Source organism: Mastacembelus armatus, chromosome 20 (assembly GCF_900324485.2).
Source record: "Mastacembelus armatus chromosome 20, fMasArm1.2, whole genome shotgun sequence".
Lineage (NCBI taxonomy): Eukaryota > Metazoa > Chordata > Actinopteri > Synbranchiformes > Mastacembelidae > Mastacembelus > Mastacembelus armatus.
In genome coordinates, this window is record NC_046652.1 from 424,220 (window position 1) to 546,115 (window position 121,896).

General features: G+C 43.0%; 1 protein-coding gene and 3 long non-coding RNA genes across 4 annotated transcripts; 1 reads left to right on the forward strand and 3 right to left on the reverse strand.

Annotated features, from left to right (window-relative positions):
- Positions 1-33,104: 33,104 nt before the first annotated feature.
- LOC113121479 (uncharacterized) lies at positions 33,105-34,867 on the reverse strand. Its single transcript, XR_003294736.1, has 3 exons — positions 34,558-34,867; positions 34,200-34,287; positions 33,105-33,165 (listed from the first exon to the last, which is right to left on the reverse strand). It is a non-coding gene; the product is annotated as an uncharacterized LOC113121479 (long non-coding RNA).
- Positions 34,868-36,563: 1,696 nt separating this feature from the next.
- LOC113121478 (uncharacterized) lies at positions 36,564-38,045 on the forward strand. Its single transcript, XR_003294735.2, has 4 exons — positions 36,564-37,445; positions 37,532-37,639; positions 37,726-37,776; positions 37,872-38,045. It is a non-coding gene; the product is annotated as an uncharacterized LOC113121478 (long non-coding RNA).
- Positions 38,046-40,808: 2,763 nt separating this feature from the next.
- LOC113121943 (NACHT, LRR and PYD domains-containing protein 12-like) lies at positions 40,809-120,312 on the reverse strand. Its single transcript, XM_026292837.1, is given in 14 exon segments — positions 40,809-41,675; positions 41,986-42,161; positions 42,612-42,785; positions 43,888-44,061; positions 77,941-78,114; positions 106,017-106,190; positions 108,391-108,542; positions 110,298-110,463; positions 113,290-113,808; positions 113,873-114,259; positions 114,261-115,017; positions 115,387-115,645; positions 116,342-116,461; positions 120,280-120,312. Coding segments are annotated over 10 exon segments (2,784 nt in total). The 5' UTR covers positions 114,971-115,017; positions 115,387-115,645; positions 116,342-116,461; positions 120,280-120,312; the 3' UTR covers positions 40,809-41,675; positions 41,986-42,007.
- Positions 47,931-56,663, reverse strand: LOC113121480 (uncharacterized). Its single transcript, XR_003294737.1, has 3 exons — positions 56,638-56,663; positions 55,925-56,017; positions 47,931-47,970 (listed from the first exon to the last, which is right to left on the reverse strand). It is a non-coding gene; the product is annotated as an uncharacterized LOC113121480 (long non-coding RNA).
- Positions 120,313-121,896: the final 1,584 nt, after the last annotated feature.

Consider the following 121,896-nt stretch of genomic DNA (forward strand, 5'->3'; position numbering starts at 1 on the left):
AAACTATGGGTTGACTGGCTGCGTGCACCAACTACAGACTCTTAACACTGTTCAGTGTTTGATGCTGTGGCTGTGCTTCCTCCAGTCCCACAGTCTTAGAGAAACTGGCTCCCAGTGTTTTCTCCTGGCCATGAATGTTCCAAACCCTTCTCATCTCTTCTTCTGCTGTCCTTCTTCAGGATCTGTGGGGGCTTTCTTTAGTTTGCACATTGACTTTATTCATTATTTCCACCTTTCTCATGTAACGGCAGCAGCTTCTTATTGATTGGACATTAGTTTGATGGAACCATCCCAGAGACACAGTGTGACTGTGATGTCAGGAAACACAAGTCTAAACCAAACTCAATCCCAACATTCATCAATAAGATGGATCAATATGTGCAGGTGTCATATTAATACTCACCCTGCTTCCCACTTCCTGTTTCCTCCTTCTTCTTCTCTGTGGACTTTAAAATGGAGTCTGACTTCACACTTTGCTCTTCTTCACATGTGGCAGTGAGTGGACGCTCTGCAACACAAACAGGAAGTCAACAACATCACAGGAAGTTCTTAGGGTCGCTCACACCTCATCTGAAGATAAAGGGAAGTGCCCTGGTATTTCCAGCACCACCTTTCTGGATTCTCCGCCTCCCATATGCACAGACCGACACATTTCAGTCCCATTTCATAAAGATACAGTTTGTAGATGGAAACAAATACAGGCAGCTCCACCTGACAGTTATGTTCCCTTAGCATAGCATCTTTATCCTTCACTGTTTGCTAGAATTCCACAGTTTTCATTCCTGCCTGGTTTCTACGAGACAGAAACTGGTCTTGTGGCAGCCAGTTTCCAGAGTAGGAAGAACCAAAGATGATAGATCTTTGGAATCATTCCTCAGAGAACTGGACCTGCATCTGAAATATCATCCTACCAAATATTAGTGTTCCAGTCCACCAAGTCTGAAGTGTTTGGGGAGGAAAATCCACACTGGGACTGGAGCCAGGTCTCCTGGATCATCCAGACATTTGTGGCTGTAAATTCAGCTCTGATGGTTTTCATTGTGGACTCACCTCCTGCCTTCATACACAGACATGCATTAGGAGGCTTCCCTGTACCAACATGGTGGCCTAAATATATTTACATGACATTTATGGATCAAAGCTCATTTAACAAGAAGACGATTGAAAAACATTTTTTTCTTTCTTTCTTTGTACACAACTTTGGTCGTACTAAGCTACAAGCTATAAAATGCCTTGCTGTGCCGAGCCAGTGACTCCTCACTCTGGACTTAGTGAGCTCTGTGACAGTTACTGCTTGTACAAGTAAAACTGACTGAACCTCTGAGGGTCGTTCTCTGAGTCTATTTGTTCAGTGTTTCTCCCACATCCTTTTACTTGTCTTTTATCCTCCCTAAGGTGGTTTTAAAGAGCTGATGTTAAACTGCCAAGTGCAAATCTATGTCTTGACCAGAGGAAAAGATTTGGTAGAAATTGGCATTTTAGACTTAAGCATAACCAAAGTCTGATAGTGGATGTGGGACTGACGTCATCAGGATCAATTTTTAGGGTTTCACTTTCTGAGTAATGATCCCTCTGGTAAACTGCACCCAAAATATCTCCACCTTCGACACATGAAACTCATCATTTATGCTGTAAAATGGCCAAGTCTGGAAAACTCTCACATCCAGGAAACAATAAGACTATTAGACCCAAACACAAACAGAGGTGGGGAAACAAGTGCAACCACAGACCAAAACAGGGCTCCAGGGTCTGACAAAGATGATGAAGAAATAAGAAATATTTCTCTTCTTCACAATATTATGGTGCCTAACAATTAGCAGGCCTGTGGGTCTGACTGGAACATGACATTTTTCCTACCTGCCTATCAAAAGCCTTTAGATCCTAAAGTACCAGGTCTGTAGGATCTTGACTGACTTTGGACCCCTGGCACAGAGTTTAGAGGGAAAGTTTCTGAGAGAAAGAGAAAGAAAATTGAACTGACGACAAGTGTGTTCATGTCAGTCACACCCAGACACACATTTTGAACTTCGTCACTTGCTTCAAATCTTTGTGCTGAGGGAGCTTTATAGGGACTCTTCTTCCTCCACACTCCACAGAGAGAAAACTCACTCAGGCTCTGTGACAGGAAGAGAACAACGTTGGAACAACACTCACCTGCCTCAGCCACGTCTCCTTCTGCTCTGTCGTCTCTAAATGGAGTCTGAACGCCTGTTCTCAGGTACCTGGGTCACCTGATCCCTGTGGCTCCGCCCCTCTGTGTTTACCTGTGTGTCTGTGTGACAGAGAGAGAGAGAGCTGCTGACCAATCAGGCGTCAGCATCGGTTTTCACTGGCTCACAAACACATTTCATCAACATTTCAGGTTTTCATTTTCAGCTCTTCAACACGACTCGGACAAACAGCTGCTGCTTCTTCTTCTGATTATTGTTGTTGGCACATGTTGTCCAGAGGCTGTTCCATGAAACAAGATGACGAAATAAGCCAGGCTTATTTTGGTAAGTCAGACTTATTTTCGGTCGATTCGGTTTCATAAAGCAAACTTCAAATAGTTTGAGCTCAGTTACTATGGCAACTTCCTCTGTGAATGAGCATGGTCCAGGGGAGGCTGACTGTCAGGCTGAGCCCTAGTTGTTGCTGAACTGGAGCTTCCTAATGCTGATCTCTGTTTTTTTTAGTTATTAATGGAAGTGAAAGAAAATCCAATGAAATGTAATAAATGATTAGAGACAGAGTTTAAGAAAAAACAGGTTACATGTGATTTGTTGCTTTGACGTTTTGAATGAATTAATGACCACAGGTATAAATATAGGGCACTTGGACCCATGTGTCAGACTTTAAGAATTATGGCGTGTCCTGTCATTGATGAGGTTATGAATGAGGGAGCTTTAATTGTACTCAGGACATTTCAGAGAAGACCAACTTTCAGGGACAGGTCAGACCCGTTGGCTTTTCCTGACAACTACCTGTATGAACAGTTTAGGTTCTCTAGAGACAGAATAGTGTATGTTTGGAGATTACTGAGCCCCTATATTGCAAACACAACACGCCGCAATAAAGCACTCACCTTATCAGTGCTCTGGACTGCCCCCACAAACGTATTAAGCGCCCGTCTGGTCTGCATGAAGCAGACTTCGTTAATAGGAAATTACACAGCATCAATGTACAGATACAGTCCCACTGAGAAGATATTGTGAGCTACTATTGTAGGACAGATTGTTTTCTCCAAAAAGCAGGGCATCATTATTCTCTTCATTCCAAATAAATTAACTTCCAATATTCATGTTCCATATGTTTATGTCTGTAATTCCACTGACCTACAGTTTTCATTTTTTAAAGGATCTGTGATGCAGATTGCTTGATCCCAAATGTAGAGGGAACATGGCCTAGTTCAGTGCAGGACTCTAGAGTCTTTGGGGCCTCCTCTATTTCCTAGCAACTGGAACAAGGTAAGTCAATCACAGAACATATGGCAAACACTAGAGCTTTAAAAATCCCTTTACCAATTTTTCTAGAAGACATCTGCTGTATCCAGGGGAATTCTCAGGACTTTTGCTGGGAGACAAGGGATATCCATGTGTGCCATATCTCTTGATTCCCTATCAGGAGCCACAGACAGAAGCCCAGTGGAATTACAACATTGCTCATGCACACATAAGAGCTCACATAGAGATGGCTTTTGGACTCATCAAATCAAGATTTCAGTGTCTGAACCACCTTAGGGTGTCACCACAAAAGGCATGTGACATTGTAGTTGCATGTGTTGTGCTACATAACATTGGAGAGAGAGGCAACCAAGAGTCGTTGGAGAGGAAGACTGGGGCATTGAGGAGCCTTTTGAAGACCACACTGGCAGGGTTAGAAGACACATTTATGCCAATTGTTTTGGCTAAAAATCCACTCCAAACCATGTTAAGGCCCCCAGTCTTTAATAGAAACTGCACCCCCCAAATTCCCTTTTAATTTACCAGAGACATAATTTTTCCTGTTATTTCATGTTGAAGGATGCTGGGGATGAAAACATACAATTAAATGCTGTCAAAGAACAAAGGTCATGGGTCATCATTTTAAATTCAATAGTTCTACTTGCATTTCTCTCTAGTTGTTGAATTTCAAGCTCCAACTTTCTTCTCTTTCCTTTTTTATATAAATACTGGATGTGTCACAAATTGAGGGGTTAAAAGTATTTTCAGACCAATGATGCGCCCACTCTGGTACAAAACAAGACTTTATTTTAATCAGAACTTGAAAACAGAAACAGTCTTGGCTTTAGGGGGAATTAGTCTGTGGCTGAATGAACTTCCCATTCGACACAGTTCCTCATGAAGTGGGTGGGCAGGATTGTCCAATATGGAGTTTATTTTGTCCACCATCCTCCTCTCTGCCACAGCCTCCAGACTGTCCAGTTCCAGTCCAACAACAGATTGTGCCTTCCTGATCAACTTATTTAGTCTGTTGGCCTCACCAGCCTTGATGCCACCTCCCCAGCACACAACTGCAAAGAACAGTGCACCCGCTACTACAGACTGATAGAACATCTTCAGTAGCTTGTTACACACACCAAAAGAACAGAGTCTCCTGAGGAAGAACAGTCTGCTCTGTCCTTTCTTGAAGAGTGCATCTGTATTGTTTGACCAGTCCAATTTGTTGTTAATGTGGACTCCAAGGTATTTGTAGGAGTCCACTATATCTACTTAATCTCCAAGGATGGAGACAGGGACTGGGGTCTTCCTGTTCCTCCTAAAGTCCACCACCAGTTCTCTGGTTTTCTTGATATTGAGCTTTAGACAGTTGTTGTTACGCCAATCAACAAAGCTTTTTATCAAGTGTCTGTATTACTCATCGTTATTATTGTTGATGCATCCAATGATTGAAGAGTCATCAGAGAACTTTTGGAGGTGACAGGTTCCTGAGTTGTAGCGGAAGTCTGAGATGTAGAGTGTAAACAGGAATGGTGCTAGTACAGTTCCTTGAGGTGCACCGGTGCTGCTCATCACCACATCAAATATGCAGCCATCTAAGCGAAAAAACTGTGGCCGCCCAGTGAGGTAGTCTTTGATCCACTCCACCATATCTGCAGGAACTTCCATATCCTGCATCTTTGCACTTAGCAGGTGGAGCTGAATAGTGTTGAAAGCACTTGAAAAGTCAAAAAACATGACTCTCACAGTGTTTCCCTGCCTCTCCAGATGAGAGTATGCTCTGTGCATTAAGAAGATGATGGTGTCACGCTTGTCGTAATTCTAGACCCAAGTACAGAATGGAGTAGACTGGGAAGTCGGGAAGCAGGTTCGAGAAGTATTTAATAACACAAATCAGGAAAACAACACAGCTTCTCACTGCGGACTAACAAAATAAACATCAATAAGGTAAGTGGCTAATCTAAGGCAGGATCCCAGTGTCGCTTGCTGTCTCTGGTGGCCCAAGAAATCTTCCGACATCCACTCTCTATCGTGCCGAGCTATAAATAGACTGACAGGTGACCAGCAGGCCTGCAGGGTCGCTTGGGAGTCCCAGGTGCTGCCGGTTATCCCGATTAACCTGCTAAGAGAGGGAACCACTCACATTCATTCACTCATGGGTAAGAAGATAGAGATCTAAATTAGCACATCTGACAAAACCGAACATGAAACCCTAACAGTACCCCTCCCTCAATGACCGCCACAGGGCGGTCTGCCGAGTTGCCCCGGCTGACCTGGGTTACGGGCGTAGAAGTCACGGATGAGCTCCGGGTCCATGATGGCGGACTTCGGAACCCAAGTCCTCTCCTCCAGTCCATACCCCTCCCAATCCACCAGGAACTGGTACCCTCTGCCCCGGCTTCGAACCTTTAGAAGTCGATGCACAGCGTAGACCGGTGCCCCATCCACCAGGCGTGGTGGGGGGGGGTGGGGGCTCCCCAGTCGGAGCAAGTGGGCTGATAACCACGGGTTTGAGCAGAGAAACATGGAACGTAGGATGCACTTTCATGGTAGCTGGTAACTTCAGTCGGACTGCCACAGGACTGATGATCTTCTCAATCACAAAAGGACCAACAAAGCGGGGCAACAGTTTAGAGTTAGTGGCTTTGAGGGGCAAATCCTTAGTAGTGAGCCATACTTTCTGGCCCGGACAATAAACAGGGGCTGGAATGCGCCAACGGTCAGCAATGTATCTATTCCTTTCCGCCGATCGGCTCAGCGCTCTCCGGGTCTCCACCCATGTCCGGCGAGCATGACGGATGTGATCCATGACTGAAGGGATGGTTCTCCCCAGATGGGAATAAGGGTGGTTGGTACCCCATGGCTGCCTCGAAAGGAGAAACACCAGTTGCTGCTGATACCAGAGAGTTGTGAGCGTATTCCACCCACGGTAGATGCTGTGACCATGAGGTGGGGTATTTCCCCGTGACGCAACAACCAGAGTTGCCTCCAAACTCTGGTTGGCCCTCTCCGTCTGGCCATTGGACTGGGGATAATGCCCTGAGGAAAGGCTGGTGATGGCCCCCAGTGCCTTACAGAAACCCTTCCACATATGCGAGGTAAACTGAGGACCCCAGTCTGACACAATGTCCATTGGTATCCCATGTAACCGGAACACATGCTGTATCAGGAGCTCTACTGTCTCAGCGGCCGAAGGTAACTGAGGTAAAGGGACAAAATGAACAGACCTGGAGAAACGGTCAATAATAGTGAGTATCACTGAATTACCTTGAGAGGGTGGCAACCCCGTAATAAAATCCAAGGCTATGTGTGACCAAGGCCTATGAGGGATGGGAAGTGGTTGCAGAAGTCCAGATGGAAATCCGTGGGAAGATTTATTTCGAGCACAGACGGAGCAGGCTGCAACAAACTCCTCTGTGTCCCCCTTCATCCCAGGCCACCAGAAGCGCTGCTGAAGAAGGTGTAGGGTGCGTCGTGCCCCAGGATGGCAAGCCACCCGTGCTTGATGTCCCCAAGCCAACACAGAGGCTCACACGGTTGGTGGAACGAAGATTCTTCCCTCTGGCACATTGTCTGGGATCGGAAATCCCTCTGAAGCCCACCGGACCTCCGTCTCTACCCCCCACTGAATGTGCCCGACAATACAGCCTGGATCTAGAACTGGAACTGGGGTACCTGACTCTGAATGGTCTGATTCAAAAATCCGGGAAAGAGCATCCGGCTTCTGGTTTTGAGTTCCTGGTCGATAGGTCAGTTGGAACCTGAATCGAGTCAGAAACAAGGTCCACCGAGCTTGGCGTGGGCTTACTCTTTTGGCGGAACGGAGATACTCCAGATTTTTTTGATCAGTCCAAACCAAGAATGGGTGAGCCGCCCCCTCCAGATGGTGTCTCCACTCTTGAAGGCCCAACAGCTTGCGGTTGCCCACGTCATAATTCCGTTCAGCAGCGGTTAGGCGTCTGGAGAAGAATGCACATGGATGTAATTTGCCATCCTTCTTGGTGCGCTGGGATAATACTACCCCCACCCCAACATCGGAAGCATCCACTTCTACCACAAACTGTGCATCTGGTTCCGGATGTATTAACACTGGGGCAGACGAGAACCGTCGCTTCAGGTCCTGGAAAGCCTGGTCCGCTGCCGATGACCAGGCGAACGGTACCTTGGGGGAGGTAAGCACCGTTAGAGGTGTGACAACCGAACTGTAATTGCGCACAAACCTGCAGTAAAAATTAGCAAACCCCAGGAAGCGCAGCAGTTGTTTTCTTGTTGTAGGAGTAGGCCAGTCGACCACAGCCTGGACCTTGGCAGGATCCGTTTTAATCTGGCCGTCCTCCACCACGTAACCCAGGAAACTGATGGAGGTCTTGTGGAAGTCACACGTCTCCGTCTTTACGAAGAGCCTATTTTCTAAAAGTCTCTTCAGGACTAATCGGACATGTTGAACATGCTGCTTGAGAGTCTGTGAAAATATTAAAATATCATCCAAATACACGAACACAAAATGATTCAACATATCTCTCAAAACATCATTTGAGAGCCTGGAATAACGCTGGCGCATTAGACAAACCGAACGGCATTACCAGAAACTCAAAAGAACAAAACAGCGATTTAAAAGCCGTTTTCCATTCATCCCCCTCCCTCATTCTGATGAGATGATAAGCATTCCTCAAATCCAGTTTAGTAAAAATTCTTGCTGAGTGGAGGGGGCTGAAAGCTGCATCAATGAGCGGGAGAGGATATTTGTTCTTGACAGAAATCTCATTCATCCCTCTATAATCCACACAGGGACGTAAAGTTCCATCCTTCTTGGGAACGAAAAATATTCCCGCCCCCACTGCAGAGGCTGGATGCCAGGGATTCATTGATGTATCGTTCTAAGGACTCTTTTTCGGGTCTAGACAACTTATATAATCTGCTGGACAGAAGCGTGGATCCGGGTATAATGTCTATAGTACAGTCGTAAGGCCAATGCGGAGCTAGGGCTCTAGCTCGGTCCTTACTAAAAACCAGCTTCAGATCATGGTACTGCTGAGGAACCAAGGACAAGTCAATATTCTCAGTAGACAAGTCCGAAATGGAATGATCTGAAGGTGCGTTTTCCATTTGTTACTTAACACTTGGCCGTCATCTTTTACAACATTGTACTTTTATAATACTGTAAAACATGACGGCCAAGTGTTTAAAAAATAATGAATGTAAAACGTACTCTAATGCCCGCTAAATTCACAGCCAGCAGACGTTCTTTTGTCACTTTGCTTTATTAAGTTTTTAGTCAGAACAGGTAACAGGCTACTGTTTCAGCCGTAGCCACGCTAAGTAGGGATGGGAATATCGACTCTCTGGAATCGATACTTCCATACTTTGGAGTCGATACTTTCTTAAGTATCGCTCGATACCACTCCTAATAAAAAACGTGCAATTAGTTTTCACTTCTGAGAGTTTTGGATGTGTGAAAACCAGCCCAAGCGTATTTTAAATGGTCTTCCGTATCACATGATTATGGCAGCCAATCAGATGTCAGAGCTTTCCAGAGCCAGTCATGCACTGCAGAAGGAAGTATTACTCTCTCCACTCTGCAGCGTGGAGGGACCTCCTCCGTCTCAGTGCTGACAGGAATGGCAGCATGAAGAGAGATAGAAAAAGAAGCATTGTGTGGTGCTATTTTTCACCCACTACGAAGGGAAATGCTATTTATTTATTATCATTTTATTATTTGCATTTAAACAAGTATTTATGTTCATGAGCATTATTCATGTTGCCATTGCAATAAAGATATTAATCAACACTGTGCAATAATGATTTTCCTTTAAGGTGCAGAAGGTATCGGTATCGTCGATACTGTTGAGTTCGCATTTAACTCACCCAGGTCCGTTTGATGAGGAAGTACACAAAGACGTCTGGAGTGGTTCAGCTGATTATAGGTTTTATTTAAAACTATACAGAGCGCTCTGGAGATCAACCCTCATGGGACACACGGAGAGATCTGAGCTATAGGGGAAAACTATAGGATAGATATAGCTGATGGCCACCCCCCACATACCAGTACTTTTCCAGAAAAGGAATTCAGACTATTACCATATATGGAGTTGTCATTCCCTTTACCTTCCCTCATAGTAAAGACATAGTGAAGAGCGGTGACCCTGTCACGTGTCTAAAACATACAGGAGTACACTTTACACACTATGCTGCATACTAGTCACACAAAGTGTGTCTGCATTCCCACAATTCCCCCTTTTGGGCTCTCCTAAGAGCCCACCCCCACTATGTAAATGTCAAAATTTGATATCCCCCTTTTGATCTCCCCTAGGAGATCACACATCAATAGGCCTCAGTATGGCAACACCACTATTGAGATCATCAGGATCAGTAGCCAATAAAGGCATGAGGACCTTCAGGTCCTGCTTCTCTAATGCGGATGAAATTACCCGAAGCGCCAGGGATCTCATACAGGGAATGCAGCAACACCCACATGTGACCAGTATGCCTACAAATACAAAAATCGAAACCCATAGTGAACCAAACACAAAACAACAATCATTACAGTCAGGGTCGTAAAGACCCCCAATACCTTCCCAAATCCAAACATCTCCTTTTATTTCCCCACTCGTTGACTAAATTATCTGGCAATAACTAAACATACACTATAAACTAAATAGATCTACAGCTCAAAATCACAACCAACAATCCCTCGACGCTGCCTCCCTCGGCGCTCTTATTCGTCGGCTGGAGGCTTGGCACGCCCCTTGTCGGAGAGGGGCGCTCTTTCTCACCCCCTTCCTTTTCTGGACGGCTTCTTTCTTCGGACTGAGGGTGGACTACCTCAATACCTGACTCACTCCCCGGGGATTATTCTGCCCCTTTCTGAGGAGGGTCCATCTCTGCCTCAGCCGAGACAGAGGTATGTTGTTACAGGTCCTTCTGGACCTTAGTCAAGGATCTGGATGGCGGTTGTCCTAGTACACACTGCGACCAATGGTACCAGGTATCGCCTTTCCCTGCAGCCTCACTGCGTGAGATGTTCTCTCTGTGACCTTATAAGGTCCTGTCCAATGTGGTTCAGACCACGTCCTTTTGATGACCATCAGAAGCACCCAGTCAGCTTCTGGGACCGTCTGTTGTCCGGAGACCCCCTTGTTCGCCACCTGTTGAGGAAAAGCTGAAACGAGATCTTGCAAAAAGTTAAAATATGCTTTGGCTGACAGACCCTCATTCTCTACTGTGGTTATTGGGCTAATGGTATAGGGCCCTGGAAAAGGTCTCCCTGTTTGGAGTTCGAAAGGTGTAAACCCAGTGGATTGGTTAACAGAAGAGCGGATGGACATAAGTGCCAATGGCAATGCATCAATCCAATTCAATTTGGTCTGTGCACAGATTTTTGCCAATTTGATTTATCCTTTCCACCTTTCCTTAAGACTGTGGATGATACACCGTTCCAAACCCATGTTTCAACCCCATCATGGCCTCCACTCTCTGCAAATCCTAATTCTTAAAATGTGTCCCATTATCTGACCTAATTTTCTCTGGGAAGCCATGGTTGGGGATATAATAATTTATCAGGCATTTGATTACCGTGTTACTGTCTTCCCTCTTGGTGGGCCACGCTTCTGGCCACCCTGAATACACATCCACACACATCAGTACGTACCTGTACCCTCGAACGGTGGTTCCCGTATCTGTGAAATCAATAACAATCTCTCATCCAGGCCTGGTGATAAGTGGATACCTACCGATCTCTGGTTTCACTGTTGGTCTGGTGTTGTACTTGGTACAGATGTCACATTCCCTGACCAACTCTCTGGCCATATCTTTGGGATATGGATGCCACCATTGCTCTAAGTTCTTCAACATTTGGGCTGCCCTTTTTTTTTTTTTTTTTTTTTTTTTTCCTGGTACAGGACGCCATTGGCCACGGCATCTGTGACAGACACATCCAAAAAGAATGGAAGTGAATAGTCCGGAATGGCCAACTCAGCTACTGTAGCCAGTTCTTGTTTAAGGCGGATGAAGTTTTGCTCTGCCTCCGTTGTCCAAACAAGGTGGGCGGAGAGGTTCCTCAGACCTTGGTCTTTCACCATCCATCGTAGGGGGCTCGTGAGGTTGGTGTAATCCGGGACGTAGGAGCAGCTATACCCTGTAAGACCAAGGAAGGAGAGCATGTCCTTTACCAGCAGGGGCTTGGGGTGGTGCAGTATGGTGGATCTGTGGGCAGGGGACAATCCTGCCCCCTTTTGAGAGATCTAACGCCCCAGAAAGGAGACTTGACTTCTACAGGTTTGGAGTTTCTGTTTACTAACCTTGAAACCCCTCTCTGCCAGAAGCATCAAGACTATCTTAGTGGCCTGTATACAGGCAGTCGCAGATGGTGCCGCCAGTACATAAAAGTCTGTATAATGGGAGCGTATGAGACCTGCGATATTGAGGTGGGCTTCCAGTCTGAGTGAGCCAATGCCCTCTTAACGATACCTCCCAATTCTTTGGCCTCACGACTCGGGTGTAGTGCGAGAGACACATGGGGTGCAGAATCCTCCTCCATTTGATACCACGGTTGTTGTTCCGGAAGCAGCTTCACCGCTGCCGCCACACCTTCTGGTGCCACATAAATATTTTCCGTATTGATGCTCCAAGAATCTCCTACGACCTGATCGAACTCTCCCCTGTACCAATCGGTTTGGAGCCCGTCATAGAAGAGGGTGACACGGAGAGGGTCCGGGGGAGGGACGTAGGGGTCAAGGAGCGAGATCCAGGGGCGCCACCTTTGATATGCTGACCAGATGCCTCCCTGGTCTGGTGGTTCAGGGCAAAGTTTAGAATATCTGCTCCCTCTTCCTCTGAGGGTCTAAGTAGGAACTGTGCACATTCCCCGGTAGAATACCGGGTACAAGGCAAGCATGTGCCATCTGGTAGAGTCACACTCAGTCCTTCAAGGGAGCAGAGAATAGTCGCCCCCAGTTTGATCAGTAAGTCCCTGCCCAGGAGGTTGACAGGAGTGCCCGGAGAGTAGATGTAAGTGTGGCGGACGCACTGGTGGCCCAATTGTGTGAGGAGTGGCAGTGTCACCGGCAGAGTCTGTTTCTTCCCCAAGAAGCCCATAACTGTGGTAGTCTGGGTCGACAGCGTAGATTCTGAGGTGGTGTTCAAAGTGGAGCATGTTGCCCCAGTGTCGACCAAAAACGACAACTTCATGTAATTGACCATCACGGGCAGCAGCGGATCCGCCGTAGTTTTACTGCTGTCCGGGCCTCTCGATGGGGTGTATCATTCTTGGTAGGGATCATCCCAGGTCACGGGAGATCCCCAGTCCATCACTGGCATGTTGTAGGATGGAGGGCCACCTCGTCCACGATACGAACCGGCACCCTGTCCCCCCCCGGGCTCTTCCTCGGGCGAAGTAACCTCTGTGAGGACAGTCTTTTACCCAATGTTCTGTGTCCCCACATAGGAAGCATACATTTCGAGGTGGGCCCCCACGCCCCCCGCGTCCTCTCCATCCATTTCCCCCCTCGGAGCTCCCCTGTACCCCCTTCTGTTCACCGGTAAACGGCGATTCGGCTCCCAGGGCGGTATGGGAAACAGGTCCGGGGATTCTGGAGCATCCATTCCCCATTGCCACATCAATTTCTTTGGTTCCTCGTTGTTCTCCTTCTTTTTTCTGAATTAACCCTTTCCCGGGCCTCTGACAGCTGTATTTTTTAAAAGCTGAGTTTGGAGGCCCTTATTCTGCTCATCTTCCTTTTGCAGTTGTTGCTGAACACGAGTCAGATGGTGCACCAGATGTCTCTCCCACACTACAGAGTCAGCCCCCTGTAAATCAGAATTGTCACACATAGCAGTTTTTACCTTCTCCGGTACTCCCTCCAACACCGCCTGTCTATACCACTCCCTCTGGGGCCCTGGTTTGCCAGGATGACACCCAGTATGACATACCCATAGTTCCTTAGTCTGATCCAAGAAGATCCTTGGATTTTCTTTCGAATTCCATGCCAGTTTGTGCACGGCGGATGAAGTGGGTAATGGATATTTTTCTCTAATCACCCTGCTCAGGTCACCAGCCCATTGCGCAAACGGCTTCTCATCCTGCTGGCGCAAAGTCCCTGCTGCCCTCTCAAGGTCTCGTGCATCTATACTGGTCAGGCACCTCTGAATAACTGCCCTAAAGTCTCCCAATGCCAATCTCTGCCCTGCGATCAGCTTGTCCAATTTGCCAAGCCACAAACCTCCTCCCTCTGCCACTGGGGGAAGTTGATCCACCAACACCTGCACATCCTCGAGCCCATACGGCCGATACTTCACACTTCCTTCCGAAGCCAACAAGGGTGGTTGTAAAGAATGATGCTAATTTACCTCCCCGTCCTCCAGTCGGTCCTTTTCATCCTCGCTGCTTTCAATGGATTGGGTGGACTGATTGGGGGAAGGTGGGGGACCCTTGGGGGGTCCCCATGATCTGAGCTTTTGGCAATTAGTTCTCACTAGGACCTGGATCCTCTAGTTTACCAGTCACCTTTCCAGCTGAGCCGTTCATTTCTTCTTCCTCAGCCTCCTTCATCTCTGGACCTCATGTTCCTTCCGCCCAGAGGACTATCTGTCCTGTCTTTGGGTGTCTTTGTGGGGTGAACTTCAGCAAAACTTCCCGGTCTAATATCTGTGGGTCTGTCCACCTATCAGTACTTACCTTCGTCTCAGGAGGTGTTTGAATATGAACGTTCCTGGGGCCTCCCTCTCTATGTGCTTTGTCTGCAAAAGGAACAGGTTCTGCCGCGTGATCTGGGGAGCTTCGTCCACTTCCAGAGGGAGTTAACTTCAAAGTTTCCCAATCGATGTACTCTTTATAGCCTGATTTCTGTGTGTGGACCTGTGGACTAGGCTGAGGCAGATCAGGCACTTGCAATTCTCCTTTTTTGATCTCTATTACTGGATATAGAGTAGGAACCAAGGGTGCAGATGGACTACTTACGAAATAAGGTGGCGGCAATTTCTCATCAGTTCCCTCTTTGGCCTTCCATGTCTTATCCTTGTGTAGATGCTGGGTACTCTGCCACAGCAGGGCTATATTAATCCAGGTACTGGCCTCTGCCTCCTCTTCCTGTTTTCTCTGTCTGAACTTACCTTTACTAAGGATGGAAGCTTTTTCTCCTTCCATTCCTGCTTCCTTGACCCATTTCTCGTGTCCATGTGCCTTCTCCCATATCCATGGGATCAGGGCAGCTCGATCCTGTGGGTTTCTTCCTTTTTCCTTAATCAAATCCATTAACTTCTTCCTATATTGTTCTTCCATTTCTTCTTTTGTATTCTTCTGCCCCTGCTTCAGCCAACCTGCCGCCAGGGTTGATGCCACCTGAGTTTCCAGTTTCACCCATTTTTCAGGCGGGCCCCATTCCTCATCACTTACCTGTTGGTCCAGGTGTCTTTCCATTGTTATATTCAAGTCTGCCTTCCAAATTAATGCATGGTCTATCTTTATTTTGTATATTTTTGCTATTATTATTCTTTATTATTCTTCTTATATTTATTTATTATCATTTATTCTTGTATTATATATTTATTTTATTTGTATTTGTTTATTATTATTGTTATCATTATTATTATTATTATTTATTTATTTTATTCTATCTTATTTTATTTATTTATTTATTTATTTTATTTATTAATTTATCCCCTCCTCACCAGAGGGGGCTCTATCTATAGTTATTATTATTATCCCTAGTTGTTTCAGGAGAGGGAGCCAAATAAATTATAATACAATTCCCTCTTCCTCCAGTAGAGGGAACCAAATATAGGCGGAGCCTTACTTACCTTACCTTCTCTCACTTCCGCGTTTCTCTCTGTCTTCACAAACCCCGCGCCCCTACACGTCCTGTCTCTCTCTATCTCTGGCGCTTTCCACACACACACTTACTGTCCTCACCCCCCGCTCTTTGATTCACACTGACATAGATTCACTCAAACTTCCTCGACATCCACACAAATGCACAATATTTAAAACCTAAAATTCTACACAACATATCTAACACAGCGTCCTTTGTTTATGAGTCAATCCGACATGACTTATTATTTCGGGGTTCCCCAGTTCCCCGGGTCTTGCAACCCAGCTCTGCCAGTCCCCCGTCGGGAACTGGTGGGTCCACCACAACCGGGAATAAAAGCTTAAAGCCCACCGATCCAACACGGTTTTTCTATTATTACCGATCCAACACGGTTTTATTTCTTTTTTTCGTCAATCGATCCAACACGAAATGACGACCTACCACCCCAAACCGTCCAAATTTATAACTATCCCGATTCACACATTGACAATTGTAATTTTAGAATATGCCAATTATGCAGAATTCATGAAAAGGTTTCTGCTGACCTGTCTGTGGCGCCAAGTATATTGTCAATGCGTTCTTCAGGCAGTCAGTCCAATTTTCCTCATCCCCGTACGGGCCACCAAATTGTTGAGTTCGCATTTAACTCACCCAGGTCCGTTTGATGAGGAAGTACACAAAGACGTCTGGAGTGGTTCAGCTGATTATAGGTTTTATTTAAAACTATACAGAGCGCTCTGGAGATCAACCCTCATGGGACACACGGAGAGATCTGAGCTATAGGGGAAAACTATAGGATAGATATAGCTGATGGCCACCCCCCACATACCAGTACTTTTCCAGAAAAGGAATTCAGACTATTACCATATATGGAGTTGTCATTCCCTTTACCTTCCCTCATAGTAAAGACATAGTGAAGAGCGGTGACCCTGTCACGTGTCTAAAACATACAGGAGTACACTTTACACACTATGCTGCATACTAGTCACACAAAGTGTGTCTGCATTCCCACAATACTGACCCTGTAGTTACTTGGTATCGGATCGATACCAAATTCTGTGGTATCGCCCATCAGTAACGCTAACTCCCCTCACCGAACAGCTCTCTCTCACCCTCCCTCTCTTCCCTCCACACACACTTCTTCCCTCCTCCCTGACCCATCTCCCTCTAGCTCACCCTACCGACTCCCCAAAGAACACCCTGAACAAGACAACAACCTATAGTCATTACAGCACCTTCAGATCTCCCACCCTGCAACACCCCCCCCCCCCCCGCCACGTCTCCCGACGTTGTATGACATTTTGATCAAGTAAACAAATGTGACAGAACATTGTTAGCACATATTAGCACATGAGAACAATCATCAGAGGTCGCTCATTCAATTCTTTTGCAATTCAACACTATAACCTGCGTCATTACGCAACCTCCAAAATGAGACGTGACTTATGTCACTACATGTGTCTCTCTCACCTCTGTAAAAGTTCTTTGTTCATTGCACCCCTCAGTTCGGGGTCCCCCTATCGGCCTGGCGCACTTCCGTTGTGTTCTCTCTTTTGCAGCGTTTCTGTTTTGCAGCGTTTCTCTCTTGCAGCGTTTCTGTTTTGCAGCGTTTCTGTTTTGCAGCGTTTCTCTTTTGCAGCGTTTCTCTTTTGCAGCGTTTCTCTTTTGCAGCGTTTCTGTTTTGCAGCGTTTCTCTTTTGCAGTGTTTCTGTTTTGCAGCGTTTCTCTTTTGCAGCGTTTCTGTTTTGCAGCGTTTCTCTTTTGCAGCGTTTCTCTTTTGCAGCGCGTTTGCCCTTCTCGGCCACCGTATTAAAGTGAGAGGGAGCGTGCGATGTGTTATTATAGCCAGAACAGTGCCATCCAAACCCCTAATTTCCCAAGGTGCAGGAAGTAATTCTAGTGGAACGTGGTGCTTATTTACAATAACCGAACTGATGAAACTACCATCAGCACCCGAGTCTATTAAGGCATATGTGTTTATGTGACAATTTGCCCAACTCACCGACACCTCCACCATGGACTGCTCCGTCGTAGAGGGAGGAATATTAGCTTGGCCCACTCGGATTCCCTCTAACTCCGAGAGGCCTGATCTTTTGGTCGTGTTGGGCAAGAGCTGCGGAAATGACCAGGTTTACCACAGTAGAGGCAGAGACCTGCCGAGATACAGTGTCTTTTCTCCTGGGTGGAAAGCCGGGCCCTGCCTAGCTGCATGGCCTCCTCTGGAGCAAGAGCCATCTCAGCTGATGCCGATACCCCAGCTGGCTCCGCCCTATCCAGAAGCAGGTGGCGGCGAGAGGCTGTCAGTTGGTCATCGACGGCTATGGCGAGGGTGACGAGACTGTCCAAGGACGGAGAATCATGAAGTTTGATATTTTGTGTCATTTCTCGGGGGTGTGCACATATTTACCTGGTTCACCTGAGATTATTTACATGTGAACAGTGGACAGTGTACATGTTACATGTCCAGGGTTGCACCATTTAGAGTTAACAAAAACTGCGAGACCACCTCCTCTTTTCTTGCTGCTCTGTTTGCCTCTGTCCAATCGCACTAGTGAGAACCCAGGCAGTTCAAGTGAGCTGTCCGGTATATTTTTATTCAGCCAGGTCTCGGTGAGGCAAAGCAAGCTACACTCTCTGTACTCTCGCTGGCTGCTAACTAAAGCTATAAGTTCATCCACTTTGTTGCAGAGTGACCTCACATTCCCCATAATAATTTCTGGGAGAAATGGTTTAAATCTTCTACGTTTTTCTCGATGCTTCACTCCTGCTCTACAGCCCCTCCTGCGCCTCCTCAGGTCTTGGGGGATTTCAAGTTTTATACCAAGAAGCAGACTTGTTCCTTTGAGAGCTAACAGTTGCTCCCTTGTATAGATGCCGTTGCCACAGAAACGTATATTTTCTGATGCAGTTTCCATAATCTCCATATGTTTTTCCACAGGAATTCGAAAAACCCAACTCATCCACTTTCATCTGTTATCAGAGAGAAAGCATAGATCTTGATTTGACTTGGATTAACAGATGACAATTCAGCAAAAAATAAAAAACAAACAGGCTGCCACCTAACAGGCGCCATTCTAGAATTCATTTTAGAATTACGTTCACATCATCTGCAAACTGAATTATCTTCACCTGCCTTCCTCGCAGCGTTTTTTCCAATCATCTGTCCGTCCTTTTTAATTATAGCTGCCAGCGGCTCTGCTCCCAGCGTACTGATCTCTCCAGCTTAAAACTGTCTGTCATCACACCATTGCACTTCACACAACTAGTTGCGTTCCCATAAAGCAGATCTATCCATGCCCTGAATCTCCCTCCTAAACCACACTTCCTGAGCACTTCTCGCAAAAAGCCGTGCTCCACTCTGTCAAAAGCCTTCTGCAGGTCTATATTCATGAATATCCCACCCCCCACAGTCATTTTTTGAAAAATGCTTTTCACTGTAAGGATGCTATCCGTTATGCTCCTACCCAGGATACTGTAGGCCTGCGACTCACTCACTACTTCTCCTACCACACCCTTCAACCTCGTTGCTAGGACTTTGGCTAAAATCTCATAGTCTGAGTTCAATAAGCTTATTGGCCTATAGTTCTATAAACCCTGGCCCCCATTCTTATATATCAGAGTTATTACTCCCTGCGCAAATGATGTCGGAAGCCGCTGTGCTCATTCCATCTCCTGTGTAACTTTGCTAAATTAATGTTGGACTCCATAGTTTTCTCTGGACCCCTCCCCAATCTGACCAGCGATAACATGTTTAGCCGCATGTCGTCGTTCCGTCGCTGGCTGTCTAAGTGGTGTCCAGCAAACAATGTGGGTTTCATAGACAATTGGGCCACTTTCTGGGGAAAACCCGGTCTGGTAGAGACGGCATCCATCCCACTTTGAATGGTGCAGCTCTCATCTCTAGAAATTTGGAGTTTATTAGATTTTATTAGCCAACCTAAAGCCTGATAATCCAGAGTGGGGACCGGGATGCAGAGACTCAGTCTAAAATGCCTGTCTGCAGTCCCCCCCCCCAAGTCATAAAAATTACCATGTTCCTTGAAGCACAGGTCAAGGTATAGGAGTAGCTGCAATCTTCCACTCAAACTTATTAAACTTTAATTCTCAGAACAATTATAACTCATTTGAGAGCCTCACTCTTAGTCTCTCGCATCCAAACTGGAAAACACAAAAACCAGTTCTCTTTATCATTGTGTACCATCCACCTGTGCCTTACTCAGAGTTTTTATCTGAATTCCCAGACTTCCTGTCTGATTTAGTGCTTAGTTCAGATAAAGTCATTATAGTGGGAGATTTTAACATTCATGTAGATGTTGAAAATAACAGCCTCAGCACTGCATTTAATTCTATATTAGATTCAACTGGTTTCACTCAAAATGTTAATAAACCCACCCACTGTTTTAATCACACCCTTGATCTCATTCTGACCCATGGCATCGAAATTGAACATTTAATAGTTTTTCCCCCAAATCCTGTTTTGTCAGATCATTCTTTAATAACTTTTGAATTTAAGATGATGGATCATGCAGCGTTTGGAAGAAAATTCCACTACAGCAGATGTTTATCCGACAATGCTGTTAATAAATTTAAGAAAATGATTCCATCTTTATTTACATCTATGCCAAGTATAAACATAGTGGAAGGCAGCTGCTTCAATCCCACTCCCTACCAAGTTGATCATGTTGTTGACAGTGCTGTAACCTCACTGCGTGAAACGCTTGATACTGTGGCCCCTCTGAAAAAGAAGTTAGTGAATCAGAGGAGATTAGCTCCATGGTATAATTTACATATTCGTACCTTAAAGCAGGCATCACGAAGGCTGGAAAGGAAGTGGTGTTCCACAAATTTAGAGGAAATTTTTCTAGCCTGGAAAAACAGTCTATTAACATATAAAAAAGCTCTCTGTAAAGCCAGAACTGCATACTATTCATCACTAATAGAGGAAAATAAGAACAATCCCAGGTTTCTTTTCAGCACTGTAGCCAGGCTGACAAAAAGTCACAGCTCTGTTGAGCCCAGTGTTCCCTTAGCTCTCAGCAGTGATGAATTTATGAGTTTCTTTACAAATAAAATCACAACTATTAGAGATAAAATTCATCAGATGCTTCCTATATCTGCAATAAATGAATCTTCTACTACAGTAGCTCTTGAATCATCTGTAAGACCTCAGTTATGTTTAGACTGCTTCTCTCCCATAGATCTCTCTGAATTTACATCAGTAGTTGCTTCATCGAAATCATCAACGTGTCTCTTAGACTCCATCCCGACTAGACTGCTTAAAGACACCCTGCCATTAATTAACTCATCTTTATTAGACTAAATTTATCTCTAGTATCAGGCTATGTACCACAGTCCTTTAAGACTGCAGTAATCAAACCCTTACTCAAGCCTAGTCTTGATCCAGGAGTCTTGGCTAATTATAAACCAATATCCAACCTGCCATTTATTTCTAAAATCCTAGAAAAAACTGTTGCTAAGCAGCTATCAGACCACTTACACAGGAATGAACTATTTGAAGATTTTCAATCAGGATTTAGAGCACATCATAGTACAGAAACAGCACTGTTAAAAGTTACCAACGATCTTCTCTTAGCCTCAGATAATGGACTTGTTTCGATACTTGTCCTCCTAGACCTTAGTGCTGCATTTGACACTATCGACCACAAAATCTTATTACAGAGACTGGAGCATGTGACTGGTATCAGAAGAATGATTCTGTTCACCCTGTACATGCTTGCTTTAGGCTATGTCATTAGGAAGCACTTTATTAATTACCACAGCTATGCAGATGACACTCAGTTGTATCTATCTATTAAACCTGTTAACACAAACCAGTTAACCAGACTTCAAGCCTGTCTAACTGACATAAAGGCCTGGATGACCAGTAACTTCTTACTTTTAAACTCAGAGAAAACAGAAGTCATTGTATTTGGGCCAAAAAATCTCAGAAATAACTTTTCTAAAATTATAGCTACCTTAGATGGCATAGCCCTCACCTCCAGCACAACTGTGAAAAGCCTTGGAGTTATTTTTGACCAGGACATGTCCTTTAACTCACACATAAAACAAATCTCTAGAACTGCATTATTTCACCTGCGCAACGTTGGCAAAATTAGGAACATCCTGTCTCAAAATGATGCAGAAAAACTAGTCCATGCATTTGTTACCTCAAGGCTAGATTACTCATTACTATCTGGATCTCCCAATATCTCCATAAAAAGCCTCCAGTTAATCCAGAATGCCACAGCCAGAGACCTGACAGGAACTAGCAAGAGAGATCATATTTCTCCTATATTAGCTTCTCTTCATTGGCTCCCTGTAAAATACAGAATAGAATTTAAAATCCTTCTTCTCACATACAAATCTTTTCATGATCAAGCTCCTTCATACCTTAAAGATCTCATATTACCATATTATCCCAATAGACCACTTCGCTCTCAGATAGAAGGTCTACTTGTGGTTCCCAGAGTTTCCAAAAACAGAATGGGAGGCAGAGCCTTTAGCTATCAAGCTCCTCTCCTGTGGAACCAGCTCCCAGCCTGGGTTCAGGAGGCAGACACTCTCTGTACTTTTAAGGCTAGACTTAAAACCTTCCTCTTTGACAAAGCATATAGTTAGGGTTGGCTTCAGGCAACCCTGAACCATCCCTTAGTTATGCTGCTATAGGCCTAGACTCCCCGAGGACCATCGGTGCACTGAGCTCCCCTACCCTAACCCCCCCTTCCCTTCCCCTCCCCTCTCTTTTTCTCGTCCTACCTCACATGTATGTCACCATTGAATGTCACTAACCTTGTGCTCTCTCTCTCCCCTAGTTTGTGCTCTCTCCCTCTCTCTCTGTTCTCTCTCTGTGCCTTCTGAAGGTGTCCCTGGTCCTGGAGCTGTGTGTCGCTGATGTCGCTGGTCCCACCAACCTGCAGTGTCTATTTGTTGTTTATTGTTGCTGTTCTTTTCTCTCTGCTTTATCCACTCACCCCAACCGGTCGAGGCAGAAGGCCGCCCAAACTGAGCCCGGTTCTGCTGGAGGTTTTTTCTTCTGTTAAAGGGAGTTTTTCCTCTCCACTGTCGCCAAGTGCTTGATCATAAGGGAATTGTTGGGTTTTTAGTTTTAGTTTTTGTACAGTGCCTTGAGATGATTTGTATTGTGATTTGGCACTATACAAATAAAATTGAATTGAATTGAATTGAATTGAATCCTGAAACACGCTCAATAAAATAGGACTAATTTGCTGCTTGTATGCTTGATAAAAGTCATTTGACAACCCATCAACTCCGGGTCTTTTGTTCTTCTTCAAATTCCCAATTTCCCTCTCTATTTCCTGCAGCGAAATATCCCTGTCACAGTCCTCCTTCCCCTCCCGACTGACCGCCATACACAAGCTTGCCATTGCTTTTTCCAAATCACCCTAGCACACAGTCTGCTTCTTGAAGAGCCTCTTCGTACCTCTCCAGCTTGCTTTTCAAGTCCAAATAAACCTCACAGCTATAGCCAGGAACCCTTTCTAACAGCGACACCTCCTTTTGTAACAGTTCTTGCAGTCTCCCTCTTCTCCCTCCATACCCTCTGCTTACTGTAATTTATACAAATCTTCTTAAATCTTCTTAATTCTCACTTTTATCCCCTCCCACCACTCCATTACATTCTCCATATACAGTGGGTACGGAAAATATTCTGACCCCTAAATTTTTCACTCTTTGTGACATTGCAGCCATTTGCCAAAATCAAAAAAGTTCATTTTATTTCTCATTAATGTACACTCAGCACCCCATCTTGACAGAAAAAAAACAGAAATGTAGAAATTTTTGCAAATTTATTAAAAAAGAAAACCTGAAACTAATTTGTTTCTTTGATGGTAAGAAGGCTGAAGATAGGTACCTGAACAAACATGTGGAGTCTGTTCAAGATTAGTCCACCCCTTTCTTGTCAAAGTGTATATAAACCTGGTGTTGTAACACAGAGGCAGAGGATTTCTGCAAGGATTTCCTCTCCGGGCCCGTGATTAAACCTGAGATAATTCATCACACTTGTGGTTGTTTCTGAGAATTAGCAACTCTCAAACTTAAAGAAATTTCCACTACAATTTGGCGACAAGGATGGGATGGACATGCCACTGACCAGGGCTTGTTCTAGACCGAAGGAAACTACCGGTGGTAAAAGTTAAACAGGGAAAATTCCGCTCCGACAAACGGAGGACCTGGATCCCGGCTATGCCATCTAGAGTAGCTATAATTTTAGAAAAGTTATTTCTGAGATTTTTTGGCCCAAATACAATGACTTCTGTTTTCTCAGAGTTTAAAAGTAAAAAGTTACTGGTCATCCAGGCCTTTATGTCAGTTAGACATGCTTGAGGTCTGGTTAACTGGTTTGTGTTAACAGGTTTAATAGATAGATACAATTGAGTGTCATCTGCATAGCAGTGGTAATTAATAGAGTGCTTCCTAATGATATAGCCTAAAGCAAGCATGTACAGGGTGAACAGAATCGGCCCTAGCACAGAGCCTTGTGGAACTCCATAACTAACTTTTGTTCGTGTGGAAGGTTCATCATGGACATGAACAAACAGGAATCTGTCTGATAAATAGGATTGGAACCATTTTAATGCTGTTCCTCTGATACCAGTCACATGCTCCAGTCTCTGTAATAAGATGAGGAGGACAAGTATAGAAACAAGTCCATTATCTGAGGCTAAGAGAAGATCGTTGGTAACTTTTAGCAGTGCTGTTTCTGTACTATGATGTGCTCTTAAATCCTGATTGAAAATCTTCAAATAGTTCATTCCTGTGTAAGTGGTCTGATGGCAGCAGAGAGGATGGTATCAGCATCAACAACTTCAAGAGGAGTGTTGAAAAATCAGACCTTGTGACTTCACCCAAGTTCATTAATGGAGGGATAAAAGAGGACGGAATGGAAGTTAGGAATCGGCACACCGGTTTATTATAAAAGTACAGAGACGTCTCCGGAGATCTACTCACACACGCAGGCAGAGAGATCTGAACTATAGGTGTAAACTATACATTATTATAGCAGTTGACCACCGCCCTACCAGTAGTTTTCCACCAAAAGGAATTTATTGTATTACCCTATATGGAGTTGTTATTGCCAACTGTCTTCTATGTGTTCTGGGTGGGCGTCGCTTGAGCAAACCAAGGCCAGTTACTTCCTTTATCTTATGTGAAGTCCCCATGGGTGCATCTGCATTCCACAGGAGCAATGTGGATGCTGGAAAGAGAGAACATGACTGTTTCAGAAATGTGTTTGAAGCAGAGAAGTGTCCTGCACCGTTTATTTATGGCTCCCAGTTTAGCAACAGCTTTTTCTAGGATTTTAGAAATAAATGGCAGGTTGGCTATTGGTCTATAATTAGCCAAGACTCCTGGATCAAGACTAGGCTTTTTGAGTAAGGGTTTGATTACTGCAGTCTTAAAGGCCTGTGCTATGTAGCCTGATACTAGAGATAAATTTACTAAGTCTAATAAAGATGAGTTCATTAATGGCAGGGTGTCTTTAAGCAGTCTAGTCGGGATGGGGTCTAAGAGACACGTTGATGATTTCGATGAAGCAACTACTGATGTAAATTCAGAGAGATCTATGGGAGAGAAGCAGACTAAACATAACTGAGGTCTTACAGATGATTCAAGAGCTACTGTAGTAGAAGATTCATTTATTGCAGATATAGGAAGCATCTGCTGAATTTTATCTCTAATAGCTGTGATTTTATTTGTAAAGAAACTCATAAATTCATTACTGCTGAGAGCTAAGGGAACACTTGGCTCAACAGAGCTGTGACAGCAGCTGTGTGTGACTTTTCAGCCTGGCTACAGTGCTGAAAAGAAACCTGGGATTGTTCTTATTTTCCTCTATTAGTGATGAATAGTATGCAGTTCTGGCTTTACAGAGAGCTTTTTTATATGTTAATAGACTGTTTTTCCAGGCTAGAAAAACAATCTCGATGTGGTTTGAGGGGGGTGGCGGCTCTAAGGAAACTGCAGAGAGGCATTTTAGACTGAGTCTCTGCGTCCCGGTCCCCACTCTGGATTGTCAGGCTTTAGGTTGGCTAATAAACTTGGCCAAATTTCTAGAGATGAGAGCTGAACCATTCAAAGTGGGATGGATGATGTCTCTCGCTAAGTGTACAGCTTGTATAACAGTGTAAGTTTGCTGTCCTCTCAAAATAACTCAACACACAGCCATAAATGTCTAAACCGCTAGCAACAAAAGTCAGTACACCCCTAAGTGAAAATGTCCAAATTGGGCCCAATTAGCCATTTCCCCTCCCTGGTGTCATGTCACTCAGTCTTACAAGGTCTCAGGTGTGAATGGGGAGCAAGTGTGTTAAATTTGGTGTTATTGCTCTTAGTCTCTCATACTGGTCACTGGAAGTTCAACATGGCACCTCATGGCAGAGAACTCTCAGAGGATCTGAAAAAAAGAATGGCTAATGGCTCAACTGCTGGCAACAAAAGTGAGTGGCAAGGAGCAAGAGTATGGATAAAATCCAGAACAGCCTTGGAGGGTCTGGTGTGCTCTGGCTTTGAGTGGAACATGGTTATTGATACCTGAGACTGAGAGAGACGCCCGCTCATTGTCCTCTAAAGAACTTTCAGTGTCTTCTGCCCCCCCTAAAACTATGATCTTAAATTATAGTTCCACCCTTTGTGGCCAGACATGAGACTGGACCTAATAGGAGGATTCTTCATATATTTTTCTGACAACCAGTAGATTTGACATTGAGGTATTTGCTCTTTGGTGTTATGCTCTGACACACATTTGGATCGAGCTCTAAAACCTGAACTTCAGCCACACTCTCACAGTGTTGAACTGTATGTTGGATTCAGGCCTTGGCTGGTAAAAATAATCTGAGGACAATTGTTACGTGTAAAAATCCCACCAATGCTAAACAAACCAACCAAACCCTTAGAGTGTCTTATAAAATTGGCTGAGTGAAGGTTAAGAAGTCTGACATGCAGATCCCATTCAATCTTTCTATTTTCTTTATCATAGAAACATGGTTGGACCTACAGGTTTTAACATCTGGTATTAGATTAAATGACAATACCTTTTGTTGAAGTGAAACTGTTTACCCTTCAGCAAACCAAAATAAATGAATGCTAATGTCAGCTAAAGGTACATTTTTGAAGCTGTCAGTGTAATTAAGCTTCACTCCCTATATGACAGAAACACCAAGGAAAACATTTTTCTGTCATGGATAAGACTTTTAATTCCATAAAGGTCCAATTAAAGTGGTAAACATCACTTCAGAAAGTGGAGATTCTCAGTCATCCAGGTCATGGTCTTCCCAGAAGTGCTATTTGTTGGCACCTGGACTACTCTGAGGCGTCATGTTTCCAGGTCTCTAATGAGACCCAGACTTGAGGCCCATCACTTCAGGGTACCCATACGTAACATACATCACTTCCTTTTCTGGCAAAAGCTACTTTCATGGTTAATTTCAGTGGTACTCCTTTACCAGAGAGGGTAACTATGTCTTATGGCTCTTATCACTTTAAGTCTGTGAAATTTACACAGTCTGTATGAGGAAGGGTGTTCAGAGACAGAGCAGGCAGGTGGCTGTAGCCAGCCTGGGAAGCCTGCCATGGGGCTGGTAGTCTGTATGAGGGAGGGTGATGAGAGACAGAGCGGGCAGGAGGCTGTAGCCAGCCTGGGAAGCCTGCCATGGGATTGTTTTTGGTTTTTTACAAATGACGTACTTTACATATGGGGACCCAGAAGTAGTGCACCTTATTACTGGGAATTGTAGCATGGAAGACAGACGGACAGACAGGCAGGCTGACAGACAGAGACACAGGCAGACTGACAGACCGACAGACAAATCAAAAGAGAGAGACTGACAACAAAGACAGATGAACAGACAAATGAACATACAGAGAGACAAAGAAAGACAGACAAAGACAGAGACACAGACAGGGAGATGGACAGACAAAGAGATGGACAGTTAGAAGGACACGGACGTACGGACAGACGGACAGACAAAAACAATTATAAACAGAAGAATAGACAAGCAACAGACATGAACAGACAGGACAGACTGGTGGACAGACAAATAGACTAACTCTATTTTCAGAGGTGAGGACATCACTTCCAATGATGTCAAAACTTCAAAAGTCAACATGTCACTACTTTTAGTGTCTGATTGTTATTTCTTTTGAAGAGAGGGTAACTGTCTGGCACAGTGGAAAGTGGTTAGCACTGTCGCCTCACATCAAGAAGGTTCTGGGTTCAAACCTGGAACTTCCTGTGGAATCTGTATGTTGTCCCCATGTCTACATGGGTTTTTTTCCTCCCACATTTCAAACACATGCAGGTTAGGTTGGTTGGTGATTCTAAATTGCCCGTAGGTATGAATGTGAGTGTTTGTCTCTGTGTGTCAACCTTGTGACAGACCTATGATCTGTCCAGGGGGGACCCGCCTCTCACCCAGTGCATGCTGGGATTGGCTCCAGCCCTCCCACGATCCTCTACAGCATAGGTCACTAACAGGCAGACCGCGGTCCGGGTGCGGACCCAGAAGCCGCCCCATACGGACCCGGACCTACAGCCAAAACAGAAGATTGTGATTTAAAACGTAACGGGGCGCTTCTATTTCCACCGGCGCAGCTTTTTTAGACTTTACAGTAGTGGAAACGCACAGACCAATTGCATGCGAGTTGAGCCATCCCACGTGATACCACTCAGCCAATCAAGTCTGTGCATCCCAGGCGGTAAACATTACGACTCTACAGTGCAGACAGCGCTAGAGGCAAGTTACACATGAAAACAGTGTTGCCAACTTAGCGACTTTGTCGCTATATTTAGCGAGTATTCAGACTCCTCTAGCGACACATTTTTTTTAAAAAAGCGACCAGCGACAAATCTGACGACTTTTTCTGGTGTTACTGGAGACTTTTGGAGACTCTGATGTGTCTGTACTGCACCGTTCTTACACTTCTCAATTTGCCGCAGTAAGACGGCAAATCAGCTGCAGCCGCAGGCCCCTCCTCCGTCCCAAAGCCTTCACAGGCGGCCCAGTCCTCTCGCAGCAGTCCCTCCCTCCCAGCTGCAGTCACAGCTGGAAATGTTCACGCCTCCGCGTCCCGACTGCAAATGAATCGCGCGTGCGATCATGTATGTGCGTGATCTGTACTGATGCATGGGATAATAAAAAAAATAAAATAAAAAGTAAAATATTCTTTGTCTAAAATAAATCACTGCATTTGACTCAAACAGCCTCAGTCATTTACAGCAAGGCAAATGTATTTATTTCTGAGAACTTATAAACTGCAGGCCGTCATGCTACATTATATGGCACAGTACAAATATTTTGAGTGTCCCTTATTTCTTATAAAGAATCACAATTGTCTCTTACTTTCCATTTCTGAAGTTGGCAAAAGCGTCCATCACAATTACAGCATGTGCCATGGACATTATGCAAATTATGCGATGACGTCATTCAGAGACTTCTAGCGACTTTTAGGACAGCCAATAGCTACTTTCCTTACTGACGAGTTGGCAACACTGCATGAAAAGACAGTACAAAGAAAAAGAAAGAGCGATACATGTAGAAAACAAAGGGAGAGAAACTAAAGTGAGACGGAGAAAGATAGAGAACATTTTACATATCTACAGCCATACATATATGTTCAGTTGTATGTTACATGACAATAAATATTGTCAGAAAGTTTTTGAATTGTACTAAATTTATTTGATTTGACAGGTATTGATTACATGCAGATGTTGATAAAACTACTAGGCTACTTAAATACATATCACACTAACTAGTTAGACATTATGATCATCCGGACCTTTGCTTCAAGAAATTTTCTCTAACTGGACCTCTTTAAATTTTAGTTGAATACCCCTGCTCTACAGGAATAGCAGTGTAGGTGATGGATGGATGATAACTCGTGTTCTGTAAACAAATCTGCTAAAAGTGAAATGAAATCCAAGTGAGCCACACCAGGGTGAGAATAAAACCAAACACTTGGGGGGGGGGCTCGTTATGTCCAGGGATGGCAGAATGGGAGGAGGTGGGTGCTTTTTAAAACCTACTTAGACTGGAGGAATCTAGGCCTATTTGTTTTATAACAGACAGACCTTTGCTACTAATGTGGGGATAAACATTTACACTACCAGTCAAAAAACTTCGTTACAAACATGTACGTAGTTTAGTGTAATGTCTCATTGTGCTGTAAAAGAGACCATAACACAAATAAACATTTTAGAAATAATAGAAAATCACAGAATCTAAGTAAATGCAATCAACATTTTTGACTCTTTCATAAGCTAAACATAGATCTTATGCTGTAGGGAAAGACAATGCTGTTGCAGAGGTTCCCACAAATGACCTGCACTTGTAGCTTTCTTTGCATTCACCATCATTTTCTAACACAGCCTGGAAGGGTCATTATCCTGACCGCCTTTGTTAATTGCCGTTTCCTCACTATAATAGCAGTATACACTACTGCTTCCTGTTGCGCTGTATTGTCCAGGTTAGCCTTCACAGGGTGTAGTAACAGTAACAGCAACAAATGTTGGGACACCACTTTGCTTTGTGGCATTTAAGTTAAATGTCAATATAAAAATCAACAAATTGTGGTGGAAAAATTGCAATGAACCCAAACTTTTGACTGGTAGTGGATATTGTTGCACTTTACGACAGTTCAGTCTGGCACAAGCAGCTGTAGGCACTTTTTAGCTTTGTTATTTGGAAAACAGACTAAATGTCTGTTAAAAGCTACATGTAAATAAATTATGATCCTCAAACAAAGAAAAAATGAGGAAACATTTCTGAGACCCTCTGTACCCAGGAGGCCCCTCCTGAAGTTTTAGTGTCTGAACAAAACCACAAAGTTTTAGTGTACTAGTTTTAGTTTCTAAACCTTGACTTAGCTCTAGTTCCTAAACCTAATAACATATGTAATACAAGAATACTATACTCTGCAGCTACAACATTACACAGTCCATAATATAATATCACCTCTGGGGTCAAACATTTCTAGTATTAATGAAATAACGCCTGAACATTTCACTGTTTGTGTGGCTTTCTTGGATGTTACTTCATGGCAGATTCACAGAGAAGATAAATCAGATCTTGACTTGACAAAACAGTAACTATCTGGTGTCATAATGAAATAAATTTTAAAACATTCTTTGATTTACTTTTCTGTCAGCTAGCTGTGCCTCAGACCCTTGGGAAAGTCCATCCTGAGCCTGAACACACCTGGTCTCCTCTACTGAGAAAAGCCTCCTCGAATCCTTCCCTCTCGCTCATCTGTCCTCTGACTGACACCAGCTTCACCTGAAATCCTCACAACTCCAGCTAAAACTGGATGACTCCAAAATATTTTTATCAGGTGTGTTTGTTGATACAAAAACTATTTTAAATAAATTTTTCATTAATTCACTTGATAATCTTAAGTAATTCTGGTGTCCAGATGGAAAAGCCTTTAAAACATTTTTTGATTTTCTTTTTTCAGCTAACCTGGTCTCTAACACTTCAGACCTGTAACGGTACTACGCCAACTATATGAACCTGAACACGCCTGGTCTTCTCTTCTGAAAAAAGCCTCCTTGAATCCCTACCTGGAGCTGCTCTATCTATATTATTAATTCTTTTTTTTTTTTTTATTGATAATAAAAATTAACTAAAGATAAATTCTTGGTTTATTGAATTCGTTCATATTTAATAATGTAGACTTATTTTTTATGTAAGATAAACTATTAATATTGTCTCTAAAATTTTAATTAGCTAAAGACTTTAAAAAACAAACTGCATATAAAAAAAATCCAGTTCATGCCATCATATTCAAACAGGTGACAAATTAAAGGAAAAAGACTATTTAGAACCTCAGAGCTCACTTTGCTTAACAGTAATGATTATGATGACAGTGTTACCCAACACACAAACACAAACATTATTCACACTTGTCATTTCACATTTTCTCTAATGTATGTCTCTAATGCTCTTTACCACTGGTAAACACAGGAAGGGAAAACATTATTTGAACAGTGAGCAGACTATAAATGCCAGTTGTATCCAGCTTCAATAGAGCAGAGTTTTTCATGACTTGGTTCCATATTTGTTTTCAGGATGTACATGTATATTCACATTGGTGATTAGTGTGACACACAATCCCAACAATGGTTTCACAACTATCTACAGGTGCTGTAACACACTAGGAAACACAGCAAAGCTCCAACATCAATAAACTGCTCAGAAATGTCAGATTACTGTAGATTCCACTTCAATGAATGTGATCAATTGGCATTATCACCATGTGGTCTTCACTAATTGTAAACTTTCTCACCTGGTCTTTGCTGTCTCTGTCAATCCTGCTCTCTTTCCTTCTCTCCCTCTCTATCCCCCTCTCTACCTCTTGGTGCTGTCAACCAAAAGGCAAATATTCCAACTAAACAGTGACTTTACTATTGATTCATTAATCATTCAACAAACTGATTATTGGGTTGACCTGGGCAGAAAACATCATGTTAACCTTTAATTGGTGCCAGAGGTTTGGACTGTAGCTGCCTCATGTTAATGCAGTAAAAGGAGCATCCAGCAGAATTAATTATTACATTAAGTCTATTAGAAATACCTTAGTTATATAAAGTCTATGCTTGTTTAACTGTATAACTAATGAATATCTGTAGTGTAACCATGGAAACTGTGAAATAGGGCTGGTTTGCTAATTAGCCATATTAAAGTTTGTCTCTGGTTAATGTAAACAATTGATTTTATTTCATTTGTCAATGAAGGAGAATGTGTATAATCGCATAATATTCTACAATTATTGGTATTTTAGCTGCACTTTCCCTAAAATAATGAAGACCATCAGTTAGCTAACGTACAGGCTGCTAGCAGGCTAGTTACCTCAGAGAGCTAACATTAGCCGAAAAGCTAGCAAGCGTTTTTTGACAACATTCCCACCATGAAACTAAAACCAGACACTTTGAGTCACAGTGATAACGACCAGTTTGACCCAAGGACCTTTGTCAGAGTTTGTGCTTAGCTAAACTGGTCTAGGAACTAACTCTGCTCAGAGTTGACACAGGTCTGTATTGTCTCATCTAACTTCTGTGAAAAACACCGACTGGTCAGGTAACATTCATATTACTGCAACAGCAGTCACAGAGGAGGAAAACAACTGAGTTTGACATTTATAACATTTAATATTAATTTGTGATCACTGATAACTTGATGGGCAGCATGGTGGGGAGTGGTTAGCACTGTTGCCTCACAGCAAGAAAGTCGTGGGTTCGCAACCCGGCCTTTCTGTGTGGAGTTTGCATGTTCTCCCTGTGCTTGTGTGGGTTTACACCGGTTTCCTTCCACAGACCAAAAACATGCATGTTAGGTTGATTGGTGAATCTAAATTGCCCGTAGGAGTGAGTGCGAGTGTGTGAGGTTGAATGTCTTTGTGTGTCTATATGTGGCCCTGCGATGGACTGATGACCTGTCCAGGGTGTACCCCTTCCACCCGAGAGAGAGCTGGGATAGGCTCCAGCAGATCCCCGTGACCCTGATTCAAGAAAAAGTGGGTATAGAAAATGGATGGATGGATGATAACTTGTTCCTTTGTGATGTAGAGCTCAGTGTAGATCCTGTTGAGGAGGGTTCCACTTCCTGTTGGATCAGGTCCTTCAGTCACACGTTCACATCTTGTCCTCAGACTGGTCTTATGTTGATCTAAAACCTCCTGCAGACCAGAGTCCACTGGAAGACAAGAAACACTGAGACTAGAGAAAGAATCTGAGGACAGAAAAGGTTTTTGTGACGTTTCTAATCATCTTAAATGTCGATGCTGTGTGAAAGAACAATCACAGGATGAAACAAGACGTCCTGTTTTCAGAGACCAGGACATCAGCAGACAGATGGACAGTCTTACTTCGGACAGTGCTGTTCTGACAGGACCGGAGCTCCTCCACATAAATTCCACTGATCTTCTCTCTGTGAAGACATTTGTGTAAAAGTCAAAGGTCACAGAGATTTATCAGAGGAGAGTTTTTTTACACAGATATTTGAAATGTGGAGCCAAAATGTGTAGAAAAGGCCCCATAGTTCATATTATAGTGTCACCTTTTCCCATGTAAGGGACACAGAGGCTAATGTGATCTTAAGATCACGTTTGGTGCTGATGGAGCGGTGCATGTCTGCAGTTGTGGTAGAGATATGCGATTTGTGCGTAAATGACCTGTAAGTATTATTGTCTCTACTATTATTATTAGAAAGCGGTTGTGGAAATCTGTAAAGTCTTTAATTAATGGTTCACACGGCGTAGTCCATGTTTCGCCATGCAAGTTACTTTCGGTTTCATGCAGGCTGATTAGTTGATTTGGTACGGACTGATTTAAGTTTCCTTTCCATTATGCACGGTTCATAACATGCTTAAATCTTCCCTGCCTGGTGCCTGGTGTTTTTGTGGATATTTTCATAATTGACGATGTTACTACGAGTTAATCGTTACATACAAGCTGGAGTTTGTTTTCCATCGGAAGTGGCATATCCGGTTAGCTCTTCAAAATAAGAGCATTTCGTTTTATTTGTATAAGTTACAGGAAGTGATCATGGTGTTTGTATGGTAACTTAACTTCGAACCAGTTTACATGCAACCATACCATTTGTGTCCTTTTATTCATCCATTAACATGTTATTTTGTATTCACCACTTATGTATACTGGTTGTGTATTCACCACTTATGTATACTGGTTGTTACTTTATAATATACATATTTCTATGTATGTCTCATTAGTATTCACTGTATTTGTATTTCCTTTATTCTCAGGAAAACCACAAGTATACCCATCCAGACAGACTATGTCACTCACATTGGATTATTAAAGCGCCTTAACTGCAACTTCGCGACTCTTATCTATCCTTGGGGATATCCGGGCTTTAAGTGGTGTTCTGGCCGACACACCGAGGTGACGATAGTGCCGAAGACAGAACCATTGTGATGGATCAGACAATCTGGGTTTTCTTACCTACACCATGCGTACAAATGCACATGGACTTTGTTGCTCCACAGGCAAAAGCCTTTGCAATCGGAGAACATTGCAGCAAACAGCACAGCTAAAAGTAAAGAAAAAAGAAAGAGATTGAAATCAAACACATTTTAATTTGTGAGGGTGTGACTATGTGTGTTTTCAAAAGTACAGTCACCACAAAGTCAGATTTCTCCTTTGACTGGGAAATCATTTTGAAGCACATAGAATCATACAAACACAAATCTTTGCATACAGATCTGTGACTGTCAATCAAACTTTGGCATTTTATACTTTGCTGCACTGAACCTGGGAATCTCAAAATGATGTCATAGGTGAAAGTTCACATTTCATTTACCTGTCCCTTCACTGGAATTGAAAGAGTAGAGACTCCATGTTCAAACACCACAGGACCTCAGCTTTTAATGTGTCCTCTCTGGGAACGCCTGTGATTATTGACTGTTTGGAGGATGTAGCGATGGTGGAGCTGTTGCAGGTGGACATGGTGTAGGAGCTGATGTCACCAATCTTTCCACAAAGTTGACTAAAGTGGCTGCTATAAGAAATAGACATATTGGAAGAAATAACACTGACTTATTGTAAGAACAAGTGTTATATGACACTGTTAGGTAAATTCTTTTAACAAATAGCCTCAGAGGACTAACTTCAGTAAGATCATATAGAAGTTTTACTTGCAAGGAGTAACAGTCACACAGCACCTTGTTACAGCATGAGGGTCACTGGCTGCTGGCAGGCCAACACATCAGTTTTCATGGAAATACAAAAGTGAGGTGGTTTCACACAGAAAGACATCTGGGCCCTTATCAAATAGTCAAGGTTAGAGCAAACTGTGCTCACTGAGAGCAACAATTATATTTCCAAAATGCACAATAGGGCCCTATTCAGAAGCATTTCAGTTATACTAAAATCAGAATCAGAATGGGCTTTATTGCCAAGTGAGTGTGGACACACACACACAAGGAATTTGTTTAGGTACGGGGCGGTACTCCAGTGCAAACAGACAAATACAAATGCCACAAAGGGTCAAACAGTAAACAAATGCTACAGAAATGCTACAAAAAAACTAAAAGAAAAATGCACAGATAACCTGAAAAACAGGATAAAAGGGGAACTAATTGGTGTGCAAAGAGCAAAAAGGTGCCAGTGTCATAGCGCAGGTGGTGGAAGGGAATAGTGGAGAGCTACAAGTTTAAGAGTTGGATGGCCTGAGGGAAGAAGCTTCTTTTGTGCCAGGCTGTCTTGATGTTTGGAGCTCTGAAACACTGGCCAGAGGGTAAGAGCTGGAAGAGGTGGTGGCTCGGGTGGGTGGCATCCAGAGTGATTTTCTGAGCTCTTTTTCTCACTCTGGAGGTGAACATGTATTGGAGGGTGGGTAGGGGAACACCGATGACCTTCTCAGCGGACCGAACTGTCCTCTGGAGTCTTCAGATGTCTGATTTAGAGGCGGAGCTAAACCAGACAGTGATGGAGGAGCACAAGATAGACTCGATGACCGCTGAGTAGAACTGGGTCAGCAGCGTCTGTGGAAGGTTGAACTTCTTCAGCTGGCGCAGGAAGTACAACCTCTGCTGGGCCTTTTCACGTTGGAGTCGATGTGCAGGCTCCACTTAAGGTCCTGAGAGATGGTAGTGCCCAGGAACCTGTATGACTCCACTGATGCTACAGTGCTGTTCATGATGGTGAGAGGGGGGGGTGGGTGGAGGCATATCTCCCGAAGTCCACAACCATCTCCACTGTTTTGAGCGTGTTTAGCTCCAGGTTGTTGGATATTCAAGATGGCGCCACGGACGGCTGCCTCGGTCTGGAGCTCTCCAGTTGTTTTGTTAGTTTGTCCTGCACTTTGTTTCTGCAACTTATCAAGTTTCACTCGGGCTGAACTGCTAAGCATTCGGCAGCACTCCCAGGGTATTTTTCCTCCAAGTTTTGTACATTCGGACGTTTTGTGGAGCGTTTCAGTTGGCAGAGCGGCTGCGCTTTTCAGAAAGAGCAAACGCGGGAAGCGCGCTGGTGAAACTTCGTCAGCGCGGCCTCAGGACAGCGCTGCCCAGCATACATCTGGCGAACCTCCGCTCGCTACCCAACAAGATGGACGAAATACACCTGCTTACCCGGATAAACAAGGACTTTTCGAACTCAGCTGCTCTGTGTTTCACGGAGACCTGGCTTAATGGAGCCATACTGGACAGCGCGCTCCATCTGCCCGGATTCCAGCTGATCAGAGCGAACCGCAACTCAGACGCAACGGGGAAATCACGCGGTGGTGGGACATGCTTTTACATCAATGAGAGGTGGTGTACAGATGTAACAGTGTTGACGAAGATCTGCTGTCCTGACCTGAAAGCGCTTTTCATTAACTGTAAACCCTTCTACTCACCGCAGGAGTTTTCCTCGTGCGTTCTGGTCAGTGTTTACATTCCCCCGCAAGCGCGCGTGTGCGACGCGCTGCATCAGCTGGCTGAGAACACAAACACGGAACAGCAGAACCCGGACTCTGTTTTTAATCAATATAAAGCAAGGGATCAGATCACAGGAGGATAAACATTTTAATTTCTCTAACAGACACCTAAATATAACACAGCGTAGGCACAAGGACTTAAATACCACCTTTAAAAACAGTCCATCCACACCCATTTAACAGCTGATACAACTATTTCCTGTGGTGGTCAATAGTCAGGTATATCTAGGTATTTATGGTCCGTGCATGAAGTGCAATTAATTATTCATATGTAAAATAGACAGTGGGTAATGCATTTTTTACGCTGTTGTTTCTTGTAGTAACTTGGTATCACGCAAACGGTTGTCACGTGTTCTTAATATCCAAATCCTACCTTAGACAATGAAATAAGGATAAAGGAAGTCAGGGGGCGGGGCCAGTCACTAGGACTTTCACAGTAGAAGCACTGATAATTTATTGACAACAGTTTCGCTGTTAAACCAGACCATTTACTTAAAGTCTGCTTTCTACAACCAAACCTCTAGGTTTGCTGTATATCATACAGAACCAACTTAAAATTATACTACTTATTATCAAATAAGGAAATAAAGACAGCAAGTCATTTATAAAATTACACGACTATTAACCTTAAAAAAAGGAATTTATGGCAAAAGTGTTTGTATCTTCAAATTACTAACAGTTTTTTTTTAGATGACTTCTCCGACAAAACTACCTCACATTGAGGGACCTGAGACTCACACTGTGGGGTTAAGAGAAAAGTTCCAATTATTGTAAGTATGATAATATGATCCTACTATTGTATACTGTATTGTCTTATTTAAAATATATATAACGAAGTATTATTATTGTTTAACAGTACAAGTGTTATGACCCAGAGTCCAACACAACCCAGAATGCAGCAGAATACATTAATTGGAACTTACTGTGGAGACCATGGGTGCCTGTGCAGCTTTCAAGTTTGATGGTAATGTGTTTTATTAAAATAGAACATTTGAATGCAAAAATAACTAAGACATAAACCAACACTAATACTTTGGCATTTGTCAACAGAACAACGCCACGTGGAATGCCAAATGGACTGTACAGCTTTCCAGTTTCATGGTAATTTATTGTACTAAAATAGAACATTGAAATGGAAAAATAACTAAGACATAAAGCAGCACTAAATAATACTTTGTCATTTTCTTGCTCCACAGATCACAGCCACGTGGAGTGTCAGAGTCTCTTGAAACACCTTTGGAAGAACCATAAACCAAACTTACACATATTTTCAGTTTTTTGGTTGTTGTGTGAACCTTGAAGCAAACATACATATTTTCAGTTTTTTGGTTGTTGTGTGTAATATAAGAATTATGTCATATTTGGACATACTGCACATTGAAAACATCTTTTAATAAATAGTGTTTTTTGTTAAATGCTTTCTTGTGTTTATTGTTATTTAAATGGGATCAGTTTGGAATTTCAAAAGGAGTTCAGTTTCTCCGACTGTTCTTATCATGATGTAAGACAGGCTCATAAAAACTCTATACTGTAACTGACTGTAGATGAGAATTAAGTTTTTGCATTAACACATGAAAAAAAAAAGTAAACACTTCACTCTTTATGTTTTTATTATTGGCTCACTAATACCTGATAAACAGAACAGGACTGGGTATACATATGTGCTACACTTACCAACAGAAGCAGCATTTCAGTTTTATGCAGCTAAAACCTGGAATAGTCTTCCTGATGATGTTAGACAAGCCTCATCTCCGGCAATGTTTAAGTCCAAGCTAAAAACCTTTCTTTTTAGTGTGGCATATAACATATGACCTGACTAGACCTGACAGTGTTTTATCCAGACTGATTTATCTGCACTCAGTTTCCTCTAATATTAATTTTTATATTCTTTTTTTTTTTTTTAAACTTTTGTCACTACTTTTGTCCAGTTGGGGAAGGCAATCGGACTCACGGTCAGTACTCTAAGTTGATTAAGTTAGGAACCTTCGATCTAAAGCCAATTGGGTCAGGGACCCCGGGGTTAGGAACCCAGGTGCTTTAGTGTTATCCTTAGAATACGGGTCTAAACAGCTGTAGACTTAAATTATGGGTTAGGAACCTCCAGCTGTAGTCTACTCGATCCTAGACGTAAGAGTCCGGGACTCAGTATCGTCTCAATCTGTGTTGAGGTACTTTTAGTCCATCAGGGATGGGACAGACTGAAAGTAGGGGACCCACAAATATGGGTCAGCGTGGTCCGATAGTCGATATCATAAGGGGCAAATATGGTGACAAAGCGGTGACATGCCTTTATTTTTATTCTTGCTTATGTATTTTTAACCCGTCTTTTATTTCCGTAAAGCACTTTGAATTACTCTGTATGAATTGTGCTATATAAATAAACTTTCCTTGCCAGAATGGGTAAAGCTTTGCCTAAAGTTCTGTACACATATTTAATAAATTAAAAGATAGTGGAACAGTTTTAGATTAACACAGGCCTCATGGCAGCTGAAGTTTGGGCTAACTGAAACATACTGTGTGTGGGATCAACTAAAGTCAAAACTCTCAAGTATTTACAAAAGTCCTGATGATAATGAGCCGCAGCGGTGGAAAGTAACAAAGTACATTTACTCAACTTCTGCACTTAAGTCAGTGATTCTCAAACTGTGGGGGGGCGTGACGCCATGACAGGTGGGGCGCAGCGAACGGGAGTAAATTAGTCTAATTTTGTGTATATCCTAATTCATAATTTTCTTTACTGAAAAACACCATACACGCAAAATAAAACAACCACATACAAAGAAACGTGTCATTAAAAAACAAATAGAGGGAAACAAGAGGAACCATGGTGTGGGAAATAAATGTTTAACGTCGGCACTTAATTGTAGCGGAACAATAAGCAAATCTTCACGCAGCGACACAATGATTAGTGGGCATAACAATGGATAAAATTGTTACACGGACCCCTAAAAGAGCAGGCGACTCCACGCCAGCAGACAAAAACACGACAGACAGTAAGGTAAATCACGCTAAAAGCCGGCCAAAAAGAAAATACGATGAAGCCTACCTGAGTCTTGGATTCACAGTGAGGCTGGTGGGGGCAGAGGAGAGACCCATGTGTGTTGTGTGTCTTAAACCGTTGGCAGCAGACAGCATGAGACCCAATAAATTAAAAAGACACTTAGAAACAACGCACCCCAATCTCGTCAATACACCACTCAACTTCTTTAAAAGAAAATTGGCAGAATACCGTCAGCTGTAAAATCGAATGGTAAATGTTTTTTTTTTTTTTTTTGCACAGAAAGCAACCTGCCTAAGTAATTCCACAATTGCACATTCATTTTATTTATTTTGAACTCTCTATTATTTATATAGAAGTTATTTTGAATAAATTTGAACATTTTAAGTTTGAAATAAGTTCCATTGTCATTTTTTGGGGTGAAGTGGGGCTTGAAACTTTATGCTCGGCCTTAAGTGGGGAATGGCAGGAAAAGTTTGAGAACCACTGACTTAAGCAGAAAAAGTAACAGCTTCAAAACATAAACATTTGTAGTTTTCCTCAAGTAACATTTTAATGAAGGACTTTAACTTGTAGCAGAGTATTTCTACACTGTAAAATTATTACTTTTACTAAAGTGTCCTGAGTATTTTTCCACCACTGATGAGCAGCTAAACAGGCAGAATGAAGCTAACTGGCTAACGTACCTTAGCATTGGCTCGGTGTGTGTCAGCACCGTGTAGACTCACACTGTCCGTGTCCGTCCGAGGATTTAAAATATTTGGGTTCTGGTTCATTAAAAGTCGCCATGTATGTCCCGAGACCCAGCTGCTGGTGAAAGTGTCCAGGAGTTAGCGAGACTGTTGTCAATAAATTATCAGAGCTTCCACTGTTAAAGTCCTAGTGACTGGTCCCGCCCCCAGACTTCCTTTATCCTTGTTTCATTGTCTAAGGTAGGATTTGGATATTAAGAACACGTGACAACCGTTTGCGTGATACCAAGTTACTCCAAGAAACAACAGCGTAAAAAGGCATTACCCGAAGTCTATTTTACATGTGAATAATGAATTGCACTTCATGCACGGACCCCTTGTTCCATTTTTGACTCTTTGTTATTGTGTATTTTGTTTTGTTACATAGAGAAAGGAAATCAAACCAGTTGTTAAATTTCATTTATCCCCATTAGACCCATGAAGAAAAGAAATGGCTTGTATTTCAATATTAGTTTTTGTCGACCAGAAACAAAAAATAATATAATAATAATAATAAATAATAATAAAATAAAATGTGTAGAAAAATGAATAGCACTTCCATTAACTTCACAGCTGAACTAAGGCTGATGATAGCCAATGAGGACCCAGTAGCAGGACTAGCTGTGTTGTGGACTCTACTTCAAATGACTTTTCTTTCCCTGAAAGATGCGACAGAGTTTTTCCACAGTCATGTCTTCCTCCCTAAGACACACTCTTTGATTGTTTCCACTTTTTCTGTGTCATGTTGACATAAAAAGGGAAACACTCTGCTGACATTTCTAAGATGATAAAAAGCTGTTTGACTGGTTTTCTTTCTATGAGACCAAACTTCAATCAGTCTATAATAACACCCAGACTGGAGACCCGTTTTTACTGCTGGACTCAGATTTCTCGTTTTACTACTTACCATTTCTCTCTTTAGTTCAGGGCCCAGAAGGAAAATTTCACTTTGGTTTTTGTTTAACTTTAACTCATTGTTTAACTCAGAGCCCTGTCCCCTGTGGTCCTAAATCTAGTCCCCTCTAGTCCTAAACCCAGCCCCATCTCATCCATAATCTGGTCTGATCTAAATTTAGTTTCTAGCCCCTCCTAGTCAGCCTCAAAAGGGTCAAAGATTAAAATCATTATCTTTACATTACACTCATAATAACATGAACAGGATTTGTAGCAAGAATAGTTGTGGTGAGCAACTAAAGGTTAGTCCCAGATTTCTAGTCCAGACTCAGGTTCAGACTCAGGTCCAGCTTTATGAAGACCATCACCACTCCCAGCTGCAGAGAGAAGCAGAGAGCACAGAGGTCAAAAACCAGTGGTTACAGAAACTCACTTCATCAGCAACAGTCGTCTTCACATCAACTCAAACACATGATCATAACAAGCTTCTGGCTGAGCTGATTGGCTGACTGTTGTCTCTCTCTCTGTCTCTCTGTCCAATCCTGAAGCCTGTCCCTGTTCTCCTCTCACAGCTTCACTGAGAAGGTTGGAGCTTTACAGGAAATCCTGGATCTTTGATTTGATACTAACTGGGTTTAGTCCAATCCTGCTGAAAGCACCATGGACTGACTCCAGCCCTCTACTGACCTCAGAATCTGCAGGCTAAAGTCTACACATTCTGGAAAAGATCACGCAGCTGCTGCACATCTGGATACTGCAGGTTGTTCTGACTCAGGTCCAGGTGTCTCAGATGGGAGGGGTTGGACTTCAGAGCTGAGACCAGATAACCACAGCTGGTCTCTGACCAACTGCAGAACTCCAACCTGAATAAAGAAGCAAAGATATGACGTTAGAAACCAAAGTTCCTGCTTGAAAGTGTTGAATGTTTCAGAATGTGTTCAGAGCTGAAGAATGTTTAGAAAGTAGAAGTTTAGAAAGTGGAAACTCCAAACAGCTGAAGCCAACAGGATGCAGGTTCAAAGCAGTCCCATCCAAAAAGGGACAAAGAGCTGTCATTAATATGAATGCCAACATGCTGCTGCTTCAATAAAGATGGAGTGACTTCAGCTCTGAAACTCTGCCAGCTCCACCTGTGGCTCCATCTATACAAACTCATGTTGTGCAGCCACATTTCTCTGAGAGGGAAAACAGCCTTTCCCATGAAGATCCTCAGTGTGGACCAGTCTAATATCAGCCTCATGTCTGCAGTTTAGTGTCAGCACAACTTTCACATCACATTCATCTCAGCACACAACCTAAACATGGGGTCTGACCTCAGAGTCTCCAGTCTACAGTCTGGACTGTGCAGTCCACTACACAGCTGCTGCACTCCTGGATCCTGCAGGTTGTTGTCACCCAGGTCCAGGTGTCTCAAATGGGAGGGGTTGGAATTCAGAGCTGAGGCCAGATAACCACAGCTGGTCTTTGACAAACTGCAGCTCCTCAACCTGAATAAAGAAGCAAAGAAGGAGATCCAATGTGAAACTGATGTTGATGACAATGAGGATGGTGATAATGATGATGACAATTCTTCTTCCTGTCATTAGAATAATGAGATGAGATCAACTTGATTAATCCCTGAAGGGAAATGTAGAATGATAATAATGAGAAGAATAATATGAGAACAGTCAGAATAATAGTAATAATAGTCTGACTATATCATGATATTATTGTCAGCACATGGGAAGAGAAGCTGCTTTCCAGCCAACAGCAGAATCAGTCTAGTTGATGGCTCATACTGTCACTGTGCAGCTTTAAAGTTTCCTGCTTAAAGTTTGTTGACCCAGTTCCAAAGTGCAGCAAAACAATGCATTGAATTGTTCCTCCTTATTCTGTCTGAGCCAAGGAAGCTCCCCCAGGCTCTCCTGTCTCCTGTCTCTTCCCTCTCTGCATCTTCTTCTCTGGCTTTATTGGCTGCAGCCTCAGCACAGCACAGAGGTAAAGCAGCAGCAGCAGCAGCTCAGACACTAAACACAGCTCAACCACCTCTCTTTCACAAACTGGGTGGACAGTGTCAGGACCAAAAGCTGCTGGCTTCAGTTCAGGAACAAAAACTACTCAAAGGTTCTTCACACAGCATCAGGATTTGAGGCCTTGGCAATGACAACAGGCTGAGAACTGCTTTCTAATGGCCCAGTCCCAATGCACAGACCAGATCATGTCCTTGTGTTGGGACTGATCCCCACTGTGTCATTGGCCACTAAACACAAGCTTTGGAATCCCATTCATAGATTGTTGACAACTGACTGTGTCATATGTTTTCTCTGAGTTTCATCAAGTGAGAAAAATCAGATAGAAATGCAGAGAAAATCCAACATTATCGTCAGCATACTGATGCTTATTGTGTGGATTTTGGGACAAAGCAAGACCCAATGTCCACTACAGGGACGTGTTCTTCCAGTGAAATGAAGTGAAACTGAAGGAATCATTCTTAGTCTGCTGAGAATAGAAGAACAATGAAAACACAGAATGGAACAACCAACATTCACAGGAGCTTTAGTTGTGGATTCATCATCTAAGATCTACAATAGTAACAGTCAGTGAACTGACCTCAGAGTTTCCAGTCTACAGTGTGGACTCTGCAGTCCACCACACAGCTGCTGCACTACTGGATCCTGCAGGTTGTTGTAACTCAGGTCCATTTCTGTCAGATGGGAGGGGTTGGACTTCAGAGCTGAGGACACGACTTCACAGTGAGTCTCTGAGAGTCCACATTGAGAAAGTCTGAGGACACATATATTAGAAAAGCTGTTATTATGACAGAGACAATATATTGAGTTGAATCACTTGATGTCAAACAGGGACATGTCCTGTTGTGTCTTCACATCAGTGGTTCAGCTGATCTTCTCTCAGTGAGTTGGACATGAAATAAGAATTCTTCTCACTCTCTGTCACACTGCACACGCTTCATCTTTGTTCTGCTTTCATCTTGGACAGGAAGCAGAGAAAACTCAGTTCCTTTGGAACTTCCACAACAGGCCTGTCCCTGTTTATTCCAATGTTGGACATTTGTTCACATGTGGCAGAAAAACATCAGTGTGTGAAGTGAAACAGAAGAAAAATGTGTCCCATGGAAAAACCATTGGAAAGAAAAAGAAGAACTGTGTTCATTCACTGGACAGACAGAAAAAAACAACAGGAACATCTGCAGCTTTTGGAGTGACACCATTTGGAACAGCTCAAGAACATCTGGGACAAAATCCAGCTGCTGTCATTCTCACAATAATTCAATTCTACTTTTAGCAGATAAAGTGTGTTCACACATTTTACCAAGTGTATTTGTGCTTGCGTTGAAATGTAGTAATAAAGTACATTTTTGGTGAGTCTCCAAAGTACAAGATTAGTCAAAGAGTTACTGAGACAAAAAAAGCAGATTCAAAGTAAATGTTTGCAAAGTATATTGAAATGATCTCATTACTTCATTAGTCATTTAGCAGATTTCTTCAAAGTGCACTTTACTTTCAACAGATTTTGAAGTATATTTTGTGACATTTTCCAAAAGTCTGTTCATGGTTTGTGTTTTTACTTGAAATTGTGTCATTCTCTTCCAAATATAATGCTATGCCTCCATTTAACTTGAGCTCTATTTCAGTATACTTATTTAAAGTACACAATGTATGTGTTCCTGGCTGTGGTAAAGTGTACTCTTGGAAGTGGTCTCATTCCTGTGTACAAAGTTTCACTTCAAAATACTCTTTCATACTACATGTTTACTTCATGTATTTTGGATGTTTGGACAGAATTCTTCGGAGAACTATGCAGAATCCTGAATATCACTAAAATCCATTTTAGTCCCATAGTGGTGCAGCCAAATAATACTTTGACCTCACTAATAGAAAACACAAACTGTTGTTCCTGTTTATTGTTATTGTTGTTACCTTGAATGACTTGTTTTGTTCAAAAGCCCTTAAATGGCTGGATTTAATAGTGTTAGAGTTCAAATCCATATTTGTTGGACTGACGTGTTTTGGACTTTGTTTAGGAGTTCAGATTATTTTCAATCATTTTAGAACGTCTTCAAAGTGCACTGGGCTTTTCAAAGTAAGAGCATTTTAGAACATGCTAACAGGAAGTAGTACTTTTAGTCCAACATCATTTGATTGGAATCTAAGTAAAGTATCTACATTTCAGACTCAGTGTTTGGAGAATCCATTCAGAGGGCATTGTTGGTGTATTTATTAAACACACAATGATGCTTATATTGGACCTATATTTACTAGGAATATCAATCCAATATCATTGTGTCTTTTAATGCAATATGTTCAACTTGGTTTCAATTTAACACAATACCCAATAATACATGTAAAATATGTTTTTCATGTACTAAAGCAGATTTATAGTGCAGCTTCCAGCAACTTTCGTGGTTTCATTTTAACACGTATTTCAAAGTATTTAAAAAGTATACTCAATATACTTTTAGAAAATATACAAAAATTGTTTTTTTTTCACTTGCGCACATCTGGACTTACTCAGCCTCTCTGCAGTTCCTCACAGCTGGAATCAGTCTCCGTCGTCCCTGGAATGATGTGTTGTACTGGTTCAGGTCCAACTCATCCAGAACCTCCTCTGACATCTGCAGCATGTAAGCCAGAGCTGAGCACTGGATCTCAGAGAGTTCCTTCTCTGATCTGTTCCCTGACTTCAGGAACTCTTGGATCTCCTGATGGACTGAGTGGTCGTTCAGCTCCATCAGACAGTGGAAGATGTTGATGCTTCTGTCAGGAGAGATATCATCTCTGTTCATCTTCTTCAGGTTGTTGATGGCTCCCTGGATGGTTTCTGGACTGGTCTGTGTCTGACCCAGCAGGCCTCCTAAGACTCTCTCGTTGGACTCCAGACAGAGGCCATGAAGGAAGCAGACAAACAGGTCCAGGTGGCCACTTTCATTTTCCAGGGATTTCTCCATGGATCTCAACAGGAAGAGATCCAGACATGGGTAATAATCAATGTTAAGGACACTATCATTATCATCATCATCATCATTACTGTCGTCATCACTGTAATTATATGTTTCTCTCCACTTCCTTCTGTACTTTCCCCCCAGGAACTTCTCCAGTACCTGTGTCTTCCTGTTGGAGTAACAGTGGACCATGTAGACTGCAGCCAGAAACTCCTGAACACTCAGATGAACAAAGCAGTAGACTGATTTCTGGAAGATCACACTCTCTCTTTTGAAGATCTCTGTACAGATTCCTGAGTACACTGAGGCCCCTGGGACATCCAGACCACACTGCTCCAGGTCTTCTTGGTAGAACATGATGTTTCCTTCCTCCAGATGTTCAAACGCCAGCCTCCCCAGCTTCAGAAGAACTTCCCCGTCAGCCTCCATCAGCTGCCGTGGACTCATCTCATGTCCCTCATGGTACTTGTGCTTCTTCCTGTTTGTCTGAACCAGCAGGAAGTGTGAGTACAGGTCAGTCAGGGTCTCGGGCAGCTCTCCTCTCTGCTCTGTGGTCAACATGTGCTCCAGAACTGTAGCAGTGATCCAGCAGAAGACTGGGATTTGACACATGATGTGGAGGCTCCTGGATGCCTTGATGTGTGAGATGATTCTGCTGGACAGCTCTTCATCCCTGGATCTCCTCCTGAAGTACTCATCCTTCTGGGCATCAGTGAAGCCTCGGACTTCTGTCAGCCTGTCCACACACGTAGGAGGGATCCGATTGGCCGCTGTGGGTCGGGAAGTTACCCAGACCAGAGCCGAGGGAAGCAGATTCCCCTGGATGAGGTTTGTCAGCAGCTCGTTGACCGAGGCCTCCTGTGTGACATCAGACACCACCTTTCTGTTGTTGAAATCCAGTGAAAGTCTGCTTTCATCCAGGCTGTCAAAGATGAACAGAACTTTACAGACAACCAGCTGCTCTGCTGTGACCTTCTGTAATGTTGGATGGAAAACATGGAGCAGCCTGAGAAGACTGATCTGCTCATCTTTGATCAGGTTCAGCTCCCTGAACGAAAGCAGGACCAGCAGGCTGACATCATGGTTTTCTGAGCCCTCTGCCCAGTCCAGACTGAACTTCTGCACTGAGAAGGTTTTTCCAACACCAGCGACGCCGTTGGTCAGAACCACTCTGATGGGTCTCTGCTGGTCAGGCGAGGCTTTAAAGATCTCGTGGCACTTGATTGGAGTGTCACGGAGGGTCTCCATCTTGGAAGTGGTCTCCAGCTGCCTGACCTCATGTTGGGTATTAACCTCTTCACTCAGTCCCTCTGTGATGTAGAACTCAGTGTAGATCCTGTTGAGGAGGGTTCCACTTCCTGTTGGATCAGGTCCTTCAGTCACACAGTCACATCTCATCCTCAGACTGATCTTATGTTGATCTAAAACCTCCTGCATATCAGAGTCCACTGGAAGACAAGAAAAAAGGTCCAATCAAACAGACACAGAATCTCGACTGTGAAGGACCAACTCAAATGCAGAACAATCAGTGGGTCCTACTGGTTCTGGGTCTTTGTCCACACTGGGGACAGGGACAGTCTCCTGGTGAACCAGACTGGTCCCTGTATGAGGTGATGCACTGTCTGCAGAACCAGTGTCCACAGGTGGTAGAGACTGGATCCTTCAGGACGTCCTGACACAAAGTACAGCTGGACAGCCGCTGCTCCTCAGAGACCTGAGTCCTGGTCCTGTCCCTGTGGGCATGAAGCAAACTGGGATTAGTTGAGGTGGAGACATGTTGAGTGAGGAAACTTTCTTATTGTTTGACTGGACAGAAGCTGGAAACTCCCAGCTGTCTCCCAGCTGGCTTTAAATCAGTTTTCCTCCACAGCTGAACTGGCTGATAATGAAGTTTGGAATCTGATCAACATTCAACACTGAGTTTGTCAGTTTGCAAAGGTTTGCAGCTCAACATCAAGAAGATCCAGTGAGATGTTCATTGAGGGAAAGAAAGAAGAGAGAAGAAGAGAAATGTGGTGAGAAACAGAAAAAGTGATAAGACAGAAACATTTAAGAAGAAGAAGTAGTACTTTATTAATCCCCAAGGGGAAATTCAGTTGTTACAGCAGTTATTAAATTTGAGATGATTTAAATTATTTTGATTAATAGTAATTCATAAAGTAATTAATAAAGTAATTAACTAATTATTTATTTGGGGGAGGTTGTGTGTGTGTGTGTGTGTGTGTGTGTGTGTGCGTACATGCGCGTGTGCGTGTGTGTGTGTGGTCGTTATTGTTTATATTGTGGAATTATAGAGTCTTATGGCCATGGACACAAAAGACTTCCTGAATCTCTAAGTCTTGGCTTTAGGGGGAATTAGTCTGTGGCTGAATGAACTTCCCATTCACCACAGTTCCTCATGAAGTGGATGGGCAGGATTGTCCAGTATGGAGTTGATTTTGTCCACCATCCTCCTCTCTGCCACAGCCTCCAGACTGTCCAGTTCCAGTCCAACAACAGATTGTGCCTTCCTGATTAACTTATTTAGTCTGTTGGCCTCACCAGCCTTGATGCCACCTCCCCAACAAACAACTGCAAAGAACAGTGCACTCGCTACTACAGACTGATAGAACATCTTCAGTAGCTTGTTGCACACACCAAAAGAACAGAGTCTCCTGAGGAAGAACAGTCTGCTCTGTCCTTTCTTGAAGAGTGCATCTGTATTGTTTGACCAGTCCAGTTTGTTGTTAATGTGGACTCCAAGGTATTTGTAGGAGTCCACAATCTCTACTTCGTCTCCAAGGATGGAGACAGGGACTGGTGTCTTCCTGCTCCTCCTAAAGTCCACCACCAGTTCTCTGGTTTTAACAAACTTTTTTGGATGGAACAATATTGTCCTCACAGAAGTGGATGTAATCTGTGATGCAGTGAGAGATGCCTTCGATGTCCTCACCATGAGCATCCATGAAAAGGTTCCAGTTTGTAACCCTGAAGCACTCCTGCAGGGCCTCCTCAGCATCTTTTGACCAAACTTTCACATACCTCTTGGTAGCAGACTGCTGTCTTACTACAGGCTTGCATGTTGGTACTAAATATATGAAGTTGTGGTCTGATCCACCAAGTGGGGGTAGGGCTGAAGAGCTATATGCCTCCTTCACATTGGCATAAAGGAGATCAAGAATCTTATTTTCTCGTGTTGCACAGTCCACATACTGTTTGAAGTTGGTCAGAGTTCTCGAAATACTGACATGGTTAAAATCCCCATTAATTAGTATAAGGGCACTGGGGTGTTTTGTCTGGAAACCAGTGACAACTGTGTGGATGATGTCACATGCACTCTGTGCTGCAGCTGATGGAGGAATGTAAACAGTCACAACAATGGCGTGTGAAAACTCACAGGGCAGGTAGTATGGCCTCAGTCCAACCACCAACAGCTCAATGTCTGGAGTACAGATGCAGTCTTTCACTGTTACATGTCCAGGGTTGCACCATTTGGAGTTATCAAAAACTGCGAGACCACCTCTTCTTTTCTTGCCGCTCTGTTTGCCTCTGTCCAATCACACTAGTGAGAACCCAGGCAGTTCAAGTGAGTTGTCCGGTATATTTTTATTCAGCCAGGTCTCAGTGAGGCAAAGCAAGCTACACTCTGTACTCTCGCTGGCTGCTAGCTAAAGCTTTAAGTTCATCCACTTTGTTGCAGAGTGACCTCACATTCCTCATAATAATTTCTGGGAGAAATGGTTTAAATCTCCTACATTTTTCTCGATGCGTCACTCCTGCTCTGCAGCCCCTCCTACGCCTCCTCAAGTCTTGGGGGATTTCAGGTTTTATACCAAGAAGCAAACTTGTTCCCTTGAGAGCTAACGGTTGCTCTCTTGTATAGATGCCGTTGCCACAGAAACGTATATTTTCTGATGCAGTTTCCATAATATCCATATGTCTCTAAACCACTGCATTCCTGATGCAACAGCAGCACCAGGGGACTGCAAACATAACGCTGGGAACAACTAGGATGTTTTCAGTCACTACCACTGTAGACACAGGCTGAGCTCTATTTAGAACAGCCAGAGGCCTGAGCTGCTCCACATGTGGAAAGATGTGTTTCTCTTTCCTTAACTGCTTTAGTTTGACTTAGTCTCATTATTATGTGTGTGTGTATTGTCAATCAACTGAAGCATTAAAGTGACAAACTGCACAGCTTTAATGTCTGTGGAGATTCTTAGTCCAGGTAAAATTACCTAGAGGTTGATTCGTGACAACTGGACTTCTAGTTTTTAGGTCAAAAGTTTCCCTACTCATTCAAGTGGCTTCATCACTCAGAGAAATCTGGTATGGAACCTTCAGTTTATCCTTCAGGTTGGTTTCCGTCCACACCTAGTCCCATAGGCTCATTAGGTTAGACTATGTAAATCAGGTGAGAGTTGTTAGACCCTCACTTATAAGTTGTGTGGCTACCCTAAGTGGACTTTCAATGAGGTAGGATAAGGACCACATCAATTATTTTCCAGGGAGGGCACATTCTGCAGCCAGTTGGTGAATCAGGGGGGTCACATGAGTCCACTATTAGATCCTAATGACCCTCACCAGAGCTTGTCCAGAGCTCACTCCTTTGTTCACCTAATGAGCTTATTCAGACCAGTTGTGAAGTGAAACCAAATCAGGAGTGTGGGTGAGCCTATGGGACTAGGGGTGGAGTGAACCCAACCTGTGAGATAAATTGGAGGCACCAGTCCAGTTTCTCAGACTAATGAAGCCACTTGGATGAGTGGTGAAATGTTTCAACCTAAAAACTAGAAGTACAGTTGTCATGAATCAACCTCTAAAATCCTGCTCTAATTCAGTAGCATGTATGTGCCATGTTGATCCAATCCAGGACAGCAGCAATTATTGTATTGACATAGACTGTTGTATTATCAGGTACAGGTGACAACTGTCTAGTTTTCTTTAATGTTGGAAGAAATATGTGCTGTTCTCTAACAGGCCTTATCCAGGCATGTTCAGGTTCCTGTTGTGTAACCCTGGCTCTGAAACCAAAACGGGCCCAGACTGAGGTACCAGACTGATGCAGACTACTGTTTGGCTCTGACACTAATCTTACTGTTGTCTCTTGCAGGTTGAACCCTGTATCCCATCAGTCACTAATCAGTTCTCTGTCTCTGGAGCTCTGAGTCCACAAACTGCTGATCCTACTCCACAACTAGGAAGTTTCAAAGTTTCTAAAGGACTGAGCTTTTCTCTGGGACTGACAGCTGACAGAGATGCTGAGAGGAAGACGGAACAGAACTGAAGTCAGAACCACTCACTGGGATAAGCAGGATGCTGACAATCGGTTGGTAACCATATCGACAGCAGACAGAGAGGAGATGTAACTGATGCAGCCTGGCGTCATTTTATAACCAGACATTGCTAAGCTAACATTAGCTAACTTCCATTGATATTCTTCTTCTGAGCTGAGTGACGTTAGCCAAAGAAACTGATTGCTGACATTCCATAAAGATATACAGACTGAGACCACGTTAGGATCCAGGCCTGAACCTTTGGGGAAAATAATCTGGGACTTTGTGGAGAAACATAACAATATGTGATTTTTACTGTCAGTGACAGCAGGAAGACGAACCAACATCCTCACATGCACTAGAGGTGCTGAGGGTCACTGCTGTTAAATATCCTTTGTATGAAACTGGATTCCTGCTTTTCCTGGTCTCTCTAGAAGCAGTTGATCCAGGCTGGAGAGGCTGAGCTTGGACTTAAAACTGGTCAGTAAAGCAGGAAACACAGAACAGATAGATTCTCTTTTCTTCTGTCACTGATCAAACTCTGCAGATCTGATCACAGACTTTGAGGACTGGGATGAAACCAGAACCCAAAGCTCTCCAACATCAGCCTGATAAATAAACTCACACTAGTCTCCTTTGGACTGGTCTTACACAGAGTTTTCCCTAGCATTACCATGTGTGGACAATAAATGGAGGCTCTGACCCAAACCAGGAAAGGGTTCTGTTAATGCCTGACTTGGGCTTCGTACCTATGAAGTGGCCTGGTAAGGTCATAGGCCACCTGACAGCCTTAACAGGTACTTTGAAGGGGGTCAGCAGCCATGACCTCTCAGAGCTCCAAACAGGTGGTCAAACTGAAGCTGACTCTGACACAGGACTACAGGCAGACTATAGGAGGACTCTGGACTGGGGTTCTGCATTCACTATCTTAGAAACCTGTTATGAGGCTCCAGGTTCAGGACTGAAGGCTGGAGGATCTCCTGTGGAGCAGTCTAATGAGCATGCTAAGGAGCCAAACCACTACAGACCAGTAGCCTTGACCTCCCACCTCATGAAGACCATGGAGAGGCTCATCCTCAGCCACCTTCACTCTGTTGTCAGCACTGCAATGGACCCGCTGCAGTTTGCCTACAGGTCGAACATCGGGGTGGATGTTTTTTGACTTCTCTAGCACCTTCAACACCATCATCTGAGAGAGAAACTGGAAGGGGCAGGAGTGGACAGACGGCTGGCTGCATGGACAACTGACTACCTCACTAACAGGCCACAGTACATGAGGCTACGCAACTATACGTCTGAGGTGGTGGTTTCCAGCAAGGGGGCGCCTCAGGGGACGGTGCTCTCACCATGTGTTTTCACACTGTGCACCTCGGACTTCAGACCAGAGACTTCAGACCAGCAGTTGTCATCTCCAGAAGTTCTCCGATGACTCGGCCATTGTTGGCTGTGTGCCTGGGGAGGGACGACCTAGAGTACATCATGGACTTTGTGGACTGGTGTGAGCGCAACCACTTGTGCTTAAACACCAGTAAGACGAAGGAGATGATCGACTTCCGGAGGAGGACACCACATCACACTCCGGTGACCATCCAGGGCTCAGACATTGAGATAGTGGACAGTTTCAAGTACCTGGGTGTTCACCTAAACCATAAACTGGACTGGACTAATAACATCGATGCCCTGTACAAGAAAGGCCAAAGTTACCTCCACCTTCTGAGGAGACTGAGGTCCTTTGGAGTGCAGGCCTCTCTTAAGGACACTTTATGACTCTGTGGTAACCTCTGCTATCCAGTACGCCGTGGTCTGCTGGGGAGCAGCAGCACAGACTAGGAAAAACACTTAATAAGCTGGTCAGGAGGGCCGGTTCTGTCGTGGGCTGTCCACTGGACTCTGTGGAGGGGTCGTGTGAGAGGAGGATGTTGGCCAAGCTGACATGCATCATGGATGGATGTCCTCTCATCCACTGCATCAAACAGTGGAGGCGCTGAGCAGCTCCTTCAGTGGAAGACTGTTACACCCTCCGTGTAGGAAAGAGCGATACCGCACTTCTTTCATTCCCACCGCTGTTAGATTACACAACCAATTAATCTAATAAACTCAACTGTGCACATAGAGGTTTTTCTTAGCTTATCTTGTGTAGTTTATTTTATTTTAGACATAGTATATATATTTTAATATTCGGATTTGTAAATATTTTGTAAATTTATAAAAAGTTAAATCTCTGCACACACTTATTTTTCATTCTTTGCACCTTACTGTTGTCCTGTAGAATAAAGAATTATCTATGATCTTATGGTCACTCTTTACAGACTGACAGAAGTGTTGTTATTGTTGCTATTCTACTGTACAGTGTATATCAGCAGTCAAGGCTCAGAGGCACTTCAACATTTTAAAAAGTCATCTAATTTTGCAGTGGAAAGAATTTTTTATACAAAACACCATAAACATACTGGAATTTGATTGGAATTAAAGGTTTTATTTATTTTTGCTAATTAGCCAAATAAAAAGAGAATTTGGGGAATAAAAAAAAAAGCTTATGGATTTGATTTTATGTATGTGAGAAATGTAAATACAGATCCCACTGTTCTGAATGAATAAAAAAGTTTCTTACTCAGTTTATGAATGGTGGTTGTGTTCTTTATTCTATGATGGTTTTCCTGAAATTAAATTGATATTTTTCTTGCCTGGGTCAAAGCTAGAACTCCTACAATTTCATTCTTATTTCAGTAACACTGATACTCATCTGAAGCTCACTCGTTTGGTTGTCCGTTCACTCATCCAACCATTGTAGCAGCAGTCCAGCTGTGCATTCTGACTTCCTGTTATGGAGAGGATTAGCATTAGCTGGCTGCTAGCTCCCTGAGCTGCTAACGTTAGTGTCATTTGACCAGATGAGGTTTCAGGCAGCTTGGACCCGACTGGCACTGATCCACATACAGTCAATTTTGGAAAGGTAGCTCAGCACATGGTGTCATTAAAGGAACAAGTTGAACTTATGAACTAGTCATCTGGCAGCATCACTGTAACATGTGGCCAACAGGTGTTCTTATCACTCCTTCTACTGTGGTCACACTGTTGTCTGCCATGTTTTCTTTTGTGGTTCTGGCCGTCCCTCCATGGGACGATGTCCATCACCTCTATACTGCAGTGTCGGTCATCAGGGACTAACAGTGCACGCATGCTACTGTCTGACTGACAGATTTTAGCTCACAGAGTAGAGAAGAAGGCAATTTCAGAAGCACCGAACTCTGACTTTAGAAAGAAATAGCTGCCAGTCTGTAAGGATCCACCTAGGACACCTACTTCTACTCATTTTGAACCCCAGTTCAACAAAAGTCCACTTCAACTCAGTTTATAGTAGGAACAGGCTTTTACTGAGTCTGAGCGTCCAGGTTCAGGATGACGAGGCTTTAGAGCTTGTGTCACTCTTCCTGAAGCGGAATGATTCGAAACGCTGTGTCGGAGCTTGTAGCGAAACACCAGTGTCACGTGACTGATGACGTTCGAAGGCATCGCTGTTTCGCTTCGCGCTTCATTGCTTCAAAATGTTTCAAAGCTTTTCATTGGCTCATGGCGTTTCAATGCATTCTGAGCCAATGACAGCTTGACAGGTTTGACAGATTTGAGTGGTTTGGTGCCATACCAGCTATGTAAGATGCATCATTCTGCTTCAGGATTTGGAGAGTGAGAGTGAGAGTATTTTGGCAAGTTTCATGGCGAGTCCCACCAATAAGCAACGTTCTAAAGTTTGGGATCATTTTGACGTCAAGAGGTCTGAACTTTTATTGCTGTCATGGGATTGAAACAGTTCCAGTGCTTCAGTCGTGCCCTTTAGAGGTTGCTATGGCTTCAGTTGTCTACCAGATGTCTAACTTCATCTAAATCTGCTCACTATAATAATATGCTTGCATCTGGTGAAGGGAACAAAAAAGTCTTGTTTTCCACTATGAACAGATTTCTGAAACCATCTGACACACTTTCACCCCACCTATATTGCACTGCTCAGTATGATACTTTATGTCCTTCTTAAATGCCAAATTCATAAACAGCTAGCCTATTCATCAAATAACCCACGCAGCTCGCCTCACAGTCTATCTGCTGACCAAATTTGAATTTCAGAATTCATTAATAAATCTAAATCTTCCATGTCAGCTCGATCCTCTACCTACCCAGCTGGTTAAAGCCTATACGCTCTCACTCTCCTCTCTCATAACTCGAATTATTCACTCCTCTCTATCTTCCAGCATGGTTTCTTCATCCCTCAAAACAGCTGCAATTGGGGAAACAAGTGCAGACACAGACCAAAACAGTGCTCCAGGGTCTGACAAAGATGATTATGAAGAAATAAGAAATATTTCTCTTCTTCACAATATTATGATGCCTAACAATTAGCAGGCCTGTAGGTCTGACTGGAACATGACATTTTTCCTACCTCCTTATCAAAAGCCTTTAGATCCTAAAGTACCAGGTCTGTAGGATCCTGACTGACTTTGCACCCCTGGCACAGAGTTTAGAGGGAAAGTTTCTGAGAGACAGAGACAGAAAATCAAATTGAGGACAAGTCTGTTCATGTCAGTCACACCCAGACACACCAAACTACACACACACACACACACACAGAGTCTGGACAAACCAGTGTGTTCAGGTCAGTCCCAGCCAAACACACATTAACCAACAGCCACAGACACACACAGATGTGAGGGCACATACTTGTTGACTGTCATTTCAAATTGCTGTATGACTTGGCAATGAGGCAGTCATGTCGTTTGGAATATTTTACTGTAGGTGTGCTGGACCTTTAAGGCTGATTTTGGGGCCCACCAACCAGAACCTGACCCCCCAAGAAGGTGTGACATAATATTTTTTGATTATTACATAAAAACAACAACAATAACAGTTTTTTGTCAGAGTTCTCACTTCTACAAAATGACTGAAAAGAAACAAAACAGATTGAACCTTTAAATCCAGATCCAGCTGTGTCAGTTACTGACATCACAAGACACTGACAGACCAGTGACCACCCTCACCCCTTTAAACCCAGATCCAGATGTGTCAGAGTTTACTGACATCACTTTCTATCAGGCTGAGAAATCACATGACTCTGATAAAGTCTGACAGTAAACATAAAACTGGATCAGTACTCACAGGTCTCCAGGTCTCCTCTGTCCTCTTCCAATGTTTTCTGATCAAACAGCTGCAGTCTCTGTGCTTTGATTGTTTACTCACTGTGGCCCCGCCCCTTTCCATTTACTGGAAATCACCTATGTGATTCAGGAGGCGTGAACAGGTGAGAAGAGTATGGGGGAGACACACACACACACACACACTGATGCAGCTTTTTCTTTGCATTTCCCACCATACAGAGAACATGTTGAACAAAAACCACAGTTATGTTTCATATTTGACTGGTTAGAAAAGGCTCTAGTGTCCAAATATAATTGGCCACATGTAGAAAGTCTCTGGAATCAATCAAGCCAAGCTTTGCGTAAATGAATGCACTTTAAACATGGTCAAAGACTGACAACACAGTTGTTTTCTTTCTAACTGATAAAAAGAGCACAGCAGAAACAATCACCATCTGTCACAGGCCAATGTTGCATGTAATGACATAAGCACAGGTTCTCATATATGTGACAGACAGAGTTGGGACTAGAGATCACACTCTACACTGCTTTGTTTGGCTAAAATGAGGTTTATTCTCCAAAGTTCAGCTTCACAATATATCACATAGAAAGTGTCTATTTATTGAATGTCATTCAAATGTGTTGATCTGTGTGTATGAGGAGCCCAGAGTCCATAGAGCTGCTGCTGGAAACTGTCTAATCATCGGGGCTGGATTAACCAGGGGCCTGAGAGCTCAGGGGCCCCTGGGCCTGTGTCTCTGTATGAAGGGACATCAGACTAGTTTGAAAGTCACAGAGCTCAGGTCAAAACCACCAAAGATGCAAAACAACAAGAAACAGATGAACAATGACACAAAAAGACACAAAATAAGTTCAGAGAGAAGAAAAATGACATAAAACCACAACGTTGTGTCTCCATCTAGTGGCTGAAACTAAATACAGCACTTGGTCAGGTATTTGAGATATTTGTACTTGAGTACTTTCTCACTCACTCCTACTTTCTACAGAACTACATTACAGAGACAAAGCTTGTACTTTTTACTGCACAATATTTCTCTAGATACTTTAGTTGTTTTTCTGTTTAATGACTACTTTGACTACTTCAGGTGGATTTTCTGGTGTATACTCATGCCCAGGTCCAGACTCAGGTCCACATCCAGCTTTATAAACAGGGTTCCCACACCTTGGTTAACTTCAAATTCAATGACCTTTCAAGGACTTTCCAGGTTCAATCCCCTGAAATTCAAGGACTTAATATGGGGACACATTTCAAGTGAGAACAAGGCTAAATCGTGTTACGATAAGATCCACTGTTAGTTTTCATGTGTCAAACTCAACTATGGAAAAAAGCATTTGTTGCATTTCTTTTTGGCCATATGACAGAGGGCTGATATTCTATTGGTCATATTTCTGTTTTGCATTAAACTGAAGAATATTCAGTAGATCCTATATTGGTTCTAAAAATGATTGGATAGGAACTTTTCCATGGATATTATTGAAAAGAGCTTAGGGTCTGTTGGAACTGGAATGTCCTCCCTCAGTTCCTCAGTTCGTTTGATTGATAAAACGGAGGACATAAATATGGTCTCAAATTAGCCGTTTATTAAAACACACTGAATAAAGCAGTTGCAGAGCTCTGGGTCAGACTGTCCCTAACACCAACATTGTTCTCTGTTGGTTCACGAAGACTGACTGCCTATCTTTCCCTGACCCAGTGATAATATTACAGAGTGAAATGTGCAATCTTTAGGACGTTGGCATGTTCCTCTCCCATAGGTTGAGAGCGGTGGGGTGACCTGATGTATCACTGTTGCTATGCCTCCAGGCAGAGGTCAATCTGTTCCTGTAAGACAGAGTACAACAACAAAAGCAACAGACACATCCTATCTGATGTTATGTCTAGTTCACTTCTTGCACTGTGAAAAACCTTGCAATTACTGGTAAAGTATTCATATCTTAAGCTTGCTGCTGTTTTGCACATACCAAATGCTTCATAACTATAACTGCAATAACGCCTTATACGTTAAGCTATAATGAAATAAAGGTAATATTTTACACAATTCCCCCTTGAGACCAAACCAGAAATAGGAAAATATTCATGGTACAGCCATCGTAACATCTTCCTCTTCCTCAACCTCCGCTGCCTCCCCCTTTTGGAGTAAGCGGAGGCATTCGGAGAGCCACCTGCTGGCCCTCCATGGTGGTCACAATGAGTCTGTTACAAAGAGATCTAATACAGGGAATACAACAACCACCCAATACCAGAGCAATGACCATACCAGCGAGAGAAATGAGAACAGACAGTTGTCATCTTCCCTTTGCCAAATGTGCGACTGAACCAATCATCCAAGGGGTTATTAATACCTGAGTGTTCATGCCTCTGCCTGGACAGAGCCCGTAGGCCCTCCAAGCTTTCATGACGGACCCATCTGGAGCTGTGTTGTTAGGGATGAAAGTACAACACAGATTCCCAAACATAGAACACACACCCCCTTTTCAGCCAATAACATGTCCAGCGCCATTCTGTTCTGTCTCATTGGGGCGCAGCCCTCTGGGCTATCGCTATGGGTCATATCCCCTCTTCGCACCTGCGCACTGAAGAGAAATTCATTTACGCCCACCCGGGGTGGGCCCCTCTCGCCCGAACCGCGAGTCCACACGTCCGCAGGTCCCATATATAAGGCGGCGGTTTGGGCGGGCTCTTCCCTTTCTTTTCTTCAGGCTAAGCACTGAGAACAGGATTTTCCAACGATATGAATTCGGCAGACTGCGGCGTCACCAGAATCTGCGGCGAGTGTGTTACTGGCTACATCTTCGAGAACGACCTGCACCCACGCTGCGTGGGCCGCATGGGAGCGGAACACGCTGGCAGAGTCCTCACTCCAAGGACTAACTGCGCGTTCTGCAAGCAGCTGCCCCTCTAGGTAGTCCGCCAGAGAGCGGACTTCTTCATCCTTGCCGCTAAAGGGTGCTGGCAGACCGAGGAGAGGACTCCCTCTTGTCTGACGCTAGCATACTAGCTGAGCGGCCTACAACGCTCCCCGTCCTTCCTGAGCTGGTTCAACCGCTTCAGGATGCCCACTTCGGCCGGTACAATCCGCGGCGGGCGCCACGCCGTGTTCCTGTTTGGCCTCGATCACCAACCATCTCCGCTTGCCTCTCCACGGCAGCGTCGGAGCCAGCCAAGCTAAAGGCTCCGGTGTCGACCTTCTCCCCGATCACGCAGGCTGACATAACGGTAGATGGTTTTCCCACGGTTCCGGCGCTGGAAGAGAGCCTGGCGTCTCTGTTCGGAGCAAAGTGCATGCTGTGGGCCGGGCGGAGGCCTGCCCCCCACTGCTCCGAAGGACGCGCTAGCTGTTAAGCTAGTGGACAGGTCCCACCAGTGTGCCTTCCAGGTCGCCGCTGCAGCTAATAACATCGCCGTCCTGGCTCACTCCCTGTCCAAGCTCGCGGCGGACCCCGAGGCCTTCCCGCCTGATCGCTCAGAGGAGGTTAGCAAGATGGCGGGCGCTATTCTGACTCTCTGCGCCCCCATCGCTGTGAGAGCGGCCCGTATCGCCGCGTGGCAGACGATGGCGCACCGGAATATTTGGCTGCACGTCTCCCCCATCCCAGAGACGGTGAGGAAGGTTTTGTTGGAGGGTCCCATTATCCGTGACGGCTTATTTGGACCACACTTCCAGGAGCTGGTTAAAGAACTCCAATCCATCAATTACATACATAACAACATGCTGAGAAACGGAAGCGGAAAAGTTTCCCAAACATAGAACACACACCCCATTTTTCAGCCAATAACATGTCCAGCACCATTCTGTTCTGTGCCGTCATTAGGGAAGTGGGACCCCATTGCTCTGAGAGGCCCTCAATGGTGTCACTAGTGAGATTGGTCAATCTCAGCAGGTTGTAATGTACGTAATTGATGCGATCCACATTTTTGTTGGGGGTGACTGGGAAGCATGCCGAAATTATAGGTACATTCTTAAACCCTGTTGCCACTTGGTCTGCCAATTTGTATTCATCAGGGGCCCTCTTGAAACTCCAATTGCATCAATGTATGTGGGGCTGCCCTGCGTGAGATCAAAATTAGCCCTACGTCCCCCCAAGAGGAGAACGTGGCGGCGCCGTTTCTGGGTAAGTTTCACTGGAATTGACTGTGTGGGACCTAAGGGAAACATGGAAACCTTATTAGCATGCCCAATCAGCGCTATTGGAACCCCTAAGCAAACCATAGAACAGGTGCCCTATCAGGATGAGGGCAAATGTAGGTGTAGGTGTAACCCTCCTCTGCCACGGGGTACCTGCCACAGGAGATGACAGAACACCGATCAAACTGAAAAGAAGTCGGGGTCCATAATAGAGCACACAATAGTCGCTGGTTTTTACTGCTCTCTTACCTCTCCACTCAGTGGTCTGGTCACGCTCATATTTCTCCCAAAGCAGCATTCCCACCAATATCATTAGACTAAGCCCTACTACTACAACTACTGCGAATTTCTTGTGTGGCAGACCCATACTGCCCTACTCTGAGACTAGCAAAGGCACTAATTCAATAATAGCGGAAGTAAGCAATACAAGCATACCAAAAAAAAAAAGGACTATAAAATACTGGTGGCATACTAGAAGGCTTAGCAAACAGTTTTTCTGGACCCAAAGTCTTAATTCACTCCATATGGCTGTCCACCTTTTGGACAACGGACTTGAAACCTTCTCACCTACTTATTTGAGTCCCCTTCTGTGTTTGCCTCAGCAGCCAGAGCCTCTTTAATGTCACTCAACCGTCTACCTGGCTCCTCTGCTTGTGTGCACATGCTCCAGTGACACCATACATCACCTTTCTCTTGCAGTCTCATTTCGTGGGATGTCCTCCCCAGCACTCTGAACGGTCCCGTCCAGCGTGGTTCCGACCACTTGCGTTTGATGGGGTGTCATCAAATAATGCAAAGACATCATTTACTGGCTGGAGGACAGGTGGAAGTAAACAGCTGCAGTTCGAGCCTGGCTGTAGCAATTCTTTCTCAAAGGAGGAGAACATACCAGGTCTTATCTCATCGGAGTGAGTAGCGTTCTCTGGCTGTTGCAAACTGTGAGGATTTTACAACAAAGCAAATGGTCACTGACTTAAACCAATGTGGGGGTTGAATGTTTGCTTGACCCTTTGGTGGTATGTGGTTCTGTCTGTTTATTGGTTTAGTGTTTTAGGGTAGAAAGTTGTAAATAACTGTCAACAATTTGTTTCTTTGATGGTAAGAAGACTGAAGACAGTACCTGAACAAACAATGTGGGGGTCTGTTCAGGATTAGTCCAAAGTACTGTATATAAACTGGTCTTGTAACACAGACGGCAGAGGATTTCTGCAAGGATGTCCTCTCTGGGCCCGTGATTAAACCTGAGATGATTCATCACACTTGTGGTTGTTTTCTGAGAATTAGCAACTCTCAAACTTAAAGAAGGTCAGTGATATGGCAGTCAATATGCTTATTGTCAGTTCCACCCGACAAAATAGTCTAAAGGGGTGCTAGGGTCGATATATTGGACCCTCCATGGCAAAATGTACTTCTGAGCAGTCTTCTCCCCAGGTCACTCTACTCCTCACTCACCTAATTCCCCTGGGTGTGGTTGGTTTCTTCACTGGTTTGAGACGAGTGGTTGGTTCTATTGGTTCCACCCTCCTTTGTAGCCAGACTTCACCACAGGTTAGTTGGAGTTTAGAATGAGTCCTTGCTGGTTTGACAGAATTACTCAGACAGTACCTTTACCTCTTTACAGTGTGTTAAATGAATCCAGGAAAGTCTTTCAACATTTCTCACAACCATGAGTATAGACTGCAGTACTTGGTCAGGTCCTTCCCAGCACAGAGAATACCAATATTTCCTCTTGATGATTTTTACGAAGACTCAGTCTCCTGGATTCAGTCTGGAGTCTGGTTCATGAGTAGGACCCTCATGTTGTGCATTAATACAACATTTACAACATGTTTATTATTCAACATTTTTGCCATGTAATCAGCAATGGTCTCAGTCATGTGAGCATCATCCTTAATGAATGGTTTAACTGAGGTAGATGGTAACACTGCAGTAAGATGTTTAATTACCTGGTTTACAAAATATGTACCATTATTACAATAGATTTTCTCTGGAATTCCAAATCTGGGAATAATAGTAGTTGTCAGTGTTTTAGCTGATGTTAGTGCATCAGGATACTTTGCTGGAAACACTTCAGTCCATTTGGTTAATGCATCAATGATCACTAAACAGTATTTCTTTCCCTCACCGTCATTTAGTTCAATAAAATCCATGCATGTGTTGAAAATGATCTTCAGGTAGTGGAAACTTTCCACTATTTCTTGTCACAATCTGTCCCTTTGGATTATTTTTGCACAAATTTCACACTGTTGACAAATTTTTTAGAGTAGTTTGTAAAACCGTATGTTGTAAACACTATGTTTATTAATCTACCATCCCTTCTGCTGACATATGCACATGCACAGCTGCATATCTGAATAAACTTTTAGGTAACACTACTTTTCATCTTTCCATCTTCAAACGTTATTGTCATTTAATTTACACTGTTTTCTCTTTGTTTTTGTTGTTACCCATGAGTCTTTTAATTTCTAAGGTTCACTGTTCTGCATGTCTGTAAGTATCTGCTCATCAGGATGTTCAACTGTAACTGTAGCATGTAAAGGCAGCGGTTTCTGTGCTACTGATCTAGCAACTTCATCAGCTTTACAATTACCAAAAAGAAATCATGTCTATTCCTCACATTTGTATCAAACTTACAATTAGCAACCTCTTTAAGCAGCTACACAGCATCAAGCAGCTACACAGCATCTAACAGCTGTAAAATAAGATCTTTGTGTGTGATGGTCTTACCAGATGATGTGATCATTCCTCTGTTCTTCCACTGCTGAGCAAACACATGTACCATTGAAAATCCATAATTGCTATCAGTGTAGATATTAACTACTTTTACTTTTCCTAACATAGAAGTTTCTGTTAAGGTAATAAGTCTCACTGCCTGCAATGATAAATGAGATGGTAGTGATTCAGCTTTAAAAGCAGCTTTAAGGGTTATAACAGTATATCCTGTAGAATTAGATCAGTCTGAGTTGTATTTTTTTTTTTTTTTTTTTTTACAAGATCCATCTACAAACATTGTCATTTCAGCATCTTTATAAGGTGTGTCAGTTTGGTCAACCCTGGGCAACACTCTATTCTCAGTTTCAGCAATACAATCGTGGCCCACCATCCTCAGCTATAGGCATTAATGTAGCAGGATTAAAGGTTGTACATCGCTCAATAGTGAGATGTGGCTGTGAAAGCAATGTAGTCATGCAGGACAGATGTCTAGTTGGTGACATGTATGCTATCTTGTTTTGCAACAACAGGACAGAGACTGCATGTGGAACCTTTAGTGTCAGAGGATGGAACAACATGATGTTTGCTGAAGCTTGGACTGTCATGGAGGCTGCAATAACAGCTTGAATACATACATTACTCTTTCTATTGGATCCAATTGGGTAGAATAATAAGCAATAGGCCTGTTTTTGTCCCCATAAGTTTGAGTCAGCACTGAAGTCATGTGACCATACTTACAATCAACAGTTTGCATAAAACATTTTTCATGGTTAAGCAGTCCTAAAACAGAGGTGCTGGTCAGGGTCTTTTTAAGACCATTAAAGGCTTTTTCTACAATTTTAGTCATGTTATTTTATAAGTTGCTATAGTCCAGAGCAACGGAGAGTGGAAAAGAAGTGAAGAGACGTTTGAAAGCAGGTTGGAACGGGTGGAGGAAAGTGTCAGGTGTGATGTGTGACAAAAGAGTGTCAGCAAGAATGAAAGGAAAGGTGTACAAGACAGTGGTGAGACCAGCAAGGCACTGAGAAAAAGACAGGAGGCAGAGCTGGAGGTAGCAGAGCTGAAGATGTTGAGGTTCTCTCTGGGAGTGACGAGGATGGATAGGATCAGGAATGAGTCCATCAGAGGGACAGCTCATGTTAGATGTTTTGGAGAAAAAGCCAAGGAAGCCAGATTGAGATGGTTTGGACATGTTCAGAGGAGGGACAGTGAATACATTGGTAAAAGGATGCTGAGGTTAGAGCTTCCAGGAAGGAGGCCTAGAGGAAGACCACAGAGGAGGTTCTTGGATGTAGTGAAGGAGGACATGAGGATAGTTGGTGTGGGTGAGGAGGATACAGAGGATAGGGTTAAATGGAGGCTGATGATTCGCTGTGGCGACCCCAGAAGGGAGCAGCCGAAAGGAGAAGAAGTAGAAGAAGATTTTATAAGTTGCCATAGGTGTGTCATAAATCAACTTCAACAATGGACTAGACAACTCTGAGTAGTTTGGTATCCATGCTCTGCAGAAGTTTGTCATATCTAAGAAAAACATCATCTGTCTTTTAGTTTGTGGTTTTGGTATTTTAAGCATTGCCTCTTTTCAGTTTTGAGCTCTCCCTTGCTGTGCAAGGTCATGACCTAGGTATTTAAACTCACTTTGTGTTCCTGTTCTTCTAGAAACTTAAGCAGAGCTGTTTTGCATTGTTTTTGTGTGTCAGAGCATATCAAAATATCATCTACATACAAGTATTTGACTTCCTGTAGGAGGAAAAAACTTAGCTAAGAATTGATTTACAGCTTTTGTACCAAAAAGGAGTCTTATCTTCAAGCCTTGAACCAGCAATGTTACTTCAGCTTTTTTTTTTTTTTTTTTTAACATAATTTAAGTTTTTCATGGCTCAAATGTTAGCTTCAGTCAGAGGTGTGTCTTGTATCTCTTAATTCTGTTCAGTGTGTGTATTTTGCGTTTGACCTTTTTTTGCTGTCTAGTCATGCAGAGTAGCCTACTCCTCCCTCCTGCTGCTCAGGGCGTGTCTTTCTCTGTGGGCAGCTCTTGGCCCAGTGTCCTGCTTTTCCACAGACGTAGCAGTAGTCATGATTAACTATCTGCTGTCTGCCAGGTCTCCGGCTACGACCTCGTCCCCTGAAAATAACACTCAGAAACCATTTCATTATCGTAGTCAGTGAAAAACACTTTCTTTTATTCTTTTGCTCTTTGTTGGAGAACAGTGGCCACATGCACAACATAATTTTTTGTATCTGTCAGGGCACAAGTTTGCCAACCAATCTGATGCTTTCGAATAAATCCTGAAATTTCCGGTTTGAGGCCATTTAAGAAGGCATTCTTTAACTGCTGTGCATAAGGCCTATCCCCATTCTGTGCAGCACCTTCAGGTACTGATATTCCACTGTGAGTGTTAAACACCTCTTTCAGTCTGTTAAAATAAGCCAACACTCCCTCACTATCTTCAGCATAAGGAGGTTGAGGCCGAGGCACAGGATCAGAAGGAGCTGTGAGGACAGCACCCTCTTCTCCCTGGGCGTACGAAGGCAGCTGAGCCAGTGGTGGATTATTAGGATGAGGAGGTGTTCTACAGCATGACATTGTTTGATCATCTGTAAATTCAACAGTTTGCCCTAAATACAATGTTGATGAAGAGGCTTTTACCTGTTTATCTATTTGCTTCTGTCTCTTCTCCTTCCCTTCTCTCTCTCCCTCTCTGTCCATTCTAACTTTCTTTAACCACGTTAAACTTTAACCATTCCTGTGCTGCAAACAGCCCTTCTTTTCTCTGATCCTTCTGATTTCCCTTAGTCTTACTTTCTATGTCCTTCACTCACTTTCTATAGCCTTCACAGTTTAACTTCCCCGAAAAGCCATATTTATTCCCATTTTTCTAATTTTCCTTTTTCTTTTTTAAATTTTATTTATTTATTTTTTAATCCTTTTGATGCATCAATTTTGCATTACTGGTGTTTAGGCCTTCTAATTTAGTACGCATTTTATTTCCTTATATTCAGTTACTATTTGTTTTTACTCACTACTGTTCTTTTATTTTATTTATTTATTATAATTATTATTATAGGCTACACTTATTATTTTAACAGGCTCCTTATCGACCCCCCTTTTTGGCCCCGCAAAGTCCTGGGTGCATGAAAGGCTGTCATGGTCTAGGTCTAGTGGCCATGGTTCTGGGACGGGTTGGATTTACTGTGTTCAATACAGGAGTCAATTTGGCCTATCTTTTTGTTTTGAGCCCTCCCCGATATTAGCCAGATCAGTTCTAACCTCACTCAAAGTCCGTGAGGGCGGAGGGGCAGGTACACAATGTGTCAGGTGGTGCCAATTTGCTCCAGCTTTACCTTTTACCTGAACCCAGTGGGAAGTAGCCTCCACCACTTCAAAAGGTCGAGTCCACCTGGGTTCAGCCCACTTTCTCTTGTGGACCTTCACTCGTACCCAGTCCCCTATCTTTACAGCTGGAGTCAATTCAGGAGTTGCCGGCTGGTCAACCTTCAGCTCACTTGACCTGCACAGATAGACTTTTTAAGACACTAGTGCTTTCATATATTCATCACAATCAATTTGCCACACATCCAACCCAGGAACCCCTGGAAGATCCCTGGGAGGACCAGGCATTAGACAACCAGTCAGCAACTCATGTGGACTCAAGTGGGTCTTTGACCCTGGTGAGGTGCGCATAGACATGAGGGCGGCAGGAAAGGCCTCCACCCAATTCAGTTTAGTGCCATGCTTCTCCAGTGTTCTGCTGTTTACAGTCTAAAACAAAGCACTTACAGTGGGTGGCGTTGCCTCTCTCCCTCCTGTCAGAGGCACCTCCTTTTGTGAGCACGATTGATCACTCAGTCACACTCTGTCCCTACTCCTTTAGCTCTGTCCCCTCTTTATTACACTTTCTTATCTGCTTTCTCTCAGTTGATGTTGGGCCAAGGCCAACATCTACTTGCCCCCCCTTTCTTCTCTGCTGCTGTCCTCACTTTTCCTTCTGTCCCTTCACTCTGTTAGAACACACACATATATTCTTAAATTTGCTTCACCCACTTCTCCGTGCTGCTTCAACAGACAGAGGGCTTGTGTTATCATCGTCAGGTTTCCACACCGATTGCAGGACGCTGACACCGCACACTTTAACCAACTGTACAAATACATATATATATATATATATATATATGTATTTTATGTTATATATATATATATATATATAGACCAAAAAATTGAAACAATAGAAACTTACCGGTAACTGAACCTGCTTTTATTTTTATATTCTCTTATACCTTTACCTTAACTCACCACTTACCGGCTCTTATGGAGCCGTGGGCACTATGCTTTTAGCGTGTTCAATGAGGGTCTTTAAGGGCAAACCAACACTCCCCAGAGGCACCCTTCCTCGGGACTTTATCCTGTACGTCTACAGGAATGGGCCCCAACCTTACGGACCTGTAACAAAATTTTAGGCGGATCCCATCCCCCACCAGGGACTTTAACCCAGTGGTTTCCTTCTCCCGTCGGTTTAGGCTGCAATCACTATACTTGAATTATTAATTCAACCAGTCCTCTTATCTTTGTAATTTAGTCTCTTTTTGTCTTTATCTCTTCCTGTTTCTCTTTTCTCTTTCTCTTTTTTCGAACTTCACAACGTCACTTTTCTTCTTATATTTCACTTTTATTCTTATTCTTTTACTTATCTGTGTTCTCTTAACTTATTTACGCAGGTTTTTTACTGATTCATTCAGTGTTTAGAATTTGGACAGACGTGTGATTTACTATTGACACCATATAATTTGGAATATTCAATAGCAGACTTTTAAAGATAATAGGCGTCTGCTTACCTTTTTGAGTGTCACCGGTGTCAATTGCAATCGTCCATCTGTTTTACTGACCAGTCCTCCGTTATGATCACGTCCGGGTCACCAAATTGTTGTGACTGGAATTTCCTCCCTCAGTTCTGCGTGTTCGTGTGATCAAAAAAGCTGAGGCGATAAATATGGTCTCAAATAGTCTGTTTATTAAAACACACTGAATAAAGCAGTTGCAGAGCTCTGGGTCAGACTGTCCCTAACACCAACAGTGTTTTCTGTGAGTTCACGAAGTCTGACTGCCTATCTTTCCCTGACCCAGTGATTATATTACAGTGTGAAATGTGCAATCTTTAGGACGTTGGCGTGTTCCTCTCCCATAGGTTGAGAACAGTGGGATGACCTGATGTTTTACTGTTGCTATGCCAGTCAGAGGTCAACCTGTTCCTGTAAGACAGAATACACAACAAAAGCAACAGGCACATCCTATCTGATGTTATGTCTAGTTCACTTCTTGCACTGTGAAAAACCTTGCAATTACTGGTAAACATATTCATATCTTAAGCTTGCTGCTGTTTTGCACATACCAAATGCTTCATGACTATAACTGTAATAATGCCTTATACTTTAAGCTATAATGAAATAAAGGTAATATTTTCTGTAGGTCATGGAACCATAAGTTTGCAGACATAGAAATATGCTTTAAAGTTTTTCTTGCCTCATGGGTTTACATGATCTTAACAAGCAAAGCAATTCAACATGACATTAAAGAAAAGATTTGGCCAACAGATGATCCCAAATGTTTGCTTTATTGAACACAATATACAGTCATTGACTGAACAGATTTGGGTTGGGTGGAAGCACTGAAAACATATCCCAACATAGTGGAGATCAAATCCATTCTAAAACATTCCAATATTTCCATAAGGCCATGAATGGATCAACAATATTAAACAAGAAATCCAAACATTCCAACACGAGGTCAGCTTCAAATATGGACCACAGAGCAAACACATTCCCACATTAGAGTTAGCTTGGCTGTTTTCTCTGCCTGGAGAGCCAATTTGTCAGCAGAGGTCTCAAGTGCATCTATGTCGTCTTTCAGTCTTTTCTTCTTCCTTTTAACTTCCTCAATTTCATCCAGCACATATTTTCTCTGAGTGTTTTTTTCCACATCATCTCTCTTTCTTCTCATATCTTCAAGATGTGGAATGTATCTCTGTCAGACACCACCACCTGACATCAATAGCGGTTTGTTAGTTGGGACATTCTTGGTGCCACCCACAGCCCTGAGGTCCAAAATGCACCTCTGTGCTACGTACCGATCTTCTGAAAGGTTCTGATCCTCAACTTGACGGCCGATTCAAAATCCACACTCTACAGAGGCTTGGCCATGTGAGAGGAGGAGGAGTTGGCGGCAGAGTCTCCATAGCTTTTCATATGGTTTCTGTGTGGACTTCCTGTCATGCAAAAATGTGTCAACCTTGTCTGAGTATGGATCCAAATGGGAAAACTGTGAACTCTGAAGCAGCACAATCTCATCTATGAATTGACTGTAGAGTCGAATTAAGTTGTCACAGTCTTCTTCATTTACACGCTGGACATGCACAAGGTTTGTCAAAGCCTTCCTGAACTTAGTTATTCCGACACCTGCATCTTTGAAGGCCATTTTCCTTGGGTCCAGGAAGGAAAGGTGAGACACAAGAGGAGATTTGACAGGGGGACTTCTCCATCAACTTCTGGACAGTTAAAACCAAGAACTTCTAACTGCTCCTGTGAGGCCTGGGCCCAACAAGGACAAAGCCACAAAATAGTTTCAAGTTAATATTGAAAAACAAACATAGTGATGCTCATTTCTGATGATCTCAGTTTCTGTTTAGAGTTAAATACTGAAATTGAATTAAAACAATCTCCATATATATTGTATTTGTAAAGTGGCTTTCACAGGACATATCTACTTGTAATATGCACTGCAGGACTATGGGAAACTAAATAGTTTGGATCAAATTGAATTTATTAAATGAAGTTTGGATTAAAATCCAAAAAATACCTGCTGGGGATTGTTTTCCAGAATCTTCTCTATCAGGCTGTTAAAGATGTTGCTGCTCATGGTCTCATCAAGAAAAGGCAGAGATTTCAAATGTGGGTCAAGTGTAGTGCTCATATGAAGAAAGTGCACAAGTATTGAGTCAGATTCTGGGTTTCTTTTCATGAAGTCAGACAAAATGGCAGATTTGACATCTTTACCAACTGTTGGATCTGTGTCACTAACTTTCATAGACTCCAGGATGGTGTGTTTCGGTGGCATTATCAATGAAACTGTTGGCAGCTGCTCTGTGCTCAACAGAGTTGGGACCATGTTCAGTGGTTTAAGAACCTGAATGATGTCCTCAGCTACTTTTCCATCTTCATCAGACAGAGGAACAATGTCCTTTATGTTCCTCTTAACACTCCTGTCTGGAAGTGCTGAGAAAACAGCAGGGTAGGGCTCAAGCATTGTCATAGCTGGAGTTCCACCTGGTGGGAACATCCTGAATCAGCTTGTGTGGAGGCGGTCGGAGCATCTCTTGTTGGTCTTTAAGTTCTGCTGCAGCAGTAGTGCTGCCCACCTTTGGCAACATCTGGTTAAGGCCCATTCCCTTGTGTAGTGCCAGATTAACTGTGTGAGCAGAACATCCAATATTTGCTGAGAATCCGGCTGCTTCAACTGTATCAACAATATTTGGAGCGTCATGTGTTGTCACAGGAATAGTGGATTTTCCATCTGCTGCAGCTCCCTGTAGTATTTCCCACAGATCATCACTTGTCTGGCTTTCATAGACAGCCTGTGTCTGCAGAACAGGATGTGCAATGACCCAGTTGTCCGTAACGTGGTGCACCGTGATCCTAATGAAGGACTGAGCTGCACAGGAGGTCCACCCATCCCTAGTTAAAGCAATGAACTTTGCATCGCTCAGCTCCTCCACCACTTTGGCTTTTACTTCGCATATTAGAAGTGTTTCCTGTTTGTGAAACAGGTTCGACAGATGGTCTGCGCTTTGTCAGAGATCCATCTGCTGGAGTCAGATAAGTGACATCAACCTCAACAATGGGCAGCAGGAGGCGTGGCAGGAACGCGATACGTATTGTGGCTGGTGTTTGTGATATTGTTGCACCCCGAGATATTACTATTGTACAATTACTAGGAATTTTTACAACACAAAATATCTCAATTTGGCAGAAACAATGAGATGACAGACAGACAGATCTCCATCTCCTGTCAGACATATGGATATGGAACAAAATAAAGGGAAGTGATCAGACATTTCATTCTTGGAGAAATGATTTAATCCCAACATTAGCTCCCTTAAAAAAACCTTCTAATCCTATAATAATCCAGACAGTCCTGAGCTAGATGAAGCTTTAATCTGTGCAAACCAAACTATCACTTTAATGGAATGATTTCTTTCTTTTTGCATTCACTAATAAACAGATTTTCTCATTAGCTAGCTCCACACTGGAGAGCTGCTTAAAGCTGGAATTCTAACTCAAAGTGACACTGACACGTTTTTTCAGATTTAATACTGTAAAGCTGCTTTAAATCAGTGGTTCTCCAACTTTTTAGACCAAGTTCCACCATAATGACCAACATTAAAATACAGTAGTGTAGTGGGCCTAACTATTCAGCTACAGCTCTGCACAGTTAAAAAACCAGGCAGTTTTCTTCCTAAGAAGAAGATTTCTTGTTGTCAGTCACTTTAACATTGGAAATCCACAGTTTGAACATTAGAACTGCACTGTGCTTACACACAGCTGAATAAAAAAGGGAAAGAATGATTCCATTAAAATCACTTGGACCTAAAAGTTCAATAAAAACTGTCCTGTACTTAAATGGACAAAAATACTCAAAGATTCAATGACAATGTGTTGTTTTAACATGAATTGATATTTAATTTAGTGATTCCTCTGTGTACCGCTAGAGGGAGCCTGAGTACCGCTACTGGGACCCGTACCACACTTTGAGAACCACTTCTTTAAATCAATGTGTTGTATAAAGCGCCATACAGTATTCGCCATACGCCAAGGCAGGGAGGAAGCAGTTTGAGTCTCTAGCATTGGTTCTTGAGGTTTCCCAGTCTTTCCATTTAACAGCTGTCGGTGTTTATTGGACTCCTTCAGCTGAAAACAGCAGCTGATATCAGACAGGAAGTATAAGGAGCCAATAGTCCTGGGAGATTTCAACTGGACTCGGTTCCATCCTGTATCTGCAGATTGCAAAGCACTTGGACTCTTTCCATTAGTTTCAGATTTTGGACAGGCCCACTAGACCAGTTGTGAAGGTTCCTGAAGAACCACCTTTAATTGATTTCATTCTAATTAATGTTCCTCAGAAATATTCTCCACCTTTCATATTTGCAAATGATATTAGTGACCACTGTGTCTTTGCAACAGTTAGAAATCCTCAGACTTCACAAACCAAAGCTTCCATTGGAATCAAACGTGATACGAAGCTTTTCTCTGAACAAGGTTTGTTACATGATCTTTAGAACTTTGAATGGCAGAAAATGGACCTTCTAGCTGATGTTGGTGTTTAATGCTTGGAAGTTCTTTTCTGATGCTTTGACTGGACTGATGAATAAGCTGCTTCATTCAGGCATTACAGAGTTAAAGCTCCTAAAAATCCCTGCATCTCTTCCCAATGATCAGATATGCTTCATGATCCTGATCCAGCTTGGGCCAAAGCCAGGCAAACCAAAGGGGGGTCTGATTTGCTGCGTTTCAGGTAGTTGTGAAATTCTTGTAGCGTTGCAATCGGACAAGCTGAAGCTGATCATTTCCTCTTTCAAATATCAAAGAATTGAAATAATCCCTCAAAACTCTGGAAAACTGTTCAATCTTGGACTGAAAATGAGATCAGGCAGAGTCTCCACCTCATATTGTGAAGGACACACAGCAAATGACAGATAAAGAGGAATGAATTTAATGAGCACATCATAGCTTCAGGTTCCATGTTGGAGTCTTTAAACCCCCCTCATGATGAGCCAGATGTTTATCCTTCTGCAAATTCTACTTTTTGTTTTCCTCCTTTTACTGTCTCTGAGCTGTATCAGGCTTTTGGATGTTTCTAAATGGGCCTGATAAATTAGAGCCTTATTTTTGACACATAGCAGCTGATTTTATTGCTTCTCCTTTGACATATATTTTGAATGTGTCTCTTTCCACCTGTGAAATTCCAAACATATGGAAATCAGCCTTTGTTCTCCCTCTTTTTAAAGGAGCTGACCCTACTGTGCTCAACAACCACTGTTCCATTTCCAAACTATCTGTCCTGGTTAAGGTTCTGGAAAAACTTGTCAGTCAATATGAAGAATATTCTTCTATTCTATTCTAATTCTATGAAGGTTACACTACTTAATATGATGGCAGAAAACACGGTGCCTGGTCTGCTGAACAGCAAGTTCGGTTCTAAAAAGGATAAAACCAAAGTTGTGTTCACTTATTGTAGTGATGAACTGTCCTTTCACCGAAGCACCACAAGTTTGAAGTAGCATCTTCAGGCCAAACACATTTTTGCAGCTGTTAGCAAAGATGCCAGTGCTGAGACAGTGTCAACAAGAGTGTAGAGACTGTTCATTTAGTCTCTTTGCAGACATTTCATCTCTAAAATAGGATTAGAATAGAAATGTTGATTGTTGACATAAGAAAACTGGAGGATCTGTTTCCTTCAACTAGTTTGTCATGTATTTCTTTATTTCAACACATTTACAGGTAAATCCTAGTGTTTGACATTTGTCAGTACATTTTTAATGGATTGAGAACACTATTAACAATATTGAAATGGCCCATTTGATTGAGTGGGAACACGTGTCCAGGCATTTCTGACATATGAAATATATTGGAATGAACCTTAGTTTAGGAGTCAGAGTGTCAATGTGTTATCAGTCCATCTGGATGGTGCTCTTCTGTGTCTCTACGACATGATGTATGATGCACACAGTGATAGGCCCCTGAGGCTTGTTGGAGTGGCTGTGCATGGGAGAGGGGGGCCGTTCTGGTTTGTTCTGGGCTGGGGGTCTTGTGTAGTCAGACGCTGGAGAAGTAGCGGGAAGCAGGCGTGGGTTATGGCCAGACAGTAGCCCTGGTTAGTGTTCTCTACTCATTGTTCCTGTTTAAATGAACATTTCTAAGAAGACCCACATCGTCTGGTACTTAGTCATTGACTCAGACATACTATGTATGTACCATTGTAAAAACAAACATTTGAAACTGTCCCTCCTGAGGCCTGGTTGTCTCAGTGTTGAACAGGTCTCTGGACTATCAGAGGGCTATCCCAGTCCTTATTAAAGCTTTCTACAGCACCACGGGAACAAGGGGGAGGTCAGAGTTTCAGCCTGACCAAGTGTTGTTGCTGCTTTCAGCCACTAGATGGAGACACAACATGAGCCCCCTCATACAGAGACACAAACCCAAGGGCCCATGAGCTCTGGGCCCCTGCTTAATCCAGCCCTGATTATTAGTCACTTTCCAGCAGCAGCTCTATGGACTCTGGGCTCCTCATACACACAGATAAACACGTTTCAGTGAAATCTAATGAAGCTACAGTTACAGACGAACATGGACACAGGCAGCTTCATTTCAGGTCAGCTTGCACAACCACTTTATGTCGGCTAAAGAAAAGGATCCACTTCCTGTGAGAAACAAAGTTCAACAGGTTGGAAACAGTAACGTATGTAAGAAAGCTTCTGCCCTGTCAAATGTTCTTCCCTGATGATTGATATATACAGATAGAGCTGATATGTGGACACATGGAGAAGTCAAACACTTGAAGGGAACTTCTTCCTTTGCTGAGTCCATAAGGATCGACCCAGGACTTCTACTCATTCTGAACCCCAGTCCAACATGGACTCATCCTCAGCTCAGTTTACAGTAGGAACTGTCTCTTACTGTGGGTCTCAGGATCCAGGTTCAGGACTGAAGGCTGGAGGATCAGGTCTGGACCAGTCCCTCTTGATACACTGACAGCTGGATCCTGGACACTCTGGTCTCTGTCAGTGGTACTGACCTTTGTGAACACAAACATGGTTTTATTGACATGAAACATGGTTTTCTTCTGTTAAAGGGAGTTTTTCCTTTCCACTGTCACCAAGTGCTTGATCAGGTGTTTTTTTATGATGGTCTAAATGCTTGACCTTAATATGGAAAGTTTCTAGAGATTATTTTTATATAGATTTTTAGGATTGGATTTGAGGACATATATATTTTAGTATGGAAATAAAATTTGATTGAACTTAATTGAACTGAAACCTATTTTGATTCTATTCCATATGTTATGGTCTGATAACAGCTACTATCCCGCTACCATATTAGCTATTCAGGTCTACATATATAAAGAAACCCAACACCAACTGATTATCGGCACCATCCACAGACCTTTCATTCACCTTCTTATTCATCCTGCACCATGGTGTTTCCTTTGTTTTTATGTTATCCTAGAGGTTAGAGGTTCTTTATAGGACAGGTTAGGACCCTTTCACCTGTCTCCACTCCTCAGCAACATGCAGATTCAAATGGCTCTGCTTACCTTTTGTTTGGTGATCACCAGTCGCTGTGAGCGACAGGCAGGTCGTCCAGATGCCGAGGTCCCGTCAGCCTGCCCTGTTCCTGACGCCAATAATGTGGTGGATAATTCTCTGGCCAGGGTGAAGCTGGCGAAGCCCCACAGACACTGTTCTTCTCTTTTCTTCTCTGCAAATGTGTGAAATCAAACTCTCCAGTCGACAAAGTCTGAACCACGTTTATTATAGCAACAGTTCCAAATAAACCTGTCATAATAATAAAAATAGAAATACAGGCTATGTACATAATGAATATAAAAGACTGATTATATAAGATTCAATGAATGCTTATGGAATGTATATGGTTACATATTGGATCATGTCCCACAGTTTCCATGACTGAGCAGGGCTGGTCTCTGTTTTGTTCCAGGCCTGGGGCTGCAACACAACATGCCAGTTTTCCTGGTTCAGCAGTGGGACGAGGAGAATGGACAGCACATACAAACAGATTCAGTAGAAATGAGGTGAGCAGACTCAGACTGGACCAATGAGCAGGAGCCGGGGCTTCCAAACACCTTTCTGAACAAAACAAACCATAACCAGGGCTGGAACTAGAAAAACTGGGAGAAAGAAGTTTGGTTTCCTATGGAGTAAGGGGGCACCTTTCCCAAAAAGTGGCAGCAAGCGACCACTGCACCGTCACTGCAAAGAGTGAGGCCACTGTCACATCTGGATGTGGACACTCAAATGTAAGGAAACAAAAAGTGGTTTAAAAAGGCAAAAAGACAAAATCAAGACATTTCCATATTTGGATCAACAGCACCTTGATAAGAGTTTGAGGTGAATTCATATAAACTGTCTCCATTCAGGACACCAGATCCCATCATGATATTACAGTCAGACATTTCACTGAGCCACATCTCTACTTCACATCAGGTCCAAGGTTCTGGAAAGGTGTGAGTCCAATTAACAGAGACCGTCAATCAGGACTGAACTGGCTCTTGTTCCTTTTCCTCTCACCATGTCGATCACAGCTCGAGCCCTGTTAGTCCTGGTCTTTGCTCTGGTGGACTCCATGTCTTCCTGATTTATTACATCCTGCTGCAAAAGAAAGTCCAGCAGCTGGTTCAGATCATCTTAAACAAACTGGGCCCGAACTGACAATAACAAGATCTCTGCTGACAGACTCTGAAGCCTGTGTAGATTTTCATTTCTTGGAGCAGCATCTGAGGAACAAGCAGGATAAGGACTTTTATCAACTTATGCTTTTTACAGACTGTCAAAGCAACCAGATCGAAGCTGTGACGCTGTGATGACCAAAGTGACTTTGTTATGAGGTCACCATCAGCTGGAGTGATGCTGCAGGTGGATGAAGACTTTACCAGTCAGGTAAACACCGTGCTGCCCAACTGTTCCAAATATCTGCTAACTTCATTTCAAGACCACTTTGTAAAATCAGAATTTAAAAATTGGATGAAGACAGTGTTTCAATGTTACTCAGGATTTGTCTTTGGAAGATTGAGTCACTGTTTCCCCCCTGAAGCCAAACCTGTTGGAACAAACCTCAGTTAGAAGGTGAATAAATAAATAATCAGATTCTCTTTTCCTCCTTTTTATTTTCTCCTTCTCTCAGCAGGCGTCCACATACAAGGAGTCATCAAACCCTCAACTAGCTCCAGACAATACACTGCACCACCACACATCATGGATCTGCAACGTATGTGTTCTGTACAGTCACTGCTGACAGTCCCATCAGATTTCTCCTCAGTTCATCACAGGCTGTAGTTTGGATTCATTCCTTCACATTATGGATTAAACTGTTCACTGCTAGAATTTGATCAGACTGAACTGAAATGATCACAAATGTTAAATTGACCTGATTTGCTGATTCAGAGCCCACATGACCTCTGACAGACCCTATGACTCAGCCCACTGCTCTGGTCTTCACTGTGACTTTAAGGTGAACCAGGATTTGATTCAGACTGGGATCCTGTTTGAAGACTGACTGGATTTTTTCCACTTCATTGACTGGCTACTGATAAATTCTCATGTGAGACATTAAACTGATCCTGCTGATCCGACTTTCGCATCACATTCATCTCAGCACACAACCTAAACATGGGGTCTGACCTCAGAGTCTCCAGTCTACAGTCTGGACTGTGCAGTCCACCACACAGCTGCTGCACTCCTGGATCCTGCAGGTTGTTGTCACTCAGGTCCAGTTCTCTCAGATGGGAGGGGTTGGACTTCAGAGCTGAGGCCAGATAACCACAGCTGGTCTCTGACAACCTGCAGCCCTCCAACCTGAATAAAGAAGCAAAGAAGGAGATCCAATGTGACACTGATGTTGATGCAATGAGGATGGTGATAATGATGACAATTCTTCTTCTTTTCATTAGAAAAATGAGATGAGATCAACTTGATTAATCCCTGAAGGGAAATGTAGAATGATAATAATGAGAAGAATAATATGAGAAGAGTCAGAATAATAGTAATAATAGTCTGACTATATCATGATATTATTGTCAGCACATGGGAAGAGAAGCTGCTTTCCTGCTTCCTGCTTAAAGTTTGTTGACACAGTTCCAAAGTGCAGCAAAACAATGCATTTGTGGCACTATGAGTAGTGATAGATAATATTACAATTTAGGACAACGCCACCCCAGGGATCCCATCTAAAGCATCTAACTGGGGAGAAGATCTATAAACGCACATAGGTAAGCTCTACTGAATAGGACAATAGACCATGTCTCAATTCACCGTAAGCAGTCAGAGGTCATTAACACATAGCCATTAAATTACTTTTATTAATAAACAAATTGAAAAGAAAAAGATAACCCACAACATACCCAAATTAATCCCAGGAGCCAAGTCTGGGCTCTGGGGGAATAAAGACCAAAGAGGGGCTGTACGAAAATAGAAAAACCACCCAAAACACAGCAAAATAATAACTAAATTGTGCACCACAAACCAAGAAAAGGGAACCGTCACCACGACACCAGGGCATTGGCTCCTATCACACACAATTGAAATTACTACAAACAAATGCAATAACCAACAAACAGATATACAAACAATTAACCCATACAATTCACTCCAACATCACAGTGCAACACAGAGAGACACTACCGTTAAGGTTGCTATAAAGCAAGGATTGCGCACAAACTGGTACGAGCTACAAGCCGCAACACAACCCAATCCAGTAGTTGCAGCATAAGTAGTAGTCCGTCAGGCTCGTACACACAAAATTAATCTGCCCCACAACCCAGGTGCACCACCCGCAGTCCTGTTCCTCACCCCAGAGGAACAGGACTACGGCAGAGCCCACAGCATCCAGCACTCAGTCAGAGTAGACGCACAGCGAAGCAGCGGCAAACGCAAGGATGGCTATGCAGCCGTAGGGTAGTAGCCTCCAAATGTAGCAACCTTAATTGACAACAAAGGCAAAACAGCAAAAAAACAAACAAAAAAACGAGACGATGCAGTTTCTGAAGAAATTGCGTCGGGATTGCTGATTGCCGCGAAAAGCTCGAGGCAAACCGCGTCGCCGAAGCACGTTTTGAATCGCCCCAGGCAGTTGCAATAATCGAGAAATACGAACTGTAGTGACGGTGCTTTTATTTTGAGGAAATGCTATAAAAAAGGCTTTTATTTTGAAAGGACAAAGAGCTACAGGAGACTCATGGGAATTTACAAAAGAATCTGGACTTTATTTTGAATATTCCTTATACTTTACAAAAATGTGATATCTTCCTATAAATAACTGTAGACTTTTATTGTGAAAGTCTCACAATGTCCTGGGAGCAGACACCATGACCTCAATTAGTTCATGAAGCTGTATACGACCATTTTAAGATCATGTTGATCATGTAATTTCAGGGCTTTAATTTTGAAAGGACAAAGTGCTGAAGAAGACTCGTGGGACCTCATACAAGAATCTGGACTTTGTTTTGAACATTCCTTATACTTTACAGTTATTTAGTGGAAGATATTACATTTTTGTAGACTTTTATTGTGAAAGTCTGACCATGTCAGAAACCATGGCTGATGTGATAAATGGCCTCACCTGGTGCCTGAAGCAGTATGCCAATAACCAACGTCCCTTTTAATATTGAGTTGCTGTTTCAGGGGTTTTCTGTTGAGAAAATGCTATTTCAGGGCTTTTATTTTGAAAGGACAAGGTGCTGCAGGAGACTTTTGGAACCTTATACAAGAATCTGGACTTTATTTTGAATATTCCTTACAATTTACAAAAATGTAATATTTTCCTATAAATAACTGTGGACTTTTATTGTGAAAGTCTGACCATGTCAGAAAACCTTGGCTGATATTGAAAATGGCCTCACTTGGTATCTGAAACCGTATGCCAATAGGCAACGTCCGTTTTTTTTTTTTTTTTTAGATTATTTTTTTGGGCAGTTTTTTGCCTTTATTTGATAGGACAGTGGAGAGAGACAGGAAACTAGGGCAGGGAGGAAGAAAAGACATGCAGGCATACATGACGGCCGGCTCAGTGAACCGGCATCTCCTGCGTATATGGATGGGCACACTACCGCTGCGCCACCTGCAGTTCTCACGATGCCGGTTTTAATATTGAGTTGCTGTTTCAGGGCTTTTCTGTTGAAAAAATGCTATTTCAGGGCGTTTCTTTTGAAAGGACAAAGTGCTACAGGAGACTCGTGGGACCTTATACAAGAATCTGGACTTTATTCCTTATAATTTACAAATATGTAATATTTTCCTATAAATGTCTGTAGACTTCTATTGTGAAAGTCTGACCATATCCTGGTAGCAGACACTATGGCTGATATTGAAAATGGCCTCACCTGGTACCTGAAGCCGTATGCCAATAGCCAACGTCCGTTTTGATATTGAGTTGCTGTTTCAGGGCTTTTCTGTTGAGAAAATGCTATTTCAAAACTTTTATTTTGAAAGGACAAAGTGCTACGGGAGACTCATGGGACCTTGTACAAGAATCTGGACTTTATTTTAAATGTTCCTTATACTTTACAAAAAATGTAATATCTTCCTATTAAAATTTATTGTGAAAGTCTGAACATGGCCTTCTGGGAGACGACACCATGGCTGACATTTAAAACAGCCACAGAGTAAATTGCTCTAAATAGCTGAGAATGGTCCCCATGTGTAACAGCAGTGGACATTAGGCAGCCAGTCATTCTTAACCCTCAGGGGTCGACGCACGCGCTGGGGCGTTTTGACGCATCTTTTCCCGATAACGCTGAAACAAATTTAAATTACTCCGTCAATTCTGATCGTACAGATAAAAGAAATATATAATTCAAATCTGTAAAGGGTCTACTTTTAGTTGTATACCATCATAGTAAAAACAAAACGTTGTGCTTTTTTTAACCCTACTAACCCAAATTTTGACATGTCCTGACAATTGTACTTTTTTCAGTGTTTTTTAAACATATTAATGTCTAAAGTCTGATAACACTGTAATCAGCACAAAATTGGCTACAATAATATGTGAGCAGCAAGTTTATACATTATTGTGTTTTTGAGAAAAAAGTGTTTATGCATGGTTAGTGAAAAACTACAATTTTTTACTGAAATAAGACCATAAAACACAAACAGAACATTGGTTCACAAGACTTTGGAGACCAGCATGTTGTAGGCTAAAGTGTTTACTTCAGAGTGCTGTGAATGTCATCTTGTTCACACATTCACAGTAAACAATACACTGATTTAAATTTTCTAAGACACTTTTTGTCCAGAAAGGCCATATGCAAGAGGGTGTGTCTGAGGATGAATAGCCATGTGATTTACCTGAGAACACAAAAGATGCACTGAACGACCAGACAAAGGCGCGCATAATGAGCCTTTCAGTCAATGTAGATGGGACGGGTTAGTGCAGCACAATACAAAACAATGAGGAGCCAAACGATCCTCATTTGAGTTAAAATCAGTGTCCCCGCGTCTCGTGCTGCCTGGAACGGTGACGAGTTCAGCGTCCGGGTCGCCGGGTGGACTGGGAAGCAGGTGAGATCCAGAGGTCAGGATCATTGAGGTAATGCCCCCCAAAATGCATAATGGGGACAAGTGTTGACAGGTCATCTTCAGAGTCATCGGAGTCATATATATTGTCCAAAGGGGCCTCTAAGCAGGGCCCCATGGCGTACTGTGGGTCCTGCTTCCGGGCTCGGTTGCTAAACCAGGTGAGAAGATCAACCTGGTCGGAGGTGGGAGTGTGATGCGGTGAGCATGGCGAGACGGGGCAAGGACTGGAAACCAGGGACCCCATCCTTAAACAGTCCACGGCTGGGGTCTGTCTGCGGCGTTGGGAAGGCATGATGGGTGATTGGGCTAGGCAGTTCTCTGGTGTCTAAGGACTAGTGGATGAAGTCTGGTCCTTCTTCTGGCCAGGTCGTTCTGTCATGAACTTGGGCGTGGTCAGGAGCAAACTTCAACCAAAACACAAGAGTGAAGGAAAAGGGGCTTTATTGTACAAAAAACAAAGTTAAGACTTGAGCCTAGTGACTCTGATAATCCTTGCCCCTTTGTTTTTTTTTTTTTTCTTGGAACCTTGCCCTGAGAAACTTTTGGGACTCTTGTCGGGTCCCAGCTAAATTTCCCTTTGGGACTTACTAAAGTTTATCCTATTGTCTTAATTGGAGTGAAAACCATATAAATTATTTTAAAAAAAATAAACTGCAGCTGTTCCTGAACTTTGTTGCTGGACTGAAGGTTTGTATACAAAGGTTTGTTTTATTGCAAATATCTGCGCACTTGAGTAGACTGAAGAACTGTATATGAACAATTTATTATTTAAACTGATTGACTGAAATAAAATCAAAGACATCAGTAGGGAGCCCCTGGATTTCTTTGGACCAGCTGTTCCCTGTCTGCAGATCTGTCTGCAGAACGTTCCTGAGTGTGATTACCCTAAGTGGTGCAGTCCTGCTACAAGAAGCTCGTCTCATCACACAGCAAACCACGACAATTGTGTTTCTGATTCTGAATAGAAACATTGTCATCTTTGGGTTTAGGAATTTCAGTTTGCTAAAAACTTTGACACCACCATAACTTTACATTGTTCTCTGCTGGTAAGTGGGAACTGCTAAGTGTTAGGACAGATTGTAGTGGAGACTAGTTGTGTTTTGTCTCTGCAAACAATACATACGTGACAATTTGGTCATAATAGTGGATTTAGTGTCAATTTATTTTCTGTAGTGTGTTTTATGGTTTTCAAATTCAACAGATTTTCTAAAGGTTGGCAAAAATACTCATATTTCTAGTGTGTTTGTAAAATTAACATTTATTCTTATTCAGAACTACTTTTGTTCAAGAGCTTTCCATTTTAATTCAATCCCATAAAGTTCTTACAAAGAATTTTGAAATCTGCAGTAAGTGAAATAGACTTTTGGAATTACCAGTTCAAAAGTGCATTACATTTTATATCTATATTCTACTTTGTAAACAAAACAATTAGTCTTTTTAGTGGGTTTGCTTCTGCAGTAAGTGAAATTGATTTGACTAATTTACCAGTCTAAAAGTGCATTACATTTTGTACTCTAGTTTGTATTAAAACTAATAGATAATTTGAAAAACTTACAACCCATAAATTAATTGGAAGTGCCATAGCTTGAGTTTTACACTGACAATATTGAAATTGACAGGTTTGACCAAGCTTTCAGAACATTTTGCTCAAAATAATTACTGTAGTTTGAATTTCATATTCTCAGGATCTTCTTATTTAGCTTAACAGGCCTGTTCATTTCTGTTTGTAAGGATATACTACCGTTCTGCAGAAAATATTTTTGTTTGGGTATAAAAAGTATACCAGGTATTAAAAGCTGTTCACGTTAGTTTTTATAGTTTTAAAGCTCAACAATGCCACAAAAGGGTAAGAAGTCCCAAGCTGCAAAACTCCGCTGGCAGAGAATGAATGAATTTCAGCATGCAAGAAGTGAACACTCCAAATGTCTTCAGAAAGATCCCCAGAGCTGTGCAGAGGTAAATGTGCCTGCAACAGGTCGACAGGACACACTACCTGAGCCATCGGTATCCTATGCTGACGTAAGTGGATGTCACACACATGTTGCATGTGAAGCAGGACGTTCTAATGGTTACCAGGTAAATTGCATAAATCCACGTGATATGTCACAACTGCCTCAGGTTTCCTATGCTGACATTGTAAAGAGCGGATGTCACAGTGATGCTCCAAGTGTAGCAGGGTCTTATGCAAATTCTTATGCAGGTATAGGTATTATGTGGACAATGCAGAACTTTCCCGCTATGGCACATTTGGAGACCCATTACCTGGAGCTGTTGATAGCTTCCTTGACCTAGAGGCAGGTCTGAGCTGTTTGTTATCTGATGTGCAGTACGCATTGTTGCTAATGACAGAGTTAGGTATTGCAGTATTCAGAACCAGATCAGGCAGATACGGGTTCTTTGATCCACACTCCAGAGGAGCTGATGGTTTGCCCCTACCACCGAGTTTACACACTGCAGGAACTGCTGTAATGGTGACATTCACACATCTCAGTGACATGATTGACAGGCTCCAAAAGTGTCACAAGATGTTTGGCACACAGTCCTCTTGTAACTACGAGCTGAAGCCTGTGGTGTTTAACAGCCTGGACACATTAAACGTGAATGATGCTATACCAGACACAGAGAGTGGGTATGCAAACCTAGCAACCACTACAGTGAGTGAAAATGAATTAAGTGCATCCACTAACATCAATTCTGAATGTGAGACAAGAGGTTCATGTCATCCCTGATAACCAAACAGAACCTGAGCCATCAAACAGATTCAGTTTGACTTCAGTCCCATCACATGATGCTTCATCTTCATCTATGCCAATGACAATTACTGTTGACAGTAATGTCTCTGAACCTACCTGTAAACTGTCAAAACTTAGTAAAAGTCAGAGGAGAAAATTTCAAAGGAGACTGATGTTCTCAGAAAAAGCTCCACAAAGAAAAGAGAATCAAAAAAGTAAAGAGAGTGAAAAGTATGCTTCAAATGAAACATATAGAGAAAAGAAAAAAACGTACTCGAGTACAAAATATCAAAACAATTTTGAATTTAGACAAAAGAAAAGAAATAATATAAAAAACCATTACAGAACAAATGTGGAATTCAGACAGAAGCACAAACGGTATATAAGAAATTGTTACAGATTTAATGCTGAAAACAAACAGAGAAAACAACAGAAAAATAAACAGTACCTTCTCAACCGTTACAGAGATAATGCTGAGTTTAAGCAGAGACAAAAACAGCACGTAACCAACCGTTACAGAGATGATGCTGAGTTTAGGCAGAGGCAGCGATCTTACATCACTCAGCGTTACACAAATAATCAAGAATTCAGAGTGTTGCCAACTCCTCAGTAAGGAAAGTAGCTGTTGGCTGTCCTAAAAGTCGCTAGAAGTCTCTAAATGATGTCATCGCCTAATTTGCATAAGTGTCATTTTGCTTGTCAATTTGTAATGGACACTGTGGGAGAAAGTAATAATGTTGTAGGAGAGCTAAAAAGTGAGTAAAAGAAACTGTAAATATGTTTAGAACTGTAAATGTATTTTCAGGTGATCCTTTGTCAATTTGATTTTTCAATTTAGCCATTTAATAGACTATCAAAAATAACCCAAATTACATATAATGAGTTTAGTCCTGTATTCTAACCCTCCTCCTTTATCTGGGCTTGGGACAAGCAAAGTGACTTAAAAGAGTTTTTTTGTGTGTGTTTTTGTGTTTTTTATTTTTTATTCTTAACTTTGTTTTAGCTCCACTTGCAGTATTTTTGACTGTATAATTTTGACTGACATTGTGAGCTAGCTAGCTAGATCTTCACAGACACAGAGTAGACGAGGTGGTATAGGTGACTGAGAACGTCTGATGCAGCGAGTCAAATGTTGACAGTGATTTATTTTAGAGTGATAGTGTAGTTGTAGTTGGCAACAGTGGTCCGTCTAGTCTGAGTGGCCTCCCTGTGAAGGTGGGACCCCTCTGAATACTGACCAATCATCAGTGACAGACTCTCAGTCATATTCTGGTCTTTTCTGCCCTCTAGTGGATCCTGTCAGCTGTGAGAAATACAAGGTGACACCTCATCACCACAGTACTACAGCAGAGGACAGGACAAGACTGATCCAGTGAGGGGGGTCAGGACAGTACTGATCCAGTGAGGAGGGTCAGACCAGGACTGAGCCAGTGAGGGGGGTCAGACCAGGACTGATCCAGTGAAGGGGGGTCAGGTCAGGACTGATCCAGTGGAGGGGGGTCAGGTCAGGACTGAAATAACCACAAGCAACACTCGTTACGTCAACCATAGGACGTACTTGATCAATGCTCTCAAAGAAGCATCAGCTGTTCACGGATCAAGTCCTGCTGAGAAATGGAAAAAGACTCAGGCAGACCCCAATCCAACTCATCCATTTCTCCTCATCTGCAACATCAGTGTCCATCTTAGACATAGCACCTGTCACTGAACCAGCTAGGTAAACATCCTGCAGCTCCTGTACACAGTGATGTCCCTCATCAGACGTCACCCGCTTTGTTACAGCAGAACAATCATGGCAAGGCAAGGCAAGGCAAGTTTATTTATATAGCACAATTCAGTGCTTTACAGAAATAAAAGACAGGTTAAAATACATAAGCAAGAATAAAAAAAATAAATAAAAAGGCATGCCACCACTTTGTCACCATATTTGCCCCTTATGATATCGACTATCGGACCACGCTGACCCATATTTGTGGGTCCCCTACTTTCAGTTTGTCCTATCCCTGATGGACTAAAAGTACCTCAACACAGACTATCTGCGGAGACGATCCTGAGTCCCGGACTCTTATGTCTAGGATCGAGTAGACTACAGCTGGAGGTTCCAAACCCCTTATTTAAGTCTACAGCTGTTTAGACCCGTATTCTAAGGATAACACTAAAGCGCCAGGGTTCCTAACCCCTGAGTCCCTGACCCAATTGGCTTTAGATCGAAGGTTCCCAACCTAATCAACTTAGAGTACTGACCGTGAGTCCGATTGTCTCCCCCAACTAGACAAAAGTAGTGACAAGACAGTTTTAGAAAAGAAACAATAAATAATAATAAAAAAGTAAAAAATTAATATTAAAGGAAACTGAGTGCAGATAGATCGGTTTGGCAGGTCATATGTTATATGCCACACTAAAAAGAAAGGTTTTTAGCTTGGACTTAAACATTGCCAGAGATGAGGCTTGTCTAACATCATTAGGAAGACTATTCCAGGTTTTAGCTGTATATAACTGAACGCTGCTTCTCCCTGTTTAGTTCTGACTCTGGGCACGAGCAGAAGGCCTGTCCCTGATGTTCTCAGAGTTCCAGATGGTTCATATGGCGTCAGCATGTCAGAGATGTAAAGAACAAAACAAAAAGAATCTAGACTTTTCATCTTTAGTTTTCTTCTTCATCCTGCTTCTCTTCTTCATCCTCCTTGTCAGCCCATCCATATTTTGCTGTAGAGCTGATCTTTCCTAGCAGTTTTTGATAGCTTAACAAATAAGCATGAAAGTCTTTGCAAGACATGTCTTTGAAGTTGTACTGAACTAGTAGAATCCCCTTTAGTGACTCTATGGAGAGCTGGTTCCTCTCCTTGGTCCACTGGCTTTGCATTAGTGAAAAAACCCTCTCAACATTTGCATTGTGAGAGGGAAGTGCAAAGACAAACTGTGCAATTGTCAGTAGCTCTGAGTAACATGCAATGCTTTTTGCCTTTTCAAAATATTTGGTCCACTTCTGGTGTACCTGCAGGCCACTGAACTCCTCATCATGGTTGCACATTTCTGTGAATTTCCTCAGATTGGTGACCTGGTCAAAACACTTAACATCATCAACTGCCACCCCCTTCTCTCCAAGGTAATTGATGCATGCCTCCACATCATTCCAGTTTGGTGGCTCACTCAGATCCATCCACATGAATGTTGAGAACTCTTCCATGGGAGTCATCCACTTCTCCAGATACTCCAGACATGCACTGTACATGCCATGCACATCTGCACAGAACTGGTCACAGCCTTTGTCAAGTCCATCTTTGCGCTTCTGTGCCAGTAGTCCCTTAACTTTAAGGGACATGAAGTTGTTGCTCTTGCGTTGAAGAAGAATGGTATGTATATTGTTTAATATCTTCTTCACTTCCATAATGAACATGTTCTCCTGTTCCATTTCTTGAATGTGGGTGTGGAACACAGACATGAGTGTGTCCATGTGCCAAAGGTAGATTTCAGCAAAATCATTTTCAAAAAAAACTCTTGAGTGCTATGGGTGGCTTTTGCTGAGACAGAAAATATGCCTTTAAAGCTGGAAACATCTGTAACATCCTCTCAATGCTTGGGAACAATGACAGCCACCTTGTCTTGCTGTGAGAGAGCATCCTTCTGTAATCAATCTCAACAAAATCACAATACTCCTTCAGGCTCTCAGTGCGCACAGTGTAAATGTGAAAGTACTGGTAGATTTTGAATATGATATTCTCAATGTGCCCTGCGACAGACTGGTGACCTGTCCAGGGTGTACCCCTGCCTTCCACCCGAGAGAGAGCTGGGATAGGCTCCAGCAGATCCCCGTGACCCTGAACCAGGAAAAGCGGGTATAGAAGATGGATGGATGGATGGATATTCTCAATGTCAATTTCTATTGTGCCTGCCCCATGGTGTGCACAATTATTCAATATGTGTGCTGGGCAATCCACATCGATCATAGTCTTGTTTTGCAGCAAACGCTTCAAATTTGCAAACACATTCTTTCCAGCTTCATCACGTCGGAGTCTTCCAAAATTTGTGTTGCAATTGTCTCCAGTAAATGCAATGCATTTTTCCGACAGATTGTTTTTTGCCAGGGTTTCTGTGAGATATTTTGCAATGGTTTCTGCTGTCTCATTGGGTGTGTCTTTAACTTCAATCAATTTTGTTTGCACGCCACCCTTCTTCCAGTCAAAATACTGGATTATGACTGGGAATATTTTCACTGCTCCGTGGTTACTCCCATCTGTGGAAACACCACAGTACTGGATTTCTTTGAGTGCTTCATGAGTGATTTCAACAGAGTGGGGGGCTATAGCACCATTGACGATGGCTTCGGTCTTGGTGCGAGCACTACTAAACTTTTTTGCAATGTCAGAGTCAGGAAATGCCTTTTTAAGCAAAGTACTGGTGCAATCCATGGACCTGTAACTGTTGTGATGTTTCACTGTATGAAAAGCCATTGCACCTTCTGCTGCATTTACATCATCCTCTGTTTTTCCTGGTCTGACAAAAAAACTCTGTCAACTTTGCAGATGAACTCTCACCTCTCACAGCTTTTTTTATGTTTCTCGGTGTCCATGTGGGCTTTCAGATCCCCAGCACCTTTATTGGATACCGAGACATATGTACCGGCTTTGCACACGGTGCACTCCGCCTCCCACTTGTCCCGACCGGGACGGTATGTGGGAAATTTTCTTTGCAGTTCATCGGTGAAGCTGCACTTACGCTTCAGCATTTTCCCTGCTATACTGCTCCGCTCTCTGCACTGCTCCCTGTCTGTGTCTGTGTGTTTGCGCACGCGGCGCAGACCTGCCCATAAGGCAGCCTCCCGGTAATTACGTCGCGCAAAAAAGTAGTACCCTAGTATTGTGTGCAAAACGCCAGTCAATCTATGTACATGCGTAATGGTCCTATGAAAAACCGGACATTTTCGTGAATTTATAAAACCCGCCAGGATGCCCCGGACAGGACGTAAAAAGTGGACATGTCCGGGCAAAAGAGGACGCTTGGTCACCCCAGGTTAGGACTCATGAAATGAGAACCCCGACTTCGTGCAAACACCGTGCCAAGAGACTTAGCTGAATGACTCTGATTTCCCGGTAGCATTCACTGAATACTGGTTTCTAAAGGTGTGTTTATGGGCCAGTACATACTAATACTGCTAATATCGCAGCCTCAGAGGCCGTCTTTACCCCAAGCTCTGAAACATGAGTAACAGTAACAGGAGGGAGAGGATTCTTAAAGTGCTCCAGCACCATTAAGTCACAGAGACCTGAAAATGAACTCACATCCAGAGACAAACACCACCTCCTGAAATGCTTCGATAAATCTCTAGCAAACTCAACATGAGACTGATTATCAGTTTTATGCCATGGTCGAAAGTGCTGCCGGTAGGCCTCAGGCACCAACTCATAAGCCTTTAAGACTGGGTCTTTAACAGCAGAATACTTTTGACTGTCTTGTGTACCAAGTGATGAAAAAGCTTCCCGAGCTTTACCGGTGAACACAGCTTGTAACATGACAATACGATCAGACTCCGGCCAATTTGGAGAGTTTGCTACCTGCTCAAACAGAAAAGAATGTGTCTGGATCTCTTTCATCAAAATGAGGAACCAAACGTAAATTACCTACCACATCAAATATTTTTGAGTTATTGGACCAGGCAACCGGTGTCAACTCCGTGTCCCTATGTTCTGACAATTTTCCTGTTTTTATTAGATCCATACAGTACTGTTGCAATTCTAGCTTGTCGTTTTCCAGTGAATATTTCAATTTTTCACGCTCCATGTTTATTTTATCCCTTTCCATCTGTAACAGCAACAGCTCCTTCTGCTGCTCAAAAGTTAAAGGCACAACAGGTGAAACATTTTCATCATTTGAAACATCGACTGTAGCCTCAATAGTTAAGACGCCACGTTCGATTAACGTAGACTAACATTTCTCTGATTTCATCTTTTAGTTTCTTATCCCCAACATCAACAGAATAATGATCTGCAAGCTTTAACAGTTGTTCTTTGGTGTAATTATTTAACAGTTCTTCAGAAGGAGATTGAAGGAACCGTGCAACAAAAGCCATAATTAGACACAGCTTTGTCAAAGTGCACAACAGAAAATCTGAGTTTTCCCACTAACTACTGTACCTAACCAAAAACTTACTAAACTCAACCCTAGTCTTCATGCAGTTACTTGCAGTGGGTATTTATGCGCTATAAACCAATGGAACGAGAAAGGCTGTCACGATTTTGTTATGGAGGAGACTTCATCTACAAATGACACCAAAGGACTGAAAGAAAAAGGCTTTATTTCTCACAGGCAAATTAATACTAACAGTGAATAGTAGAATGTCCGTGGAGGGCTAGTTCAGAACATGAGAACAACATCCGGCGACATACAGATCAGGAGCCTTTTCTTCTCCGACGTATCTGCGAGCGGGATCTCCGTTGCTAAACAGGCATGTCTTACGAGCCGACTCCTGTCGGAATAAAAGGGGCACTGAGCTCCCTTGCTCCGTGGAACAAGCTACCAGTCCATGTGAAAGTAACAAGAGAACACAGGGCTTTATTTCTCCCCGACAATTTATAACAGACAGCGAGTAGTAGAATGTCCGTGGAGGGCTAGTTCAGACATGAGAACAACATCCGTCTATATACGGATCGGGAGCCTTATTTCTCCAACGTATCTGCGAGCGGGATCTCCGTTGCTAAACAGGCATGTCTTACGAGCCGACTCCTGTCGGAAGTAAAGGGACAATGAGCTCCCTGCTCCGTGGAACAAACTACCAGTCCGTGTGAAAGTAACAGGAGAACACAGGGCACAACAAAAGTACTTCCCTGGTCTCCAGTCAAGTCTATGAGGTGAGTGATGGCGGAAAGAAAGTCTCAGTTGATTCACCGATGAACTGAGAAGCCCGATGTATCCACCGTCGTGTGCTGAGAAATTACGTGCGAAACGGGGGGGGGGTTGCTAAACAGACAACCTGGCAACTGCCTATGGCACCACCAGGTGTATAAGAACCCCTGCGGGACAAATGAGGCGCAGGTGAAGGCAATCACTAATCAGAGGAACTAAAGAAAACAAAGACACAAACCCCAGTTCCCGTCATGATCCTCCAAAGTAAAAACAACCGGAAGTCCCTACTGCGGATCATGACAAAGGCAACTACAAAACTGCACGGACGTGGTTCTGAGACAAATGCTCTAACCGCTTTCACCGCAACACTACAGTGATTAAAGAACAAATCCCAAATGGGGAAAAGTTCCTACAACCTATCAGGGAAAGGTCCAATTTTAACACGTGCACCAGCAGATTGTCACACAAAGAAACTACTCCAAAATATAACCAAATATACTTAAAGTAAATTAAATGGCCTTCAAAACTAAGTACTTAAAGTTCTCCAAAGTAAAAATCAAGGTTTCAAACTGTGAAAATACAAAGAGAACTAACCAAAAAAACTTATGGATGAGTCCCCATTTTGTCACGACCTGGCTCCACAATAGTGAAAAAAAGAATCAGTGAAACCAATATTCTCCCCAAAATTGAATGAAATATGTGTAAAGGTCATAAATAAGTACAAAGTCAATGTAGCCCACACAGGTGTGTGTCAAAGGCAGCAATCAACAAAAAAAAGTAACAATAGCTCAGCAATCTGCACCCACTCGCCACTCCAAGCCCAAGACAAAAGCAGTCTGTACTGGCACTCCCTTTTAAACCTGGTAAACCCCACCCAGAACAAGGTGTGCAGCATCCCCAATCTTCCAATTCCACAATCTCGGCTTTGCACTCCAACTTCCTGAAAGCCATCAGCCCGTCCTGTCGGTGATGCCAATAATGTGGTGGAAAATTCTCCGGCCAGGGTGAAGCTGTCGAAGCCCCACAGACACTGTTCTTCTCTTTCTTCTCTGCCAATGTGTGAAATCAAACTCTCCAGTCGACAAAGTCTGAACCACATGTTTATTATAGCAACAGTTCCAAATAAAGTCATAATAATAAAAATAGAAATATAGGCTATGTACATAATGAATATAAAAGACTGATTATATAAGATTCAATGAATGCTTATGGAATGTATATGGTTACATATTGGATCATGTCACACAGTTTCCATGACTGAGCAGGGCTGGTCTCTGTTTTGTTCCAGGCCTGGGGCTGCAACACAACATGCCAGTTTTCCTGGTTCAGCAGTGGGACGAGGAGAATGCACAGCACATATTCAATTCAATTCAATTCAATTTTATTTGTATAGCGCCAAATCACAATACAAATCATCTCAAGGCACTTTACAAAAACTAAAACTAAAAACCCAACAATTCCCTTATGAGCAAGCACTTGGTGACAGTGGAGAGGAAAAAACTCCCTTTAACGGAAGAAAAAAAAACCTCCAGAAGAACCGGGCTCAGTTTGGGCGGCCATCTGCCTCGACCGGTTGGGGTGAGTGGATAGAGCAGAGAGAAAAGAACAGCAACAATAAACAACAAATAGACACTGCAAGGTGGTGGGGCCAGTAACTGCACATCAGCGATAAACAGCTCCAGGACCAGGGACACCTGCAGAAGGTACAGAGAGAGAGAGAGAGAGAGAGAAGGAGGGAGAGAGCACAAACTAGGGGAGAGAGAGAGCACGAGGTTAGTAACATTCAATGGTGGAATATACATGAGGTGGGAGAGAAGAGGGGGGGGGTAGGGTAGGGGAGCTCAGTGCACCGATGGTCGGGCAGTCTATGCCTATAGCAGCATAACTAAGGGATGGTTCAGGGTTGCCTGAAGCCAGCCCTAACTATATGCTTTGTCAAATAGGAAGGTTTTAAGTCTAGCCTTAAAAGTATAGAGAGTGTCTGCCTCCTGAACCCAGGCTGAGAGCTGGTTCCACAGGAGAGGAGCTTGATAGCTAAAGGCTCTGCCTCCCATTCTGCTTTTGAGAACTCTGGGAACCACAAGTAGGCCTGCACTCTGAGAGCGAAGTGGTCTATTGGGATAATATGGTACTATGAGGTCTTTAAGGTATGAAGGAGCTTGATTATGAAGGGATTTTGTATGTGAGAAGAAGGATTTTAAATTCTATTCTATATTTTACAGGGAGCCAATGAAGAGAAGCCAATATAGGAGAAATATGATCTCTCTTGCTAGTTCCTGTCAGGACTCTGGCTGCGGCATTCTGGATTAATTGGAGGCTTTTTATTAAGATATTAGGACATCCAGATAGTAATGAGTTACAGTAATCTAGCCTTGAGGAAACAAATGCATGGACTAGTTTTTCTGCATCATTTTGAGACAGGATGTTCCTAATTTTGGAAATGTTGCGCAGGTGAAAGAATGCAGTTCTAGAAATTTGTTTTATGTGTGAGTTAAAGGACATGTCCTGGTCAAAAATAACTCCAAGGTTTTTTACAGTAGTGCTGGAGGCCAGGGCTATGCCATCTAGAGTAGCTATAATTTTAGAAAAGTTATTTCTGAGATTTTTAGGCCCAAATATAATGACTTCTGTTTTCTCCGAGTTTAAAAGTAAAACGTTACTGGTCATCCAAGCCTTTATGTCAGTTAGACAGGCTTGAAGTCTGGTTAACTGGTTTGTGTTAACAGGTTTAATAGATAGATATAACTGAGTGTCATCCGCATAGCAGTGGTAATTAATAGAGTGCTTCCTAATGATATATCCTAAAGGAAGCATGTACAGGGTGAACAGAATCGGTCCTAGCACAGAACCTTGTGGAACTCCATAACTAACTTTTGTTCGTGTGGAAGGTTCATCATGGACATGAACAAACTGGAATCTGTCCGATAAATAGGATTGGAACCACTTTAACGCTGTTCCTCTGATACCAATCACATGCTCCAGTCTCTGTAATACGATGTTGTGGTCAATGGTGTCGAATGCTGCACTAAGGTCTAGGAGGACAAGTATCGAAACAAGTCCATTATCTGAGGCTAAGAGAAGATCGTTGGTAACTTTCAACAGTGCTGTTTCTGTACTATGATGTGCTCTAAATCCTGATTGGAAATCTTCAAATAGTTCATTCCTGTGTAAGTGGTCTGATAGCTGCTTAGCAACAGCTTTTTCTAGGATTTTAGAAATAAATGGCAGGTTGGATATTGGTCTATAATTAGCCAAGACTCCTGGATCAAGACTAGGCTTTTTGAGTAAAGGTTTGATTACTGCAGTCTTAAAGGCCTGTGGTACGTAGCCTGATACTAGAGATAAATTTACCAAGTCCAATAAAGATGAGTTCATTAATGGCAGGGTGCCTTTAAGCAGTCTAGTCGGGATGGGGTCCAAGAGACACGTTGATGATTTCGATGAAGCAACTACTGATGTAAATTCAGAGAGATCTATAGGAGAGAAGCAGTCTAAACATAACTGAGGTCCTACAGATGATTCAAGAGTTACTGTAGTAAAAGATTCATTTATTGCAGGTATAGGAAGCATCTGCTGAATTTTCTCTCTAATAGTTGTGATTTTATTTGTAAAGAAACTCATAAATTCATCACTGCTGAGAGCTAAGGGAACACTGGGCTCAACGGAGCTGTGACTTTTTGTCAGCCTGGCTACAGTGCTGAAAAGAAACCTGGGATTGTTCTTATTTTCCTCTATTAGTGATGAATAGTATGCAGTTCTGGCTTTACGGAGAGCTTTTTTATATGTTAGTAGACTGTTTTTCCAGGCTAGAAAAATTTCCTCTAAGTTTGTGGAACGCCACTTCCTTTCCAGCCTTCGTGATGCCTGCTTTAAGGTACGAACATGTAAATTATACCATGGGGCTAGTCTTCTCTGAATCACTAACTTCTTTTTCAGAGGGGCTACAGAATCAAGCGTTTCACGCAGTGAGGTTACAGCGCTGTCAACAACATGATCAATTTGGTAGGGAGTGGGATTAAGGCAGCTGCCCTCCACTATGTTTATACTTGGCATGGATGCAAATAAGGATGGAATCATTTTCTTAAATTTATTAACAACGTTGTCAGATAAACATCTGCTGTAGTGGAATTTTCTTCCAGACGCTGCATGATCCATCATTTTAAATTCGAAAGTTATTAAAGAATGATCTGACAAAACAGGATTTGGGGGAAAAATTATTAGATGTTCAATTTCGATGCCATAGGTCAGAACAAGATCAAGGGTGTGATTAAAACAGTGGGTGGGTTTATTAACGTTTTGAATGAAACCAATTGAATCTAAAATAGAATTAAATGCAATGCTGAGGCTGTTATTTTCGACATCTACATGAATGTTAAAATCTCCCACTATAATGACTTTATCTGATCTAAGCACTAAATCAGACAGGAAGTCAGGGAATTCAGTTAAAAACTCTGAGTAAGGAACAGGTGGACGGTACAAAATGACAAGTAGAACTGGTTTTTGTGTTTTCCAGTTTGTATGTGAGAGACTAAGAGTGAGGCTCTCAAATGAGTTATAATTGTTCTGAGGATGAAAGTTTAATAATAAGTTTGACTGGAAGATTGCAGCTACTCCTCCACCTCGACCTGTGCTTCGAGGAACATGATAATTTTTATGACTGAGGGGGGTTGATTCATTCAGACTGACATATTCATCCTGCTGTAACCAGGTTTCAGTAAGATAAAGTAGGTCAATTTGGTGATCAGTTATCAAATCATTTACTAACAGAGATTTAGAAGAAAGGGACCTAATATTTAATAATCCACATTTGACAGTTCTGTTTTTCTGTTCAATAAGAGGAGTGGTCTTAATTTTTATTAAGTTTTTATGAATAACTCCTCTTCTGTTAACTTCTGATTTATTTGATTTATATGTTCGAGGGGCAGACACAGTCTCTATGTGGTTTGAGGGGGGCGGCTGCTCTAAGGAAACTGCAGAGAAGCGTTTTAGACTGAGTCTCTGCATCCCGGTCTGCATCCCGGTCCCCACCCTGGATTGTCAGGCTTTAGGTCGGCTAAGAAACTCGGCCAAATTCCTAGAGATGAGAGCTGCACCATTCAAAGTGGGATGGATGCCATCTCTCGCTATCAGACCGGATTTTCCCCAGAAAGTGGCCCAATTGTCTATGAAGCTCACATCGTTTGCTGGACACCACCTAGACAGCCAGCGACGGAACGACGACATGCGGCTAAACATGTCATCGCTGGTCAGATTGGGGAGGGGTCCAGAGAAAACTACGGAGTCCGACATTAATTTAGCAAAGTTACACACCGACTCAACATTAATTTTAGTGACCTCCGATTGGCGTAATCGGGTGTCATTGCTGCCGACGTGAATAACAATTTTCCCATATTTACGATTAGCCTTAGCCAGCAGCTTCAGATTTGACTCGATGTCGCCCGCTCTGGCCTCAGGAATACATTTGACTATGGTCGCTGGTGTCTCTAGCTTCACGTTCCTGACTATGGAATCGCCAATTATCAGAGTCGGTTTCTCAGCGGGTGTGTCGCTGAGCGGGGAAAATCTATTAGAAACATGAACAGGCAGGTGATGAGCCGTGGGCTTCTGCTTAGGAGTATGTTTCCTTCGGACCGTCACCCAGGCTAATTCTCCGGGCTGCTCCGGAGCTGCCCTTGGACCGCTAACAGACCCTGAGCTCGGTGGCTCCACACCAGCTAACGGGGCTAGGCTAGCTGGCTTTTGTTCGAAGGTGCGGAGCCGCGCTTCCAAATCAGTGATCCTCGCCTCCAAGGCTAACAGAACCTTACACTTAATACAGGTATCATTATCACAAAAGGAGGCAGAGGAATAACTAAACATGTGGCACACCGAGCAGGAGAGAGAGAGAGAGGGAGAGGCCATGTTAGCTAAGCTAACTAGCTAGCTAAGCTAACCGGTAGGCCAACGAGCGCTAAGTCAGGAAATAGCAACAAACACCGGTCAAAACAGAAAGGTACCCGACCAGCACCGGAATGCAGCAGCCAGTGAACCGTTCAAAGTCTAGCCGGTTCCCAGGTGTGCCAAACCACAGCTAGTCTGCCGCCAGTCTGCAGACGAACCACACAACACACACAACACGACACGCCTGCAAGACAAAAGTGATTCGCTTACCCGGATGTTCAGCTACTCACCTCCTGTGTCACATACAAACAGATTCAGTAGAAATGAGGTGAGCAGACTCAGACTGGACCAATGAGCAGGAGCCGTGGCTTCCCAACACCTTTCTGAACAAAACAAACCATAACCAGGGCTGGAACTAGAAAAACTGGGAGAAAGAAGTTTGGTTTCCTACGGAGTAAGGGGGCACCTTTCCCAAACAGTGGCAGCAAGCGACCACTGCACCGTCACTGCAAAGAGTGAGGCCACTGTCACATCTGGATGTGGACACTCAAATGTAAGGAAACAAAAAGTGGTTTAAAAAGGCAAAAAGAAAAAATCAAGACATTTCCATATTTGGATCAACAGCACCTTGATAAGAGTTTGAGGTGAATTCATATAAACTGTCTCCATTCAGGACCCCAGATCCCATCATGATATTACAGTCAGACATTTCACTGAGCCACATCTCTACTTCACATCAGGTCCAAGGTTCTGGAAAGGTGTGGGTCCAATTGACAGAGACCGTCAATGAGGACTGAACTGGCTCTTGTTCCTTTTCTTCTCACCATGTTGATCACAGCTCGAGCCCTGTCAGGCCTGGTCTTTGCTCTGGCGGACTCCATTTCTTCCTTTTTTTTTTTACATCCTGCTGCAAAAGAAAGTCCAGCAGCTGTTTCAGAACTGGTTCTGACACGTCTTGAACAAACTGGGCCCGAGCTTATAATAAGATCTCTGCTGACGGATTCTGAAGCCTGTGTAGATTTTCATTTCTTGGAGCAGCATCTTAGGAACAAGCAGGAGAAGGACTTTTATCAACTTGTGTCTCACTCACACATTTCTACCAGGCTACACTGGGGTGCAGGTCTGGTCAGTCACAATGAGGAAAACATACGTGTCCTGTTCTGGAGACCTGTGGGGTAAAATCAACAACACAGTGGCAGGAGGTCAGACCTGCTACATTCTGCTACTAATGGGGTTTTAAAGACAGCTAAAGGGAACAAGAAGAGCTGGAGATGATGAGTTTCAATTACAGAACATGGTCCCAGTACAGACAGACATTTATTCCTGCTGAGAACTGACCTGGCTGAGTGTAGAGCTCCAGTTACCTTTTCCTACAGCAATGTGAATGTGAAAAGCAAAATATAATGTACAGTGTAACAGTCAGCGATGTTTGACAGGAAAGAAAGTCACTGAAACATCTAGCACATATGAAACATTTCATATTTTAATCATTTAGATCAAATATAACTTTACTCCTGTATCTCACTTTTCCGGTAATGATTCATGCTGATAAAGATTCCTGACATGTCATGTCCCCTACTGGAATCAAAAAGTGAAATCAGCTTTCAACAAGACAAAATATGTTGTTTGGGAATCGCTTTGGGTTCACTGTTCTTAGTTCTTTTTAATTTTGCTGACCTGATGAGACAGTAGAAATCAGCACACGTCATGTTAACAGCCAACTATGCAGCTTCTTTACTACTTCCTGTTTGAACTGACACTGTTGGACGGGAACATCCAGCTGTGTTTGCATCAGCTCCACAACAACTCACACTAGTTACATTCTGCTGGTAGTAAAGTGCAGTAAAATCAGTAAATTAATAGTTTTTTGTTACTTTGTTGTGTAAAAGCACAGTACCTTTGGTTTTAGGACCAACAGCATCAGCCTCATGTGTCCTGGCAGGAACCTGACCTGAAACAGGAACAGAAACATCTCTTGAGAAACTCAGACTGATTAATGCATTCACACAAATAAACAGAAGGAGCTTCATAAATTCAGGTCAATATTTACCAGATGTGTTGTTTACAGTGATGTTTACATCACGGGTCACATGAGCACCGATAAACTGAGGTGCCATGCTGACACTTCCATCCTGGGCAGTGACTGTGATGTTTGGTGCTTCCCTCTGAGCTGCAGCTGAAAAAAAATAAAGCTTGGTAAAATGTGACACAAGACACTGACAACCCAATTTTCTAAAATATTGGAAAAAGTCTTTATAAAACAGCTGGATGAGTTTATGGAAAATATAAATTACTATGTGAACAGCAGTATGGATTTGGAAGGAATGGAACAACAACTTACACAATAATGACAATGGTTGAAGAAGTTGCAGAAACAATTAAAAACGACTATTCAGTTGGTATTTTTATTGATCTAAAGTTGATAAATCTATCATAAATAGATCTACAATTGATCTAAAGCTGTGATGACCAAAGTGACTTTGCTATGAAGTCACCATCAGCTGGAGTGATGCTGCAGGTGGACAAAGACTTTACCAGTCAGGTAAACCTTGCGATTCCAGACTTCAGTATTTTCGTGGTCTCGGACTGTTACGGCCACTGTGGTTGTGTTTATAGACAGGTGGATCTGAAAGGTCGGGTGGTAGTTTGGAACAGTCAGGTCGGCGAAAGCAACAATAACAAAAACAACAACCAACAATAACACCCCTTGTTTTGATACACCAGGTCTGCTAGAGGCCTTGTTACAGGAGCTAGAGCTCAGAGTGGGAGGCATTTCTGGAAGGTCTGAAAATGAAACAGGAAAGAGAATCAGCTGTGATGAAGAAACTGTCTTTGCTGACCACATGATGCTGGTGCTATGGGATATGGGTGAGGGGGAAAAGCAGGGTCAGCCCCCTCACACCCCACAATCATCTTCACCTCAATGTATATACCATTACTCTGCTTATGTAACTTCCACACGATCTGTTGGCAGGTCCAATGTTAAATCCTGTAAGCTGGGGGGGTCGTGTCTTTGCTGTGGTGGCACCAAAACTCTTTGTTAGTCTCCTTGTCAATGTTTGTTTAGCCCCTTACATGTCTGTCCACAAGAGCTGAAGACTCATCTTTCCTCTGATCCATCCTAGGTTGATGCTGCCCTATGACTTCTCTTCATCTTTGTTTAAGCCTCATGTTTCATATGGACCATGTGAATCACTGAAGTGCTGTAGAAACAAATTGACTGTTCTTGTAGCCAACCCATCACACAGAGCCATGTGAGTCTGCCCCCATGGATGTAAGCCTTCCCTGGCAGAGCATCATTGTTGGAGTCAGGATCCTTGTAGGAGCCATATATTCTATCTGGGTGAAGCTGTTTGTTGATGCACAGGTTTAGTCTGGTTGCCATGGTGATACGCAGGTGCTTGGGTCACACAGGTACAGGCGTTACAGCCAGAAGTGTTAAAATGGCACCACCTGCCCTCAGGTAGGAGGCAAGAGGGGAGATGGGTAGTTGTAGTTTTTATTGATGGCCTTTTTCTTGGCTATTTCATATTGTTTTGTGCTATATCACATATGCTATAATACTGTGTACATGTCTCCATCCAGTGTGTGTGTGTGTGTGTGTGTGTGCGTGTAATGTTGAAAGTTGCTGTGTCTTTGGACTCAGTGCTTCTCTGTACAAGCTGACAGCATCATACAAATAGACTGCGCCCATTCTCATCCTGTACTGAGAGGTTCATGGACTTCATGATTACCAACAATAAACTAAAATAGTGGAAGCAAACACTCACCATTTGCATCAGTGTGACAATGAAGGGACGGGTGAGAGCAGCAGACAGGGGAACAGATTTAAAGGTTTGACTGTATTGGATGATTTACTTCTAGAATCTGACTGGTTTGACAGAAGGTGCAGTGCACTCAGTCTGCTGACTGACGTGAAAGAGAGAAGACAGAAACAGGAAAAGAAAACAGAAAATAGAGAAAGTCTGGTCTACAAGTGAAGCACTAACATCTCAGAAACTTTTACCTCCTTCAGAGGGATGTTTCTTGGCAGGAGAAACACATTGAGGTTTTGTATCTCGGACAGTGGTTGGCAGAACAGCAACACTTGGCCACTAACTGGTGACGTGTCGTTCCAAAGCCTATTCCACAGATCCTTGACCAGGCCAAAGGCAGAGAGATGAGGGACTTTGACGATCACATGAGTGTCTGTGATCTCCAGTGGCTCGAGAACGCTCAACCCTTCACCAGTGATGTGGGCGACAGACAGCAGGCCTTCAGAGAACAGAGCTGAGACAGCACAGAACTATTAAACATCAGCTTTACTGACAACAGGACAATGTTACTGCTAATTTGAGATTTTTACACTTAGTCCTTGAAATCCTGAACCTGTGTTTCAGTGTGTGTTTCATTGTTTTCTATGGAATGAGACTTGAGCCCATAAGAACTGAACAGTCCTGTCCTCATTTCTGTTCAGTTCTTATGGTCTCAAGTGTCATTCCATAGTTTTCTGTCCTTTGGAACTTTAGAAATCTCACTGTCACAGCATCATAGATGCATTACATAGTAGCCGCAGACTCTGGCCTTGTCTCCATCCTCATCCTCCTTGACCTAACTGCAGCTTTTGACACCATCTCGCACAATATTCTCCTCCATCGCCTTGCTTCCATCGGCATAGCCGGCTCGGACCTCTCATGGTTCACCTCCTACCTCTCTGACCGCACCCAGTCCGTCCATCTCCAGAACTTCCACTCGCAGCCCTCTACTGTCAGTCGTGGCGTGCCCCAGGGCTCTGTCCTGGGGCCCCTCCTCTTCATTATTTATCTCCTTCCTCTCGGACATATCTTTAGGCAACATAACATCAATTTCCACTGTTACGCAGACGACACCCAGCTCTACCTCTCTGCTGCTCCATCTTCTACCCTCCCCCCTCCCTCCCTCCTTACCTGCTTACATAATATCAAATCCTGGTTCACCCATAACTTTTTGAAACTCAACCCCGACAAAACTGAAATTCTCCTCGTGGGCACCAAATCCACCCTTTCTAAAACCAGCACCTTCTCCATTTTAATTGACAACAATACTGTCCTCCCCTCCCCCCAAGTTAAAAGCCTGGGTGTCATCCTAGACGGTACTCTCTCCTTCACTCAGCATATCAATACCACTACCCGGTCGGCCTACTCCCATCTCCGTAACATAAACCGCATCCGTTCTTCACTCACCATCGATAGCACGGCCATACTCGTTAATGCCTTTGTCACCTCTCGTTTGGATTACTGTAACTCACTCCTCACTGGTCTACCTCTCAAATCACTTCATAAACTTCAACTTGTCCAGAACTCTGCTGCCCGCATCATCACCAGAACTCCATTCTCACATCATATTACCCCTGTCCTTAAACAACTTCACTGGCTCCCTGTGTCCTTCCGTATAAACTATAAAATCCTCCTTCTCACCTACAAAGCCCTCCACTCTATTGCCCCACCATACATCACTGATCTACTTCACATCTATTCTCCGCCTCGTACTCTCCGTTCCTCCAGTTCCACTCTCCTCTGCACCCCTACAGTGCGCCTGGCCACCATGGGCGCTAGATCCTTCAGCCACACTGCGTCCCGCCTTTGGAACATTCTCCCTCATCACATCCGGTCGTCTCCGGACTTATCAACTTTTAAATCATCACTCAAAACGTATCTGTTCCGTATAGCGTTTTCCACCTAACTGTCTTAACTTCTCAAAGCAGCCCATGATGTTCTACCACCCTCCGCCTATTTCATATTATCTCATATTGTTTCATATTTGTTGTTCTGTCATCTGGGTTTCTGTGTTTCAATTTGCTCTTGCTGTACATCGCCCACTTCCTGGATGCTACGCACTTTTGCCTTTACATTCTGGCCCTCTGTTAATGCATTGTTGATTTTATTGTTGTTTTAATGCACTCTATGTATTTCATGCTGTATGCTTCCTTTTTCTCTCTGTAAGGTGACCTTGAGTGTTTGAAAGGCGCCATGAAATAAAATGTATTATTATTATTATTATTATTATTATTACATGAATTAGGAACATCAGTACAAATACCAGCAGTGTGGCTGTTGGGGTGGATGTGGCTCACTATTACTGTTTCTGGCATGAAAGCTTCAGCCTGTACCTTCCTCTGTTTCACAGTGTGGGAGGTGGAGCTGACCAACAGCATCCTCTGGACACTGGATACTGAACAGGGGCCCTGCAGCCACTTTACCACCTGCTTGGAGGAGGCTTCCATCCCATTGGATGGTTCTGTACTGTAGCTCCGCCTCCTGAGCCACAACAAACACCAGTCCAGTCTCAGTACACTGGAATGAACCTGGACCAGGACACCTGAACCTGTAGGACACAGAGAGTTGAATGAGGACAGCACGCCTGGTGAACCACATGTTTTGGACAAGTTGTACTGATTTTAAATCTTTGCTGACAACACAAACAAATGCATGATCCATACACAGATACACCATATGACTTAAAGTCATAACAGCAGCAGACTGGGGGTTGGACAATGAAACTGAAACACGGGCCAATTTAGTGTTGGAGGTTTCATGGCTAAATTTGTCCAGCCTGGTGGCCAATCTTCACTGATTGCACATTCCACCAGTAAGAGCAGAGTGTGAAGGTTTAATTAGCACAGTAATAGCACAGTTTTGTCTAAAATATTGCAATGCACACAACATTATGGGTGACATGTCAGAGTTCAAAAGAGGACAAATTGTTGGTGCGCGTCTCGCTGGTGCATCTGTGACCAAGACAGCAAGTCTCTGATGTATCAGGAGCCACGGTAACCAGGGTAATGTAAGCATACCACCAAGAAGGATGCTGTATTGGCTGCAAAAGGAGGTCCTACACCATACTAACGAATTATTGTGGTCTAAGACCAGGCGTTTCAGTTTCATTGTCCAACCCCTGTATGTGCAGTGTCTCTTGCTAAAATCAAAGAGAAATACAAGCAGTGACAGCAGGTAAACAGGGTTAAGTCTTTTTATTCTGTCATCACCTGTAGGAGAAACATCCAGGTCCAGTTTGCAGTTCAGGTGTGAAGCTTGATGGAGGCTGGAATTCAGAACAAAACATCAGCTGTGTTATTCACAGATACTGAAGACTTGAACTAAACCCCTGTAAAAAGGTTTCAGCATACTGTCCATTCAGTCCACTATGATGGAAGATACTACGTTTAATATTCCTATAAGTGTAAAAGACAAAGTTCTAAAGAGGAGAAGGCAGCTGCTGCTACATAACATGAGGTGAAGACCAACAGCTGGAATTATGTTTGCAGAGGTCACAAACACATGAAGACCAGGACAGGAGCTCAGTCCACACTGTGGACACAGTCCAGCACAGCAGAAACCCTGGGATGGCAGAGAGTCTCCATCAAAACCTGTAGACAGCAATAAGGTTTTATTCTCACCATCAGCGGCTCTGTGTCGTCCTCACACACATCGGGCTTTGTCTCTACTGTGCTTGGATCCAGTTTGACACCAGGGACACCTGATGGAAGAAGACACCAGGAAGACTTAGTGTCTTCATCAGAGTCCAACAGCAGCAGCTCAAAGCTCCTGGTTTTCTACTGGCTGAGTATCAACCTGATCACAGGAGTCAGAACATCTGCCTCTGTGTCGTCTTCAGCTTCGTATTTTCTCTAGAACTTATATGGAAAACATCTGTAAACATCTGTACAGTCTGACAGCTGTTCCAACGTTTACACCTTGGTCTGTAATATGGGCATGCAGGCTGTTTGTAGCTGCAGCCAGATGTTCCAAATATCTTCTAACTTACAGAACATCTGGAAAGTTTTCACAGCGCTTCACTTTTTCCACATGTTGTTATGTTCCAGCCTTATTCCAAAATGGATCCAATTCATGATTTTCCTCAAAACAATATCCCAGAATGACGACGTGAAAGAAGTTTGTTTGAAATCTTTGTAAATGTATTAAAAACAAAACAATGAAAAATATCACATGTTCATAAGTATTTACAGCCACTGCTAACCACTAATCCACCGTGCTGCCTGATTGTTCCAAATATCTGCTAACTTCATTTCAAGACCACTTTGTAAAATCAGACTTTAAAAATTAGATGAAGACAATGTTTCAGTGTTACTCACAGGATTTGTCTTTGGAAGATTGAATCACTGTTTCCCCATCGAAGCCAAACCTGTTGGAACAAACCTTAGTTAGAAGGTGAGTAAATAAATAATCAGATTCTCTTTAAGGTGAACCAGGATTTGGTTCAGACTGGGATCCTGTTTGAAGACTGATAAATTCTGATAAATTCTCATGTGAGACATTAAACTGATCCTACTTCAGTGCAAGTTAGCTATAGACGACTATATTGATCAACCCAGTTTCCATGGTGACCGACCAAGCCAAAGTGAACCAGTGTTTGTTGGATTGAAATGCAGGAATTAAGCTCAACCTCAGCTGCCTGACATTGATCTGGATAAAAGACTGTTTTTGTGTTCCTGACTCACTGACTTCATCAGCAACAGTCGTCTTCACATCAACTCAAACACATGATCACAACAAGCTTCTGGCTGATCTGATTGGCTGACTGTTGTCTCTCCCTCTGTCTTTCTGTCCAATCCTGAAGCCTGTCCCTGTTCTCTTCTCACAGCTTCACTGAGGAGGTTGGAGCTTTACAGGAAATCCTGGATCTTTGCTTTGATATGACTGGGTTTAGTCCAATCCTGCTGAAAGCACCATGGACTGACTCCAGCCCTCTACTGACCTCAGAGTCTCCAGTCCACAGTCTGGACTCTGCAGTCCACCACACAGCTGCTGCACTCCTGGATCCTGTAGGTTATTATCACTCAGGTCCAGGTGTCTCAGATGGGAGGGGTTGGACTTCAGAGCTGAGACCAGATAACCACAGCTGGTCTCTGACAACCTGCACCTCCTCAACCTGAATAAAGAAGCAAAGAAGGAGATCCAATGTGACACTGATGTTGATGACAATGAGGATGGTGATAATGATGATGACAATTCTTCTTCTTCTCATTAGAATAATGAGATGAGATCAACTTGATTAATCCCTGAAGGGAAATGTAGAATGATAATAATGAGAAGAATAATATGAGAACAGTCAGAATAATAGTAATAATAGTCTGACTATATCATGATATTATTGTCAGCACATGGGAAGAGAAGCTGCTTTCCAGCCAACAGCAGAATCAGTCTAGTTGATGGCTCATACTGTCACTGTGCAGCTTTAAAGTTTCCTGCTTAAAGTTTGTTGACCCAGTTCCAAAGTGCAGCAAAACAATGCATTGAATTGTTCCTCCTTATTCTGTCTGAGCCAAGGAAGCTCCCCCAGGCTCTCCTGTCTCCTGTCTGTTCCCTCTCTGAATCTTCTTCTCTGGCTTTATTCACCTGATAACATCATATCAGGATGGATTTCTAATAGTGCCCATTCTGTACTGGGTTGACTTCAAAACCTGGATTTTCTTCTGAAATGACAGAAACTGATTAAAAAACACTTTTTCCTAAAACTTTAGAGAGAAATGTCAGATGAGTAACTGGTCTATAACTGGATCAAACTGAGGGGTCAACATGGTTTTTCAGTAATGGAGTGACCACTGCATGTTTGAAATCAGCTGGGAACACACCTAGACTGAGGCAGTTATTCATGAAAGAGCTAAAAACCTCCTTAAGGACTTTAGCAGGAACTCTATCCAGAGGACAGGGGGGTTGGTTTCAAGTGTTTCACCACTTCAGAAAGAAAAGACAATAAAACAGGCTGAAAGTGCTTAAAGACACAGAGCAAAGAAAACCCTGAGCCCAGTCCCAAACAGGGTTAGCAAGGCCTTGTCTAACAGAAGTCCTGTTGTCACTAAAAGGTTCTTGTAGCGACATTGGACAGTCTACTGATGGGTGGATCAGTGACAGGTTTGCTAAATAAAGCTCTTGGGCCATGAGAGTAGCTGACCAGGATTTTGGACAAACAGTCAGATGGAGCAGTTTGAATGGTTTTCTGGTAGTCCTTCAAAGAGTTTCTCAGGATTCCCAGAGACACATGGAGCCGGTCTTTCTTCTACGGACATTCTGCCTGTGGGCAGAATCTTCTTCAACTCTGGCTCATATCATGTAACCAGGGTTCTGTAGAGACTTTAGGTCTCTTCATCCTGAGGGGGGTGATAGAGGCCAATACAGTAGGACATGTAGAGTGAAAAGATGAAATTAAATCCTGTGGACTCAGTGAGGAAGTTCAACCATCCAAAGTAGATAAATGTGTATTCATAAATGCATCATTGAATTCCCCAGGAGTCTGTGGAGGAATCTGACAATGACTGAGCTGAAATACTGGATTTACATGGAGTGAAGGGAATCTGGATCTCAAGAACCACAGGAACACAGGACCACCCCAACCGGTCGAGGCAGATGGCCGCCCAAACTGAGCTCGGTTCTGCTGGAGGTTTTTTCTTCCGTTAAAGGGAGTTTTTCCTCTCCACTGTCGCCAAGTGCTTGCTCATAAGGGAATTGTTGGGTTTTTAGTTTTAGTTTTTGTAAAGTGCCTTGAGATGATTTGTATTGTGATTTGGGTCTATACAAATAAAAATTGATTGATTGATTGATTGATTGATTGAAGGTGATTGGAAATGGACGTGTCCCCAAAGGGGCCAATAATCTAGTCCAGGACCTGTTTGGATTCATGTGTGGAAGAAGCTGTCTGGAAGTTGAGGTTCAGGTTGTGCTTAGGGTTCACCAAGTAGTGCTTCTGGTTTGGCTTTGTCTCCATGAAATCAATGGAAGTCAATGGAATGTCCTCTGAAGTGAGGGAAACACACCTGTCTGTGTGTGTTCTCAACCAACAATATCAATGATCAAAGGAATATTTCTACTGCATCAAAGAAACTGGATCCATTTCCAACAAATATTAGTTCAGAGGATTTTCTGCTGACACATGTGACTCTTTAGACACAATGAGACCAACAGTCTGTGAGACTCAGTCATTTGGGACTAAAGACTGAATTTAGCCTCAGAAAAATCCAAAGACAAGAAAAGAAAATCAGCTTCAATAGAAGTTATGTCTGTGCAAACACTGAGTTCAAACAATAATTCAACACTAAAGATCTACAATAGTAACAAACAGACAGTGAACTGACCCCAGAGTCTCCAGTCTACAATCTGGACTCTGCAGTTCACCACACAGCTGCTGCACTGCTGGATCCTGCAGGTTGTTCTCACTCAGGTCCAGGTGTCTCAGATGGGAGGGGTTGGACTTCAGAGCTGAGACCAGATAACGACAGCTGGTCTCTGACAAACTGCAGCCAATCAACCTGAATAAAGAAGCAAAGATGTGACGTTAGAAACCAAAGTTCCTCTTGAAAGTGTTGAATGTTTCAGAATGTGTTCAGAGCTGAAGAAGGTTTAGAAAGTAGAAGTTTAGAAAGTGGAAACTCCAAACAGCTGAAGCCAACAGGATGCAGGTTCAAAGCAGTCCCATCCAAAAAGGGACAAAGAGCTGTCATTAATATGAATGCCAACATGCTGCTGCTTCAATAAAGATGGAGTGACTTCAGCTCTGAAACTCTGCCAGCTCCACCTGTGGCTCCATCTATACAAACTCATGTTGTGCAGCCACATTTCTCTGAGAGGGAAAACAGCCTTTCCCATGAAGATCCTCAGTGTGGATCAGTCTAATATCAGCCTCATGTCTGCAGTTTAGTGTCAGCACAACTTTCACATCACATTCATCTCAGCACACTAACTAAACATGGGGTCTGACCTCAGAGTCTCCAGTCCACAGTCTGGACTCTGCAGTCCACCACACAGCTGCTGCACTCCTGGATCCTGTAGGTTATTATCACTCAGGTCCAGGTGTCTCAGATGGGAGGGGCTGGACTTCAGAGCTGAGACCAGATAACCACAGCTGGTCTCTGACAAACTGCAGTCCTCCAACCTGAATAAAGAAGCAAAGAAGGAGATCCAATGTGACACTGATGTTGATGACAATGAGGATGGTGATAATGATGATGACAATTCTTTTTATTTTCATTAGAATAATGAGATGAGATCAACTTGATGAATCCCTGAAGGGAAATGTAGAATGATAATAATGAGAAGAATAATATGAGAACAGTCAGAATAATAGTAATAATAGTCTGACTATATCATGATATTATTGTCAGCACATGGGAAGAGAAGCTGCTTTCCAGCCAACAGCAGAATCAATCTAGTTGATGGCTCATACTGTCACAGTGCAGCTTTAAAGTTTCCTGCTTAAAGTTTGTTGACACAGTTCCAAAGTGCAGCAAAACAATGCATTGAATTGTTCCTCCTTATTCTATCTGAGCCAAGGAAGCTCCCCCAGGCTCTCCTGTCTCCTGTCTCTTCCCTCTCTGCATCTTCTTCTCTGGCTTTATTGGCTGCAGCCTCAGCACAGCACAGAGGTAAAGCAGCAGCAGCAGCAGCTCAGACACTAAACACAGCTCAACCACCTCTCTTTCACAAACTGGGTGGACAGTGTCAGGACCAAAAGCTGCTGGCTTCAGTTCAGGAACAAAAACTACTCAAAGGTTCTTCACACAGCATCAGGATTTGAGGCCTTGGCAATGACAACAGGCTGAGAACTGCTTTCTAATGGCCCAGTCCCAATGCACAGACCAGATCATGTCCTTGTGTTGGGACTGATCCCCACTGTGTCATTGGCCACTAAACACAAGCTTTGGAATCCCATTCATAGATTGTTGACAACTGACTGTGTCATATGTTTTCTCTGAGTTTCATCAAGTGAGAAAAATCAGATAGAAATGCAGAGAAAATCCAACATTATCGTCAGCATACTGATGCTTATTGTGTGGATTTTGGGACAAAGCAAGACCCAATGTCCACTACAGGGACGTGTTCTTCCAGTGAAATGAAGTGAAACTGAAGGAATCATTCTTAGTCTGCTGAGAATAGAAGAGCAATGAAAACACTGAATGGAACAACCAACATTCACAGGAGATTTAGTTGTGAATTCAACATCTATGATCTACAATAGTAACAGTCAATCAACTGACCTCAGAGTCTCCAGTCTACAGTGTGGACTCTGCAGTCCACCACACAGCTGCTGCGCTCCTGGATCCTTCAGGTTGTTGTCACTCAGGTCCAGTTCTGTCAGATGGGAGGGGTTGGACTTCAGAGCTGAGGCTAAGACTTCACAGTGAGTCTCTGAGAGTCCACAGTCAGAAAGTCTGTGAGGACACATATATTAGAAAAGCTGTTATTATGACAGAGACAATATATTGAGTTGAATCACTCAATGTCAAACAGGTACATGTCCTGTTGTGTCTTCACATCAGTGGTTCAGCTGATCTTCTCTCAGTGGGTTGGACATGAAATAAGAATTCTTCTCACTCTCTGTCACACTGCACACGCTTCATCTTTGTTCTGCTTTCATCTTGGACAGGAAGCAGAGAAAACTGACTTCCTTTGGAACTTCCACAACAGGCCTGTCCCTGTTTATTCCAACGTTTGACATTTGTCCACATGTGGCAGAAAAACATCAGTGTGTGAAGAGAAACAGAAGAAAAATGTGTCCCATGGAAAAACCATTGGAAAGAAAAAGAAGAACTGTGTTCATTCACTTGACAGAGAAAAAAATAACAGGAACATCTGCAGCTTTTGGACTGACACCATTTGGAACAGCTCAAGAACATCTGGGACAAAATCCAGCTGCTGTCATTCTCACAATAAACAAGAGCAACATTATGGTGATGATCACCCAAGTGAAAAATCAATCTATTGTTTCAGACTTCAATTCTACTTTTAGCAGATAAAGTGTGTTCACACATTTTACCAAGTGTATTTGTGCTTGTGTTGAAACGTAGTAAAAGTACATTTTTGGTGAGTCTCCAAAGTACAAGATTAGTCAAAGAGTTACTGAGACAAAAAAAGCAGATTCAAAGTAAATGTTTGCAAAGTATATTGAAATGATCTCATTACTTCATTAGTCATTTAGCAGATTTCTTCAAAGTGCACTTTACTTTCAACAGATTTTGAAGTATATTTAGTGATATTTTCCAAAAGTCTGTTCATGCTTTGTGTTTTTACTTCAAATTGTGTCATTCTCTTCCAAATATAATACTATGCCTCCATTTAAATTGAGCTCTATTTCAGTATACTTATTTAAAGTACACAATGTATGTGTTCCTGGCTGTGGTAAAGTGGACTCTTGGAAGTGGTCTAATTCCTGTGGACAAAGTTTCACTTCAAAATACTCTTTCATACTACGTGTTTACTTCATGTATTTTGGATGTTTGGACAGAATTCTTGAGAACTATGCAGAATCCTGAATATCACTAAAATCCATTTTAGTCCCATAGTGGTGCAGCCAAATAATACTTTGACCTCACTAATAGAAAACACAAACTGTTGTTCCTGTTTATTGATTTTACGGCCACCGGCGTGCCTGTTTCTCGCCCCCCTCCGTTGTGTTGTTGTTTGCCTGTGTGTTCCGTCTGAAGCCGCCACGGTGAGGAAGATCGGCATCTTTAACTACAACCTCCGACCGGGTGGTAAAGCTGTTGTAGGTTGTCATTGGCCGACGCGAATCCGCAACTGTAAGACGATCAACCATGGACCGCGCCTCTTCGCCTGATTGGCCTACCGCTCCAGCCTTCCACCAATCAATTATCCACACCTTGGCACATCACTTATTTAGTGCCCGTAGTATCCACCTCTCGAGGTGAGTTGTACCTTACCCGTGGTCAGTTCACCTTTGGTGTTGTGGCTCCTCCACAGACTTCTGTGTGTTAGCTTTTGTTAGGTTTGTACACCGAGTGGCGGTTTAGCGGCTACTACTACTGTGTGAGTTTTAACTATTTCTGTTTGGTTACGTACACAGCGTTTTACTGCTGTATTGCGGGCTGGTCTAGTCCGCCTCCCCGCTCTCCTTTTGTTGCTCCTTATGTTGACTGTAGTTACTCAGCTCCGGCGTTTTGGATTTGTTTTAGGGTTTTCCTTTTGTTTATGAATCATGCTGTTAGAGCATTTACCTCCAGTGTCGACCCTGTTTTCTGTGCAGTATTGTAAGAATCGTAGGTTCCTTTGTTTTCCTTGACCTATAAATAAATATCTATTTGCCTTCTTACATCTGGCATGTATGTTACTTCCATAAAATTCCCCTAGACTTTATTGGGTTGTAACAATTGTTATTTTTACCTAGAATGACTAGTTTCAAAAGCTGGAAATGGCTGGATTTAATACTGTTAGAGTTCAAATCAATATTTGTTGGACTGACGTGTTTTGGACTTTGTGTAGGAGTTCCGATTATTTTCAATCATTTTAGAACGACTACAAAGTGCACTGGGCTTTTCAAAGTAAGAGCATTTGAGAACACGCTAACAGGAAGTAGTGCTTTTAGTCCAACATCATTTGACTGGAATCTAAGTAAAGTAGGCTACATACATTTCAGACTCAGTGTTTGGAGAATACATTCAGAGAGCATTGTTGGTGTATTTATTAAACACACAATGATGCTTATAGTGGACTTATATTTACTAGAAATATCAATCCAATATCATTGTGTCTTTTAATGCAATATGTTCAACTTGGTTGCAATTAACACAAAGTCAGTGGCTCATTTTCACGACAAATACTCAAATACTTTGAAAAATATACCTTGCATGCTTTTTTCACATTTCAAACCTCATTCTATTGTATTTCATACATACTCAAATGAGTTCAGAGTATATTTCAAGTACATTTACTTTGGCTCAAAGTCCATTAGTAATACACTGTCAGTTTAATGTCACTATAGGTTTTTGACATTTACAACAAGTCAACTTCAAATGTTTCATGTATATTTTAACAGTAGTGTAGTATTTTGGGCAGCAAAAGTACCCAGTAATACGTGAAAAATATGTTTTTCATGTACTAAAGCAGATTTGTAGTGCAGCTTCCAGGAACTTCACTGGTTTTATTTTAACACTACTGCAAGTATTTCAAAAGTATACTCAATATACTTTTAGAAAATATATGGAAATAGATTTTTTTCACTTGGGCACATCTGGACTTACTTAGCCTTTCTGCAGTTCCTCACAGCTGGAATCAGTCTCAGTCGTCCCTGGTCTGATGTGTTGTTCTTCTTCAGGTCCAACTCATCCAGAACCTCCTCTGACATCTGCAGCATGTAGGCCAGAGCTGAGCACTGGATCTCAGAGAGTGTCTTCTCTGATCTGTTCCCTGACTTCAGGAACTCTTGGATCTCCTGATGAAATGAGTGGTCGTTAAGCTCCATCAGACAGTGGAAGATGTTGATGCTTCTGTCAGGAGAGATATATCTGTTCATCTTCTTCAGGTTGTTGATGGCTCTCTGGATGGTTTCTGGACTGGTCTCTGTCTGACCCAGCAGGCCGCCTAAGACTCTCTGGTTGGACTCCAGACAGAGGCCATGAAGGAAGCGGACAAACAGGTCCAGGTGGCCACTTTCACTGTCCAGGGATTTCTCCATGACTCCCAACAGGACGTCATCCAGAGATGGGTAATGGTGATCCACAGTTGAATCAATGTCAAGATTTTCAGTGATTCTTAACCAACTTTTCATCTCCTCAAAAAAGTTATTCTTTCTGTCATTCACTTTATTTGTATTAGGAAGCGCACTGTTTTCGTTCTTTGCAGAAAAAGTCTGTTTTGCTTTTTTTTTCCCTCATCAAATTGTACTTTTCCCCCAGGAACTCCTCCAGTACTCGTGTCTTCCTGTTGGTGTAACAGTGGACCATGTAGACTGCAGCCAGAAACTCCTGAACACTCAGATGAACAAAGCTGAACATCATGGCTTCATTCTTCCTCCCCCTCTCCTCTTTAAAGATCTCTGTGAACACTCCTGAGTACACTGAGGCTTCACTGACATCAATGCCGCTCTCTTTTAAGTCTTTCTTATAAAAGACCAGGTTTCCTTCTTCCAGCTGCTGAAAAGCCAGTTTTGCTAATGACTTAATGTCCTGAAAACACTTTTCTGAGCCTTCTGAACCGTATTTCTCTTCCCTTTTTGATCTGAAACCACAGGAACTCTGCGTACATCTCAGTCAGGGTCTTGGGCAGCTCTTCCATCTCTCTGGTTTCGAACAGATCCTCCAGAACTGTAGCAGTGATCCAGCAGAAGACCGGGATGTGACACAGGATGTGGAGGCTTCGTGAGCTCTTGATGTGGGAAATGACTTTATTGGACTGCTCCTCATCTGTGAACCTCTTCCTGAAGTACTCCTTCTGTTGGTCTGTGAACCCTCTGATCTCTGTCACTATGTCGACAAAATCTGGGTGGACCTGATTGGCTGCTGCAGGTCTGGTGGTTATCCAGAGGCGAGTGGAGGGAAGCAGTTTCCCCCTGATGAGGTTTGTCAGCAGCTTGTCCACTGAGGTGGACTCTGTCACTTTAAATGTAAGTCTCTGAGTTTTATTGGTACTACAGTCCAGCTGGAGGCGACTCTCATCCAGTCCATCCAAAATAAACAGGAGCTTGAACTCACTCTTGTCATAGTTGGTGTTTCCTGATGACTGCAGCTTTTGAAAGATGAAATTCAGAGCCTCCTTCTTGATCCCAACAGTTTCATTCATGCAGGAGCTCTGCCAGACTGAACTGGTCTCCCTTCCCCTCCCATTGGTCAGCACTGTTTTTATGGGTCTGTCTTGTTCAGGACGAGGTTTGAACATGTCACTGGGTTTCACTGGTTTCTCTGTATCGGTTTTCTTCCCTGCCATCTCAACCCTAGGAGGGTGAGCCTCAGACGTCTGAGACCAGAGGGGTCCTGGTGAGAGACAAAGGGGGGTGTCTTATTTTCAGAGTTACGTTCATGTGGATTTGGTTTAGTGTCATTTTTAATAGCCACATGTTCAGACTCAGGTGGACAACACTGCATGTCTTCCTGCTCCAAATGAAACACCAGCCAAGACCAGGATTTTCTCTTAGAACAGCACCAGTGTAATGTTTTCATCACTAACATGACATCATCTTAAATCAGAACATGAACCTTCTGAAGTTTCAAGCAACTTCCAATTCAGTGAATTTGAAGTCCAATTTCAAGTCCACTGTCTGGTTGTTAAACAGGATTAAAGTCTGGTAAAACCTGAATTCTGTCAAAAAAACAACACCGTCCTTTCCTCTTCCTGTTACTGACCTTCTGGTCCTGAGCTGATGTCTGACAGACTCTGCACCAGGTCGTTCCTGGGAATCTTCTCTAACACCTTCTCGGTCACCTCCACAGCTCCATCAAGTCCATATCTGCACCATCAGACTCACAGTGTCAGGTCTTCTGGCCCCCTCCAGCTGGCTCCTTCTGATGCCTCCTGCTCCAGGAACCACTTGAACTTTTTAAATTCATCTTCTCCCAGATCCTCTAGAATATCTAATATGTCCACTGGTCCCATTGTGTGTCCCTGGTGAGATCAGAGACCAGGGTCAACAGTTGTGTTATTGTTTCTACTTTTGTTGGAGTTTTTACCGGAGCCTGTTCTGACAATGATGAAATAACAAAAATCCAGATGAATTTCAGATGTTTATGGAGACAAACTCCAGCTGCCCTGAGTCCAATTTAAACCGAGTGTGAACAGATGGAGTGAGACATTAAAATCAACACTGAGTTCACAAACAAAAAATGAATCAAAGATACATAATTATTACAAATTTAAAAAAGGAAATGTTTGGAATAAGTTTGACTTCAAGTCAAAAAACATATTTTGCATGTCAACATTTGACTTCACACTTTAGTGTATACACAGGCTGGAGTGTGTGGGCAGGACTGCAGTGTCTGTTCCACTCACTGCTACTGTCCACCTGTTAGTTCTCTTTAGGGAAACTACACAGAACAGGTAAATGAGAAAAACACTTCTGTGTGTCTCTGGAACAGGTTTTCTTCACCTCACAGCTTAAGTTCATGATGTTTGATGTTAGATGAGCTTTGTCTTATTGTGAGAAACCAAACTAAAGACATTCCAAACTGTGAAATATCTGAATAAATATTTTCTTCCTGTGCTCAGTAAGGATCCACCAGGACTCCTACTTCTACTCATTCTGAACCCCAGTCCAACACAGACTCATCTTCAGCTCAGTTTACAGTAGGAACTGTCTCTTACTGTAGGTCTCAGGATCCAGGTTCAGGACTGAAGTTCACAGGATCAGGTCTGAACCAGTCCCTCTTCACACACAGACAGCTGGATCCTGGACACTCTGGTCTCTGTCTGTGATACTGACCTCTGCAAACACAAACATGGTTTTATTGATTTCATATCAATCACTGATCAGTTTGAAGTTTCTGAACCAGTCAGTCCAAGAGATGCAGACCAGGCTGAGCAAACAGGAAGTCCCAGCCACACTGGTCTCAGAGCAGGCAGCTAACTGTCATTAAAGCTGGGCCTCTGTTCTGGGCTCAGCTGCAGCTTTAATGTGCATTCTTCAGCAGGTAAGGACTTTGTGTCCACAGGAAGTCACGGCCTGTTGTTTCCTCCTTTAGTTTCAGCGCTTTGTGTGGACCCTGTCAAGATTCGCTAGGGGGGCTCTTAATTCGGACAAATGATTTGCCCACTCTGGTACTTCAGGTTCAGAAAGGAAACTTGATTTTAACAGAAATAAAAGAAAGCCAGAACATGAAAAGACAACATGAACAAAAGGGCCAAGACATGAGGGTCTGGGTCTCACACACACATTTGAGGACACACCAGGCTGCAAGGGACGCAAAGACATGAAACCAGGGACTAAACTAGAACACAGAACAAACGGCTACTTAGCTTAACTTAACGGGGTAGTCCATGAACAGAAATCCAAAAAGGGGAAAGCATGGCGAGGTAACAAAAACAAGGCAAGATCAGGTAGACAAAAATCAAGCATCTAGTCAGGGACTGTAGGCAGATAACCTGGCAAATGGCTGTGGCTGAACAAAGGTATATAAAGGGAATAACACAAACGAGGCACGGGTGAAAACAGTTAACTAATTGGGTCAAAGTAAAGAGGAACAAGACAGAACAAAACCAAATTCCAAATGTTCTAAATGTCCTGGATGTGACTGTTCCTGTTAAAGGTAAAGTGATCAGGAACAGGCAGAAACGACTAAATCAAAGCTCCAGATTCATTATGACATTTAGAAGCAGATGTTGTCTGTGTTCAATTAAGCTCTACGTAGAAAGAGAGAAACGTATTTTTCTGAACTCATCAACAACAGCAGGAACAAGTCACGTGTCCTGTTTGCTACAGTGTGTAGGTTAACAAACCCTCCATCTCCATTGTCATCAGAACTAATGTCAACATCTAAATCAATGAGTTGGCTTTATTCTTAATGACAAGGTTCAGGGGATTAAACCTGCAATAAACTGCCCAACACAGATACCAACTCTGCAGCCATCCAGGAGACACTTGGTAGAACTGACACACTTTACACCTGTCAATGACAAAACAGTTGAAGAGTCCATCTCCAGTCTGAGTCCATCCACCTGCTGCCTCCATGTTTGACCCTCTAGATTTCTGAAATCAGCACTAAGCAGTTTGTTACCACAACTCACTTAGTTAGTTAATAACTCACTACAGTCTGGAACATTTCCAAGGGCCTTGAAAGCTGCTGTCATCAAGCCTCTCCTGAAGGAGACCAGTCCTGATGCCACAGTCCTGAACAACTACCGGCCAATATCAAACCTGCTGTTTTTAGGCAAAGTCCTTGAAAAAGTTGTTGACCAACAACTTCCTGACTTTCTCCTGCTAAACAAGTGCTTTGATGATCTTCAGTCAGGTTCTAGGCCCCATCACAGCACTGAGACTGCACTCATCAAGGTGACAAATGACATTCGCCTGAACACCGACGCTGGCAGAGTCTCTGTCTTAGTACTGCTGGATCTAAGTGCTGCTTTTGACACTGTTACCAAGGTTAGAGGACTGGATACGCATCTCTGGTACTGCCCTAAAATGGTTTAAGTCCTATCTTGAAGACATGAAGTATTTCATTGAAACTGGTAACTGTGTTTGAGACCAAATGGCGTTGACAGGTGGGGTACCCCAGGGGTCTATCTTGGGTGATGAATATGGACCAGTCAATTCACTGTGTCACTGCATTGAACAGATCACTGTGTGGATGCAAAACAACTTTCTCCAAATAAACAGAGACAAGACTGAAGTAAGTAGAACACTGCTGCTCTGTAGAACCAGGAAGTACAACCACATTACTCCTGTTCTCAGATCTCTGCACTGGCTTCCTGTCTCTCAGAGAATAGACTTCAAAACAGCACTGCTTGTGTATAAGTCTCTTCATGGCTCAGGACCACAGTATATCTCTGACATGTTGATGCCATATGAACCATCTTGAACTCTGAGAACATCAGGGACAGGCCTTCTGCTCGTGCCCAGAGTCAAGACTAAACAGGGAGAAGCAGTGTTTCAGTTTTACGCAGCTAAAATCTGGAATAATCTTCCTGATGATGTTAGACAGGCCTCATGTCTGGCAATGTTTAAGTCCAAACTAAAAACCTCTCCTTTTAGCTCAGCATATGACGACTGAAAGTGTTTTGTCTAAGGTGTTTTATCTGCACTCAGAACTCCTTTCATTTTATTTCAAGTTCATTTTTTACTAGTTGCTGTTTCTTGTTTTGATTTTTTTCATATGTACATTTAACTTGTCTTTTATTTCTGTAAAGCACTTTGAATTGTGCTGTATAAATGGCTTCCTATGTGAGGCCACCTACTCCTGCTGCTCTTATATAATCAACAGAAGTCCATCCTCTGAGTCCATTTGTTAAAGAACTGACCTAACAAGTAACAACATTAGTGTTTATCTGAGACTGTCAGTAAGGGTTAGAGCCTCAGTGTCAGACTGAAGATGCTCCTGGTCCTGGAATGAAGGCAGACCAGTGTGTTCAGGTCAGTCCCAGCCAAACACACATTAACCAACAGCCACAGACACTCACAGATGTGAGGGCACATACTTGTTGACTGTCATTTCAAATTGCTGTATGACTTGGCAATGAGGCAGTCATGTCGTTTGGAATATTTTACTATAGTTGTGCTGGACCTTTAAGGCTGATTTTTGGGTCCACCAATCAGAACCTGACCCCCAAGAAGGTCTGACATAATATTTTTAGATTATTACATAAAAACAACAATAACAACATGTTTTGTGTCAGAGTTCTCACCTCTACAAAAAGACTGAAAAGAATTTTCAGTATGTGGAACCACATGTATGTGGAACATGTGCGGACCTGAATCCAGGGCCCTGATGGGGCCAGTATTTCACTGAATACACACTGGACAATGGGTTTTATTCTGAGCTGGCTGAGATGGATCTGCAACTGTCAGCAGCTCTTTAACACACAAGCACAATCACAATCGAACTGTGGCTGTAAAAAAAGATAAAACAGTTGCTGACTCACTGACAAACAGTCTCAGGGTCTGAGTTCAGGACTGAAGGTCACAGGATCAGGTCTGGACCGGTCCCTCTTCACACACAGACAGCTGGATCCTGATTGTCACTGACATCACAAGACGCTGACAGACCAGAGATCACCTTCACCCCTTTAAATCCAGATCCAGCTGTGTCAGAGTTACTGACATCACTGACATCACAAGACCCTGACAGACCAGAGACCACCCTCACCCTGTTAAATCCAGAGCCAGGTGTGTCAGAGTTACTGACATCACTGACATCACAAGACCCTGACAGACCAGAGACCACCCTCACCCTGTTAAATCCAGAGCCAGGTGTGTCAGAGTTACTGACATAACAAGACACAGACAGACCAGAGACCACCTTCACCCCTTTAAATCCAGATCCAGATGTGTCAGAGTTACTGACATCACAAGACACTGACAGTCCAGAGACCACCCTCACCCCTTTAAATCCAGATCCAGACGTGTCAGAGTTACTGACATCACTGACATCACAAGACTCTGACAGACCAGAGACCACCCTCACCCCTTTAAATCCAGATCCAGATGTGTCAAAGTTACTGACATCATTTTCTATCAGGCTGGACCGGTCTCCACACATGACTCTGATAAAGTCTGACAGTAAACATAAAATTGGATCAGTACTCACAGGTCTCCAGGTCTCCTCTGTCCTCTTCTAATGTTTTCTGATCAAACAGCTGCAGCCTCTGTGCTTTGATTGGTTACTCACTGTGGCCCCGCCCCTTTCCATTTACGGGAAATCACCTGTGTGATTCAGGAGGCGTGAACAGGTGAGAAGAGTATGAGGAAACAGTTTAGGCTGAGGACACACCTTTGTTCAGAAGATCATCAAGGGCATGTTAGGAATGTTTCCTGACACACACACACTGAAGGGAGTGAAGTGAAGTTTTAAGCCAGGGGGCTACAACTAAAACTGACTGAGGTCCAGGAAATTAAGCCTCCTCACCAGCTATGGTCCGGACTATTATAGACCTAAAAATATGAACTGATGCTTTTTGCCAGACTAAAGAAATGAGTGTAGAGAAGACTTTTATTGAACCAAATCTAATATGTTCTGTTATGACCCTAGGGGTCATTATGTGTGAATTTGTGGTATGTGTGGTTGTTAGCTCTCTCCTCCCCAGTTCTTGGTATGTATGTGTGTGTATGTGAGAGAGAAAGGAGTGGGCGTGGAATTTAGGTGGATCCATGGGATTGGTCCATTCAAACTGGATTGATGTTCCTGGATTGGTCCAGCCCTTCGGGAAGACTATAAGAAGCTCCCATTGACTGCAGCCAGGGAGCTCTTCTCCATCTCTGCCACTCCCAAACCAGCACTCTTAGTGTGAACTTTGTGTCAGTCGGAGGCTTGGAAATTTGCTGTTAGTTTGATAATGTATGATTTGAGTATGGACCTTGTGACATCTTCGCACTGTATATATTGAGCACCAAATATTCTTCGTGTTGATTGAAACCCAGTTATTTATTTTACATTTTCTCCTGTGTTTTTGTTAGGAGACCAGGGAAGGAAACCTGTCTTTTTGTTGGGGGTTTTTTTTTTTTGTTAGGAAATAGTAGGTCTACTCTAGCGTTTTGTTTGTTGTTTGTTCTGGGTTCATGGAGTGTTTTAGTTTCTTATTTGACATTATTCAGAAAATAAATAGTTTCCTTTAAGTGTAGTAGTGTTGCTGGATTTTGTTGAGAGTGGGAGAGCTTTGGGAGGAAAACTCACATCGTGTTACGTACCGGTATCCCCTAGACCGGTCGTAACAAGAGCTAGAATAACAAAACACTATCAGGACTTTTCTATTTCTATTTCTGGGAAGAATAATTTAAAGCAGCATTTAGACCACCAAACATTTTACACTGGTCTTTAAACAGAGTTCACTTCATCTGCTCAGGTTTTTCTAAATCCACCTGCCTGGTAAAAGCCTTTAGATCGTAAAGTACCAGACCTTTGTAACCTGATGGACATTTGACCCCTGGGATGTGGTTTAGAGGGAAGGTTCACATGTTAGTTCAGCTCTTTCTGTCAGGACCCTCATAAAACACACACCCATAAATGTTTTGTTCACTCGCAGCTTTCACTTGTCACTTACCCTAACACAAAGTGCTGACACCCCAAGTGGCTCTGACAAAGTGAGGATCAACCCAAAGGTCCTCACTGCCATAGTACTGGTCTTCACATAAAACTGGAACAGCACTGAATCAGAGTAAAAACACAAACATCTGTTTTTGTGTCTTTAAATTAAAGGGTTTTACATCT